We start from the raw sequence: 121636 nt of genomic DNA on the forward strand, positions 1-121636 counted from the left end.
TGAAGGAAACATTTTATTTTATATCTGTTTAAGGAAATGAACTATATCAGTCACTTAAAACACCTACTTGATATACGTTTTTAAGAACTCAATATAAATAAGTACACATTATCATATAACTACTCAATGCCTAAATCACCAAATTAAAAAAGAAAATAATCTAAGCGCATATCTTTTTTTCTATGACGTAGCAACTACCCTACTCCCATCCACCTCCTGATAAGGCTGCCTGTCTCCATTTTCAGATAAGCCTCCCTTCCACGGCTGAGCCTTCCTTCTCGGGAGCTCCCTCAACTCCAGATCCCTAAGATCCCTGGCTCAGAACTCTCATTTTTTCCTCTACTGACGTTGTTAGATGGTATGTTTTAGAAAGATAATTGCTTCCTCAATTTCCCTTCAATAAAAACCTTCCGTTCAGCTTCATCAAGTTCGGCAACAATCTTATGGTTTGGTTTATTTAATTTTGGCAAAGCACACTAGGGCTATCTGCCTAAGGGAAGGGATGCCTTCGTGCAGGACTTTCTAAGGGAAACTGGCTCGTAAATACGTTACACATGGGGAAAACCACGAAAACGCCCTTGCAGCCAGCCTGTTCGCGGAATTCGAACCTCGGACCGAACTACCAGTGTTCAGCGACTTTACCGCTCGGCCGCTGGTGGGCCGCAACAATCTTATGATTGGTGTTAAAGTGCCGTCTGACACTAGATGTGTGTCACACATCACAACACTTTCTCAGCACAGAATGCATAATACTTTGTGTTAAATAACTCCAAACGATTCTGTCCAGGTCTCTTAAAATGATTTTCCGCTATCAATGTTTAATTTTGCCTTTTTGCTGGAGTCATTTGTGATGGTTCAAGACCTGGAGTATAGAAAAGTATAAAATTTAAAAATGAAGCATTCTACATAAATCGTTCATATACTAAAAAGAGGTAACATTATTAGCCAGTAGTGTGGAATTGGATTTTCAAGGATCAACAATCTATGGCTGCAGATTCAAATATGGACAGGGGACAGCAGTTACTGTTAACCCGGACATCTCTTTGCTAAACTTTAGATTTCATATGCTTTTTTTTCGGCTTTATTAGGCTTATTTTGGTTGAGCGCATGTGAATAAACTTGGTTTCCCTAAGCTTTCGCTTTTTGCTATATTATCAAATTCCATGTTTTTACATTCTGTTTAAGATATTAAATTAGAATTATTCATAAGTTACCTCAAAATGCTTAGATCTGAAAAGTGGAATCTATTTAACAATGAAAGTATTAAAACTTACCGGCAGACTTTAGCTGCTTCAACTTTGACGTATTCTTTGCCATGTAACAAGTCATATGATTGGACCAAACAATTGAAACGTCATAAATTGAGTCAATAAATATGTGTATCATTTCTATGGCGATATATGAAAATCTTATACCTAGGCTTACTGCCAGTGGCATTATGCGATAAATAAGTGGGTGAAACGTTCAAAAACAGACTAAAATACTTATTTAAATTACATAGTATCATTTTATTGTGATTATTGATTAAGGAAGTAATATTTTAGTCGTGTGCCGACTGTGGCACGCGTGCCATAGATTTGGCATCACTGCTATATATAAATCTAATACATACCCTAAGTCGGGCTTTCGAGACATGAAAAACACAAGTTGAGTTTCGTCAATCGGCCCAGGAGAACGGGAGATGCCCCCCCTTTTTTTGGCGTAGTGTACCTAAACCTAAACTTTTAGTCCCTTTAATTTACAATATTTCATAGAAATTTTGTGGAAAGTTTCGTAAAATTATTATAGTAAGGGTGTCGAATTTGATTCTTAGCAAAGGTGCAATAGGATTTTCAAGATTTGCTGTTCATACACAATATAGTTTTTTAATGTATATTTCAATTTTTATTTCTGTATGAAATTAAGAAAAACATCATTTGTATGTTATTTGTTTCTGTTCTGAGCCTTTTGTTTTTTTTTTATCATTTTACTAATCACGTCTTTAAATTTTATTGTGAACAAGAAGAAAAGCATTTTTTTTACCAAGGTGTTTGTCGCATGGTAGATGACTATATGTGTGTCGACAGAAAACATCCAAAGGTTGTATCTAAATGTCTTCTATCGTGTTTTCTCTTTGTAACTTTTGCAGGTTATTTTATTTGCAGTGAAACTTATTTCTGAGAACATAATCGTTATTAAATATTGCTTTTCTAGGGCAGCCACCTCTGCTAAAGACAAAAATAATTTGGTTTTATGGGCTTTCAGGTTATCTCATTGCTTATCTTTTAAAGTATCCTAATACCTTCAGGGGAAAATTTTTATATTGTTTATATTTTTTACATGCTTCAAAACTTAAAACGTAATTTAAAAAGAAAATAAGATTTAAAAATAGGTAAAAGTAGTAAGAAATTAACTTTTTTCAAAACGTAACTCAAATTTGCGAAAAGATTTTTTATATATAAATGATGTTGTGGTATTTATAACCTGCTTTAGGAAATGAACAATTTTCATTATCACAGCCTAGTTGTTTTAAAAGATGTAGATGTTAAACTTGTGAAAAATAGAAAATTTTCAAATGCTATAGGAATCTAATTTGTAAAGTACAAAACTTTAGTCTGCAGTCATATAAATAGTTCCCTCTCCTTCTTCAGCTCTTACATGCAAGATTTGAAGTTATTTGGAGTATAATTGTTTTCTATGATGTTTTATATAAAGGCAAGATGTAAAAAGTGTTTCAAGGGAAAAAAATATTTCACTACATATTACATTTTAAAATTCAAAGTTAAACTTTATGATAATTCACATCTATAATACAGGAGGGGGGGAACAGTTATTCCCCCCCTCCTGACTACTATGAAAACTTTTGTATGCTTTTTTGCAAGAGGAATAACCTATTTGTTTAGAATACCATGGGTAAAAATGTTATCTTTTATATACCAAGAGTCAGCAACCTTGTAGCTTCGGTGTACCAAACCGATCTACCAATATACACACATGTCCATAAATTAAGGATAATGCAAAATCAGGCAAAGGAAGAGTTAGAAGCAAAACAAATTTAACTTATTTGTAAAGCTTATTTTTTAAACAAGAGGTAAAGAGAAAAAAAAAGTTGCTATATGTTTGATATTATTAAAAAAAATAGCGATTTTTTCTCCCTGGAGCAAATTACAAAAAAAAAAAAAAAAAAAAAAACCTATTTACAAAAAACCAATATTACATGATTGGTATGATTGTTAATACATTGTATGTCTCCCAGACGATGCAATACAGTCCGTACAACGCCTAGGCATGCTGAGTATCAAATTATCGATCTGATCTTGGGGGATATTACACCACTCAAAAAGCAATGCTCTCCGAAGTTCCGGTAGACATGTAAGAGGAGGTTGATGGGCTGCAACTCGTCGGCCAAGCATGTCTCACACGTGCTCCACTGGATTCAAGTCCGGTGAGAATGCTGGCCAATCCATACGGGTGATATCCTTCGATTGAAGGCATTCGCTTACGATGTTTGCACGGTGAGAACGGGCGTTGTCATCCATAAACATAAATTGTGCGCCCATGGCGCCCCGAAACAAACCTACATGTTGTTCCAGAATGACGTCCCGATAGATTTGGCTTGTCATGGTTCCAATTTAACATGCAGGTCAGTTCTGGAACCCAGAATAATTCCACCCCAAACGAGCACTCCTGCACCACCGTAACGGTGTCGTTCAGTGGTGTTTCCTTGGTGGTAACAGGTACCTGGAGCTCTCCATATGAAAGTCCGGCGATAATCAGACTGCAAGCTAAACCTGGACTCGTCGGAAAAGATCACACAAGCCCACTGTTGCGTTGTCCACAATGCATGCTTTCTACTCCAGGCTAACCGCAGGCGACAGTGAGTTGCAGTAAGTGGAACGCATCTGACAGGTCTACGAGCATATAGACCATTCTGCCCTAAGCGTATGTACACGGTCTGCCTTGAAATTGTCGTACCAGTGGCTGAAGAGAACTGACGAGACAGGTCTGAGGCTGTGCTCCGCCTGTTTCTTTTGGCAGTAACTGCCAAATACCGGTCCTCATTCGGCGTTGTAAGTCTGGGCGACCTGTGCTGTAACGTTTACTCACATTATCATCATCTTGGAATCGTTGACAATGCTTGGAGATGACACTCTGGGCAATTCCAAGTTCGTCTGATACTTCCAGTTGGGTACGCCCACATTCCAGACGGCCGATAATTCTACCACGTAAAAAATCATCCAAATGCGTCCTTTGTGTCATAACTATTCGGTTATTGCACTGAAATGCTTATAAAGCGCCTGCGAACAATTTTACTTCTTTGCCTGTATTCCTTATATATCACTCTCTTACACTCTCGTCATTGTGACGTGGTGTCATCTGGTTACTTCCTGAAATTTGCATATGATTCTCGAAGATTTGTGTAGTGATTTTACAGGTGATATATTTATTTTAGAGTTCGATTTCCGTGTGACTCCGAATCATCCTTAATTTATGGACATGAGTGTAATTCAGGGTGCCTCACAGTAGGAAGTATTTGAAACAATTCGATTCCCGCAGCAATGTATGCATAGTTAAAGAATAGAGGCTAAGAATACAGATTTAGTTTTTTTTATTATTAAGTAATTATGTATCATTTAAAGATATTTATTAATGTAAAATAAATAAAATAAAACTATTCCATCAATATAAATAAATTTAACATGTATTATGCATCTTTTAAACATATTTATTAAAACAAAAAATAAACAGTATACATCATTCACTTCACTATTTCCATCAAAAGCAATGCTAAATGCAACAGTTTCTTGTGATCCAAAATTCTGTTTTGTTGTTATATTTTCTGCTGTTTCAATTATTCGTCTTTCAGTAGTTCATGCAGAAGCCGACATTTCTTTAATTCGGGGTAATATTGTTTGTAGATTTGGTAAATCGCTGAACAATATTTCAACCCTTTTTTAAAATGTGTCCTTTAATATATTCACCATCTGTGTAAGTTTTGCCTTTGGCAACTACACAGGGAGCAATTACGAAACTACATTCATAACTTTAGATTTGGTTCCAATTGTCCATCCAATCCCTGTGAACCCAATCTCTTGTGAAAATTGGGTATTTAATTAAGACACAATAACACGCCGAACAAATACTAATTCAGAAGTCAAACAACAAAAATCAGCGTTATATTTTCAAATTTTTACAGGACTAGTTTCGATGGTTTTACCGAACCATCATCCTCAGCTGCAAAAGCGCAAATGAACGAGATAAGATATAATGATTAGATAAGATAAGAAAGCCTGGACAGGAGGTAAGCCACTGGCACCATCTATTGATGAAATCAGAACTAAACGTAATTTTTTTAAAGGCTGAAGGCAAAAATGGATTGGATTTAGGATCGTTAACTAGAACAGAAAGATTTTTATGAATGTGAAATGCCTCTAGAAAATCCAGTTCTCCAATGGAAGATGTTTTTTGAATAATTTTGGCAGAAAAATTGAAAGTGTGGTTTTCGGACCAACAATGTTGAGCAACAGAAGACTTCTGTGTTTCCTTTTTTCTAACATATGCCTCATGTTCCTTGACGCGAAATTTTAAGGCTCTCTTAGTTTGGCCAATGTAAATTAAAACACACTGGCAAGGAATCCTATAAATACCCCAGGAATTTATATCCGGAATGGGGTCCTTGAGCATGGAACTCGGAATTTTATTGATGAGAGAATAAACAACCCGAAAGTTAAATTTCTGCAAAATCTGTGCAACTTTATAGCTAATTGATGGAAAGAAGGGAATGACAACAGAATTTTTCTAATCGCCTAAAACAAGAGTGTGCCTTTTAGTGTGTTGAGATGAGAATTTTTTAACTGCTTGATTAATAAGATTAATAATGTTGGGTGGAAAGCCCCTGTCAATAGCTATTGCTTTTAACCCTCCAAGTGGCCAAGCCGTATATATACCTTCAACCAAAATTGTGCTCTAAGCGGCCAGCAAGCATATATACGTCCAACCAAAATGCTCTTCTAAGCGCCCAGCAAGCATATATACGTCCAACCAAAATCTTGCTCTAAGCGGCCAGCAAGCATATATACGCTCGCGTTAGGATTTCTTTCCCCCAGCAATTTCGACGGGAGTGATTGCACTAATAGGCTCTCTGCTGGGAAAGGTTTCGCTTTTCTGAAATTTAGCTTCTTATTTTGGGGTTGCTGCACATAACTGTTGAGTCGCCAAAAATCTATGTTTTGTTCGAATTTTTAATACTGCTATCGAATTAGCCAAGACAGCAGAAATACTTTCAACACGTACTGAAAGTAAAAATGTAATTTATTTCTTCATCTAATATCTAATGTCGCGTTTGCTTACTAGAACTTTACTTCCACGAACGCCCTCTGGCGAAAGAGACTAAAAGTAGTCAGTTGAACGGCTGACGCGTCTAACAGATGTATAACGATAGACCGTCTCCGTATAAATTAGGCTTGTAATCATTATAACTTGTAAATATTTTGTAGATATCTTTCATATGAATTAAAATTTCTTAAAAAAAGTTTATAGCTGTGTTTCGCAGTGAATCGAAGTTCATCATAGAGACGGATATCGACAAGAAGGAAAAGCAGGCAGTTCAGGGCAGCCCTATTTAGAAGGTAAGTGAACTTTCACTTATATATTTAATGATAAAAAATTTTAATAATACAAAGTTGATAAAATTTTTAACATCTAAAATGGAGAATAAAAATAATTGAATAATAACCGCTCTTCAACTAAAATCTGGTTTGACAGTTTGAAGCTAATATATAAATCCAGAGTACTTATTCAAAGTTCCTATTTTTTAATTAGAATCGAATATCCGCAACACAATAAGTTGAACAGGATCATTAAAATAAATTTCAAAATGTTAATGACTTAAGGTACCTTAACATTTAATGAAGATTTGTTTTAATAGAAGCATATCGGTATTGTATTGAAAATTTATATATACAAGAGATGTTTTAATGACAGACTTTAAAAGGATAAGACTGATATTAACGTTATAAACATAGAAACATCTTTACTTTCGGAAATACTAGAATAATAAACATGTTACAAGAATTTTAAATAATCGTAAGCTTTAAATTGATACTCGTTGAAACCAGGGCTGACGTCACAGCAGGAGCGGCAGAATTAAAAGGCGGGAAAATTTTTAGAATTTAGAAAAACACTGAGCAGCAAAATTTAGAGATGGCAAAAATTTTAGAATTTAGGTAATACACAAGGCAGAGGCATTTAGAAGCTCAAAATGTTTTTTAATTTAGTAATGCACCGGAAAGCAAAATTTAAAACCTTCAAAAGTTACGCCGATCGACAAAATGCGTAGCGCCGGCCATGGTTGCAACGCCTCGACGTATGCTATCATATGCTAGAGGTTCTGAACTTTATTAAGTAATGAACTTTATTAAGCACAGTAATGAGCAAAGTGATTTTTATTAAATATAAAAGTAAACGAGTAATAAAATAAATATTATCATTCTTTTCTATACAACTTTTCCTTAACTTTATTTATTATTAAAATTATTGTTATTATTATACCAATACCAGCTAATTATGGATCTTTCACTACGTATTTTAAAGGCGATAGCTGAATTCATCTCCTGCAGTAATCTATAGTATAATAAACATATATTTAAATAGCTTATTGTTTCGTATATGTTTGGGAAAATGGACTAATTTTCGTAACAGCAGTCTTACAAATAATAAGCAATTTAAATCCGAATAAAAAAAATTTTATTATTCCAAAAGGCGTTAGCCCAGAAAGGCTATTAATTTCGTTTTGGCATTTTGCGTCGATTCACTTTCTGCGTTGATTCACTTTTCAAACTGTTGCCGTCAAATATTACAACCCTGTATTATATTTAAAGAAATTAAATAATGAAAAATCTTCATAAATGTATGTATGTTTCTCGCATTGTGATAAAACAGCGGTACTTAGAGCCATCAGATTTTGAATAACGTAATCTTCCACCAAATATGGGCATCTGGAAGCCCTAATTTGGAATTTGTTTTATTATTGATTTCATATTTTGGAACACTGTAAGGAATTCTTGATAAACAAACTCAACGATTTCAAAGTGAGCAATGACAATATTGTACGGGGGCGGGGAATTATCTCCATCGCTCGAGACAGTGTTTCGGAAATTCTAATGATACGCTCATTTTAAAATTATTTTGCGATATTGCTGTTGAATGGAATTCTATGGTTTAAGTGCGAAGAACATGATATTTAATAAATGAAAGTAACACACAAAACCTTAAAATTGGGCGTAATGTAATTTATTTATTTTTTTCTTCTCATTAAAACTGCAGTTGTGACGTGAATACCAGCAATTTTTTCTACAAAGTCTCTCTATAAAGATGTCTACCTCAAGGTAAATAGCTTTTCCGTGCATTTCCATTTAACTTTATCAAATCTGTCTATAAACACAGACGTCTAGTGATTATCTAATCAGTATAAAAACGTAGTCGTTTAATACTTATGCGTAAAAAAAATGTTATACATATTTTATTACAGTGTATTGTAAAAAGTGTTGCTTAAACACTGTTATAAAGCAGTGAATGAGAAGAAAAAAAAAAAGAGCTTCTCACTTTCCGTACAGCTGTTAACAGGATCATTATTTTGTTTTCAAACAGAGAACGAAATTTTCAGAATAGAGAATTTTCAGAGGATGATATATGTCGAAAGAAATTAATGGTGTTACCGCAATTTCGGTGTTCCCATTTTAAAAAACCCATACAATATGCACAAATCTATAAAAATCACTTGAATGATTTTTAATACCCAATTTAGAAGACAGACCTGATATTTGATCAATATGCTTTCAGTTTTATCTTCTTCTCGGTATTAATAGATTGAATACGTAATTCAATTAAACTTTTCCTTGAAAGCATCAATTTCATTTGTAAATGTTTTGCAATACTAAATACTAATATTATTAAAATTCCCAGCCTTCGTAAAAGGCCAACCACTGGCAGAGTGAATAAGACTACTGTAATTGTGTTAAGCCGGCGTTAAAATCCCAGAGAATGAGGTGAGTCGTTTTTGTATTTTTTTTTTTTCCCATGAGCAATGCGAACACGAGCTAGTTGCCCTTAAAAAATCCTCCTCGTATGCGTCCTTTGCCTTAGGGAAATAGCCCTCGTATGCTTTATCAGGTGAGCTGCAAACTCGGGAAAGTTTATGTTCTTTCATTATAGTTAATTAAAAAAGCAATCAGACTCAATAATACTGTTTATGGATGTTTCAGAAGTTATTCAAGACTTAAAAAAACATACTACTAGTGCCTTTTGTAAGCGTTACTAGAACAGAATTTTTGATAGGAATAAATTAGATCAAAAAATTGCAATCTATTGGCTATGCATTAAAGAAAAACAGTTAATTCCAAATTATCATTCATTTCAACATGTTATGGACAAATCTTTCATTAAAAATTACGTATTTATAACAAAAACAAGACCAAAAGAGGAAAATATTTCAGTTTTTCAATTTGATTGTGAAGAAGTAAAAAATGCAGTAAGTTTTTCGTATGCTTTAAGAATTCTTCAATTTCGTAGTATCGACCTAGCGGTAATGTCGCTGAACTGGTAGTTTGACCTAGGTTGAAATCCTAGTGAACGGGTAGACTGCATGGGAGCTTTAATGGTTTCCTTTTCTGTAGCGTGAATACGAGATATTTTCCCTTCAGAAGTCTTCACGAAAGCATCCTTGTTCATAGGCAGATAGTTTTAGTCTCTTAGTTAAGAAGAATCGTAGGTTACCTCACTTGCGTAAATAAACGAAAGTGAGTTCTCGCTCTATATTGGCTCTTATAGACTTTTGAATTGATTTAAGTTTAATGTAAATTTGAACGTGACTCTAAAATTAATTTTTTTATGTCACAAATATTATTAAATTTATATAGCATAATCATTTTTACACAAGTGAGCTAACATGTTCTTCTACGGACTTTGAGTCATTACGGCTTTTGATGCTGCAGACGTGAAAAATGTCAATTGCTCTTTGCCGGGATACGAACCCTGGAGCTCTCGAATACGCGTCGAGTATGCTTCTAATTACACCGCGATGGATTACGTAAAGGAGGGGGAAAATACCTTATTAATTAAACTAACTATCATAGTGTCCAAACTCTGCTATTCTATTCTAAGCAAGGCATTGAAGAAAGTTGCTCTGCAGTAACTCTTATTCTCGAAATAAAGGAAAACAAACTACTGAAATATTATGTCCTTTGATTGTAATCAATTTTGAGTTTTCCTCGTTTGAAAATATAATTATTTTAAAGAATTTTTTTCCTTTTATGAATATAAACGATCTACTGTTTACTGAGATCAATGTACTAGGAAAAAGAAACATAATTTATCATATCAGATATACATGAAAACAATGAACAAATTAGAACTCACTTCAGTTATCTGCAATCAATGCATATATTCTCTAGGAATACGTCAAAGATGAGTGCGTTGATTATATAATGGAATTCACGGATTTATATAAGATTAAAAGCACTTCCTTCATTAGGGACTTAAAAACGATATCTAACGACGCAGGTGTGGAATTGCAATTAAAAAGCGCATAGGATAAGCGATTTTGTAGAAGAATAGCAAATATCATAAGCTTGAATTATTTTGTCGGTTATGAAACTTAGAATTTCAAAATTGTGAACATTACTGATAAAACAGTAATATTAATAATAATAAAATAATATTTAAATAATAAATTATAAAATATTACATATATTATTAAATAATTATTAATAATATATATTATTAAAATAATAAATTATGCAATAAGGCGCGTTTTTTTAATGTTTTGTGCGTTACCTTTATTTATTAAATATCATGCTCTTCGCACTTAAACCATAAAATTCAATTCAACAGCAATATCGCAAAATAATTTAAAAATAAACAGATCTTTAGAATTTCCGATTCAAAGTCTCTCGCGCTTTTTTTTAAAATCCTTTACAACGTTGTCATTTCTCGCTTTGAAATTGTTGAGTTTGTTAATCAAAAATTCTTTAATGTCTGACAAAATATTAAATAGATAGTAAATCAAATTCCAAATTAGGGCTTCCAGAAAAGTGAATCAACACAGAAAATGAATGGACGCAAAATGCCAAAACGAAATTAATATCCTTTCTGGGCTAATGCCCTTTGGGCTAAAATAAAACTACACAAACTGTTTTTTTTTTTTTTTAAATTTATTTATCCAATTTACTTACATTTGCAGAATAAAAGGAAAATCTGAAAAGTTTCAGATTTAAATTACGTCCAAAGGGACTTTTTTTAACATTTTGTGTGTTACTTATTAAATGTCACGTTCTTTGCACTTAAACCATAAAATTCAGTTCAAGAGCAATATCGCAAAGTAGTTTTAAATTGAGCATATCCTTAGAATTTCCGATACACAGTTCCGCGCGCTGGAGATAAAAAGGTTTTTTCTGTACAACATTGCTATTTCTCGCCTTTAAATCGTTTAGTTTGTTACTCAAAAATTCGTTAAAGTTTTACAAAATATCAAATCGATCACAAAACAAATTCCAAATTTCAAATTTGGGCTTCCACATACCCATATCCGCAGTAGGATTACGTCATTCAAAATTCGATGGCTGTATGTACCAATGTTTTATCACAATGTGAGAAATATACATACATTTAATGCAGATTTTTCATCATTTAATTTCTTCAAATATAATGCAGGACTCTAACATTGGGTGGCTACAGTTTGAAAATTGAAACGGACATTTATAGTGAACCAACGCAAAATCGCAAAACGAAAACAATAGCCTTCAAGGACAAAGCTCCTTTGGACTAAAAAGAATATTAGTGAAAAGACTTAGACATTATTCTTTAAATTGTTAAGCATTATTCGTTAGATTAACCTTTGAGAGAATTTAGGGAATAACGTAAGAGTTTAACTTATGATACAGTGTTAAAAAATCTTTACTAAAAAATCCCTGCCTTTTTTTGTTTGTTTTGTTTTTAGTTTTTTATTTTGTTTCTAAAAATTGTTGCAACAAACTGTAGTTTTATTCTTGAAACGTAATTCTAACTTGAAACAGGAATGAAAGCTTGAAAAAAATCTTCAAATGAAATGACAGATACTTTCTCACGATTCGGAAAATCACAGATATATATATCGTCTGCATCTTTCCTTTTGGAGACAGGGTCAAGTCAAAATTGCTTGAATGAGGCGAGGAGGGGGGAGGGCTCTTAAAACTCTGCAGTAGGTTGTCCCTGCCTTTTCTTCTTTCCCATTCTGTCTTTTTCATTGTGACTGAGGGTAATAAAATTTCCCGCGCTGCTGGAGAAGTTGTCCCTTCATCTAAATTAGGTTGCAATAATTGTAACGTTTTGGTCCCCCCCTTTTTTTTTTTTTCCCTTTTGAAGGATTTTCTAAGCTTTCACATTAAAGAAAAATTCTGATATTTTGTATTTCCTTTCTGTTGTCTAAAAGTGTGTAATACAGAAGATGTAAATCCTTAGTTCGATTTCAATCGAATTTAATCATATTAAAATTATTATTTTCTTAAATCACTGAATAATAATTTACGATAAAATATCAATCATTCGTATAATGGCATATTTAAAAATTTTACGTCGTTCGTTTTAGAGATTCGGATGACCTCTTGTTGTCCATCCATTAAAAGTATTATCCACCGAACGATGAGTGCGCATTCAAAACATAAAAATTTTAAAAAGTAGATTAATAAAGGATTTTGATTAATCTTGGAAATATTTCAGAGTAAAGGTTTGGAATTCTTATGATTTTATATTCTAAATGGTATAGTCTACACTAAAAATGGATAAAAAATATTTGAGCTATCTTATTCCAAAAGCGTTAAATTTCTAAAAGCATTTTAAAACATTTTTGATTGGTGCTATGATAAAATAATACTAAATACCAAAAGCAGATTTTGGTTTTTAAAATAAATTACTATCATGAAATTACATTTATAATATTCTGTTGCATTCTGATGACCATACATTAGATACCCCTTTCAGTTTTTAAATTAAATGTTGAATCGAATTGCAGATATAAATTTATGCACAATGAGAATGAAATTTACGTATGGTGGAAATAATCATACAATACTTGCCACCAAGAATAATTCTCAGTAACTGAACAGTACTTCAGGTTCTGCATATAAAACTGTACACTGTTAATTATATTATAAAATGTTCAGGAAACATAAAAAATTTCACTTTATTTGTAATCATTCTCATTAAATAACCATTAATTAACACATCAGTATTTTGAATTTGGATTAACTAAGTCTCAAGTTGTAAGTCACAAGAATAAATTTAAAAAAAAAGTAAATTATTGTAATTTCCAAAACTGGTATAACTGTGTATAGATTTCCAAATGATAAAGTTTTCTTATTTTTTAAAGATCTAAAATTTAACAAATTTCATTTGTAAAATTTATAACGGAATTGTTTAAAATTTGCTTCAGATTTTTTAAAAGAGAAGGTGTAGAAGGGTTTTAATTTTAATCTCGATTTAATTATCTGTATTTTAGTTCTGAGCAATTATCTAGAAGATTATTTGAAGCAAAACTAAAAAACTGTGTATGTCTTATTATAAATTTTAATTGTTTATACATTTATATACTTAAAAAGCAGAATTTGTTCATAATACAGCTAAAGCTTCGTATCTGAGACACACTGTGTATACTTAATTGATTTTTCTACTATAGTTCACGATGATCTGTTTTCTCTTTGAAGAAATGAATAAGTGCACTCCTCGTACGAATATTGTTTTGGATCAATTAGAAATTTTACTACTGTTATATAATTATTATTATTATGGAAATAGATCGGCATATGATGCTGAAACTTTGTTCAGAAAATTTATTAAGGATATTTAGACAGTAAAGCTCAACAAATTACACAATGAGTATTTGTTTTAGAGTGGATATTTTCATTGAAAATTATTTTAATTGGAATAAGGCTGGGAAACCATTTACAGTCCAAAATTCAGAAAAAGTGGGCGATCAGTCCATTTGGTTGAAAGCAGAATTCTGAATTAGTATTTAGGGATTTTATTTGAATATTAAAATAAATTGTAAACATGATAATCTGGGAAAAAATAAGAAAGGTCAACAATAACTTTACAATTTTACGAAAGTATAAATTAAGAATCTCAATATTTCAATATTGCACAATTTGGATGGCGACAGGAACGAGAAATACAGTTTAAGAATACTCAAGCGGCAAACTTTCAGATTTGTGGCTTTGTTACACTATGCAAAATGTGCTTTTCTATGTAAAATATTTAATGAATTATTCATAAAATGTAATTTTAAGAAATCGATAACAAGATGAAACTTGGAAAAATCATATTTTATTCCAGGATTTATTTCGCTGAAATCTAAATTGTGCTAAACCTAAACCTTGCTTATGTTTAAAATGTTCTTAAGTACTAAATCTTACTTATGTTTAATTGTTCTGAACTAATTTGCCTATATTAAAGCTAAACCTTAAGTAAATTTCTAATTTCTCCTAAAAAGCAATCAAACATGGAAAAAAATATGGTGAAAATGTGAAATAAATTTTGTTTGCTTTTACAAACTGAAACATTAAATCCTTATTTTGCCAAAAAGTAGCCAAACTGATAGCACAGGACGTAGACAAGGAACATAGCCAACGGCTATTTCTGGCGATAAGCGCTAAACAAGCGTCTCTTGCATCTATTGAGATGTTTTTGTAATTAGGGAGAAGGAACTCCTAGGATAGTTGAAACACACTTCTTTTCTTTAACAATGCAGATGTTGTACAGCTTGAACAACAAAACTATTTCCATTACTCAGACCTTTGAATAAATAAGGTAAAAATGAATAGAATAACACTCTTAAACATTTGAATATTACAATTAGGATTATAAAACTAAGTGATCTTCTGTTTAGAAAAGGAGAAAACATTGTCAGGTAAAAAAAAAAAAAAAAAAAAAAAGCATAGAGTAAATTTTCTTTTCGTGCTTTGTCACTCTAAAGATTGTTAGCTCAAAAAGCTGCTTCTTTGATGGTAGGAAACTCTATCGATAATTCTTTGATGCCTTTTGCATCACAAACAGTGGGAGGGAGAAACATTCAAACACGGTTATAAAAAGACTTGCGTGTTACAAAGATTTCAGTTGCGACAACTTTTCCGCGACACAACCAGTGATTTAACTGAATTTTCTGAATTTTTCCTTTGCTAATTAAATATGGAAAGTGATGATGATTGCGAATCACTTCTAAGCTCCTCTGAGGATCTTTCAAGTACTGATGAATCGGAATCAGAGGATGATTGCCTTACAAGCGCCAGAGGCTGGTGTAAGATTGATGTCGCTGATAATTTACCACCTCCTCCAAGATTTCCTTTCATCGGAGTTCCAGGACTGAAAATCTGCATTGAAGATAAGGCTAATCCCTTTTTTTTTTAATGCTTTCATGGATGATTCTATTATTCAGCATATAACTACCGAAACAAACAAGTATGCTGAACAATATTTAGAGGAAAATGAAACTACTCCAAGTTCAAGGACTCGGCTGTGGACTGAAACTGATAACAAAGAAATTAAAGTTTTCCTTGTAATGCTTATGCTGCAAGGAATAATTCACAAACCAGTAGAAAAATGGTTTTGGTCGCAAAAACCTATACTCCATACTCCATTCATAAGCAAAATTATGACCGAGAAAAGGTATAGTTTGATAATGAAATTCCTTCATTTCGACGACAATTTAACTTACGACGAAACTGAGCATCCAGAGCCAAAGCTTCGAAAAATTTACAGCATTTCAAAAATGCTAACACATAAATTTAAAACTGTGTACACGCCTGAAAGAGACATCAGTATAGATGAATCACTGATGCCGTATAAGGGAAGACTTGGCTGGAAGCAATATATCGCTTCAAAACGAGCACGATTCGGTGTTAAGATGTTCCATTTGTGCGAATCATCTAGTGGATATGTTTGGAACTCAATTATCTATACTGGCAAAGAGACTGCATTTTATAAAAAAATATGTTAATTATGGCTTATCGACGAAGAGCGTAATGTCGCTGATAGATGATTTATTGCAAAAAGGATATTTTTTGACAATTGACAACTTTTATACTTCTCCAGAACTGACAGAACTACTGATTACTGAGAAGACAGATGTATGCGGCACAGTTCGAACTACAAGAAAAGCTTTGCCTCCTGCATTAAAATCTGAAAAGCTGAAGACAGGAGAAATAGTAGCATTTCAAAAAGGCAAAATGTGTGTTTTAAAATGGATGGACAAAAAACCAGTCTGCATATTAAGTACTGTGCACAACGCAGAAATGATAGAGACAGTAAAGAAAAATAAATCGTTAAAGAAACCTACTGCAGTAGTAGATTATAACAATTCTATGGGAGGAGTTGACAAGGCCGATCAGTGCTTATCCTATTACCCTGTGTATCGGCATCAACAAAAGAAGTACTACAAAATAATATTCCGGTATTTGGTGAATCAAGTCATGTGGAATGCTTTCATTTTATATAAAAAATATGGCTGTGGTGCCAAATTAAATCATTTAGACTTTCGTATTGAAATAATCGAACGTTTAATTGAAGAAAATTGCGGTCCAACAGCTCGTCGTCAATCTGGACAAAATTTGCATATGGATGTTTTTCGATTACAGGGTAGACATTTTCCAACTTTTATACCTCGGTCAGGTAAGAAATTAAATGCTGTAAGACGATGTCTTGTATGTGCTCAACGTAAAAATGAAAATGGAAAGAGAACAAGACGTGAAACCAGATACCAGTGTGAGGAATGTCATGCAGCATTATGTATAGTGCCATGTTTCAAAATATATCACACTGAACATGAATTTTAAGCATCATCTCTATCGTTTAATGTAGGAAACGTGAGCACTTTTCTGTTTTTAGTTATTATAGGTTTGCTTAGATGTTAATATTGTATAATGATTAAAATATTGCATATTGTTCAGTATAAGTTAGTGCATAATGATGATAAGTATAACATTGTTCAAATAGATTTTTATTTTATTTTGAAATTATACTTCTGTATTGATTTGTCTAGAAACAATAGGTCCTCTCCTAATATGTAAGAATGCATTCTAATTTACGCTCTGAAAATAAAAAAATAAGTATATTTTTATTTAAGTAATCTTCATTGCTTAACATTCATACAATAAGCACGTGGATAAATAATGAAATGTTTTATGTTGTTTACTTATGTCAAGCATTTTCTTATTACAATAATTATTTTTTTTATCTGTTTAATTAAATTCAGATTTATTAGATTATGTTAGAGCACAGTAAGGCTATCTGCCTAAGGGAGCGGATGCTTTCGTATATTTTTATTTAAGTAACCTTCACTGCTTAACATACATACAATAAGCACGTGGATAAATAATGAAATTTTTTATGTTGTTTACTTACGTCAAGCATTTACTGATTTTAATAATTATTTTTTTATCTGTTTAATTAAATTCAGATTTATTAGATTATGTTAGAGCACAGTAAGGTTATCTGCCTAAGGGAGCGAATACTTTCGTAAAGGATTTTCTAAGGAAGCCTGAATCATATTCACTAATAAGTTCTCCACGAGGAATTTCTCATCTTACGCAGACAGCTCTAGTAATAAGATTTGCATACCCCTCCGACACGCAAAGCATATTTCTCAAGCAGAAAAAAGAAGGTCATAACTTTCTGTAACCTTATGAAAGTGTAGAGACATTAAGATATTTTTGGAAGAGAGATAGAAAAATTAGCAACGCCTTCGCCGGGAATCGAACCACGCACCTCTGAAATACCGGCTCAGTGTGGTAACCACTACACCACGAAGACACGCTAGGAAGGCGGGGAGGAATACCTTACAAAAGAAAAAGTCATTAAATTAATATTTTTTTAATCTGAGGAAAATATTACATTTCAGAAGTTTTGAGTTGCTGTTCAAATAGTACTAATTTTTTTAATTCAAACACGTTTTATTGAAGATAATAATTTTAACTTTTAATTTAATTAGTCTTAAAATTTGTATGGATTTAATAATACTTTTAATTTGTTTCCAGTTTTACAATGAAATTTTCAAAATTAAAAACGATTTAACAGCGTGATTAAAGCCGAAACAAATTCTGAGATAAGGGGAAAAATAAGAATGGAGATGTAGAATAGAAAATTCAGCATACTGATCCCCGCCCCCCACGAAATAGTCCAAAAATTGGGGAAAGTACAATATGTTATATGCTTAGTCTTGTGTTTTTATCAAAGTATTTTAAACTGTGCAAAGCGAATTCACATACAGATAGTAAAAGACAGATTTATATCAAAATGTTTAAATTATAGAAATAAATTTTTATTATACTATCACATTGGAAACCAAATGTACGTCTCTTATACATGAACTTAAAACTGATAAATATGGCATATAACGATATATGTGCATATATATGTATATAAATGTGTGTATGTGTATTTAAGGATCTGATAATGTGAAAAGATAAGTAGTTTATTTCTATATTATTAGTTACAAATGCAAATGCTAGAAAATCTGGACACGTGAAATATCTAATATCATTTGGGAAAGAAAAGCGTCATAAAAAATTTAATTGTTACATTTTTTTTAAAAATCGTATGCTACATTTTAGCTGGTGATTGAAAGTCTGAATAAGTAGAAATTTGTATGTAAATAATGCAGCAGTACATACATATTTTTAGAACAAATAAAAGTTTAAGTTTATTTAAAAAATCTGCGGGCAGTATCTAAGAAACAACAATTGGGTTACATAATGCGATACTTATTTATTTATTTTTTAACTGATGCTGGCTGGTTGAGATTCAGTTTTCAAGAAGAAAATAAAACGAGAAATCTTTAAAGTAATATTAAAAAGGTACTTGGTTCAGATTACAAAAAGCATACAATATTTTTTGTTTTTCTTAATATATATTTAGTACGACTATGAAACTACTGTAAAGTACGAAATCTAATCGCAGAATATAATACTTCACTTTCGAATATTTTGATATTCAAGAAACGTTTGAAAACACAAAGTCAGGAAAATTTAAAGGAATCAAATAATAATTCTTTGAATCATAAATACTTTTATTCCAAATTAAAAAGTAAAATGATTTAAAGGCACTTAAATTTAGTGTTATGTTAACAATGTTGAGATATTGAAAAACCTATTTTTAATAACTTTTTTACATAATTACTCTGACATTTAATTCTCATAATAAAATGACTTTACTGCCCGTGATATGTAAGCCTATTAGCTTTAAGATGTATCTCATTACTTTTCCTTCTTGTGCCAAATATGTTAGCCGCACACTGACAAACTTATAACAGTTTCAAAACTTTTCGCTCTCTCATGTTGGTAATTCTACGATATTTAAACATTTGCGCCAAAATGACTATACTCAAGCAAGTAAAACTACAATTCTAATATTCCTTGTAAGCTGGTGAACATATTTCATAAATCATAATCTTGAATGTATGTATTTCATTGTTACCTTTGTATTACAATACTTAACAAATAATTGCTGTTAAATTTTTTTTATGCATTATTCAAAATGACAGAATGGAATAACTGCATGCCAATGATAATTAGTATTTATTAAGCTTGGATTCAATGGAGAGCAGCCAAACAAAACAGAAAAGAAACACTCCAAAGCGAAACATAAAATTAGGAAAGCAGCAACCTTGGGTTTAGTAAAGAACTCAGTCGATTTTTAAGTAGTAAACAGCTGTATACTACTGATAGTTCGATCTAGGTTATTGCGCAGAAGAGCGAGTTGTTATTATATATACCATTTTGTGGCTTTCCGGTTTTGTAATGTGAATGCGACCTAGTTTCGCTGAGCAAGTCGTCCTCGAAAATATACCTTCCCTTAGGACAGCCGTCGTGTGCTTTGTCATATCCAAATATCCTGACCTAATAACCCACTAGCTACATTTTAAACCGAGGCGTCCAATGACGTTCTGAAAACTGAGTAATTAAAAAGATTTTTTAATACGTTTTATTTTGCATCTTTTAATTTCCACACTTTTGTTCGTTTTGAAATTTGAAGCTCCTCATGTCTTTAAAATCTAATAATGTGGTTAGAAACAACAAACAAAAATTTGAACCTTATGAACCCACACTGAATTTTCTGTCAGAATAAAAATACCAAATGGGAAACTCGTATTCGATGAAATATTGTACTAGCGTTGCAGAAACGACTCTGCAGAAGCAACTGAAATCGGCAAAGCAAATCAGAAATTTATTTCAAAATTTGACTCAGTCAAAAAAGTTCTTAACTACATAATTCTTAACCTTCAGCTCTTAACTACACATTAGAAAAATAATTTAATGGAATTCGATAAATATACCTCAAAAGGGGAGCACTCTCGAACAATGTACTTTTCTAGCTTACCTTTTTAGTAAGTAAAGAAGAAAACAAGAACTTTACTATGGAAATGATATATATAATGAATGGATATTTAATAATTGAAAATGCTCAATTGATTGAGCGAAAATTGCACACATGGAGTTCATGATTACCATGAATTTACTTGCAACGCTGTTTCGCAACCAAGAAAAGACCTTGCAACTGGCCAAATGGATAAGACCACTGAAAACAGGTAGTTCGACTTTCGCTAAGATTTGATCTTAGCGAAATAACTAATTGCATGACACATCGTGTTTTTCCTCATGTACATACGAGACAATTTCTGTTAGAAAGCCCTTAGCAAAGTCATTACTCCATTAAGGAAACTGGCTTTGAATACTTTGCTTTGTACAGTTAACCAACCATCCAATGAAATAATTGCAATTCCGTTGTCTGCGCATCAAGTTTAAACATACTGGCTTTCTACCCAAAATACATTATTGCTTTTGAAACTATAATTAAAGATATAAATTTAGAATTTCTTTGCGTACATTTCTTTTATTATTTTATTTGTAACCATTAGTTTCATTTTATGTAATGAAAAAATCAAAATTCAGTTAATATCTGAAGTTATTTATACAACAAATATACAGTAAAATAATGTTGTTACCTGCATTACGTTCAATCGTTCATCAAAAGTAGCTCTGAATTGGTTTAGTTTTTATTTCTAAAAACTCATTAAATCGCGTTGTAATATCAGTTTAATTATATGCTCTTATTAAAAATTAATTTTGTAAATATAAATGGGCTATTGGAGACATGAATATGTTGTAAACGCATGATTTAGCACACCCGGAGCCTATAAACTGAATTTATGGGAATTTAATTTTTTTATATTTTAACACAATTGCATGGTAAAATCATAATTAACTATATTTGACATAAAATTAGCAAAGCAACAACCTTGTATTTGGCGTAGATTTAGTCAAGAATGCAGTCGACTTCGAGGACAAACAGGTGCAGGTCCCTCTTCATCAGAAGCAAAGAAATCTGCCAGTACAGTGGGACCTGTACCTGCTTGCCACAAGTGGAGCCCCTACTCTGCAGATCACGTGATTTAACGTAACACAAAATTTTTTTCATTCTTGATTGTTCGCTTGATTGGATTTTATTATGGCAAAGCACACAAAGGCTACATACCTAAGGGAAGGGATGCCTTCATGGAGGACCTTTTAAGGAAAATTAACTCCCATTCATGCTATACAATGGAAAAATCGCTTTCCTTGTTGAATTGAAATTTTAAGCTATAGCTATCCCGGGTAAGGAGACGAAATTAAATAAAAGAATTTACATAAAGTTCAAAATATATACGTTAAAATATATGTGTTTTAATTAGAACATGTTTAAAAATAATGAGGACAAGGATCCTTTGAAAAGTGTTGTACGATTTTTACTTTAGTATCATATGATCAGAAATGTTGGGATAATTTAAGAATTATTTTTTATTTTTCAATGCATTCTGATAAAACTTGCATATTAAAGATTTTATATATATATACGTATGCATGTATGTGTAAATTTCCACGCAGAGCATGATTTCAAGTATCATATTTTTGAATTTTCAATATAGCAAATTAATAAGAAGAGAAACATGCCAATATAATAGTTAAAATTTGTAAAAAAGTAAACTTTAAATTTGCGTAGATTTTTAAATAAACATTTATCAATTTCAAGAGCGAATTGGCATATGTTCTTCTTCTTCAGACGCGAAACAGATTTACTGCAATTTGCCTGCTCAAGATTGCTCTAGAAATCGATAGTGTATTTTTCCTCACGTATTTTTCCCACTACCTTTTTAGCTGCAGGCTCCGTAAATTAAAAAAATATTCCTGTAACTTTCTCCTTCCTCAATGCGTTCAGAGGACGCACTCCTCTAAATTTTAAATTGGATTCGTCCACGTCGTGATTCTTTTAATCTTATTGACAAAAACAAATCCCTGCAAACTACCTGTGAAGGTAACGCCGAACCTTTCCCTTCTAACTCTTGAAATTTATGCCTAATACAAGAACTGACGAATAACAGCGAAGTAAACGCGAAATGACATTCACTCTATGATTTATCTAAGTCAGCTACACATTCCTCTTCTCTAATTATTTACGGATGTCTTGGAGCCTAGGAGTAACAGAGACAACTTTAAGAACGGGAAAGAATCAGCTTTAACACTGTACAGAGAAAAAAATCATTTCTTATTTAATGTCATATAATTTTATCTAACGCGACTCAAGACACACTTATTTCAAGGCATTTTAATTTAATTCTGAAACTATATTTCCGTCAAGAATGTGTTCCTAGAATTTATAACAAAAAAAAGACGCTTCTTTAGGGAAATTTTTAAAAACAGTTTTAACTTTGAAAATACAGCATCTTAAAACTGAATTTTAGATTTTTTCAGTGCACTAAATTAGGCAAAATATTCTCAGTTCTACGTTTATTCGCACGATAGTTTTAGTCTTAATTTTCATTTAAAGTTAGAAATACTTAAAGCATTAATAAAAGAAACTGAAAAAAAAAAAAAAAAAAAAAAAAATATTTTGGAAGTTTTCTGTGCGTATGTACGAATTTAGAAAAATTTCAAGTAATTTATCGTTTTTCAGTACATGATTTAAAATCATCATTATAAACTTTTAATATGGAAAAGGAATTTTTAATAAATAAAATCATTCAAAAATCTAGATAGTAATATAGTTTATCTGAAAAGAGTTCATTTATGTGCCGGCTTTTCTCTTTAGACGATCTTTTATCATTGCACTGTACTTCATGACACAGATTTCTTTCCGCAAATCTCTCCAGCGACGGGGTAAGGCATTGAGGGTCTTAATGTAGCAAAGAATATTTTATTTTTATCTAAAAAAAGTATTTATAATAACGATGAATAGGAAGCTGAGAATTAAAGTTAAGATTTTGGTAGGAAAAAAAGAAAAATGCAGAACTTGTAAAAACTGAATGGTATAGAAAAAATTTAATTTAATATTCTATCATATAAATTCGTTGTGATCAACGTTCAAAGTTACCACGTAAAGAAACATTTTTGAAATTCAAATTCATCTCAAATAGATTTAGTAATAATTCAAGTCAATGTCGTTGGAAAGTATTCATGTTAACGTCATTCAGAAAAGATTATTGATTAGAATATAAATTGAAGTAATTTAAAGACAAAATAAGTAAAATTAGTAGTTTATTAAACTATATGCTAATGTAATGCATTTTATTTAGTACATAAATTATGTACGTTTTTATTTGTATAATGCGATGAGTAGAAAATTTTGATGACCGTATGTTTTCTCTGGGCCTAATTATTAGTTCTATTCTTCTTGCTACGTAATACAAATGAGTAATGGTACAAAGTTACGGTGAAATCAAAACGTAATTTTCTATAAATTTTTGCGTGAGGAATGATTTTTATGCATTCCTCACGCAAAAATTTATAGAAAATTACGTTTTTATGCAGATTTTGTGAAATAGTTTAGTAAAACACGGAGAAATAAAAGTAAATAATTTTCCAAATAAAAAACTAAAAACGCAAAGCAATATCAATTTCAAACACATAAAGTACATACGCTGTTTAAAATCTGCTTAGTTACGCAGCCAACACGGCGATAACCACTAAAATCTGGTATACATTCAGTTATCTTTCTTGCCATAACGAGAGCCTGCTGGACAAAAGGACATGGACACGTCAATACTCCCCGCTGAACGACCATGGAGGTAGGAAAGGGAGGAGGGCCATTCCGCGCTAGAAGTGAAGCACTGCTTTGAAGCTTGGGTCACCAGACGGGGTGTTTTTTGTTTACATTCAGAAGCTCGCTTGACAAAATTCTGATAGTATTTCGACACACGACAGTTCCATAGAAATCGAAAAAGGGACACTTTCGCATGAAAGAAACATTCATAGTGGGATGGATAATAGCAATTTGTATAGTTTAGTGACATTTACGCAAAAATCACATCTTGGTTATTTTTCGATAACTAACAACAGCGATTTTGATTATGAATTTGTTTTATAAAATTCTAAGCTGTTGCACTACAAAAATATAGATTTTAAGAAAATTGCTAAAAGAGATCTGCCAAAATTTATTTTCTAGAAGATTTGAAAAGTTTGAAACTTGACGGCTAAATGTAAATATAAAATTATGTATGTTAAAATATTTGTAATTAGGCACATAGGTCAGATTAAGTTTTTAAATAGAGTAACGCATGCAAGGGCTATCTGCCTAAAGAGAGAGATGCCATCGTGGGGGAATTTTGAAGAAAAACTGACCTTTGAGTGGGTATTAAAAATAATACTTATAATTTTCATTCAAATTATATTCATATATATTTTTTATGTAAAACTTTCGGGTGTATGCTAAATTAGTGTAAAGTACTTTACACGAAAAATATAGTGAATGCACAGAAATTAAAGATTTGCACATGCCGGAAATGATAAATAGGAAATATGTATGGGTATTTATGCATGTGCTTGCAAAAAGCATGTATCTGCCTTTGACAAAATACTTAAATATTCATTAAATTATTTATAAATGTATTTGAAATGAAGAATTTATTCACTTATAAACAACTGTGATAGTACTGTGAAGAAATCTAATGATTAAATGTATCTAATTTATAATGATTATAAATGTTATCTAAATATATAATAACCTTAATATTGAATTGTAAACATAAATTGAAATCCTGTTGACAAATAAGTTATAAAACTATTTAAGCAAGAATTGTTCGTATTGGAAAGCAATCTGTTAAAAGGTATTGTAAAGCAAATGCTATGAGATGCGCACTTAAGAACGTAATAAAGAGTTTTGGAATATGTATTGTTGAAATGAAGGGTAAAAAGAAAAAAATCTGATAAGTATAATTAAAAGAATTATTCCCTTTACATTTTATAATAACTCAGTTACAAGTTTTAAATAATATTTTAAAAAAAAAAAACTTATTTTATTCCCTTTCAGAAATGTTCAGAGAAAGTCAAATACTATTTTCCTAATAATTCTCTAATTTAAAATGAACCGAATAGAACATCAATTATAAATTGATTTACATTTTTCGATTTAAAAGAAGCCAAAAAATCATGTCATATTTAAGAAAGTATTTTAGGAAGAAGCTCTATAAATAGAAAAGAAATAATGCATAATTTTAATATTAATAATACAATAAACTTTGATCTTAATTTTTGCACCTTAACCGAATAAAATCGAACTACCTTAATTTTTTTTTCTAATGTAATTAACGAAAACTTGTGAAAATATTTCATTCAAATTAAACCATTCTGAGAAAAGTATAGCATTTAATTCCGTTCAGAATGAAATGTTGTTTAAAAATATGTTGTTTTCACATACTTAGGACTCTGAAGTGTTGTAGAAAAAGAAAATATATACATTTATATGTATATTTGCGACGTAATTACAAAATATTTACACCCGAACGCGTCAAATCCCATAGAACTCAATGGTAAATGACCCAATGTTTTGGTCACCACGTAGGGATCGCCGGTGTTTCAGAGCAGGGTACGGAGAAACTTGTTTAGGGCGACTCCTTCTTACTTCCTACCTCCATGTGAACGACGGTCATTTGAGTGGGGGGGGGGAAGCAACTAAAGACAGCGAAACGTCTGCCGCTTTTAGCTTTAATCTGGATGCAGAATGAGCAGAAGAATAGTAGAATCTGGTTTCTTTTCAAGACTTGAGATGAAGAGTTTTTAGTTGAGGGTCTCGGCCACTAGGAAGGTTTTAAATAATTTAGTTCTTCATCTAGGGCTAGTTTATAGGAGCAAACTTGAAGAGCACGGAAAACATAGGAATAAAATGAAGCTAACTTTTGTTATGAGAAATTTAAAATATCTTAACCCAAAATAGAAACAAAATAAATTTAAAGTTAGGAATTCATTCATTATCGAGGATGTACAAAGTTGTGAGCAAGTTGGAACAGAATGGTTGTGTGCGATCTATCAGCCTCATGCTGGTTTCCGCTGCACAGTCAGATGAACAAAGAGGATAGATACGATCAAATAATAATTGAATAATAGGATTCAAAAAAGCACGGCTTTGTGTTATCGTCCACGTTTCCCATGCCATAAATGGACAAATACATGAAATTTACATATAAATACATGAACCTTTTTCATTAAATACTACTATATTAAATCAAATAGTATAATCAATTAAAAATAATGGTTAATAACTTCGTCAGGAGCCACGAGAACCAATCAGAAAGCCCTATGGGTAAGACTACTGCCCTCTAGCGGTCGTTGCTGAACTAAAAAGAATGCACTAGAAACTTCTATCATGTTGCAATCACGTGGCGGATTTCGTTAATAGATAAGCGTGGACATGAAACCGGATTACAACACAAACAGGATGAAACATGTGGCTAACGTAGCAATAGCAAGACGGTGACAATGCGTGATGACGTCACGAACAGGATGCAGCGCGGCCGGGCTTGAGCCACGTGGTTGATGAGGTACCAACTCACAAGGGCTCCTCGGTAGATCCCCCTCTCTGAGCACCCCAGCGCCCAGAGGCGCAGAACCCCCGTATTATAACTTACAACATTAACATTAACCCTACTGATAACTTACAACAGCGATTTTAATTATGAATTTGTTTTATAAAATTCTAAGCTGTTGGACTACAAAAATATAGATTTTAGCAAAAATGTTATGCGTAAAGAATGAAAAATACCTTACGGTAGCGACAAAATCGTAAACACGTTTCGATACCCTTGAAAGAGTATTGTCTACTTTTATTTTAAGTTCCAAGCATCAAAATGTTTTAAATAAAAAACATTTTTTGTCATCCACATTAAAAACTAAAAAATCTGATGTGTACACCACATGGCTTCCTTGTACGGAATATTAAATTATACACATTTTTTCTTGCATTTCATTTAAACTTATTGGATTGAATTAAATCTACTTCGACGACAGCTCATAAACCACAATAGAATAAATGCATTCTTTAAAATTCACTCTAGTATTTGTTTACCACAGCGACACTCTAGCGCTAGATTCACTTAACAGTATTATATTTCGTTCATATTATAACTCATAATGCACAAAATTTATATCATTTAAAGAATAGAATTATCTAATCGTTGCCACATGTTCTATTCAAATACTATAATAAAGCTAGAACGATCTATAAAAGAAATTAAGCAAACAAAACAAAAAAGAAACAGTTTTCACAGACGATTGAGTATTTCTCATTCAATTAATTCAGTTCTCACTTCGCAAGAAGGCAAAAATACATAAAAACTCAAAATATCTATATTAAAAATTACGAAGTAAATCTTAAACACGTATTTCCTCGAAAAAAATTCCAGAAAGGATTAAGCATGGTTTAATTGGCAAAAATAAATGAAGGCGTTATCTTTGTTGTTGCGAAGCTACGTTTCTCTAGAATGGCAACAAATCCACTAATCTGCTGTTTCAAATGTAAACAAACAATGGCCGCCATCAAGAAAAGGATTAGGCTTAGCGGCACTTAAACAACTTTAAAATTGTTGATAATTCTAAAAATATTGCATAGAGATTTACTAAAGGCATAAAAACCTTAACCGGAAGATAAAAACAACATAATTCAATCATTTTTAAAGCAAAAAATGTGCAATTTACAAACATATAAAAGTTAAGAAACTGAGATCACTGAGCCGGGTAACAGAGTTGATATATATATAAATATATTTATATACGTTTGGTGCAGCCGATTGCAACCAAAATACGAGGTGCACATCTACATGTTATAGCAGTCCTATATACAAAATTTCAACGTTCTGAGGCTCTCGTTTTTGAGTTATGCGAGACGTATGTACGTACGTACGTTCGTACAGACGCCACGAAAAATTCTCTTCAGAATTCATTTTAAAGCAGTTTTATAATTTTTTTGGAGGAAAAGAGTCTTTTATTCTGTCCTTAAGTACAGATATCACGCAAAAACATCGTTAAATTGCATTCGATAGCGGTCAAAATGGATATTTTTATTGAAATATGCTGCCTGAAACTTTTCGCGATTACAATACGTCCTTTTTACTTCGTACAAGGAAGTAAAAAGGGGTTAACTTGTAGGGTTTATATTTATTTTAACTAACATTTATTTTAAGTTTAAACTATCTTTCCTGTCAAGCCTTACTTTCCCTTGGAATTGCCAATGCCAGAGTATGTAAATTTTAGTAGAACGCGCAAAGTATTCAAAATAGTCAGCGGAAGTATTCTGAGTTAAACAGAAGGGAAACGAGTTCGAAAGTGTGCTTTCTTGCTTCACGAGCGTGGAGGTGGCTAGTTAGAAATTGAAGAACCACGCGTTTCGGCCTGTGTGCTTGCCTCGGTAGATAGCTAAATCTTTCAACGTAATATTCAGAAGTTTGCTGAATTGTCAGCGGTATCTTAGAAAGCGGTTAGGTTAGTTGCGTTTATAGAGCCTCGTAGTTAGTCACTTGTGATTATTCTTTTTTTAGTTTCTTATTTTTATTTTACCACCGGGTCGGCGTAGTTTGTGAGCGTCAAGAGCACGCATCTGTAATTTCTAAAGTTGAATAAAAAGGGATTTAAACCCTTCTCAAGACTCTGTATACTTTCCAGTTCATAGCAGTCACCACTATTGTCGCGTGCAGGTTGGAAGCGCGCAACATTACATTGGCGCCCGAACACTTGTCGAACTGAAATGGCCGAAAATTGGATGGAAGCTGCTGGGCAACAACAAGAAATGGCAAGCCAATTGGAAGGATTTGGATACCTGGTCTAGACGATGAGAGCGTCAATCAAGCCAAACGTCAATTTCGACGGAAAAAATTCGGTGGCGATATTTCTAGAGAGCCTCGAAAAATCACTTCCAGCTCTACCCTGTGCCTGAAAGACAAAAAGTTGCCATCGCCACATCTGCACTAAGAGGACAGGCCGCGCTATGGTGGAAGAATATAGGCAAATTCTTATTAGGGGAATTCGGAGGCCAGACATATACATTTGAAAATTTCAAAAAATCGTTATTAAATGCCTTCCCCATAGTGAAAGATCGAGCAAGGCTAGAAGCCGAACTATATAGTTTTTATCAACGGAATATAGAAGAGTTGACGGACTTTATTCTGCGAAAAATTAAGCTGACGGATATGCTGTATGGGAAGAAACCCGACGCGGAGATTATTGAAATAATCTTACCAAGATTGCTACCTGCTGCTCAAGATTACTTCGAAATTAGAAACCCAAGCACATTGCAGGAGCTCTTCGAATTGGCGGTCAAGTTCCAAAATCGCAGAATAGCGGGAAAAGCTAGAGGGGCATCGTATTCTCAAAGTATCCGAAGGCAATCTTCAAATGAGCAGACCAGAAATGCAAACCGCTCTTATGGGGGAAAGAGCTATCAAGCTAACTCATCGAAGCTCGAAGGTCAAGGCCCAAAAAGGAAATTTGAAAACAACCGTCCGCGTAACCAGAAGGCAGAAGTTGAAAGGAAAGCTTTAAACGAGTAGAGGGCCCTGTGAAAGCGAGGGTCCAGACCCCGGAAGTTTTGAAAAAACCCTCAAGAACATACTTAAATACGGTCATCGTAAGAAACTCACAATTACCAATTATACAAGTCCTGGTTGGCGATGTACCAGTAGAAGCCCTCATCGATACAGGAGCAGAAGGTAATTTTATGAGTGATATTTTTTTAAGAAGAATTTTAATAGGTTACGATTATTTAAAAATAAAAACACAGAAATCATAGCAACGCAAGGACAAACTTGTCAATGTATCGGAAAACTATCTTTAAAAATACAAGTTCAAAACGAAAGCCTTAAAGTATTAATTTTTGTAGTAAAAAACTTGCAAAGTCCACTTATTTTAGGTATGGAGTTTTTAAAAGCCGCGAAGGCCAAACTCAATTTTCAGGAAAGTTCTATTGTGCTGGAGATGGATCGGAGGGTGGTGGAACCAGTGGTACAACCGAAGTCGACCTTAGCCATTTGAATGACCATGAAAGCCAAGCCATCCAGCAAGTGGTGAGTACTTTTTCAAACTTGTTTTCAGAACGGCCTGGTAGTTGTCAAATATTTACGCATGAGATACAGTTAACTGCCGACAAACCCTGCAGGACTAAACCTTACCGCTATGATAAACAGAAAGAGCAAATCATAGAAGAACATATTCAGGAAATGTTAAAAAACCAAATAATGACGCCCATAAATAGAGAGTCCAGTCGTACTATGTAGGAAAAAGAACGAGTTTCCTCCTTCGGATAAAAGGGCTTGGAGGTTTGCTATCGATTACAGAAAACTTAATAGTGTTACTAAATTCCCAGTTTACCCTTTGCCGGTTATAGAGGAAATTATTAGAAACATTAAATCTACAAGATAGATGACTACGTTGGACTTAACGTCTGGCTACTATCAAATAGCTATGAGACCCGAAGACATACATAAAACCGCGTTTATAACAAAATCGGGCACTTATGCATTTTTACGCATGCCCTTTGGGTTGTGTGGGGCCCCGTCAACATTCCAGAGAGCTATGGACATTGTTCTAAAGCCTGTCCTAGTAAAATCGACTTTAATCTATCTAGATGATATAATTATAACGAGTAGTACGTTGGAACAACATATTAAAGACCTAGAAGAAGTTTTTAAATTATTAAAAGAGGCCGGTCTTACAATTAACGCCACAAAATGCAAGTTCGCAACTAAAGAACTTAAATATCTGGGTTATAAAATTTCGCAAAAGGGTATAGAAACTCAAGATACAAAAATAAAAGCCATCAAGAATTTCCCACCTCCCAACACCGCCAAGAAACTTTCTTCTTTCCTTGGGTTATGTTCTTATTATCGGTCATTCATAAAAGATTTTGCTAATATTGTTGAACCCTTGTTAGTAATTAAAAGAAAGAAAAGTAAATTCACGTGGACAGCAGAAGCAAATACCGCATTTGAAAGGTTAAAAGAAGCGCTCATCAATGCCCCTGTTTTGAAATTCCCAGAGGGGGACGAAAACCTGGAAATTGCAGCAGATGCGTCGGACTATGCTGTAGGTGCTGTTCTTATGCAAAATGGCCATCCTTTGGCATTTTTAGGAAAACGTTGAACCCTACACAAAGGAATTATACAGCTACAGAGAGAGAAACATTAGCCGTATTAATGGCTGTACACAAATTTCGAGTTTATTCCAGCAAAGCGCCAGTAACAGTCTTTTCGGATCATGCGGCTGTTGGTAGACTTTACTCGGGGAAAAACCTAACGCCCAGGTTAATAAGATGGGCTTTAAAACTTCAAGAATATAATCTCATAATTAAATATAAACCGGGTAAGGAAAACAATGTAGCTGACGCACTTCTCGTATAAAACTGGACGATGAAGGAAATGAACTCAAATGCGCTGTGTTGACTTCAAAAATTTTAGATTCTAGAGAAACAATTATTGCTGAATTGAAAGCTGATCCTGAATTTGGAAGTATCTATGCATATTTGAAAGACCCCGAAAGCTTTGAGCACACAGATATCGATGCGATAAGAAATAGAGCAGAAAACTATGAAATAATAGATAATTTATTATTTTATACGAAAACAACAAACGAAAATCTCGAGTACAAACCAGTCATCCCAGCCTCGCTTCGATTAAGCATTTTGAAGGAATTACACGACGCGAAAACAGCGGGTCATTTAGGGGTCAGAAAGACTTTAAAAAGGGTACGCGAGGCGGTATATTTCCCGCAGTAGTAAGCCACTGTACTCGTGCTACGGAAGTGACGTCACAGAAACGGGGCGTGGCTTGGATCACGTGACCGGAAGTTCCGCCATGTTGTCGAGTGGAGTTGAGTGGTTTCGAAGTGGAAGTGTTTGTTTGAAAGTGGAAGTAGGAGTGAATGGAAATTTCAGAATTTAAGTTTTTTGGAAGTTTCGTTTTTATTGTGTGGCAACGATTATTTTTTTATTTTTTGTGGCAACGAGCTCTTACACCACGTGTTTGGAATGACAATTTATTTAATTCGTCTTTATTTTTTAATGATTTAATATTTTTAATTATTAATTTCTTTTAATTAATTTTTAATTTAACATAGTAATTTTTAATAAATTCATTTTATGTCATTGTTTTAAAAAGAACCGCACGGCTCAGATTCGAACCTGCCACCTCTGGGACGGGAGCCCTGCGCGATACCACAGAGCCACCGTTTCTTCAGTTAAACTTCATCTTATCTCGTTGTCTAGGCGACCTTGTCCATGTGAAAACAACCCTGACGTCACTAGGCTGGGGGGAAAACGTCATCTGTTCGAGTTGGAGCATGCCTACCGCTTTGCACTTTTCTACATCCGCGATGGCGTACGAATACAATCTGAACGACCAATCAGATTCTCACTAATATTTTCTATCCAATTTCCACCAATCAGTGTGCTTGTTTCTTACCTAAGCTACGTATAAATTCGCTTGCTTTCACGATTTTCATCATTTCTACTTTAGCTGTTGCTCAGTGAACATCGACTGTGTGATTTAGTTATTTTGACCTTGCGCCATTTCATTTATATTGAACACGATGTCTTCCAAACGATCTGCATCTGCATCCAATGTAAGTATTTTTCGCTTGTACCTGCTTTTGAATTACTATTTTTTGAAAACGAATTTTATTTCTTTTTGAATGTGTTATTTATTTTATTTTTAATTGCTAGGTGCTGTTTGAAGATCTCGACTTTCCTTTCCGTGACTCGGACGATGATGTAAGCTTATAATATTTTACATAAAATTTTAAGCTGTTATTCTGAATTTATTTTTCTATTTAATATTTTATTTGCTATTTTTATTTTATTATTACGTCTTTCATTTTGAATGTATTTTCTTTCCTAGTTAATAGATGAAGTTGATCAAATCTTTATGGAAAATCCTATGGTTCTGCCCCTGTAATACCATGTGGGTTCCTGATTTGAGGTAAATTTTCGTTATGAGCCTGTTAGAATATTTTTTCTTAGTACTAAAATTTTGAAGTAAATTTTCGTTTAATTGCTTTTAATTAACTGTTAGTATATTTTTTCTCAGTACTAAAGACGAATGTATTTGTTTGTAGACTTCTTCATCATCAGCTCGGGGTCCTATGTATATGGCCGGTTCAGACGAACATTCGGTGTGTATTTTTCTTTTTTGCATGATTTATTAAAATAATGTCTTTTTTGAAAATGACTGATTGTGACCGAAAACTTAATTTTTCCTTTTACTTTTCAGATCGATGAGGCGATTGTGCTGACAGAAAAGTCTCGTCGTAGGAACCATAAGTACAAGGCCGAGGAGATCACCTTCCGAGCCAGTGTGGACATGGAACAGCTGCCTCAGGATACACAAGGAATCCCGATGGTCCGGATTCCCGACACCGTCCGGGAACTATTCAAGCAGCTTATTCGCCGGACAACTGCAGATTTGGAGCCCTCCGACCTCATCCGGTTCTGTATCCAGGCAGAAGGGTTGGACAAACTCATCAGTACTTCCATGATGGCAGTTTCGACACTCACAGTCGAAAAAATTTTGGCTGCAGTCATGAAAGTACTGCAGTCCAAAGACAAAATAGAGCTGGACGCAGGATTCTCGGTGGACGTGATCACATTTAGACGTCCTGTTGGTGCTGGACGAAATCGAAGAGTCAAACATCTCCATGGACAGACTGAATAAAAAATCTATTTTGTCCATTCCATACGACAAGGAAGGACTGTGCTGTGCTAAGGCGATTGTGTATGCCTTAGCACATTTGAAAAAAGATACGAGTGCCATCAATGCCATGAGAAATCGCAGTCGGCCAGCTCTTGTGAACAGGGCCAAAGAACTCCATGTGGCCGCAAATGTGCCTCTAGGTCCCTGCACATTTACCGAAATTGCCAGATTTGAAGAGCACCTGGATACTCTAATTGCAGTCTTCTCATCGGAAAATTTGAATCAGGTAAGTCAGTTTTTCTCAAGATATTTCTGCTTATAAATATTAACCTTAAATTACCTAAACTTTTTCTACATATTTATTTTAAAATCGTAATTTGATTTCACTTCTTTTTTATGTGACAAACTGTAAAATTTATTTTGGTAATGAATAGTTTTAAAATTTGAGATGCGTACATTATACTCGTAGTTTATACATGTAGGCAATTTGTTTCCATGTTAAAAATATAACTTGACAAAATGCACAGTGAACTTTAAATTTTAAGATTAACTTTTATGCATACATATCATTCGTATACATGTTAAAAAATATAGCAGTTAAAAACTGATTTCTAAAATGTCCGATTTTTGAATGATTTTTAGAGAAAAATTTCTGCATGATGCATTTTTCATTTCCATGTTAAAAAATATAATTTGTCAAAATTGAACGCATGGTGAATTTTTGACTTGAACTAAATTTTAAGATTATATTTTATGCATATTTACGCATAGAATCCATGAATGTATGCAGTTCGCTTCGATGTTAAAAAATATACCTTGTAAAAATTAAATGCATAGTGAGATTTTAGTTTACTTAAAATTGTTAGATTAATTTCTTATTTTATGTATGCAATTCGTTAAAACTTTCACTTTTAAAAATTTTTATTTTTAGAATACTTTAACTTTTTAGATTTTATTTACATGTATGCACAAAGGCAATTTGTTTCTATGTTAAAAATATAATTTGCAAAAAGTTAACATTTAGGCATATATTTCTGATCATTTAAATGTTAAAACTTTAACTTGTAAAACTGAATGCATGGCGAATTTTTTAGATTGCGTTAAATTTTATGTATAAATGCATGCATGTATGCGGTTCGCTTCGATGTTAAAAATATGACTTGTAAAAAAAAATGCATGAAGAATTTTTTATTTTTAGATTCATTTTATGCATGCACACAATTCATTAAGATGTTAAAACTTTAAACTATAAAAAATGAATTCACGATGAAAATTTTTTTTGTTTTACTTTAACATATATGCATGTAATTACTTTCGATGTTAAATGCATTAGGAATTTTTAGATCGCTTTATGTATGCAATTAAATGTTAAAAACTGGTTTTACTTTGATTTTTTGGAATTCAAGAGAATTTTTTTTTTTTGTCTTGCTGTATCTTAGGTGGTGTACAAAGGAAGAGAGAGGGCACAACGGATCAATTTATGGCTTCACGATGGACATTATGATGTGATTAAATCCCTGAAAGGGTTTTTTGGTAGCAAATACTACTGCACAGCATGCGAGAAGCCCTACCAGCGTGTAGAAGAACATCGATGTGTCAATGCGTGTCCCATATGTTTGAGGATGGACTGTGCTCCAGACCAGCCCCAACGATGCCCGGACTGTGACCGTCTCTGCCGATCCGATGCCTGTTATGCAGCACACAAAGCCCTCACTGGAAACCAAGAGTTTTCACTTTGCGATAGAGTAAGTATTTTGAAAATATATCGTAATGAACAAAGTTATTTACCATATAATTTTCTCAAAATTGTTATGTTAAAAAAAATTATTGTCGTTACAGGTATACCAGTGCAGGGACTGCTGCCAAGTGATCCGGAGGCGGGATTGCCCTAAAGATCTGCATAAGTGCGGTACCACCAAATGTCCGTCTTGCGGCCAGTTTGTCGTGGCTGCTGAGCACCGCTGTTATTTGCGTCGTGTTGCTCCGAAGAAGTCTGATGACAATTCATTTTCTTTGACTTCGAAACGGATCAGTCTTCGGGGGAACATCTCGTAAATTTCTCGGTGGCTCAGTATGCCGACGGCACAGAAAAAGTGTTTCCGGGATACACGGCGTGCCAAGATTTCTGTGCCTGGCTGTTCTCTACAGAGCACAAGGGCTTCACCGCCGTGGCACACAACATGAAAGGGTAAGTTTAAAATACCATAGTTTGCATGCTTTTTAAGTACGACTATTTTTTCAATATTATTCATAATATTTTTTTTACTTACAGGTTTGATGGGCAGTTCGTGATGGCCTGGCTCCTGGAGCAAGGTACAGCGCCGGAGGTGATCCCTAACGGGTCTATGATCATGAGTGTAAGACACCCTAGTCTGAACATTCAGGTCATAGACTCGTTAAATTTTTTGCCGATGGCGTTGGCCAAACTACCGGGATGCTTCGGTCTCACCGAATTAAAAAGGGTTACTTCCCGCATCTCTTTAACTCGCGAGAAAATCAGAGTTATGTCGGACCGCTGCCTGAAACCCGGTACTACAGCCCGGATACCATGAGCACTTCAGCCCGACAAGCATTTCTGTCCTGGCATGAAGCACACAAGGGGGATGTGTTCAATTTTCAAGACGAGATGCTGGCCTATTGCAGGTATGTTTTTTCCTTTTTTCTTGCTTTAATTTTATATTTTATGTTTCGTATATTTAACATTTTCTTTTTATATTCATAGATCGGACGTGGATATTCTTCGCCGCTGTTGTCTGGAGTTTCGAGCCCAGTTTTTGGATGTGGCGGGTGTGGATCCATTCCAGTAAGTTATTTTCTCATTCTGTTCTAATTATGTTTACAATTATGTTATGTTTAGTGTCTCATACCATCCTTTTAATTTCTTTTCAGATACGTAACCATTGCGTCAGCCTGTATGGCAACGTATCGGAGTGGCCACATTCAGCCCAACACGATTGCCATGGTGCCCACACACGGCTACGTCAACTCAACGAATTACAGCCCTGATTCGATCCGGTGGTTAGACTTTGTTGCTGCTTCGGAAGACATTGCCATTCAACCCGCTTTGAACGGAACCGGAGAGCACAGAATCGCCGGAGTCTCGGTAGACGGTTTCTGCCAAGCAACACAAACCGTCTATCAGTTTCAGGTATGTAAAAAGTAAATTATTTTTCTATATGATTCTTTTTAATGATTTTACACTTTTAATGTTTAATTTACATGTGGAACACTATTAATATATTTGTATTATTTTAGGGCTGTTTCTTCCACGGGTGTAGTTCCGGTTATGACGGTGATGTCATTCATCCACTAAAAGGGCTTTCCTTGACAACGTTGCGAGAGAAAACGGAAGAGACCACACGAAAGCTTCGCACCCAGGGTTTCCACGTCATAGAAATGTGGGAGCATGAGTTTCAGAGAGAAAAAGAGGAAAATCCGGATCTCCAAGCTTTCCTGGAGCAACACCATCTAAGGGACCGGCTTAATCCTCGAGACTCATTTTTCGGAGGACGGACCAATGCCCTCAAATTGTTTAACGAGGGAGACGCTAAATATGTGGATTTCACATCCCTCTATCCATGGGTTCGTACTTTTTTATTATTTTAAAACCTTTTCATGGAGGATGTGTTTTTCTGATTTTTATGTATGTTTTTTTGACTTTTTGTTTTATTTCACAGGTGAACAAATATTGCGTCTACCCTGTAGGACATCCAACAATCATTACGGAAAGCTTTGGGGATATAGAAAATTACTTTGGACTTATCCAGTGCCATGTGATTCCTCCTCGGAACCTCTATCTCCCGGTACTGCCCTATCGGTGTAGGAAGAAGCTCATGTTCCCCCTGAGTCGGACTTGTGCCTTTCTACAGTCTCAGTCTTCCTGTACCCACACAGACGATGAAAGAGCTCTTGTCGGAACGTGGGTATCGGAAGAAGTCAAGCTGGCGATGAAGAAAGGTTACCGCGTCACACATGTAAGTATTCAAAGATTATTTAAATTATTTGTCATAACCCAAATTTATTTAAAATCTTTTGTCATAACTGAAATTAATTCTTTATTTTCTAGATTTACGAAGTCTATCATTTCAAAGAATCGTCTACTTCCCTGTTTCGTTCCTACATTGATCTCTTTCTAAAGATCAAACAGAAAAGTAGCGGTTGGCCTTCGGAGTGTGTGACGCCTGAAGACAAATTAAAGTATATTCGCCAGTATGAAGAAAGAGAGGGCGTCAAGTTGGAAGCTGGAAAGATTTCCAAGAACCCTGGGCGTCGACAAGTTGCCAAGTTTTCCCTAAACAGTTTCTGGGGCAGGTAAGGTGATTTCTTTTGGACTTAAATTTTTTGTAAACATTTTTAATTGTGATTTATGTTGAATTTTTGTTTCAGATGGGGCATGAACGTCAACAAAGCGCAACTGACCTACGTACATACGGTGCCAGACTTTAATAAGGTGTTGGCGGATCCTACTAAAAAAGTAAGTTTTCTTGTCGATTTTATCCATCTATAAGCTTAGTGTGTTTCAAACTGTTAACTCATAACTATTTTGAACTGTTAACTTATGATTCTTCTTTTATTTTCAGATCAAGGATGTCTTTCTTCCTACGCCTGAGGTGGCTGCCATTTGCTGGGAATCTTCAAAGGAGTTTGTACCGCAGGATGCCTCGACCAACATTTTTCTAGCAACTTTTACGACAGCTTGGGCTCGTCTCAAGCTGTATAGTGAAATGGAGAAGCTGGGTCGAGATGTCCTGTATCACGACACAGATTCCATCATCTATGCCTCGAATGGTTGCAACGATCCCCCCTTAGGAAACTTCTTAGGAGAATTTACCGACGAACTGGATGGAGATGTTATCAAAACCTTCGTGTCAGGTAAACACCTTTAAAAAGTTCCTTATTTAATATGTACCAAAAAAATGTTTTTTTTTTCTATTATCTCTTTTTTTCTCATGATGTTTTATTTTTTCAGGAGGACCGAAAAACTACGCATACCAGACGGCCACTGGGAAAACCTGCTGCAAAGTCCGAGGATTTTCATTGAACTTCCGGAATTCTCAGTTGCTGAATTTTGAAGCCATTGTGGTGATCCACGGTTTGAAAATGGTTTCTGAATCAGAAGAGATTCGTGCACTAACCTAGTGCTTCGCATAAGAACATCTATGATATAAAAATATACTTTTATTTACACAGCGAAAACGCGCAGCAACATTGTTAACGAAAGCTCATTCTCCTAATAACGTACTTCTTTTTACACTCCACTTGCGCATGCGCATTGGCAATTACCAAAGGAGCTTGGCAGATACTGCCATCTGTTGGATAAACTATTCGCTACATATTCCTCCCACCTGAATTTACTGGGAGCTAAATTCACACATCTGTTAAGTATAATATATGCATAATAGTACAGTATACAATATTGAAGTATAAAATTATGCCTACCAAGATGTTCTAATTAAATTGAAATACAAATTTACCTGGAGATGCAGCATTCCATAATTTTCTAGACATATTAACAGATAATACTAAACCTAGAAAAATAAAAATAAATCAAATTATTACAAAGTATTCAAACAAGTACAAAACATTTCACAGACGTATCACTGGTTTCACAGTTCTACCACTGCTGGTAGTCATAGGAATATTTTCAGTCATATCCTTTTGGACTGGGTTATCCAGCTGAAGTCTGTACAGTCTTTGCACTGGTCTCAGAAACTCAGAAGTCTCTGTTTTTATGACAGCAAGTCTTATTTGTCCATCACGACCAGGTAGCAGCTTTATGACACGCGCCAGGTTCCAAAAAGCACGTTTTTTGTTGTTATCTTCAAGTAGAACAATTTCATCCACCTGGAGAGGTTTAGCTATAGAGTTTTTAATGGACTGCTGACGTAACTGTCCTAGATATTCCACACGGAATCTTGCTCTAAATTGTTCTCTCACCTTTTGTAGATACTTAGCTCGTTTACTCAGTTTTTCCTTATCCACTGTATCGATATCAGGTACTCCTGATTTGGAAATCTCCCGCAGGAACATTTCTGGAGTTAATGGGGATGAATCTTCAACGTCTTCCGACACGTAGGTAAGTGGCCTAGTATAGATTACTCTCTCACAGTCGCATAGTACTGTAAGCAACTCCTCGTAATCCAGGGCAGCACGACCTAGAACTTTTCTCAGAATCTGTTTAACCATTTGAACTAAACGTTCCCACCAAGGTGCGGAAGGAGGAATAAATTTCCACTGAATTCTTTGCTCAGCGGCCTTTGATCGCAGACTCTCCCAATCAATTGTATGCAGAAGGCTCTCCGCTCCTTTAAAATTACTGCCATTGTCTGAGTATATTATAGATGGTCTTCCGCGACGAGAAATGAAACGTCTCAATGACTGGAAAAAAGCTTCAGTTGTCAAGGATGTTACTGACTCCAGATGAATGGCCCTATAGACCGCACATGTGTAAAGAACAATATAAGCTTTTCGACCATCTTTAAGGTAGAGGGGTCCTGCCAGATCGACACCCACTATCTCAAAAACATTTGCATCACGTACTCTATCTTTCGGCAAAATTCCTGGAGTTACATCACAACTTTTGGATTTAAATCTTTGACATTTAACACATTTTCTAATGCAGTTTCGTACTGTCTTACGAGTTTTGAGGATCCAATACTTTTCCCGCAAATGAGACATCACCATAGAAGTACCAGCATGCAGCAGCTCATTATGTGCATTCATTATTAGTAATTTTACTACTGCATGATCAGATGGCAAAATGACAGGAAACTTAAAGTCATCAGTATCGTCGCGATAAGAAATATTGGTTTTAGCTCTGATCAAACCATCACGATCAACTATAGGTCTGAGGTCTTTAATTTTATCATCGTTCACACTCTTAAATGATTCTCTTTGAACCAATAACATAAGAGTTATCTCAGCTCTTTCAATTTCCGAAACTGACAAAATTTTGGAGGTTTCGTTTGTAATTCTTCGTAATTTAAAGTAAAACCTAAGAATCCAACCTAACATGCGTACAATTTTCTTTATGGATAAAAAGTACCTGTAATACCAATTGTCAGGTTTAGAATCTTTGTTAAGAGTTGTCAATACTGATTTACGCCTTTCTGAATTTATGATCTCTTCGTCCGGCAAATCGGTGCCTCTTGACTATGACGATTCTGGTTCTAACAGCCATGATGGGCCCTCCCACCATTTCGACAGCAAAAACTGTTTAACTGAACAGCTTCTAGAAGGGAGATCGGCGGCATTCAGCTCCGAAGGGATGTAATGCCAATCTTCTATTTTTGTAAGTGTTCTGATTTCTTGGACACGATTCCAAACGAAAGTTCCCCACCGTACGTCTCGCTGGATCCAGCACAAAGCGGTTGTTGAGTCAGTTCAGAAGAATGTTCTTAAATTTGGCATGTTCAAATCTGAAAAGACCATACGTCCCAAGCGTGCTCCGATTAAGCAGGATAATAATTCCAAACGAGGAATGGATATACTCTTCAAAGGCTTAACTCTAGTGCGTGCTTGCACAAAATTTAAATAAACCTTATTTTCGGTCTTCACTCTTAAGAAAATACAGGTAGCATAGGCATGCTTGCTGGCATCGCTGAAAACATGAAGACTTACATCTTCGTTAACCGATCTGTCAATATTAAGCCATCTAGGAATTTTGACATCAGACAGCAGTTTCATTTCCTTTACCCATTGTATGGACTTCTTTTCTAAATGTTCTGGCAATTTTTGATCCCAATTTAATCGTAATTTCCAACACTCTTGCAATATCACCTTTGGGAACAGGGTAACGGGAGAAAGGAAGCCTACTGGGTCAAATAACTTATGCGCGCAAGAAAGGAGTGTTCGTTTACTCGCGACAATCTCCTCTTTCTTTAGTGACTCAATTTTACAGGAAAGAGTATCATCCTTCAAATCCCAGTTTAACCCTAAAACGCAAACGAATGTATCTAATTTAGAGTTGGGAATTATTTCGGTTTCACAATTCGACTGCCATCCTCTAAGATTAAAATTTCCCAGTGACAATAACATTCTCGATTCTAGTACAAATCTATTCAATTCTTCAACATTCTTAAAACTAGTCAGGCAATTATCAACATAGAAGGACTCCTTCAAAATGTTGGCTGTAACTGCAAACTGATCTGGGGCACGATTTAAATGATAGTTCAACGTAGCGGCTAACAAAAATGGACTACAGTTAAGCCCAAAAACTACGCGACTATGTCTGTAAATTTTAGTATTCTCTTCTTCTGCACCTTTCCAAAAGAAACGCAAATAATCTCTATCCTTCTCTCTTATACCAATCTGCAAGAAGGCTTTCTCAATGTCTGAAACTACTGCAAGAGGATATTTCCGAAAACGATTCAACAATGTTGGAATTATTTCTATTAGGTTGGGACCTTTCTCAAGACAATCATTTAAGGAAAGTTCTCCTTTGGCGTGTGCCGAAGCATCAAAAACTGGCCTTACTCGCGTAGTTTCACTAGATTCTTTAAAAATCGGCCTATGAGGCAAATAGTGCTCTCTATCTACTTCGCCTTCATTTACCTCTTCAATAATTCGTTCCTTCAACCACGTATCAAATACTTCCTGATAAACTTTAATTTGATTCGAATCTAATAATTTCCTTCGCGTATTAGTCAGGCGTTTTTCTGCCAACGTTTTATTATTAGACAAGCGAGAGGGGTCCAGTACCCAAGGTAATGCAGTTTCATATCTCCCGTCTGAATCCAAATTCAAATTTTCCTCAAAATATTGCATGGTCTCCTCGTGAATTTCAGCTTTCTTTTTAGACTCAACTGGGTCATTTATACCAATAACGTCTAACTTCCACAAGTTTTCTGCTGATCTTTCGTTTAGCAATAAAGAAACACATGCAAGAGAATCATTTATACCCGAAGATTCCTTCGCTGGAATTTTACCCATTAAAATCCATCCCAAACTTGTTTCCATCGCGACCGGACCACTTTGTAAACATTTAATATTTCCGGTGAATAATTTTCCAGCAATATCAGAACCTATCAACAATTTAATGTCACTTTCGTTTTCGAGAGCATTACCCTCTACATCTGACACTTGAATATTTAATTTACGAAGTTCTTTCAACCAAGGACCTTTAGGTATTTTCTTAACATCAGAACAGATAACAGATTCACTTAAACAATGCACACTACATACATATTTATTATCAAGGCTACTCAAATTAACTATATATTTAGAATGCAATTTTCTTTTGTTTCTACACCTCCGAATAATTTATGAACTAATTTCACTTCACCAACACTGTTACATTTCAAAGAATCTGTAATATCTTTCGTTAAATAACTTCTCTCGCAACCCGTATCTATAATCCCTCTGACTATCCTTTCCCTGTTGCCATTTTTTACCCTTACGATTAATGTTTGTAATAACACATCGGAGCTCGCGGATCTGCTAGCCAAAACATTGACCTCATTTTTCGCCACAGGCTCTACTTGTTTAGTCTCTTTCAATTGAGAAGGAACTTGTTGACACATTACTGCCAAATGCCTTTTCTGGCAAATTAAACACTTAACCTTGGACTTACAGTTACGAGAAATATGGTTTTTCTTCAAGCATAATAGACATAAACCCTTCTTAAATATTAAATCTTTTTTATCCTGATATGTAAGCGTACTAGCTTTAAAACATTTTTCTGTTAAATGTGGCTTATCACAAAATAAACACGATTCCTCAACTTTCTTAATAGGAGCATTTTCTTTAAATTTGTCTCCTGTATACAAATCATTACAAGTAGGAATATTAGACTCATCATTAATGTAATTTTTAGATTTTCTACTTTTATCAAAAGAAAAACGCGGTAATTTAATTCTCTCTTCAGATATCACTTCATTTTTCAAAAACAGAAGAATAGATTCAAGATCGCTCTTACCTCGTTGTGACGAGCTCTCCCGTTCCCTCTCCCACACGCGTAAGATGTCAGGGGGCAGGCAAGATTCAACTAACGGAAAAATAACACTAGCGTATTTATCTTCAGTCACACCGAGAGATTCCAGAGCACGCAGTTTTGTTTCTAAACTGTCGTACAACGATGATAGCGCAAAGTCCTTTTTGGTTGCATTATTATTTATCAACACAAGATTCAATAAATCCCGAACGTACACTTGTATAAGAATATCTTCACGTCCAAAACGATTCTTTAAATGTTCGATGACTTTCGGATAATTTTCTTTAGTTGTCGGGAAACTCTGCACTATTTCCCGTGCTTTCGATTTGGCAGCAGTAGCCTGGATCAGATATACGAATTTCAAATGATCATCTAGCACTGGATCTTCGTGTATCTTACTAAAGGTATTCCAGAAATTCAACCATTGTCGTCGATCACCTGTAAATTCAATCAAATTTATTTTCGGAAGCTTCAAATTCGTTGCCGTTGTTCTTGAATCAACAGTTCTGGTTTCATTTACCGATGCATGAGTCAGCAAATTTTTCTCTATTTTCACAGTGATTTGCTTCACTTTCATCCTGGCTGCTATTAATTTCTCCTTGTAAGTCTCACATGACTCAAATTCTTTAGTATATTCTTCTTGCGAGACTTCTTTCGATTTTGATAGGAGATCCAATATTTCTTCATCCAACTGTTGTAGTCGAATTCCTTTATCTTCCAGAATTTCCAAGGACGATACTAGAACATCACTGTTCAATTCTGACTCATTCAAATGTGCATGTAGGCTATTATATGCTTTCGTGAAGGCTGCACGCAGTGGTATTCTTCTTACTTTCAAGGCTTCCATTTCTGCTGTTAAACCATCAAAAGTGTCCTTTACCTAACTAATGCGTCCTGTTAGACGGACGCCACTTTTTATTGTGGTGATCCACGGTTTGAAAATGGTTTCTGAATCAGAAGAGATTCGTGCACTAACCTAGTGCTTCGCATTAGAGAGTAAAGAACATCTATGATATAAAAATATACTTTTATTTACACAGCGAAAACGCGCAGCAACATTGTTAACGAAAGCTCATTCTCCTAATAACATACTTCTTTTTACACTCCACTTGCGCATGCGCATTGGCAATTACCAAAGGAGCTTGGCAGATACTGCCATCTGTTGGATAAACTATTCGCTACAGCCATTAAAAGTCTGGTCTGCAGCCTCGACCGAAGTGAGATCATCTCTCTCCACAACCCCTGCAAAATCACCAGAGAAGCGAAGAGAAGAAAGGTGGTGAATAAACCGGAAACAAAACTGTACAGAATTGTGTTGGATAAAAGAGTGATCCAACAGGACTTGACCACCTTACCATTTGGCTTTTGAAAATAACTTTTGTAAAAATGTATGGTATGTACAAAAAATGTTTGTATGTAAAAAGATGTTATGCACAGTATTTGCGTGTAAAAACTTATTTAGATAAAAAATAAACAGAAGTTTGAAAAATTATGGTGTTTTTTCTTTTTTCAAAGAATGGCATGAAAGGTAAGTTTTTTTAAATATTTTTTTTAGAAAATAATGGTTATGATTATGTATATATTAGTTTAATCAGAAAAAAAAATGATTTTATATGTTAGCTTAATTAGAAAGAAAAACATAACACAAATAATCAGAAATTAACTTTTATTCATATCTCAAAGTATTACACATGTCATTACAATTTTAGCCACAGCTGCGAAGAGGATGTTCTTTTAGGTCTAGCATACATAGTTTTTACATTTATTAAATGTTTGTTTTTGACAAAGTCTTGAGGAAAGTTGTTAACATTCAGTACATTTTTAAACTGTTCAAAGGCAAAAGGTTTTTGAGTTCTATTTTTCAACAGAAAGTTTATCAACTGAACAATGTCAGAGCCAGAAAACACATGATCATCCAGAATGAGTTCTTTATTTTGTGTCCAGGAAATCTGATGCTCTTTTAGAAAATCTATTATTTTCTGTGCCGTTCTTTTCTGCTTCACAGGAACTGTTTGCATAATTTCTTTTTCTATATCTTTCTCAGAACGTTGTTCAGGTGGTTGTTCTTCGGAAGTGTTCACATGAGGAAATGTAACATACTTTTGCAGAACTTGGATGTACAATTTAGACTTTTCTTCATCGTCCATTTTCTTTTTTAAGATGTTTTGAATTTGGGTATCTAAATCTCTCAAATGTTCATCTTCAAATTGCTGCATATGATCCAGGGGTACCAGCGCAAATTTCTTACTGTGTTCCATGGATAAGGGAGGATAAGACACTGACTGCTGCAGGAATCAGGAAAGATAGGAAACCGTCACCTTTTTGAACCAAAAGACGCCTTTTCTTAAAAAGAGGTACTTTTTTGTCCGCTAGTTTTCTTAAGGGGACTCATACACCTTAAAACTCATAAGATCTCCGAATAGGTGACTGTTGCAAGAATTGGAATAACTTATTTATTTTAAAAGCAATTACTTCCAACTTTTTACAGCTGACTACATAATATAGCTGCTTTCTGAAATAGTCATCAGAAAGTTTGTGTTGCCACAAATATTTTTATAATTTAATTCGCTTTGTGACAACATTTTTCGTCATGTTTCCACCTTGCGCGCACAGTTTAAAATATTCTGTTGCATAATTTGTTTCCATATTTAATATATAGCTTTTATAACATTTGGAAACTACTGTGAACCTAAAATTCTAAAAATTTCATGTTAAATTTTTATTTTATTTGGAGTTGAGTTTATAAAATGTATTTTATTAAAAAAAATCTGTAATGTTTTCGTCCATAAAATTTTTCAACATTAAAATATTTATCATATTTTTGGTTCAGTTAGAAAATAGTGCCCATATAAAGAATTCCATTAAATTTCAAGTATGTACCATTAGCCATTTTTAAAATATCATGCGCGCAAGGTGGAAACACGTCAAAATATTTTGTCACAAAGAGGATTAAATTACAAAAATATTTGTGGCAACACAAACTTTCTGGTTACTAGTTTCCAAAGCAGCTATATTATGTAGTCAGCTGTAAAAGGTTGGAAGTAATTTCTTTTAAAATAAATAAAATATCACAATTCTTGCAAAAGTCACATATTCGAAGATCATGAAAGGTTTAAGGTGTATGAGCCCCCTTAAAGTTCTTTTGAATGGGGCGAGTCGATTTTTGACGCGTTTTGTGATGGGTACGCTTCGTTTTAGAAGATTTAAAACGCATTCACAAACTGATTTGATGAGATGATTTGGGCACTTTTTCAGTAGAGCTGCTTTTATTCGACTTTTTCCTAATAGTTTTAGATAATCCACATCCTTCTGATGAGACATTCTGATGACAAATGAACTCTTCTTCCTGCACACATTCTTTTATATAGGTAGCAAATGCAGCCGCTTTGGTTAAAGCACAGCAATTAAATCCTTTTGCATGAATCGAACATGTTAAAGAACTTTTCTTTTTAAAATTCTCTGTCTTAGGACAGTCTAGATTTATGATGTCTCTACCTAATAAATTTTCTAAAAATAATTTCTTTTCTAACCCTTTCACGTATATGACAGAATAAACAGATGACAAATATTGCAAAATAATACGAAGGTGAGTATAAGGTAATACACCCTCACTCCAATTCATGTGATGACGATTTCTGGTTATCCAAGCAAAACACTTTTGCTGAGATCGTGATAATGTTTTCCAAGGTTGAGGAGGTAAAAATGACCAGCAACTGTGATATCCTTCATGCACAGAATACAAGGCTAATTCTTTGACAATGTAGCAATGAGGCATCCATTGAAAACCTTCGAAATCGATCACGATGGGAGAAGACATGTTAGCCATTCGACGTCTCAAACTGAAATGAACTATCGGGGCTGGTAGACATAGCATTTATCTCCAGGAAAGATGCCTGTACGAAGGCGAAGCGTTTCACTTGTTTCAGGTCGTAAATCAACCAACAAGTAACTGAAAGGATTTGAAGTAGCATCCTGAAAAATTTCTTGAAAGGCCTTTACTTTTCCGGGGAACATTTGTCTAGCTAAATGCATAATTTGACTTTTATCTCTAGGATTTTTGTATAGGACAAGGTAATGGGAATTTAAATGAATATTTCTCATCTCCTTGCCTTGGTGAAAAAGATTTTGCGTTATAAAAATGACTGAAAGGTTTCGGTGATGACTTCCTTTTGTAAAATGTTTGCTTAAACGGGTATCGCTTGCTAGTTCAGACATTAAATCGTCTATAATAATTAAAGCATTTTGAAGAGTCTGCAGGTTAGATGGTAATTCTTCTTCAAAATTAACATTTTTCATGGAATTAAAAAGAGGTTGATAACTTCCGTAGCAATAAATAATATTGGTCGGCATAGGATGGAACATTTTATGATCTATCAATTTCTTCACAAAAAATGTTTTTCCCGAACCGGTAGGTCCGCTCAGAAGACAAGTAGAAGGATGTACGAACTTGGGCAGTTCCATTTTTGTAAATGACAGGAACAAGAAAATATTGACTTTTATACTTTACAGAAAATCTCTAAACAGCCTTTAAGTATATTGTCAATCAGAAGACATTCGCTCCTTGAATCCACAATATTTTTCGTAAATTCCAAACAGTGATTTTTGAAAACATTTAAAGAGCTTTGAACACATTCACAAATTGTTTCTCCGCAATGTGTGTGATTTAAATAAAAATTGGAAAACTCGTGGCACTTGATAAAACCTATTGAATCAATCTTTTGATAAATTTTAAAAATGTCAAGTGTTGTTTTATTTTGAAAACAGTTGAAATCTTGTTTAGATGTCCACTGGAGATGAGTCCAAATTAGGAGGGCCATACTTGAAAAAATCCACAAAACTAAAATAACAACAACAATTTTTTGTCTCTCCATGTTCGTGATGTTTAACACACTGTGTATGGAGAGCCCTTTTATAACCCAAAATGTGTTATGTAAATTGTTACACGAGTTTTGTTTAAATATATGTAGAAACAACACAAAAGAAATACAAGACACAATTTTTCAAATTAAAACAACTTTATTTTTTAAAAATCATGTTTACACCATATCTTTTCTTGACAAATTGAAATATTCGGAAATCATAATTCTTTCCGGTTAACGGTGATACAATGAGTTCCATACAGAGTCCTTGACATCGTTTAACAATAAAATAAATACAATATTGTCCACATACATTAGAAGTTAAACTTTAAAGCGAAATCTTGTTCCAGCGAACATGACGATATTTCTTGACAAAGGATGCGATATCTTCTCCATATACTTTAGGAGGGAGTCCATAAGAATCGAAAAATTCAAGAGTCTGTTGATCTGCAAGGTAGACAGCTAGCCAATGAGTTCCTTTTTCATCATGTTTGTCCGTATTCAGCACCAGTGCACAGGGAAAATTTTGAATCACAGGTATTTTGTCAGATGGGAAAATACCCGCATAATATCTCGAAGAAATAGGATCTCGAGATAAGATTTGATGAATCTGTGATGAATTCATCAGTTTCCAAAATCATACAGAATATTTCGAGCTTTATTGATTTCTATCAAATTTTCAAATTCAGCATACACTAATAAGGTAACAGTTTGTTCTAAAGGACTGTCAAATTTTATTTCTAATCTTAAGTTGCTGTGTCGAATCAGATTTAAATGAGAGCCATCACAAAGATCAGATGACAAATCGAAGCGAAATAAGGAATATCCCTTTGAAAATTCTGATCTTGAAAGGTAAAGTCATCGGTCGTCTGCATTTGTAAATAAATTCTGATAAGCTCGTATAAAATGGTTTTTCTCAAAATTAGGTTGAAGAGGATTATGAGGTACCGGTTGACAATCTACATAAACGCCGATAAAGTTCATATTATAATGCTTGAATTCGAAAGGAGACTTTTTATAGTTTCCATTGAAGGCATCATTATCGACGCAAGTCACCACAATACGATTAGGCATTTGGCCTATGAAAATGTTATCTTGAATAAAAGTCATATTTCCAGTGGGAATGGAATAGGCTTTGCATAGTACTCTTTGAATGGGATATTTGGCTGTTGATTTTTCTAGGCTTTTTGCATGTCCTAGCACAACACCAGGGCTAACTCTCACTTTTCTTACAAACAAAGAAGCATGTTCGAGTACGACTTTAAATTCACCATCTGAGTACGACTTTAAATTCACCATCTCCCAGTAAACAAAATTCGGGTTTGCTGCGTATGAGTTTAATCTTCATATCCACCATATTCAACAAAAGTCTTTCTTGATGAAACATATCCAAATGCAACCGGCTAATCATATCGACTGAGGCACTCAGTGTAAACAATTCTGCTCGTTGGTTGAATCCTTCGTTCGGCTGAGTATCTTGAGTATCAAAAACATTCATACGTCCTGCTGTATCTTTAAAAAACAATTCTGATGAAAGTTGCGAAGTTTTCGTATCAAATCCATGATTCAGTAATTTTTCTATCATGGCTCTGTAGGGATAAGTGTTATTACTGGTAGAAACGAGTCTTTCATTTAAACTAATATCCACTTGTGAAAACATGGAATGTAAAAACAGATTGACAGGTCCTACTTTACTTTCAGCGGTGATAGGCTTGCCATCACTTTTTAAAATTTTCACCTTCACATAGAGTTGTGTCTGTGATAAGTCAAAGTATTCGTCTCCGCTTCCAGAAACATTGAACAGTACTTCCTTCCGACACATTGGCTAATGGATGAAATTCAACCCACTGACCTTTTTCTATCACTGTTTGAGTGGGAGGTAACGAAAATAAATCCAATTCGGATTTTGCGCATTCTGGAGAATCTTTTAACAGAAAAGCCATTACGAGTCAAAAATATCACGTCGTTGCACCTTCCTGGCTTTAGACGAAATGAAGCGTTTGGGGGTTTTGCGCTTCCTTTTAAACCTTCCATGACCGATCATCTCGTCTGCTTTCTGAACTGCTTTCCTCGCTAATTCTTTTCCAGCTTCTTTAGATCTGGTTTTGAGGGACACATTAAAATTTTCGCCCGACAATACGTCGTTCGCAATCTGTGTTCCAGTCCGTAAAGCTTCTTTTCCCACTGTCTTTGCCCCCCTCATAAAAAAAGGCATGGCACTGCGAAACAGTTTTGCAAAAAATCCACCAATCCCATAACCTTTCTGTAAAATGGTTCCTTGATAGTAAGGTAGCCCATTTCCAGTTTGAGCTACATAATAATCTTCAATTTATTTCGTACAACACGTATAAGGCACTCTCATTTTGATGCTTCTATTCTTGCATACACAATTCAAATGAAATGGAATTTCAAATGGATGCTTCTTTTATAGAATTTGTCTGAATCGAAAATGCAATACAAGAAATACTTTGCCTCTTTCGAACGGCACTAAATCTCCAGAGTGAAGTCTTATGTCAATATGTATAGTCTGAAACTGCTGACTGGCAGGTAAAAGGGTCTGGGATAATGAGCGTTTATGATATCCCCATCACTTCCTTCCACCGTGACAATTTTTATCAATGGAGCTTGTACATCTCCCACAATTTGAGGCTCTACGAGATCACAATATACATACATGACAGGAAAAGAGGCTTTTGGATCGGCTACAAAAGGACTTTGCTCCAATCCTTTGTAAACACCAGGCTCGAATCCTAAAAGTTCAGCTAATCCTTCATGAAGAATGACACTGCATTTTTCGTCCGTCTTAATGGTCACTTTTTTCGTGACAGGATGATAACTGAATTCAATCTTATTTTTATGGGAGGGTATTTTCATGGCTTTTAATAAATCTGGTATCGTTTCATAACATCCTGAAGGAACTCTTCTCCCTTCCAGTTTTCCATCTCCTAAATCAAATCTAAATAAATTGTTGTATTTTAGGACGTTATACCACGTGTGAGGGTAAATAAAGTCCACAAGAGATAATTCTCACTGATTATTTAAATCCATCGGAGTAGGAAGCTGAGTGGTAAATTGCGATATTTTGTTGTCTGGGAAAAAGCGCATGGAGCTGTCGCTGATCAGTGTGATAAAGAAAGACATGTTTCTTCAAATGAGTGGTAAGCAGAATGTACAGGCCTTTTATAGCATCCTAACATCTTCTATCCAAGCTTTGAAGCTTTCGGGGTACCCCTGAAATTTCACAAAATTTTCCACTTTCCCTCGACGTTTCCTCTTTTTCAAAACTTTTTCTGCGGGGTAATAACCAGAGTCGGAAACCTTTTGAAGTTCTTGTTTGTAAAAGGTCCCTTGTATGACTTCTGCTAAATCTTTCAGTTTGTAGACGACAGGAGTCCTCCGAATAATTTTATAGATTGTAAAAATTTCTCTTGTCCAGTTTTGTTCATATCCTTTCTCGAACAGCATTTTTGCTCGGCTGATGCGCACCGTGTCTCCAATCTTTAAATCCGTAGGAACATGTTTTTTTTTACTGATTTCTGATCGTACAATGTTTTCCAAATATTTTCTTGATTTTGTAATGTAACGGATACAGGTTCTGTCTTAATACTTCGATGCCATGTATTGTTATAACTGGATATCAGTTTATCAATCACATCAATATATTTTCGTGTATTCATTTCAGTAAAGTATTTCCACATTTTAGTTTTAAGGGTGCGATTAAATCTTTCCCCGACAGAAGCTTTGGTTGCATTATGTGTCGTAAAAAAGTGAATGTTTTTCTTTTTCAAAAAATCTTTAACTTGCTTATTGGTGAACTCTTTCCCGGCATCTGTTTGCAAAGATTCGGGTGTACGTTCCGAAAATATCTTTTCGAAAGCGGATTGGATGGACACAGATGTTTTATTTTTGAGAGGGATAGCCCAGGCATATTTGGAAAGGATATCTATACAGGTCAGTAAATATTTATATCCATTATTAAATGAGGCCAGGGATTGCATATCCACTAAATCAGATTGAAATTGCTCGTGTAAGCCTCCTACGATGACTCTGTTCCTGGGAAACGTGTGCCTCAAAGGCTTGTGTAAAGTATAAGAATCTTTGGTTTGCAACCATTTCTGTATGTCTTTTGTTTTCACGCGACCTTTTAAAGCACGATGTAAACCAGCAACACCCCCGAAACTCGCGGGGACCTGAGGATCCCGATAGGTCTGAGCTAGAGCTGAGTTCATTGCAACAATTATTTTGATCTAAGCGTACACTGATATTCATTTATATATGTTTAACAGGAAAATAATAACTCGCCTATATAAACATTTTATAAATATGACATAAACAAGAAAGAAAATGAACATAACAACTTAAAGGTTGAACAAGTAATGATATATATGTTTACGAACAACCATATTTATATTCTCTGTAATCGATAAGTTCGTACTAAATAAAAACTATATGTAACAAATACAATACTATACCTTTTTTTTCATTTAAAGATTGTCTGAATCAAAGAATGAGGCCATTGTAAAATAAAATAACATTTTATTGAGCATCTATTTTTACAAATATTCATAATATTCAGTACCAAAGCACCATACTGTTCTAAGTTTGTTGGATAAAACGTTTCTCTTACTTCGTTTAATACATCAGTTAAACATACAGATTTTAAAAAGTCCTTCGTGATATAGTTAGCAGGTTTCAATAACATTAAATAGGGTTCTTCACCCCAAATATTTCCATAAAATTGTCTGGCAATGTCTATAGGATGTAATCTCACAGCAAGTGAATTCACAGTTTCTGTTTTATGAACAGCGAGTTCTTCACAGTCTATGAGCTTGGGATGTTTTAGTTCTCCTTGCTGCTGAAGGAGCTCTTCAAGCGATGTTTTTAGAATAGTTTGAAGGCATGCTTTTCCCATAGAAAGATCGAAGGATTCTGGAAGAGTTTTCTCACTAATAGGTTCGTCGGATACGCTTTCATAAGCTTCACAAAAGTTCATGCTTTGATAAACGAGGTTGGTGACAATGTCACTGATACGGCTAAAGTTTGTTAGCAGTTCTTCCCACTGCGTAGTCGTAATGCTGAGGCTACTTTTTTCCTCTCCTCCAGGGCAGAGTTGAGTCAAAGTCTGGTTCCTCCACTGTCATGATGGTTACGAGAACATTCAAACACCATGGCTCAAAGTTTACTCCTCGTCTTGTCGGATAGTAAGCTTTACCATATTTGGCATACTCTCGGATGTGCACAGTCACTTTTCCCTTGTAAATGCTGGGTCCCACAAAGACATTGTTTCCCATGTGAGTGAGTTCCTTTGGAATAGCCTCTTCGGTAAAGAGTCCTTTGCGCTGAAAAGGAAAAAAAATGGTAAGTCGGTTGGCCGATAAAAGAACATACATAAAAATGAGGTAACATAAAATAAAAAAGTTTATAATTTTTTCGTAAATACGTACTTTTTTCTCGAAATGGGATGTTTCTTCTGCTTTCTTTTGGCACAAGAGCTATCTGATTCTCTTAGAACATCATGGCTCAACACTTTATCATTCAAAGGCATGGATTCTTTCTCCAATAGATTTTCCATCTGAAAAATAAAAGGCAAATTAAGCCCCCATTGCACTTTCACAAATAAATTTTTAAAAGATTATAACACTCTAAAAAATAGTATGTTTTCGAAAAGTAACTTACCTCTGCAGCGTTGTTGTTTCCTAGCTGATCCATATTCGAAGCGGAGAAGAAACAGATAAAAGTCCGATGAAGAAAATAACAAGGATCGTCCAAGCAAAAAATGTGCGTACACTCAAGGCGAGAGCAGGGAAGGAAATGCTGAACGCTTCTCGTGACAACTCTATATCAGGTAGGAACTCTTTATTTCATCTGAATGCTGATTGGCTAAGAGGCGGTTGGTCCATTATTCAGAGAATCTGATTGGTCCACAGAAAAATGTATTCGTTCGCCTAAGCGGAAGCACATAAAGATGTAATAAGGGAGACGCCATTTTGAAAAATAACATGCCCAAACAGGAATAGGTGATGTCATCCTCCCGATGCCATTTTGTAAAAGCACGCCTAAACTGATGATGTCATTCCAAACACGTGGTGTAAGAGCTCGTTGCCACAAAAAATAAAAAAATAATCGTTGCCACACAATAAAAATGAAACTTCCAAAAAACTTAAATTCTGAAATTTATATTCACTCCTACTTCCACTTTCAAACAAACACTTCCACTTCGAAACCACTCAACTCCACTCTACAACATGGCGGCACTTTCGGTCACGTGATCCAAGCCATGCCCCTTTCCTGTGACGTCACTTCCGTAGCACGAGTACTGTGGCTTACTACTTCCCGCAATTATACAAAATAGTAACTGCGTGTGTCAGGTCCTGCAATCAATGTCAATTAATAAATGATATTAATTACAGCCCGGCCGGGTACTTAAATAGCATTTGCGCTACATTTCCGAATGAAATTTTAGGCATAGATCTTCTTGGTCCTTTCCCCCAGAGTGAGTTAAATACAAATCGTTTTCTTTTAGTAATTGTAGATCATTTTTCAAAATGGACAGAAATTGTTTCACTTAAATGCGCGTCAGCCAAAACAGTCGCAGATGCATTCCTACACAGATACATTTTAAAATACGGTGCACCGATAAAAGTCATTAGCGATAACGGTAAACAATTCGTTAGCCAAATATTTGAAAATATTTGCACTGGACTTGGCATACGCCATATCAAAATGGTTCCGTATAGACCACAGGCAAACATCGCAGAAAGAGTTTAAAAATATTGTAAAAATAATTCGAAGTTATGTTAGCACACATCACAAGTGCTGGGATGGCTACATAAATGAGTTAGCTTATGCTTTAAGAACGGCAAATCAGGATACTACGGGAAAAACTCCAGCAGAATTATTTTGAGGACGGAAGTTAATTACGCCATTAGATAAATTATTCTTTGTGCAACAAAGAGAGCAAGAATTTAAACAAAAAGATGTGCAAAAACTTATTGACCAGGCGGTTAAAAGCTCGGATACGGCAAGAAATAGACAAAAATTATACTATGATAGAAAACGCCGTGAAGCAGATTTTAAAGTTGGGGATAAAGTGTTGAAGCGGAAATTTTCTTTATCAAGTGCCCCAGACAATTTTACTGCAAAGTTAGCTCCAAAATTTGAAGGCGCCTATGTAATTCAGAAATAAAGGGAGTCGTATTGTACCTTAAGAACGAGAGAGGGGAAATCTGTAAAGCAAGTCCCGACCAGGTGAAAAAATATTATAATCAAAATGATTTTGAAATTCTTAAAAGTTTCTTGCAGGACTCAAGCGTAAAAAAAGTGGAAGGTCAAGGAGTAACGTCACCCGCTCCACCACCCAAGAAGCAGAGAACTGAAGAGAAACCTAGCCCTTCTACAAGTCATGCGACGGTACCGAAAAGAAGAAATGAAAACGTTCAGACTCCAGCGTTTAAGAAATACAAGAAAGCAACACCGCCGCGTAAAGAAGCTTTGGTAAAGGGGAAAAGACCACCTACAACGTATCGCAGTAAAAATTCTGCATCGAGGAAAACGCCTCCAGGGCCAGAGTGTCAGGTGCAAACAAGGCCGCCGTTCCCGAGAACGAAAAGACAGCAGGAGGAACGAAAAGAGCACCACCAACAGAAGAAATTCAAGCATGATTCCAGACCGGAGGACACCTAGACCAGCCGTTCAGGGGCAAAACGGAAAAGACAGCAACCCGACGACTACCACTCCAAGAGGCCAGCATGCAGAGGGCGAAAAAGAAAAAGCAACATGACGACACTCGAAGGACACTAAGGAGACGATTGACTTCGATGAAATCTATAACGTGGGAGCAGTTCTGCTAGGAGAGGATGTCGGAGTTCCAATCATCGAAAACTCAAAGATAAGTTAAAATCTTCTATAAAATTTTTTCTTTTGTTCTGAAATGTTATGCGTAAATACGAAGTTCTATGTTTTGACGGAAGTCAATTTGTCTCGGTTGAGACTTAGTTTTTACTTTATTTAGCTAAGGCAAAAGTATTATTTTCTTTAAGTATAAAATCTAAGAACAAGCAGTTTCTGTTGGTCGAAAGACTAATTCTGTTATGTTAAAGCCAAAATTTGGCCGAAGATAAAAATAACTTTATTCTTGTATTAATAAGAAATTTAGTTTTAGTGCCACCAGCTTGGCGAAGAATGCGTAAAGTAAAAATTTATTTTTCTCTTATTCATTTTATGGTAAATTGTAAAAATCATATGTATTAGAATTTTTAAATATACGTAAATACTTGAAAGTTATGTAAAATTAGAATTTAGTCTAGAAGCATAAAATTTTGATGCTAAAAGTAAATGCTCAAAAGAAATGAATTCAAATTTAAGTATTAAACTGTAGATAAAATCATGCTTTAGAGCGAAAGCCTGCATGTCTAAAGATGAATGAGGGGGAATTTAGAATGAATGTAATTTGTAGGGTTCTCCACCTACACTTGAATTTTAAGAATGTTAAAATAGCTCATCCAGTTTTAGAATGTCGAGTAAGGTGTGTCTATTTGGTCTTTGAATTCTAACAAATCATTGTGGTTAGGGGAAGTGTTGCAATACTAAAACACGAATATTCCCGTTTGACACCACACATGGTGGAGAGCCAGGGTAAAGTTAAATTCATGTTTGAATACTTCAATGAATGTTAATTAAGCAGTAACTAAGGAAAATAAATCGATCAAAAGCAAAAACTTATTCAGTGTGAAGAAAGTGTAAATTATAATGTATTTAGAAAGATACTGATACTTATTCTTTCCAGATGCTGGAAGGAAGAGAACAGATTGATTGCTGAAGTCCAGGAAAGGTTGGTGTAAGAAGAGAGGGTTAAATAAGTATTTACAGAAATTTATTCTACCTTTTGTGAGAAAACAGTTTTTTTATGTAAACGAGGCTCTAAAATTTTAGTTCAGAATTGTAGAAACTTTTCAACAGGTCGTTTCTAGGACCTGCTTCCAAGTTTACCAAATTCTGGCAGCGGCAAATGTAGGGTTTATATTTATTTTAACTAACATTTATTTTAAGTTTAAACTATCTTTCCTGTCAAGCCGTACTTTCCCCTGGAATTGCCAATGCCAGAGTATGTAAATTTTAGTAGAACGCGCAAAGTATTCAAAATAGTCAGCGGAAGTATTCTGAGTTAAACAGAAGGGAAACGAGTTCGAAAGTGTGCTTTCTTGCTTCACGAGCGTGGAGGTGGCTAGTTAGAAATTGAAGAACCACGCGTTTCGGCCTGTGTGCTTGCCTCGGTAGATAGCTAAATCTTTCAACATAATATTCAGAAGTTTGCTGAATTGTCAGCGGTATCTTAGAAAGCGGTTAGGTTAGTGACGTTTATAGAGCCTCGTAGTTAGTCACTTGTGATTATTCTTTTTTTAGTTTCTTATTTTTATTTTACCACCGGGTCGGCGTAGTTTGTGAGCGTCAAGAGCACGCATCTGTAATTTCTAAAGTTGAATAAAAAGGGATTTAAACCCTTCTCAAGACTCTGTATACTTTCCAGTTCATAGCAGTCACCACTATTGCGTGCAGGTTGGAAGCGCGCAACATTACAAACTAAAAAATGAAAACTAAAAAAAAAAAATGAAACTAAAAGTGAAATTATCACCAAATCCTGCAATTTTCCTCAACATTAAAAAGTATACAGACAAATATGCTAATAAGACTTTCAAGCATTTAATCCCCTTATTTATCCAAGTATTTATTCACTATTTAATCTCAAGTATTTAACCAAGATTTTCGTGTTTGTGAATTGAATTTGTGTTTACTACTAAGATATGGACTTAGGGCCTAGATAGGCAAAGACTTTTAGTATCATATAAAGTGTAAATAATTTATCTCATGTTCCAAACATCAAAATGTTTGATGCCTACCACTGTGGATTCTACCTTATTGGCTAGTACCGATCACGTGATACTCTCAGTAACCTAAACTTTGAATTCTCAAGGACTAGATTTTATTCTCACGAACTAACTGTGCTGCTTTTATGATTGTTCAGTCAGAATTCAGATGACTTTCATGTTCTAAAATTGAAATATATGATTATGTTAGTGTACGCTACCTTGACTTGCCACCTAATGCTTGATTGCCTGACCACAGACTCTTATTTTCACCTTCGGTTGAGTAGCGTGATAGCGCCCTTATAATTTTCTACAACCGTGAACGGCCATATGGCAATTTAGAACAATCAGGTTAAAACTCAGATTGCGCGTGGAATGCGCTGCATTTGTGCATTGTAGGAAATATGCTTTTTTTTTACTAAAGTCAGGGCAGCTCAGCGAGAGAAAATCTTATAGATCTTATATGACCTGGCAGATGTCCTGTCCCATGGCTGCAATTGTGGTGATAGACTGACATACCTTATTCACTGTTAAACGATTTTGCATAATAAAGTGTCTGTGAATGTCCACATAACTGAAGCACTGACGTTGGTGACGAGGCTATAGATGTAGTGGTCTGGGAAGCCTTTTGCTCCACAGATCTACGTTGCAGTTTTGAAAATGCCAAAGCGAAGGAAATGAACATGAAGCGGTCCTTGACCCGTGACAAAATTGGTGATTTATGGGACGGACACATGTCTCTGAAGGTTAACTTTGGGGAAGAAATCGTATGTACGTCTGCCGGTATCACTTAAGTCCCATTTCTATTGTCATTTCAGTGTGGCTTTTTGAAGCAGCTCCTTTTTTAGTAAGAGGGAGGTGCCGGAATATTGATTTCCTCTGCGTTTATGTTGCTACTTGCCTATTTGGCAAGTTTGTCGAGTGTTTCTTTGTCTATCAGATCTACGTGTCCTGTGACCCATACCAATTGTAGGTGTTTATGAGTACAGCTTTTCAGAACATGCTGTATGTTGACAATGAGTGAAGAGGAGTGGTTATGATTTAAGACAGCCAGAAGAGTGGATATGCTGTCTGAGTAAATAGTTATGAAAAAACAGGGTGGAGCCAGAGCGTATTCGATAGCCGCTGTTATGGCTAATGCTTTTGCCTGGAAAACGCTGTTCCAGGATTGTAGATAACCATTCAAATGTGAATTGTATGTGCATTATCGAAAAGTACAAAGGCACTGCTTACCCCATCGGAGATCTTATTAGAGCCAGCTGTAAAGAATGTAAGGTCTTCTCCTTGTATGTGTTGATGATGCCGATTGCTGTTGATCTCAACGTGTGTTCCCAAGCCCTTAAGCCCTGGGTGCGTGAGCGTGGGGTTGATAGGGCATTCATACTGTACTGACCTGAATGCTATATTATGGAAACTGTCATCTTGTCTTAGCTGAATGATCCTGGTGTAGGCAGCCTCCTGTTTTGCTTGAATATGGAGGGGAATCAGTTCTGAGAGGACAATGGTGGCGTTGATGGCTGTTGTCCTGTATGCCTTGCACAGATTTAGAGCAAATGGCCGTTGGATTGTGAGTAGTTGTTTTTTAATCGGCCCCTCATTGTCTGAGCCCAGATTGCAGCTGCATAAAGGGTGGTCTTCTCAATAACAGTGGTGTAGAGAATTTTCCGAATGTGGGAGTTTTGTTCCCATGTGGCATCTTGAAATTGGCGAGCCATCCATGTGATGGCTTCAGTTTTAGTTCTTAAGTAATGCTAGAGAAGTACCCATGTCAGTCCTTTATCTGATATAAGGCCAATGAATTTTAATTCCGAGACGATCTTGATGCTCTTCCCCTCAAGCTTGATGTACGGTTTCCGTGTTGGGTTATAGTGGCTTAGGGATTGTCAAAGCAGTTGATTTCTCTGCAGAAATCTGGAGTTTGAGGTTATGACACAGGACTGTAAATTGACTATACATGTTGGTGCACCTTCGCTCGAGTTCATCCCGAGTGCATACTTCGAAGAGAAATGCCACATCGTCGCATATGCGATAAAGTGTACGTAGTATGGCCAATTGGCAGTTAAAATGGAATTTAAAATTTTGTTCGAAAGTATACTGCCCGCACATTAACTCTGGAGGCAGCCTCGTTGCTGGACTTAAGTTCTCATACGTTCTTTGGGGGGGTGCAATGATTAAAGAGTGATCTTTAAGGAAATTGGCGAATGTATTGTTGCGTGCGTACTGGTTCGTTATGAAATAAATGCACAAGTCCGATGAAAAATTAACAAAAATTTATTATTATCACAACAAAAATGCTTAAATTTCCTCAAGTTATCATGCAGTATTACAATATCTCACAGTAGTTATCTTCTAACTACTCAAATGTCCAATAGAACGTAATTCAAAACAGCTAAAGAAAGCTAATCCGCGAATTCGCTACAATCAACGAGAGCAGTTTTCTAAGCAACAACAAACTAAGTAATTACCACGAACTGAGAGGTTTTCCTCCTTTTATAAGATTTTAAAATCGCGTGCGAGAATTTTCTAGTGCTTTCTGGAAATCAAAAAGAGATATTTATTAAATGTTAAATGCACGCGCTCTTGTATTTTCAATTTTCCGGCTTAGCTTTCTTTTAATATTCGTCACGCGCTGCACTGCGTGGGAAATAAAACAATTTAATGTATAATTGAACTAACATTACCTTTTTTTAAATACCAAATTCGTAACACTGCCCCCTTCCCAAGGATTGCACGTCCCGGGCAGTACAATCCCTGGACAGGAAGCTAAACTTACAACTGTGGCATAAATGCAATAATAAGCATTACATTACAATAGCAAACAACATGAACAATAAATGCAATAACTAACTTAAACAAATCAAATGCTTTCAAGTACTAAATGCAAATCAAATACTGAATACAAATCAAATACTAAATACAAATCAAATACTAAATACACATTTAAAAAACAAAAAGGACCATGGTCTTATACTATTTACAATTATTTACACTACGTACAATGGCCATAGTAATGAGCTAACCTGTCGTAATGAACGACTTTAGGTTTAGAGTTCGAAGACTTACGAATCCGAACCACGACGTCATTCAGCCTTTTTAAGACTGTGTACGGGCCATCCCAAGGTGAGTATAATTTCGGACAAAGTCCTTTCCGTCGAGTCGGATTCCACAACTACACCTTGTCTCCTTCGTGGAATTGATGTTCAGTAGCTCTTGTGTCGTAGCGGGTCTTCATCTTCTCCGCCGCCAAATTGACTCGCTCTCGTGCAAAATTGTGCATCATTTCAAACCGGGCCTGGGGATCTTGAATATATTCCTCAGACGATGAAGGAGCATTCGGAGGGCGACCAAACAATACATCACAAGGTAGACGAAGTTCACGACCGAAGAGCATCTGTGATGGAGAATAGCCGGTAGTCTCGTGGACAGCACTGAGGTAAGCCAGTAAAAACAGTGGTAATTTCTTGTCCCAATCCTTTTGGTTTCTGGAAACCACTAATGAGAGGTTATTAAGGATGGTTCGATTGAACCTCTCTACCATGCCGTCCGACTGGGGATGTAATGGCGTCGTTTGGGTTTTGTCAATGCCGAGTAGTTTACATAATTCTTTGATTACTGCCGAGGTAAAATTCCTTCCCTGATCTGAATGTAACTGAAGAGGCACTCCGAACCTGGAAATCCAGTGCTGTATCACAACCTCAGCTACTGTGACAGCCTCTTGATCAGGAATAGGATACGCTTCAGGCCACTTGGTAAAGTAATCAATGACAACGAGTATGTATTTGTTGCCATCTGCAGCTCGTGGCAGAGGTCCCAAGATGTCGAAGGCGATACGTTCAAACGGCACACCTACGTTGTAACGTTGCAGCTTGCCTCGGCTGCGTTTCCTCGGTCCTTTCCGACCTGCACAGGCATCGCAAGATCGGCATCACTTTTGAACGTCAACCTTTGCATTATTCCAGTAAAAGCGCTCACGAACTCTCTGCAAGGTCTTCATTATTCCAAAGTGACCTCCTGTTGGGCTGTTATGTAGTTCTTTAAGGACATCATGAATCCGGGATCTGGGAAGTATCAGCTGCCATCGGAACGTCTTCCCATCATTCGATTCGAATTTCCGGTATAAGACACCGTTTCGAAAGTGAAGTGAATCCCAGAGTGCACAATATTGTTTTGTGGTAGGACTACAGATAGAAATGTCCTGCCAGGTAGGTTTTCTGTTTGATGACTCCATCAAATCAATTATGGGTTTAATGTCGCGGTCTTCCATCTGGTCTTTCCTGACATCATCATCACTCCACGGTTCTCGATCAGCCGATGTTGATGTTGTAATTTGTCTTGCGACGGGAGTCAGCAACTCGTATTTCGCTTCGACCCTGGAACAATATCGGCAGCTTTCCGGGCAAGGTCGTCTAGACAGGGCGCCGGCGTTCCCGTGTGATGATCCCTTATGATGACGGATAGTGATGTCATATGCTTGGAGTCCCTGTATCCACCTGGCTATTTGACACTAAGGATTCTTGAAATTTAAAAGCCAGGCCAATGAGACATGGTCCGTGCGCAGGAGGAATTTTCTGCCGTATAGATAATGATGGAAATGTTCTACAGCTTTGACTATGGCGAGCAACTCTTTCCTAGTAACACAGTAATTCATCTCCGGTTTAGACAGGCACTTGCTCCAGTAAGCTACTACACGTTCTTGGCCGTCTATTTCTTGGGACAAAACAGCGCCGACACTTTCATTGCTCGCGTCCGTGTCGAGAATAAATGGTCTGTCGAGCTGAGGATACGTCAGAATTGGAGCAGACGTTAAAGCTTCCTTTAAGTTGTTAAATGCATCCTCGCATTCCTTTGTCCACGAGAAACTTTGCTTGCTCTCTGTCAGCTTGTGAAGGGGTCTTGCGATGGAAGAAAAGTCCTTCACGAATCTCCTATAGTAGGTGCAAAGCCCTAGGAAGCTTCTCAACTGATGGACATTTTCGGGACGTTTCCAGGATTTAACGGCTGACACCTTTTCAGGATCCGTGCACACACCTTCTGCAGAGATGACATGTCCCAGGTAAGTCACTTCCTTTCGGAACAATTTGCGTTTAGCGGGACTCAGCTTCAGATTGGCCTCTTTCAGTTTCTGAAGCACCTTTCTAAGATTTTCTAGATGCTCTTCAAAATTCTTTCCGAAGATAATGATATCGTCCAGGTATATCAGACAGGCTTCGTAGGAAAGACCTTTCAAAACAGTCTCCATAAGGCGTTCGAATGTTGCCGCCGCATTACACAGTCCAAACGGCATCACCTTGAATTTCCAAAGCTCTTGACCCGTAGTAAATGTCGTCTTTTCTCGGTCTTCAGGGTGTATTTCTACCTGCCAATAACCACTCTTTAAATCAAGTGTTGAGAACCACTTGCTTCCAGAAAGAGTGTCTAGAATGTCGATTCTAGAAGAGGGTAACTGTCTTTCTTCGTAACCTCATTCAACCGGCGATAGATAGTCGACGCAAAATATTGTTGAGCCGTCTTTCTTTCTGACTAGGACGATGGGAGATGCCCATGGACTTGCTGAAGGCTCGATGACATCGCCTTCTTCCATATCCTTTAAAAGTGTTCGTACCTCTTCCTGTTTAGCAAACGGTAGACGTCTTGGATGTTGCTTGATCGGGGGATGATCGCCGGTATCGATTCTATGTTGTGTCAAACTGGTTCGACCCACGTCAGAAGACGAGCGGGAGAAAACAACTTGAAGATCTTTAATGACGCGATCGGCAGCATTCTTCTCTTCATCGTTTAATTGCGCATTCTGAAGTAACTCTGATGTAATGCTTTCTGAAGACACGGATTCTTGGATGTTACTCTTTCTTTCAACGGTGGTTACTGGAGTACATGCTGCAACCACTTTACCTTTCTTAATAATTCTCACCTTCTCAGTTACATTGGCGACTCTCACCGGGATAACCGTTCTGGATAGGTCGACGAGTGTTGAGGCTACTAGTACTCCTTTTGGGCTATTACAGTGATTTGGATATTCTATGATGCCGTAGCGGAAATTTCTGTTTTCGGCTATGGATCCAGGAAGTAAAATTTCTGTTCTTGCCGGTATTGTGATATTGTCTTGTGGTATGATTTTATCGACAGATTTAACTTCTTCATCATTAACTTCAAATAACGGTATGTCCTCAGATGTAGAATGCAATTCGTTATTTTTAAAGTCCAAGGAAAAATTGTAAATGCCTTAGAAAGTCCAATCCGAGTATGCAAGAATCAGTGATCTCTGCTACATATGACATGTGATGGTAAGCGGCACTTCCAAACGTGATGTTATTATCATTTACTTTTCCGTCGATGTCGATCTTCTCACCGGACACAGTCTGGAGGGTAACGCAGGGCGGCGTCCAGATAAGTTTGTTTCCCAGTTGTTGAGCCAAATCTTTTCGGATGATGGTAACGTTGGCTCCTGTATCTATCGTCATGTTGCAGGGAACTCCATTAATATGTCCTATTATGAAAAGTCCATTACTGCCGCCTCTCACTGCAGAAATCTGAAGCGCTTTAAACTGGGGATTTTCATTATCTGGCGACCTCCGCCCCGCGAGATGGCCACAAATTAGTTTCCCTGCTGCTTGATAGGAGCGGTCTTAACATCCGTGCCCTGGGGCGTTCTGCAGTACCTTCGTATGTGTCCTTCAGATCCACAGTTCCAACATTTTAAGGTCGATTTCTTGTCACTGATATTTCGTCTCAAGGCATTCAGTTGTTATATCGTCTAGACGAACAGTGACTTGATCCCTTGGCTCTTGAACTTGAGCAGCTCTGATTGGGTGGCAGTCTCTACGAGTTGCTTGCTGGGCTGCTTCGAATTTCATGGCGTACACTAGAGCGCTTTTTAAATCTTTAACATCCGCCATTCGTAGAGCCTTCTGCATTTCGGGATCCCGGATGCCATCGATAAAGTACTGCAGGGACAGGATTTCCCTCGTTTCTCTCGGGCACTCCGTAAAGGCGAGGTGGGACAGTCTTTCAACATCCGTGGCGAGTTCCTGGAGTGATTCGGTGGGCTTCTGTTGACGGGATTTTAATTGAAGCCTGCTGTAGTCTTTAAAAGACTTCTCGCCAAAGCGCAGCTCCAATGCGCCGGATAGAGCTTCGAAGTCAAGTCTTTGGTTTTCTAGAAGCGTCTGCAGGATATCCGCTGCGTCTGCTCTCAGAGAAACGGCGAGATGACAGGCCTTAGTTTGGGAATCCCATCCATTCGCATCCGAAACGATAGAAAATTGTGTTTTATACACTTGCCAGGATGTCTTCCCATCATATGTGGATAACTTCAGAGATGGACGAGCAGGCATCGGTAAGAATTTAAAACCCTCAGAATTGCTTCCTTCTGTCACTATGCTCTTCTTTAAAGTGTCAACTTCTTTGGCAACAGCAGCAGAAACCCTTTCCTCAATTTGTTGCTCTACCACAGAAACTCTTTCTTGAATTTATCCAACTTTATCTTCAACTGTATCCATTCTTCCTTCCATAGCTTCCATAGAACTTGTTTTCTATTATGCAAGTAATTTCTCTCTTCAATTCCTCTTGACCTACTTTCATTTCCTGTTTAATAGATTTCATCTCTTTTCTAACGGATTCTTCCATTTTTTTCTGACTAGCTTCCATCTTTTCTTTCATTTCTTCCTTAACGGATTCCTGGCCCAATTTCATTTCTACTTTAACGGATCTAATCTCTTCTTTAATAGAGTCTTTCATCTCTTCTTTAAATGCAGAAAAGGCTGCCATGAATTGTTTTAACTGTTCTTCCATCGCTCTTGTGATTGGCATTCAATACCCCACTTCTGACACCAAAAATTGTTGCGTGCGTACGAGTTCGTTATGAAATAAATGCCCAAGTCCGATGAAATATGAACAAAAATTTATTATTATCACAACAAAAATGCTTAAATTTCCTCAAATTATCATGCAGTATTACAATATCTCACAGTGGTTATCTTCTAACTATACTCAAATGTCCAATAGAACGTAATTCAAAACAGCTAAAGAAAGCTAATCCGCGAATTCGCTACAATCAACAAGAGCAGTTTTCTAAACAACAACAAACTAAGTAATTACCACGAACTGAAATCGAAATCGAGTGAATGGTTAGGCGGCATTTAGTAGCCTCTGCTACTTTAACCGTCTCTGTTGGAGTATGCCCTAAGGCGTTGGGAAGAATTAAAAATTAAGGTGATTTACACCGCACCGACAAAGGTGAAGCAGGAACATGTGCTAATGCACGTTAGTTGATCAAGTAGACTTTGGAGAAGGAGGGTTCAAGCATCTGGCCGCCGTACAAGCTGTGATGTATCTTCACTAGTATGAAGAAAGATGATACGTCGAGGCCAGTCACGTGGGTGGTCACCCATCCAAGTACTGACCCCGAGCTCTGCTGCTGTAAACAGGGAAACCTGTGTGTTGAAAAAGTGAAAAGAAATCGTAAACATAGTGAAATTCCCTCAAATGCTTCTAAGCTGGTGATTACTCTTCACTTTCAGCAAATCTCATCAGTGTCATGGCTGCTTTGAACCCGGCAGTAAACTTGTCAGCCGTGGTTTTTGCAGCGCGGATCTTCTCAACGTGCTCAACCATACTGTTCAGAAATTTTTTAATTTTAGGATTTGGATCCAGTTTATGATATCCTTGTACTCTGTGGGTGGATTTTCCAATTTTTTCTTTACTCTATCACTGTAGAGAGGTTTCATCTGGGTTTTACTGGTGTCTTCCTCTGTTTCGATGAATTTCGGAAAATCTGCCGGCGTAGGGATCTTAGCTGCTGGCTTCGCCTGCTGCTTCTTTGCTTCATATCGCTTCTTGTACACGGGGCAACCCCTGTATGAACTTGCGGTAGTGAGCAGAAGACGCACTTAGGTTTTTCTTCTGGCTTTAGAGGGCATTCTTTACTTCTATGGTGCTGTCCACACTTGCAGTATCGCTCAGGATTTGAGCAAAGATGTTGCGAATGTCCATATTCTTGACATCTATAGCATTGAATTACGCGTTTTTTCGGGGCAAACTTCTCGATCTTGACATTAACACTTAACATATTGTTGAGTCCATGAATTGCACGTCCTTTCTTCGTTTTCTTCAGCTCCAACAGGAAAATCGGAAGTTTCTCGATAGCGTCTCCTCTTCGTCTGGAAAACTGCTTGACTTTACTTATCGGGTATTTCCTTCTCTCCAGATCTGCCTGGATTATTTCTTCCTTCATCGTCGATGGGAGGCCCTTAAGGTTAACCTTAATAGGTTAAACCTTAATAGGTTTTTTGCTGAGTAACTGGAAAGTATGAAATGGTATATTTCTTTTCTGCAAAACCAGAGTTGCTTTTCTGTAATCGTCTACAGACTTTAAATTAACATATAGTAGTTTCATTTTCATATTGGCTTCGAATTCTTCATTGCAGGTATTGATAAGGATTTCATGAATTTTAGGCCAATCCACTTCGCTTTGCTGGAAAACTATTGGGGGTGGAGTTTCCTCTTTTTCGTCTCCTCCTTCCTCTTCCATACCTTCTACTTCACTTAGCTGCTCAAATCGATTTTCCGTCGTAACTTCCATTGGAGCTTCGTTTTCTGATACTTTCGCGGTTTTCTTAGGAGAAATCCATTCTTGTTCCCTGTTCCTCTTTCAGTTATCTGCCATGGATAAAATTTTTTCGTGAATGTCTCTACATCCATCTCATCCTTAGTTCTTTTATGAAAGTAATTGCAAATTACGTCAAATCCAAATTTCGCAATCTGGTCCCGGAATTCTTCTTCAGAACATGACTTGAATTTTGGGATGTCCTCATCATTTCCCATTGATAAATCTTCTGGTGTCTGTTCATCAGTAGCTTCTCCATTCGGTGTTTGAATGTCTCTTTTTTCCTTACTAGGTTTAACATCTTTCTTCTTACTTGGTTGTTCGCTTTCCGTATCTGACATAGTTTTCGCCTTTTTCGCTTTACTTTACTTTTCTTTGGCCATAAGGATGAAATCCTCTTTCTTCAATGGATAGTTCTTGTTGGTTTTGGACGAACGCTCGCTTCGGTAGTCCTCTTCATCAGAACTATCGAGTGGTGTCCTATAAAAGGACATTTTTGTTTTTCGGTTTCACAAATCAATGACTTATTTATAGACACAAAAATTTTTGACAACAGCATACGTTTAGAATTCAAACCACGAACTGAGAGGTTTTCCTCCTTTTATGAGATTTTAAAATTGCGTGCGAGAATTTTCTAGTACTTTCTGGAAATCAAAAAGACATATTTATTAAATGTTAAATGCACGCGCTCTTGTATTTTCAATTTTCCGGCTTAGCTTTCTTTTAATATTCGTCACGCGCTGCACTGCGCGGGAAATAAATCATTTAATTTATAATTGAACTAACATTAGCTTTTTTTAAATACCAAATTCGTAACACTATGATAAAGCTTTGCTCAACATTCTGCTATTCTGAACGCTTGCTTGATGGCAGGCTACCAAAGTGTGTCGAAGGTGCTCTTGAGGTCAATTGAGAAGAAGGCTGTGTGGAGCTGTTGTATCCTGTTGAATTCGATGTTGCGGAGTATCTCTTCTAGAGCTTTTAGAGTGGGAGTTTTGGTCGAAAACCATACTGTATTGGACTGATGAAGTTGGTGAGCTACACGTTGTACTAAGAGTTTTTCATACACTTTATCTAAGACTAGAAGTAGGCAGACGGGACGTAGGAGGTAGGCAGAAGTAGGCAGACGGGTCCTGTGGAGCTTTGCATTTTTTAGGGAAGAAAACCAATTGAGCTGTTTTGAAAGCCTTTGGGAAGAGTTGGTGCTTAAACAGCCGTTTAAAAAATGCAGGAAGAACACGGCAAGAGAGCTATATACTATTTCGAGATTATAGTCCAGATCTTCAGGTCCCGGTGCTTTTTTCTTAGGCAACTTGCGGAAAACTTGTCGAATTTTCATGTTAAAGAAGATGCCATATGGTGCCAAGGGAGTAGAGATGTTCTTTCTCTCTGACAGCTTTCTGCATGGGAGTATCATTAGCTGAATCATGCGCTGGAAATATTCAGTTCATAACAATTGTAGCCATGTTGGAGGTATAGCTGGTATATTACGTTATTTGATTTTCCTGTAGGAAGAGTTGATCTTGAATACTTTTACTAGTTGACAGCTTATGTAGGATACCAAACGGACTCGTATTTTCAGTACAGAATTTTCTCCATGTAGAGAGCTCCGATGTACAGTATGGATACAGTAAGGATGTTCTGCTTATAATTAGTCCTTTCTTGTCTGTAAACGGAGAGAATATGGGCCTTTTCGGAATCTTCAGTTGTTTTGGCAATACTTCCCTTCAGGGTTTGGCATTTTGCTCTCTGTTGGCGTAAATTTCTTAACCACCATGGGATCTCTTGGAGCTTTTTCCCCATTCTGCTTGGGAGTGTAATGCCGCAGTACCGTTGAAAATCTTTTATGAGAATCTGTGAGAAAGTTTGAAGCTGCATTAGGTTGGAGCAACTTTGCAGGTGTGATTCTTTAATGGTGAGAGTTTCAGACAGAAGTCTTTTAAGAATACGTAATTTGCCGCCTTTGCTGCGTGTAGTCTGTAGCGCTTTATGATGGTAACTGAAGTAATTGCATTGATGTGAAAGTAGATATATTTATGGTCAGAGCAGCTTTTTGCGCCTAATACCTCCCAGTTTTCAATTAAGGAAATTGCATTGTAAAGGTGAGATATGGCCAGCCTTTGTTATAGGTATTGTCTAAAGTTGGGGGGGCGGTCTATGGCTTTATGAATGTAACGATTGAGACAGACAATGTTGTCTTCGAGATATTGTCTCTTGACATTGATCGAAGTGTATCCCCCTATTCTATTATGCGCATTTAAAGTCGCCTCTTCAGATATGAGGTAAGGAAGGTCTCTTTGCAGATGAGAGTCGAGGGCTTTAATAGTATTGGTAATGGCGTAAGTAGGCGGTGAGTAGATAGATATAAGTAATAATTACCGTAAAGGTATTGGATTCGAGAAGGAGGGTAGTATGATCCCGTTCTGTAGTGATGTTAGTAAGAGACCAATCTGGATTACAGCAGACAATAAAGGCTCGAGGAGCTAGCTCAATGTTTGTACTAGTGGCTTGTATGATTCCCCAGGAGAGAGGAAAGTTGTCTGCTTGTCCATCTTTGCAGTATGGCTGCTAAAGTAACAGATCTGCGTTTTGTTGAATTGCATGTGCAACGGTTTGGCTTGTTGCAATCTTTGCGCTTTGAAGATTTATTTAGATGTAGATAATCGGGCCATTCAGGTAATTACTGATAATGTTTAGGATGTCTTCATGCGAGCAGTTGATTGAGGGAGGAGGGGAAACTGGAGAAGAGGAGTTAGTGGTATAAGGAGTTGCGTCTGATGCGTTCATTGTATTTTAAGTGTGGCATGTTCTGTAGTAGGCTGGGTCGTCACATGGGATTTTGCTGCGTGTTCTTGTATTGAAATCAGCACAGTTGATGCACGTGGGCCATCTTGCGTTACATGCTTTGATATTGTGCCCTTCTGCGCTGAATGCGCAACCCCCATAGCACAAAACATCCTCAGGATGTCCTATTTAAGTCGCAATATCCCGGGACATACTTAGGATGTCCTAAGGATGTTGATTCTCAGATGTCCTGAGGAGATCGTAATTTAACATCCTGAGGATGTCTTATTTAAGTCGCTATCTCCCGGGATATGACAGGATGTCCTGAAGATGTTGATTCTCAGATGTCCTGAGGAGTTCACCAATTTCACATCCTGAGGACATTCATTCTGCATTGTCCGGAGGACTTTTCGTTGTCAAACATTTTGAGGATATTTGTTCTCAAATTTACCAGTTTTAATTTTTTGACATTGCACATCTGAAACTTGCACCTTATTTTATTTTTCATATGTATTTTACTAAGTTGTTTCTAAATGCTGTACATTAAAAATATTGATATGATTGATGATTTATTCTTGTTATTTTATTATTAATTTTAACTGCTAATTTTTCTGACGTTTTTAAAAATTTATTTAGTCATGGAAAAGATTTTTTTCAATGGATTAGCATTTTCTAGAATATTTGCAAAATTCTAAATAACATATATTTTTTTTTATAAAAAATGTGTAAATTACATGTATAATTACTTACAGATTACAAACCCTACTACAAATATAGGTAAAATTAGATATAGATATATTTAATTACGGAAACGAATTTTTTTTTAAAATTTGGGTATAGAGACATTAGGTATTTTTTTGGAAGCAGGAAACATGAAAAATTAGCAACTGCCTTCGCGGGGAATCGAAGGACGGACCTCTGGAATACCGGCCCAGTGTGCAGAACCACTACACCACGAAGACACGCTAGGTGTGGTGGTGGTGTATTTAATTATGGCAAAGCACACTAAGGCTATCTGCCTAAGGGGAGGGATGTCTTCGTGGAGGACTTTCTAAGGGAAACTGGCTCGTATACACGTTACACGTGGGGAAAACCACGAAAACACCCATGCAGCCAGCCCGTTCGCGGGATTCGAACCTCGGATCGCACTACCAGGGTTCAGCGACTTTACCGCTCGGCCGCTGGTGGGCCGAAGACACGCTAGGAAAGCGGGAGAAATACCTATATTACTTCTCTTTTTAAAGGCCGACTTTTTTTTTAACCGCCTTCGCCGTGAATCGAACCACGGACCTCTGAAATACCGGCCCAGCGTGCAGAACTATTACACCACGAAGGCACGCTAGGAAAGCGGGAGAAATACCTCATAAGGAAAAATTTTTTCTTCTAATTACAGGATAGAAAATGTTTTTCAATCGCGCGATCTGTTATTGATATTGAATTACAGTCGTGCGATAATTTCGCAGTAAAGATACATCTCTGATGACTATCCAAGATTCTAGAAACTTTGGTCTTATATAGAGATGGTCGTCTTATAGAAATAATGCTTAATATCAATATTTATTTATAATCTCAGAACTACTGGTCACTTTCAGAAGTGGTCGTTTGAGAGGCGATATTCTATATATTTATTTACTGATACTCTCAGATTCCAAAATTTGTTTATATTCTCAGAAATATTGGACGGAAGGTGGTCGTCCCATACATGCAAAATTTTACATTTCATTAAAAATGAATTCGGCATTATTTAACTATTTCCCTATTAATTAATTAATTAGATAAAGAAAAATTAGGAAATAGTACTGTTTATTACGGAATAATGTAGGAAGTTCTACAGAACTATATTCTTTCGCGTCATTGCACATTGTATCCGGCAAACTACTAGTTCCTCGTATTCTTCCGCAAATCCGTAAACATCTGTCTGATTTGAAACGAAATCCAAAATGGCTGCGCCATGAGGTTAACTTGTATGGATATTTTTTGTTGCATGAAAGGTATGTTCACTTGCAATACTTGTATGTTTACTTTTTTTGCTTTTCGAATTTATGTCATTTTGACAGTTAAATGTTTCACAGCTTTATGAATTGTTACCATTCTGTCGTGAATGACGTATATCTCAATGGCTGGCTGTCTTTTCAAATATCTAATTTGCCCTGCTATCCAAATGTTTATGACTGAATTTTTTTTAGTCTAGTTTATGCATTCAGTTTCAAAATAATATGAGTGATCAGATTGCTTATTATTTTATTGCAGCAATAAATTTATGTTAAATAGTTTGAACAATTGTATAAAAATAAGAGTTTGCATTGTTTTGTCCAAAATATGTATGGTTGAAACATTATCTTAATCTAGTTTGTAATTCAAGTTTTTTTGGGGGTACTGTTCTGTTATTGGGACCAGAATCGGAAATGTATGAACCTGTGTTCGTAAGTATGTGCATAGATGTGTATATGTAGACACACAAACATACAAATATACAAGCATACATAAATACAATTATGAACCCGGTCCCGATAACAGAACAGTACCTTTTTTTTTAATCTTTTTTGAATATTTTATAAAAGGATTAAGCATTTTTCAAACTGCATATCATTTTAAGATTCGACTTGCATGAAGACAAAATATGGTCATTCAATCAAATGCTTATGATTGCTTTTAACATTTTCTCATAAATATTGTTTGCATTTTTATTGTATTTTAGATACTTTAGTTATGTAAAGGGAACATGAGAATATTAGGAAAGCTGAAGAATATGAATAGCTACCATAATACATGTATTTTTTCATCGAGCCCATTGTTTTAGAAACCAATGCACCATTATTATATGCTGGCTTATTTTATAGTTATATGCAGTTTAATTTTATGTTCATGTTACTGTAGTATTGTCATTATAATAAAAGGATTGATAATTTTTGTTGAATCTTGCAAGTTGCCTAACATTCGGAGTTATTACTACCGAATTTTACTGATAGGTTTTTTCGAGTTGATATAATCTGTCTGATAAATAAAATAAACTGGTGTTTAAATTATATGCATTTCTCTTAATGTTTCATTGAAAGTGAGATGGAAATATAAATGCTATCCAGAAAAGTGAATTCTTTTTGCCTGAAATAACAAACTGTACTAAATGATTAATGTTTATATCATTTTAGAAATGTCAATATTAAAGTTTCTCCCCCTTCTCTTCTTTGATTTTGAAATAATTTATAATAAAATAATATATGCATAAGTGTAATTAATGTAAAGTGTCATTCAATAATATAATTTATTTTTACTGATATTTTTATATTTCTTATCTGGGTTTTCTTTTGGTGTTAGAAGGAGGAAGAGACTGTAATGTTTTAATTAAGGAAATAATTAAAACATTACAGTCTTCTAAATAACACAGTTACAGTAATGTTTATTGAAGCAATCAGTACTGTGTGATTGCCAGTGATTGAATAATGTTAAAATGCATTGTTCATAAGAAAATTTGCTTATCTTTGTGTTATAGATTTTATTTTGACACAAGCTGAAATTTGAATTATTGGAAGCACTTTGAAAACCCGAATTATTTCCTGAATCATTAATCAGGCCAATATATAACATACAAATTTTCATACAAAATTATTTCTTTGAGCATATTATAAAGAGCTCATTTAATTTTATTATTTGTATAAATTTTAGACAAAAGTAGCATGTAACAGTTAAAGATTTATTGAAGCCTACTTGTTACTTGTGGTAACAAAGAAGTGTGAAAGATATTGCCACATTAGCGAACATGACGATCATTGATGCTTAGTTTAGTAATTTAATAATATATTGAGAAATGCTGGGAACTTTCAGAAGTGGACATTTCGGAAATAATGGACTTGATAAGAAATTTACATGGTTTTATTATTTATTCTTTAGTTAAGAATGGATTTTAGATGTTCATGTGAAAGAATTCTGTTTAATTATATGTGAAAGAATTGTTAAAGTTTGGCATTTAAAAAAATGAATTAATAATATGCAATTATCTTTTTATTATACATATATTACTATATATTTCTAATGCGCTATGTAAATGTCAGTGCTAAACAATTGAGATACTATTGTCAGGGCAATCTTTTCTTATACATGAAAAATTCTGATACTTTCTTATCATCTGCCCTCACAGCTTCAACTTATGCTAAAACAGCAAGAGTATGCACACGATAACAGCAAACTATGAATATGCATACCACACACATGTATTTACATGCTTTATATTTAATCTTTATTTCTGAATAGTATTCCATTGGATGAAAAATACGTGAATATTGACCCAATGTATAAATTTTTGTGTGTGTGCATCCTAAAATTTCTTGTTTCTTATAAAGTGCTTATTATAATTACTACTAGTGAACAGAGCAGTAGATATGAACCATAAACTAACCATTTTGCCAATTTTCAAAGCTTTGCAGATAGTCAGAAAGCACCAAAATTTGTAATAATGTTAAGTTTAAATTATGTTCTATACTTTTGTGTTAATTTTTCTATTCTATTAGTTCTATTACTGTGTTATCAAACTTTCTGCAGGAATTTCAACTGGTTAAGATGTTATTACCATGTGGAGAAGAATTTGGTTTTCAAGCTAGAAAAAATTGCAGCTGAAGGATTTTGTAGAAGGTCAGTCAAACTGGTTTTATTTAGTTAATTATAATTTAATTTTGGGTGAAGAACTCTCAAATTTATTTATCATAAGTGTCTAAAGGTCTTCTAAATTAAATTCTGCTTGTTTTTGAAATTTTTCATGACATTCATTCTTTGATTATTATTATTATTATTTTTAATTTACTAACTTATATCCAGGCACATAATGTTGCATTTAATGCCATACCTTAAATATTGTAAAATATTAAAATAATACATTTCACTTAAAAATGTGGTTGTGACAGTAAATTTTCTGTTACATTTAATCATATCTATAAACATTGGTATACATCACTTTTCAATAATCTGTATATTATTTTGTGCATTTCTTTTACATCCAAGATCTGGCATATGACTTGATTTTCAAACTGATAACATGGTGTAATAATGTAATCTAATGGTTAAAGTTTACTATGGAACGAGCCGAATTTAATAAATTATTCTTTGATAGAAATTTATTCATGTGTTCAGTGTGTCTCATCTCTTTAAATTGCTAAAGTAAATTTTATGTACTTGCGTTTAGGAATTTTGATTGTATCAGAGTAATTTTTTTTCAGTTATTATAACATGCAAGGGAAAAAATTCATTCATAGCTCTCTGTATTTAAAATTAGTTAATTAAAGTCCTTAATAAAGAGGGACGTTTCGTTGTTTTTAATGTCGATAGAGTTTAATTCAAAAATATGCCACATTAAGGGTTACTTTTTAATCTAATTTAAAATTTTCATTACTTTAACATGTCCAATAATTGTTATTTTAATTCCGATATTGTAATAGTATCAAAATTCCTTACTTTTTGATAGGTAATCCAAATGTAAAACAAGAAAAGAAAAAATTAAAATCTAGAAGTATATTTATTTCATACCTCTAACAAATAAAAACAACACAAACACTTTTTACTGTCTATCTGCATAGTGTGGCATGTTCCGTAAGACTGAGATTTGTATGGTCAAATCCATGTTTCAGTTAAAGGAAAATGCATGCACAGTCTTCTGATTTTCCCTTCGATTAAGAATTCTGTATATACTAGCATAAGAAATATATTAGTTAATGCATTGTTATACATCAATATTTATAGACAATTATTGTGGCTATGTTTATTATAATTTTGTTCACTGTAATGGATGGAGTGCCTAAACCATCATACTGTGTAAACAAAACTCAAATCTTCATCTCTGCATACTGCTCCACTAGTGTTTAAACCACTGAAATGGTGATTATGGTAGAACATCTTTGGTAAAAATTTACTCTACTGTAACCCTTGGCGAATCATTTCTTTATATCAAGATCGTCACCTGAGAGGATCAGCACCAATTTCAAGGTGGCCGCTACACAAAACCAAAATAAGAAGTCAAAGACATACACAAACTCTGTGTCCATGTACACATCGACCTATTAAAACAGAGAACTGCACAAACTGGGCATTGTGCACTGCCTTAACTTTGTCCATGTACACATTGATCTATTTTCACTTTAAGAAAATCAGAAAGTTAAAAATATCATAGTTACCAGAAAAAATTCGCCACTGTCTTAACACACAGACAACCAAAAATACACAGAGAGGAATAAGTTACCAAAAATACATATTTCCTAACATAAAAACATTAAACAACAAATCTTCTAACAAAAATTAACACACAGAGACAAAAAAATAAATGAAACGTCATTTTTTTAACATACCTTTTTTTTCACATGCATATGTTTAGGCTTCCCACCACCATCCTCCAGGTAAGCAATTCAATTAAATTTTTCGTCTCTTAGTCACCTCAGACATACTCAAACGATGGTACCCACACCAAAATAATAAATAGCATGTTCAAAATACAAGACCATACCACTTCCGTGCAACCAAACACAGCAATTGAAAAGAATGGTAAGAACCAAAAACCTGGGACCGTACAAAAGGTTTACTATTAAAAAAAGTAGCCCAAAACTAAATTTATCACAGCACATTGGCAATATTTGCAGAAATAACTCCTTTTTATTGACAAAAAAAGAGTTTTTTTTTTTTCCCCCAAAGGCTACTTTCACCAACATTATCAACATTAGGGTTACCGAAAAACTTATTTGACGCAATGGGCTTCCACATTTCACAAACAACCAATACCACTTTGTGATTTTTTTTTCAGACAGAAACCAAGGTGTACCATACAGTAAAGATTAGCCACATCTTCATTTACTACTGTTACAAGTACTTCTTTGGTAAATTTCTGCGGTTAAATTCAAAAGTTTAAAATTGCATTAACATGATCAGATTCAGAGTCATAGCTAGGGTTTTCAGCGCTCAGGGACAACTGAAGATTTCGCACCCCCTACTGCTTGCCAAGGATGGAAAATATTTAATTCTAAAATGTTCTAACCTCAGTTTGGCGCCCCTTGGATTCTGCACCCGGGGACAGATGCCCCCCTCTAGCTACGCCCCTGATCAGATTTTATTTTCTGCACGTAGCTAACAACAATTACTTATGTGTTGTCAGATAAATGTTACCAGATGCAGTTAATTATTTTTTACTTGCCAATCTCATGAGACAAGTTTTTTTTGCTCCTGCAATACTTTACTTTGTGTTGCAAAATAAATTCATTCTCACTCTTTTTGGACTTGCCTACACATTAAATTTAAAATAGTTTTATGAATAGGTAAGATGTGATTATCATAATTTTGTTTCTCTCTTTATCTTGGCAACTTTATATGTTGATTCAGTATCCAGGTTACCTACCAGTGGCTGATTGATAAAACTGCTCATATGTTCAGCTGGTGGTTTGAGTTTATTTTCTGACATAAAAAATTTTAAAAGGCATCCCCCATGTTTATTTTACTATAATCGAAAAATCAAATAATTGCTACTCTGTTTATAGGTACTAAATGTTAAAATATTTTAAATGCTTCCTTTAATTTGCATTCTAATAGTCATTTGTTTAAATTTAATTATGAATTATATTCACATATAGTAATTGTGAGTGATTTTTTATTTTAGGTGCTGTGAAAGGCAATGACAGAGATCCAATTTATCAAGAGTTCTTATATACATAAGAATACATGGATATAAGATTGTTTTTCATGAATTCAAATAAAATGTGATAAATTGGATTAATAAAAATATTTTGAATTTTGAAAAGTGTTTTTCCTCTGTTAATCATAATATAGTGCCATAAATTTCTGAATGTGTTTATTTTTCATCCAAATAAATAGCTTTACAAAAATTTGTCATATTAATAGATATTGCATAATTTAACATTATTATAAATATTTATTACAGCAGATTTAGCTGAACTACTTTTTTAGTCTCTTCACAGATGAAGTCACAAAGGTAAGTGGTTAGATATTTTTCTGTATTCCCCATTAAGTAATTTTATCTGGTAAATTACTATTACTTATATACTAAAGGTGAAAGAATAAGCTTTCCTTGAAAATACAAAAATTTGCAGGTATATCAAAAAATTGGTATATGTAAAAAAGTTCTTAAATTGCCACATATGCGAAACTGAAAATGTTATATATGAAATAGTTCAGAAATATAAATATTTTCACTATTTTTTAAATATAATTCACTGCATTTGTTATATATAATCACAGTTTAAGGTAGCAGTGCTTTTCTCGCTGTGATTTCTCATGTATTTTGATTCATAAATACACGTACATAAATCCACGTATTTTGATTTCTCTTTTGAGACCGAATAAAAAATGATCTAAACATTCTCGTTGACATTGAGAGTTGAATAGAAGCTCACCTCAAAATAAAATGAATTAATAAATTTATGGAAAATTTTACATTGCATATATTGAGCAGAAAGAGTAAATTGAATATACTTAATGGAATTAATAATTGGTAGAGTTGATAGCAGAATAAAATGCCTTAATTGCATGGTAAACAGTAGAGCATGGTAAGTTTTTCTGTGTTGCGTAAAATGCAGATTTAAATTTTTGATATTGATTGTCATATAAATGGCAATTATTGTTTTATTTTGCTCTGAAATGAATGGTTAGTAATAAAATTCTGGATGAGACAACCTTTAACATACGCTAGAATTTACAAACTTTAATTTGGTGCTGATTTCAACGAGTAAATTTCATTTTACTGAATTTTGCGTAAAATAATACCAATGAACCATTGCAAATCATTATCAGAACTTTTTTTTTTTTTTTTTAATCTAAAAGGGCTATTAGTTTTGAAATGTGACTTCATATCGTCAGTCGTAAACTTGTTTCGCTTTTCATTCAAGTCTTGCCATTTGGCAAAATTTAACATATTTACCTTTAAAATCTAATATATTATTGACTAACAAGCCAAGCTATTTAAAAGCATTACACACAGTTCTTAACAATGCTTTTTTTAATTTTTAATCTGATTGATTTAAAATGCATCTAATTCATGATATATCTAATTGAAAACATTTTAATATTTCTACATAATAACATGATATATTTCTTCATTTTTCAAATATATAGAAGATATATAACTTTCTGGTGTCAGTATCTTATAAAATGTTTTTCTATTTCCACTGCCCCATCTGTATTGATAATCTATGCATTCATAAACTTTTAGCCTTTTTGAGTGACTGCTAAAATCTGAGGCCTTTCAGATTTTTTTTAATTGTGTGAGCAGAAAGATAGAATTTTAGAAGAGCTTCTTGAGTTACCTTTTGAATGATATAAAGAATTGTTAACATAATATCAAATTTTTACAACTAAATATTAAATATATAAAAAAGCCTGCAGCATTCTCATGTTACGAAAACATATTTATTTATTCTGAGGCTAGGAATTGATTTAGTTTTAAAAATACAATTTATTCCTTTTAACAATTTCCCAACAGTGTCATCAAAACACTATAAATTCCTTACATGTTTTAAAGAAAGATGATTCATTTATGTAAAGATGATTAAATGGGTAATTTTATTATTCGATTTTTAATACAAATTAACTGAAATTAGAAACTGATTTTGTAAAATAATTTAATTATGAATAATTCAATTTGGGGGCTACTGGATGTTTAAAAATGATCAAAAGATTTTTAATATCTTAAAAATAAAAGCAAAATTTTCAGTTTTAATATTTTGTATTAATAATTCATTTTAATTTCCTTGCTCAGTTTTAATATATTCACAAATTCAGATTTAAAAACAAAATAAGTTGTATAAATATTTTCAACATTTCTGATTTTTCCATAGTAACCATAGTAGAACGATTTGAGACTATCTGTGTAAAAAAAAGTAGGTTTTAGATCATCACACCTTCACATACTTTCACTTGAATTTATTCACTGTATATATACTGGGATGTGACACTAAGCAGTTGAGAGTATGTATTTAAGAGGTTAAAGGGATATTGTAACTAGTGTTTCAAATCCTGATAACATCCCATACGCTGTCGGTGGGACGTAGATAGGATGTCCTAAGGATATACTGGGATGTGACATTAAGCGATCAGGAGGAAATTGGGATATTACGGGATGTCCTGAGGATGTAGTAAGTAGGACTTTAAATCCCAATAACATCCCATAGGCTGTTGATGGGACATAGATAGGATGTTTTTAGGATATAATGGGATGTGCTGAGGATATCCCGGGATGTGACATTAAGCACTCGGGAGGAGGTGTTTAGGAGGTTCGCGGGATGTCCTGAGGATGTGCGCATATCCCGCGAACAATATCCTTGGGATATCCCAAGGATGTTTTTGTGCTATGTGGGAATATACTTTGTTTTTGCAGTGTTGTTATGTGTGGCTAAATTCCTGACATCCATAGCAACGTTTGGTGTTAAAGGTGCTTGGTAATTCCACGTGCCGATGTAGAGACGTGGTGACTGCAGTATGCTTTGGAAGGCTGTTGGTTTGTTCTCCACAATCCATTTGACATTGCTGCCGCGATGTTTTAGCCGATATAAAACCTTTATTGAGTTCTTGCTGATGCTGTGCTCTGATTCTAGAGCACGTTCGAGGCCTTGTTGTTGAAGTGCTAGTAAGACGTCGTGAATTGCTATTCTTAGGAGCCAGACTGTTGGAGTTTTGGTGTTCACTAGAGACTTTCCGTTTTCGCTATTAGAGTGTTGACTAGCTTGGTTATGTCTTCTTTAGTATGACACTCAACTGCTATGCCACCTTTCTGGGTATGACGCACAGCTTGAACTTTGATTCCTATGTCTAATAATAAGCGGGAATTCCTCAGCAAGTTTTTCTTTAAGCCTATTGCTCTTGGTTTCTGTTTACGGGAGGATGAGAAGCGTTAAGGCTTGTTTTCTTGAGACTGTCACTGCTTGAGAATAGGTCTTTATGCTTTGAAACCGCGTGAATAGCGTAGCCGTAATGCTAGGTGCGTCGGTTTTTGTAGGCACTTTCTGAACCTGACTGATGTTGCCTGTCTTTGCGGCTGTTACAAGTCTTGCCAGTTTTTGTTTCAGGTCCACTAAAACGTCGCTAAGGAGGAAGGATCTGTTGCAACGCTTCCTGTGGTCACCTTGGAGACAGGCTTCATGGAGTTCCTCAATAAACGCGGAGTGTTCTGTTACCGAATTTGATGATGCTGTGGAGGTTGAAGCATCTTGTGATAGGCAGAGTGGTTTTGGTAGAGACCAGTTTCGAAAATATAATTATTCATTGAGCTACTTACAGGGCGTTTAAAATTCCGAGTGATTTAGCTTCGCAGTGATTTCATTGGAGATTACAGTGAGTCGAATATCAAGAGAAAACTTATTGATGTTAATGCTTATTAATGTTGACACAATCAAGACTGTAGGATGTTACGATGCATAATGATGACTATATATCTTGACTGTCACCATTACTCACTGGTGACACTAGTAACACTTATGCTGAATACTTTTTTAATGTATCACTGAATGCGAACCCAAATGATTCACTGATGACTATTAATTCATTGAAACTGATATTTCACTGACAAATTAATAAATAAATTAACACTACTAATGCTTACACGGAACATTAATATAACACAGAATTTGAACACAAATAATGCACTGTTGAAGGAGGATAACTAGTTTCACTTCAGAATTGGAACACAAAAAATTTGCTGTTGAAAGACTGCTGGTGATAACAGGAATTTTGCTGGCAATATTTCACTGATGATACCTTAAACTGCCTAACGCGAAAATCGCTTAAACTGGACTGTATTAATACACTGAACTGATGACTGACACTGATATTTCGCTGACGACACAAAAAATCACTTAAAACTTTTACGGAACATTAATATTACACAGAATTGGAACACAAAAAATTCGCTGTTGAAAGACTGCTGCTGATAACAGGAATTTTGCTGGCAATATTTCACTGATGATACCTTAAACTGCCTAAGGTGAATATTTCTTAAACTGGCTTCTATAAATACGTTGAACTTGATCACTGACACTGATTATACTTATATTACTTTATAATGTTACTTTATAATTTAACCAGTCTATTTTGGACTGGTAGTATTACTAAATCTTTTTCGCTATTCTTTCGATAACTGATCTAGTTTCAGGTTCTCACACAAGAAATTCATTATACTCGAATTTTGCAAATTTCTGTGAAGGCATCAAAATTGTGCAAGTTTGACGATTTGCATAAGTCTGTATTTTTTTCTTATATTCTTGGCAAGCATTCGGTCTACCATTGGAACTCTTCCTCTTTATTAGTCCGGTGTTTAAAATTAAGGTTACGAATACAAAGCATGGTATATCTCAAAAACTGTTCATTTATAGTAATGAAATTTTATTTGCAGATGTTCTTTATTATAAGAAAACCAATTGCAGCATAGCAAAATAAACAGGAGGTAAATGTTTTGCGATATGCAAATGAAAACAAAATTGGCAAAACACGAAACCTTATAGTTCTATAATAGTCCAGCCAAAGAGGAATATCATCACTTCGTAGTTTTACATGCCTCCCAACGCACCTCCATACTGAGAATGAGATGAACACAACTTGTGGAAACAAATCTCATTCTTTTTGTAACCGATTATTTAAATGCCTGGAGCGTGCTAACATCACACCACGACTCACCTAGAGCATGCCAAACTTGCTATATAGGCTTTAGGTCCAGCGACTTTGCCTTCCACCTTAATATGGTGAATATACTGTTCTTTAAGAAAATAATTAGCTGGTTGTGCTTTATTGCTTAGTGTATATTGTTTGTATCTTCTCCAATAACGTCTCGCAAACGCCTCACATAAACTTGAATAAATTAATAACGCTGCACGTTCACATCAGTATCCGCATCGAAAACATGCATTAATTTGCATCCATCTAATATAATACTTTACCACACAAGATTTCTATTATGTTGGAGGATTATAGTGGACCCTTACTCAATCGAGATAAAGACCAGTCAAGAATAAACAGATCTGTCGAGATAAAGACCCATCATTTGTATTGGATGACTCCCCACTAAAGGGAATATGGTTCAGTTTTGCAGTGTCTAAAAATTGCGTGCCTAGCTACACAAAAGACAGACTGTCTTCTGCGATAGGTTGAGAGGAAACATGGTGGTCTGACGTAAAGAGCTTGCTTTGCTTTATGTCTGTATACAATTGCATGGAATTTGTTAAGGACACAGCAACCAGATCAACAGAAAGCTGTTATCATTCTTTTGGTGTGGTACATTTAATGCCACTTATTTTCCTTCACGGGCATTGTGACTCTTCTATAGCCTTGGCCTGATCGAGCGGTGTAATTACTCATAATTTCGAATTAGCTCTATGCCCTAAATACTAACATTCAAGACTATTTTACTACATCTGCCGAATCAAGACTATCTTACTACATCTGCTTGAGACTGCCGTGTTTTGAGCTTGCCGATGGCTCAGTAACGTTTGCGAGAATTAATTTAAATGAAACCAGTCGCACTTCAGATTTTTCTTGCAAGATTTCTTGTGCATTTCTTTACACAGTTCTATTAAAGAATTTCGTAGATTAAGAAACCGGTTATTTTTACGTCTTTTCCTTAATGCACTATCATAACCTTTTAACAAACTTTATGTGCTTACACTACATTTACCATTCCCAAATCGTAAATAATATAAGTTTTTAAAATGGTAATGTTAGCAATTCTGAATTATTGCGAAACATGCGCTAACCTTCTTACTCTAACTTAAGATAGCTTAATATTTGTACCTCAAATATTAAGCTATCTTAAGGATATAAATTCTTTTGATGTGGATCGCTAGACTTGGCAATTTTAGGAGCAGTTTGTGTGCAAGAATTTTGTTTCGGTATATTGTGAATTTCGTGACAATTTTTTAAAAATCATAACATTAAAAAGTAATTATAATATACTGAAATTATATTTTTTAAAAAGAATATTAATTTTTTTCCCTTCCCCCTTCTTGTTTTGAAATGTAATTTATATTTTATTGCATAATCTTTTGAAGTTATTGATAGCTACTCTGACTAGTTATAAATTTATTAACTAACCTTTCAATTTGGCAATTTTCTGAATATTTTGTTTTTGAAATTTAAACCAGATAATAAATGCTATAAAGAGTATAAATACTATAATGCTTTTGATAAATGTTGTTCAAACAACTACATTTATCAAAAGAAAAAAAGGCTACTATAAGTATGTTAAAATTCATTTGATTTATCCAGTTTTTGACCTTTTATTATTAATAGCTTTCCTTCTACAGTCGTTTCAAAATATTCCGATATGTGTCACTTTTCTTTTCAAAATTTATTCGTGCCTTTTTCGGGCATTTTTTTCAAAAAAAGTTTGGTGTTTATTATTATTTTTTTCTTTAAAAACGTTGGATGTTGTCAAGTACGCTAAATAAAATATAAACCTATTGTGTAATAACTTTATTACCTTAACTAGAGGGACCAGAATACAAATTGCGTAACTCCATTTGCTTTACAGTTAATTCCAAATGAAATTGTTTGCATGTAGATTAGAAAAAGGTGACTAATCCATAAATCCATTCCATAATTTCCCCGTAAGGTCCTATCTTAGACCTGTACTTCCAATTACCAAGTTTTTCAAAAGAAAACATATAATTTTATGAGAGCTTCTTCAGTACTGGAAGTGAGAATTCATCAACTAAACAAAATTTACCTTCTTATGTAGTTCGCATTGAGCAAAAATTGTAATTATTAGCATATTTATTTTGCTTTGTTTAGTTAAATGCAAAACATTCACACACAAAATTCGCAATAACATTTTTTCGGGAACTATGAGTTTAATAACTGGTGTTTTATCCAGTACTGAAACTATAATTACTAAAAAGAGCAATTTCTGTTTTCCAGTTGTTTCCTTTTTTGAGTAACATTTCATTTTGGTATAAAATGTGACGTATTTCTAATATCTCTACGTAATTTTAGTGTGTATGGGTCATTTGATATTTGACTAACTAGACTAACATTTTATATTTGATTATATTTGACTAACTAGTAATATTTTGCTAACTAGAATTTTTTGCTCTCAAGGACTTATAAAGACCTGATTTTATGTTTACAGAACCTTCGAGCCTACAATTTTAGCATTGTTTTCCTGATATTCCCTACCTTTTTTTGAGAAACTTTGTAAACGGAAGTGTATATTTAGATTCAATATTTAGGAATGTAAATATTTCCTCTTTTTTTTTTTCAAGCACCTTGTACGTGTAATAAGCTTAAAACTTTCGTAAATAAGTTATCTTCAAACTTCGTGGGTTGACTGATTGTTGACTGAAATTTTGATGAAATATGTTTCAGGTTTCTAAAAAAAATAAAGATCTTTTGTACCGCACTGTGTCAAAGATCCTAAGTGTAACTGTTTATATTTTATTTCATATCAATACAATTTTTTCACAATTTGCTATGGGAAGTCTACTTCTCCATTTTGTAGTTGAAAATGGAACCAATGGAAATAGACTTTGTATATAATATACACTTTGGCTGAGTATTACTCTCTCCTTTCAGTCATTTTATCTGTAACAAGTTTTGTAAATCATGGTTTTACATCGAATCATGGTTTTTTTAACCATGATTCGATGGTGAACAAATTTCATTCATGATTCGTGAACAAATTTCATTCATTCAAAAACATGATTCGATTCGATGGTGAATCGAATCATGGTTTTTTTAACCATGATTCGATGATTATGACTTCTGGAGTCCCTCATTATTTAGACTATTAATGCTCTCTTTATAACTGTTACACTCAAATGTTGCCAACTTCATATCGTGCAATTTCTTTTCTAAAAGACCTATATTGTTGACATATCGATCTTTCAATTTGTCAGTGTCTCGTAGAACTATTTTTAGTTTTTCAATTTCTTTATCTTTCTGGGACAGCAGAGATACCAAATGTATGCATGTTCCAGCCTTCTCATTTAAAGCTTCCTCAATTAGCTTAGTCTTTCTCTCAGCATCAGTCAGAGAATTTTGTAACTTCATGTTATCTTTCTTCAGTTGTTCCAAATGCAATTCATGAGCACGATATTGAGATGTAAGTTCTTTCAATCTTCGCTTTAAATTTCCATTTTCTGCTGTAAATTTTTTGAGAAGTGTGGCATTCGAATTACATTTACTATTTTCGGAATAGTCCGTGTCTTGTTCGTGTTTCAGTTCAATTATTCTACTTTCAACCGACTTCTGCTTAACTGCAACCAAAAGCTCTTCGACGTATTTATCTTTATTGGCCAATTCCTCTTCCAGTTCAAATATTTGTAATTTATTGCTTTCAATCTCAGCTATGAGCTTTTCTTTTTCTTTTTCCTCCATCTTATGAATAGACTGCAATTCTTCAAAACGCTTAAGCTCAGCAATATTTTGTTGAATAACTTCATCTTTAGCAATTATCAAGGATTTGAACTCGTTAATTGATTCCTTATAGTACTCGTTATCCTTCTTTAAAATTTCTGATTCTAACGCGTTCTCCTCCAGCAATTTCTTATACTTTATTAATTCATCTTCCAGTATTCGTTTTTCTGATTTCCACTCTTCTTGTATTTTTTCAATACTGGAATCATTTCTAAAACTAATTTTTGTTTGAGTGCTTTTCTCTTGTCCTGGGTTTTTGCTTCCTTTCCTTGGTATCTCATCGTTCGAGTGAAGTCGTTCTTTCGCACTTTTCAATTCTAGTCTTTTCCAAGCTTTTTCCAACTCATTCTTCAGTGTGTCTATGATATTTTTGTCTTCTTCTGAGAGCCTTATAGCAGCCTTGACCTTTGATTCATTTTCCATTAGCTGCGATTGCAATAAGCTGCACTTCTTTGACCATTTTCTTTCTCTTTCACATACTTGCGCTATATACTTCTGGACTTCTTCTAAAGTCTTGTGATGTTTCGCCACTGCTGAATCTTTCATTAGGGATTTTATTGAATTCAAATAATATTTATCAAGCAAATGGGTGTCTTCAATGTTGTTTTCTGAAGGGCTTATATGAGACTTCCTTTTTTCTGCGGGTTCCATCATTTATATCCCAGAAGAGCTGGATAGCTTTTTGTAAATTCGTAAACTGTCTTACTGAAAACAAATTCAAAAGAAAATCATATAAATTTATGCTTTTGTTTAGCAAAATGTAGGAAAAGAAAAACTGGATGTGTTCAAACAATGCTATAAATGTTAGGAATGCAATATATATCTGAATATTGGATGCCGAATGTTCAGTTTAATTTTAAATCAGATTTTCGGCTATCCGGGAGATGGATGTGAAGATTAATTACATTTACTCAGGACTTTCAAAGAAATAACTAAAGTACACCAAAATGAATAGTTTTAGTAATCATTATAATGTTAACATAGTTGAACTCTTGTACCGAACTTCAGGGACTGGCAGCTTTGCTCGGTATAGCCGGTGGTTCCTATTCGATGAGAAAAATAGACTATCTCACAAAAAGTGTAATGGTTTTTATCCTTCCATCGAATTACACGCTTATATCTATGAATACTTATTTTATCCACAAAAATATAAAAAACACCAAAAAGACTAACAAGAAAAATTCACGAATTTATCTGAACTTTTACTTTGTAGAGTCATTAGCTTATTTTGAAATAGAAGACGTGAAAAATGTGAAATGCCCTCGCTGGGACTCTAAGCTCTCGAATACGCGCCTAGTATGCTAACCGTTACGCCATGAAGGCATGCAGAAAGGAAGGACAAAATTCCTTATTTAACTCTCGAGTAACAATATAATCTGTAATCTGTTGGCTTGTTGCAGATGACAAAAACATTTTACCCAGATCCATGGGCGTAGCCAGGATCGGGGCTAGGGGGTGCGAAGGATCTTAGACCAAGAAAACGAAACTATGATATGACACGAATTTATTAGTGGTAGAGTAGCTAAAATTGCTGAGCACCAGTTATTAGATCTGAAAGCGAATTAATTGGTTGGCTGCATGAGTGTTTTTATGGGTTTTTTTTTTCTCATTATAAATTGAATTCGAGCCATTTTACCTCAGAAAATTCTCCTCTAAGACAGCTTTCCTTCAGGATAGCACTCACATGCTTTGCTACAGTCGAATAAACGAGCAAATAAATAACGGAACTGGAATACACGAGTTTAAACAGATCGTTCAAATATGGGAGACAGGAAAAAAGAGAATTCTGAACATTGTCTACCTGGTCTTTAATTTATATTACAACATTTTTCTACTATCTGAAATAAATCGTTCTAAAAATTTTCTATTTCTATTCTTGTTTCTTGAACAAGCTTTCGATGCACACTTAACATATACAGACCACTTAAGTAATTCTCTGTCATTGTAGAGCGCAACCAAGTGTTTACTCAGGGTATTAAATGATAGCTCAATAGTACACGTAGTATATGGTTGAGACAAAGATATAAGAAGAGCACGTTTCGTTTCTGGAAAAAACATTGTCGCTTTTCTTTATCAAATCTTCCATAGTTAATTCCTTCATGCTGTCGATCTCCAGTCTCTTCGTTTTCCAGAAATTATACCAGAGTTCTCTCTCACTGTCAAAATTATTCACATTTTAAAAATCGCGAAAGCACTCTGCGTTTTTGGTAAAGTCTTCCACTGGTATCTTTAGCATAGCCACAGAATCTAATAGCAACAAAGAAAATGCGGGTAAATTATTGCTGGAAAATCTTCTTTCCAGTCATAGTGGGATTATAAGAGACTTTTTCCAGGATTCATCGGTTGTAGATGCTGGAGGATTTGAACGATGTTTTTGCAGCTTTACAATTCTCGTTGCTTGCAATTCAGTGCCCGTGCTCTCAGAAATAGCACTTAAGAAAGTCATAATTTTCTGGCATAAAACATCTGTTAAACATAAACAACATAAAACATCTACGATGTTCTTTTACAAGCATAATTATTCTGTTTATGTGGTCTGCACATTGTAGCACATTTAAATGTTTGGACTGTAAAATATTAGCCACTTCTAGCACAGCCGCACCCAGGAACAAGTCCAACATTTACAGATCCTTTTCTAGAAAATTCTTTGCAGCGATTGCTGATGCTTTGTGCCATTGATTTAAAAAGTGATTTTTACAAGCTTCATGCAAGACATGATAACGCGTGAATGGCTTAATAATGAAGGAGCCCTAAACACCTTTCACTGATACAGAAGCAGGAGGGAAAATAACATCAGTACAAGCATAATGCTCCTTTTATACTTTTTGAGTATGCGAGCCAAGAAGCAAAAGTCTTTAGCCACTCACGGTCTAAACTTTCTTCTCGAATGGATAGCATCTGCTGCAAAATCATAATTTTCATTAGGTGTCCAACAACATTTTAATATTTCTATCTTTAGATGTGTGGCCATTCATGGCGATCTTTTCAAATCATCCTACCCATCTTTTCAAATCATGGATGCAACCTTAAAGAATAATGTACGAAACAGACTTATAGAAAGGCCAAAATGCTCAAATAAGAACAAATAGAAAAATTAGATAATTAATATTATTTTTAGTTTGAGGTATGTAATTTCTATTTTTATGAAAAAAAAGATATTGAAAGAAAAAGGATCTTAGCTATTAGAAATTTTGTTTTCAATATTCATGTTACATGAATTAACTAATGGATTTTAATAATTTTCAAAATTTTTGGTTGGGGAAAGTTAACAAAGTTTAATATAGCATTAGCTATCGATTTAAGATATTGTGAAATCGTTTAATATTCATTTTCAGAATAGAATAGCTTCAAATATTGACTTTGATTATACATTATACAGTTATGAAAAGCTTGTGTTGTCACCTCTGCTTGCCTTCGGGGTGTAAGGTGCCGTTCATACTAGCGTTTACCTGAGCAAACGGGAGACATCTGTGTAGCCGACACTGCTCTAAGGTGAAGAAAGGGCTAGTTTTTAGGTTAGGACAAAAAAGCCAGTTGAAAAATCTAAACTTCACGTATAGCGGAGCTATTCGATACATGGAACTAACTCCGTTATCTCACAGAAAACCCAAACGTTAACGGCTCTTAAGTGGTAATAAGGGCAATTAGCAATCGGAAGATCCAGAGTTCGAATCCCAGCAAGGGCAAGTGTTGACTCTCCCCACAAGTGACTAGTAGTTCTACAGTAGTGTCCGACGGAAAAGCTGCATTTCTGTGCATGACGTTGAGAAAGATGTCGGAAGAAACTGGTTTGCTTTTCTTTTCAATTATGGATTACTTCTTGCTTTTCTAAGGTGCGTTCTTTTGTGCTGCCTTTAGTGTTTTTGCGCTTGGATTACCATGGAAACGTCGAATAGTGCGGCGAATATTTCTCCCTCAGAGGAAAATTTTCCCCCGCTTTGTGCTACACCGGCCGATAACGGCGAAGATGCTAAGCCTACCTCGTGGTCCGATGTGATGGATAAGAATGATAAAATGGATACGGAAACGGAATCTGAGGAAAATGTGTTATCAGAAAATGAATCCCTGGAATTTCTCTGAAATGTCAACCGATTAACTAGCCGGAACCCCCTTAACTAGCCGGAACTCCGTTCTCTCTATTGATAATAAGCTGCTCATTTACAAAACCCTTTTGCGTCCCATACTCTCTTATGCCTGCCCTGTCTGGGGATATACCAGCCATACCAATATTAATAAACTGCAAGTCTTGCAGAATGTTACGCTTCGACAATTATCCAGAAGCCGTTGGTTTATAAGAAATACGGCCATTCATGAGGAGTTGGAAATTCCAACTATCTCAAATTACTTCGCACTCCTTGAAGAAAAATTTTTCCAAAATATTCCTAATGTTAACAATAGTTCAATTACTGTGCCTCACTAAGATTACTCACTTGATATTAATAGCAAGCGGCCGCTTGCGATACTAAGATATCTAAATTAATTTCAATTTTTTATAACCTACTTATGTAAACACTCTCCCTTACTTGATGCTTTGTTTTGTTTTTATATGATTACTTTTGATATGATTTGATTTGTACTGACTCGCTGCCTGACTTAATTTCTGTATATAGTGTACATATTTCCTACTTTATGTCTTATGTATTTTTTCCTTATTATGTATTATTTAATTACCTATGGAATGTTATGTATTTATGTTTACTCAACTGTACTATGATGAGTGGTCACACGGACTCTTATTCAGACTAGTGATAGGCAATTTCTTTTTTACTACGCCATTGCACACTTACCTCTGTCTAAGGCATATCAGCTACTGGTGTTTCTTCAAGACTCATATCATCGGTTCTTGTACGAACTCATAGTGCTCGAATTTTCTATCCAACTGCTCGATGATTAAAGAATCGAAAATCGCACACATCTTATCCCGGGATAGCGTTGTCACGCGGGAACCCACTTTGCGAAAACTCATCGAGTTTGCCTGAGCCGACGGAAAAGCTGGTGAACGATAATCCACCATCACATGGATTTGGCCAACTGGGTCTCGTTATCCTTTCCCTAGTCGCCTTTTAAATGGGAAAGAGTATAAGGATTTTTGCCTTTCCCATTGGGTGCTTTCATAGTGTAGATGGTAACACGTTCAGCTAGCTGTAGGAAGTTCGGTAATTTGAATCTTGCTTAAAACACAGGCGATTTTTCACGTTTCTCGCTTCGAAAAGCTTTCCTGTTTGATTCTACATTATTTCGACTTAATGCTGAAAATAATGACATAAAAAGTGCGAGTAATTTTGACTATTGTTATAATGAATATAAAAGGCATTAATAATAAAAATGAGTTATACAATTAAATAAGCTTACTTTAATGTAATTTTATAATTTTCAAGTATTTTATTTTGGCAAAAATTCTCATTGTCAGAAATTCAAGGACACGCAACGGTATAAAATGTTAATAATTGATTTAAAATAACCTCACAAATATTTTTATAATTATAAGTATTTATTTTTATAATTATAGTAGCTTGCGTATTATTGTATTATCTTTTTCGGCAACAGTTTTTATGTTGGAATTCTTTTAACCAAATTAAAAAAATAAAAAATAAAGTTGAAAAATAAAGGATTTCGCCTTGATATGTATGAATTGTATAGTTCAATGTTCAATCGAATACCGTTAAGGTAGTGAGTGTAACGTCGTCAGCTATTTTCCCACGGACTCCCACGAAGTCTGGGAAAAGGAGACTTCAAATGGGCGCCAGATGACCACCCTGATGACACTTACGAATTCTTGAGGTCGAACGTGACCCCCAACAAAGTGCGGAAAGCATATTGTTTTTACGAAAGGAGAAAACTTTCATACAAGTTCTCACGGGTTGTGGAGTGTCCATTGTGTGTATGCGATAGACTGTCGCCAACTGCCTGTTTCTCGAAATAATTTAGATAGACCTCCCAAAAAGACGTTCTGAATTTTCCCACGGAAAATTTTAGTTTCTCAGACTGTCAAGACAGTATCTGAGAACAAATCAGCACCTGTTAACCAATGGAGAGATGCTCCGAAAAAGACGTTTAGCGAATCACTGCAGCAGACGCACAAGACACGCCCAGAAAACCTGGACATAAAAACAGTGAGTGAAAATAATTAGAGAGATTAGTCTGAAGAATAGGCAGTCGTTGCGTAGAGAAGAGAGAGCCTTTCTCTTGTATTTTACGGCTCTTCCGGAGTCGCTAGTAAGCTTTAGAGAGCCCTTTCTCTCTTGTGTATTTTACGACTCGTCCCGAGTCGCTACTAAGCTCTGTCAAGAGCGGAAAAAGAAATTCTCAAAGAAGCGTAGCCGGACTTTTTTCTCCGCTACCTCTGTTTGGACTTTGTTTGAACTCAAGTGATTATCGTTTCCTATGTAAACGGACTATTTTGCTAAGCAAACTACTTTGTTATGATAAGCAGTTGAACTTACCTTAAAATTCAACTTGTGTAATTTAACACCTATCCTTCAGTAAAAAAAAAAAAAAAAAAAAAAAAAAAAAATTATTTACGCTACCCAAAATAAAAATCTGACTGTTCTCAAATCGCTACAGTAGTAAATCTTTACCTACATTTTCCTTCATTATCTCAGCTGAAACCAACAGCTGATTACCCGAAGCGTTCGATTTGTTTAATTAATATGACTACGGAGAGCGAAATAGAAGCAACTATGTTAATGCACGCCGAAGCGAATAAAGTAAACATTAAAATTCCACCATATGTTCCAGAAAGGGTTAATCGTAATATATGGTATAACGTCGGAGGTTTATTTGCATCTCTAGTTTAATAGTTCCTTGTATCTCGGCAACATTCTGGGCTCTTTTATACTCCGTGCCCTTTTATTATCTCGGCTCATTCATACTCTTAGTCTGATACAGACTGATATCCTTAATAACTGAGAATATAAAGCGCTACTAACATATTGTTGTGAGAAAAGTAAGAATATTTTTTATCCGCTTGCAAAATTTCAAATTGAAATTATCCTTTCCTTCATGCCTGCATTCATGATATCAAGGTGTGTTCTGCTATTTCTCATTCTTTTATTGCTAACTATAATATTGTAAATATAGGTAATACATGCTTGCGATAAACGTATTGGGCGCGTCCATGTCTTGCCCCAGTTAGCTGCATATTACTAGCTTCAATGATGTTATAAAGAATTATGCTTGAATAAATGATCACCTCGCATCCAGCTTCATTATGTTTTCTACCTCATGATACTAAATTTCTCTTATTGCCTATGTAATTCGCTATTCCTAGCTTAAAAGTTTTAGATTATGTATTCCATGCTTTGATTCACATACATTTTTGTCTATGGAAGTTATTTTGATTATTCAATTAAAGGAATAACGGGGAATTATATTCAGATGTAAATACCATCTAATTTAAAACGATAGAAAAATGCTAAAAAATATCTTCATTTAATTCAGTTTGAAAGTAGTTTCGTTTTCAGATTCATAAAAACCATTCTTCCGTTTAAAGAGTTTAAATTTTCGCGGGGAATCATCGAAGGAATTCAAATCTAATTACAGTTTTAATTCTCCAGAAAGTCAACTGAAATGGATTTAAATCGTTTTTTATAGACCTGTATCTTTTTTTTATAATTATGTTTCGAATCACTCAGTTTATATATCATAGCTCAAGTAACGTATGATATACTACTGCATCATGATATAAATCATCTTTTAATGTCTTTCAATGCTTTTAAATCTAGACTAAAATACTAAAAATTTCAGAAGGATTAAAAAAAGACGGATGTGATTTTTTAGGTATATTTACAAATCACAGAATTTTAAAAACAATATTGTTTCAAAATTTTGCTCCTTTTACTCAGCTTGAAAAGTCATATAAATTCCAGTTTTATGTAACTAAATTCACTTGTATATTAACATTAAATTAAACAATTTTATCTTCTTATTTTAAGGAAATTTAGATTATTATTATTATTATTATTATTAAAAAGTAAAATATTTTGATCTAAAAAAAAACTCAGGTTTTAACTAACCTATAATTTCTCTCTATAATTAAACAATAAGAGTCTCGTTTCTAAAGTAAAATACAGGCTCTAAGTTTAAAGATAAACTTAAGCTTAAAATAAAAATGTTTCAGACTTAAATGTTATACCTCAGCTGTCTCTTAAACTGGAATAACCTTGTATACATTTAATTGAAAAAACGCATTACATTTTATTTACCTTTGTTTCATTTCCACGCTTGAAACTATTTCAGTATGGGAATAACAGATAATTCTGCATTACGCGTTACTTTTTTAGACTAGCTGTTGTCATAGAAACAGCTATCACAATTTCGTATCATAAAGTGCATTTTATTGGTAGAAAATATAAAATATATTATATAAATTTTTATTAAACGCACAGTTTTTTCCTCGGAGGGGGAAGGATAAAATTTTTGTTCTTGTGGAAATCATCTTTCTTTACCATCTTGATTCTAAGAGATCGCCATTTTCAGCCTTTAATCACCTATTTCTGTTAATCCTTAAGCGAACTGATGGTTGCTGCATAAAGTATTGTTACATTTCGAACCACTGCACATTCGATATGTCGTGTATGTGCTATTTTTATAATTTTCAAATATTTTATATTGGCAAAAATTCTCATTGTCAGAAATTCAAAGACATGCAACGGCATAAAATGTTAATAATTAATTTAAAATAACCTCACAAATATTTTTTTTATAATTATAAGTATTTAGTTTGTATATTATTGTATTATCTTTTTTGGCAACAGTTTTTATGTTGGAATTCTCTTAATCGAATTTTAAAAAATATCAGTTTTACTACTAGAGTTAGAAAGGATTTGGTGTTGATATGTATGAATTGTATAGTTCACTCAAATACCGTTATAGTAGTAAATTTTTATCTACATCTTCCTACCTTATCTCAGCTGAAACCAACAACTGATTACCCGAAGCGTTCGATTTGTTTAATTAATGTGACTACGGAGAGCGAAATAGAAGCAACCACGTTAATGCACGCCAAAGCGAATAAAGCCGTGTTTCCACTGCTGCGTATGCGTTTCTCCAATCAACGAGCGAATTCACTTTAATTGACATCTGCAATCCGGTCGATGCGCGGTGACGGATGACGTACGGATAGAGTTCAACAATGTTCAACTTCTATCCGTATGTCTGCGGTCGCTGCTTTTTCGGATGGCACAGACTTTCCTTTCTCCATCGATGACGAATAGCTGATAGACTCACCACCACACCATTCGACCACGTTCGAGAACAAAATGGCGCTAGATTCGCATGGCACATTGAAGGCATGTTGATGCGCAGAGTACTTGTAGACACTTCCACCATAAACAACGGAAGTGTCGAAAGTACGACGTCGGACGTTTAGCTCAAACACGCTAAAAATGCTAAACGTAAGACTAGTTGCGCAGAGATATCTGCGCATCAACATGCCATGCGAATCTAGCGCCATTTTGTTCTCGAACGTGGTGGTATGGTGTGGTGGTGAGTATACCCAGGCAGCATGCATTCGTAAATTGCACGAGAAAAATACGTGCAATTTACGAATGGCCTTTCGTATAAAAAACGTTCAAGTTGAACGTAAAAATATCATAAAAAGTGTCCAGTGGCAATTACTAAATATTTACGTATATTTTTACGTTATACTATACGTAACTTTTACGTAAAATTTAGGTATATTTACGCGAGGGACTACTGTTTATTCGCAACTTTTACGTATAATATACGTAAATTTCAGGGATTTACGTATATTTATCGCATATACGTAAATCTCAATTTTTTGCTTCCCGTATGCGTATATATTTAGTAAAAATTTACGTAAATTTCCCCGATTTTTTACTGTATATAAACGTATATATTAGGTAAAAATTCAGGTAGATATTCCCCGTATTTTACGGTACAAAAACGTATATATTTGATAGAAATTAACGTATATATTTCCCGTAATTTACGGTACAAAAACGTATATTTATTTGATAGTAATTGACCTAAATCTTCCCTATGTTTTCTTTGCATATGCGAATGACTGGTAAAAATTTAATCCGATGTATTCTCTACTTTACTGTGTATAAATGCACATTTTTTGGTAAAAAATTTGCATAAATCTCCAACTACCTTTTCACTGCATTTTTCATAAAATGTACTTATTTTAATCTCATATTTTTTATATAAATCTATGCGCAAAACTTTCTGTATGCTATGATTAAAAGGTAAAATAATTTTTATATCAAATTCTTACATATCTGCCTTTTAGTTATGTACAGCAATATGGAATATATATAACTGGAAAATTTAAATGCACTAGTAAATTAAAAAAAAAAAAAAAAAATTCTATTAAAAAATTACGTAACACTTAAAGGCTAAAAATGACTTTTAATATTTCATTTCAAAGTGACTACAAAATATGCAATAAATTTCATAAACATTAATTCTGTGTTTTAAATCAATTAATGCTATTGTTCATTTGCATTTTTGTTTACTAAATTCATTTCATAAATTTAAATTTAGTAAAAAACTGTAGCAAACAGTTGTTTACTAAATAACACTTTAAATAAATTATTTGCTTTTCCGAAGGACATTTTCTTATGCCATGTAAATGAACGATAGCATTAATTGATTTAAAACATAGAACTCAGGTTTACAAAATTTATTGCATATTTTGTAGTCACTTTGAAATGAAATATTAAAAGTGATTTTCAGCCTTTTAGTGTTATGTAATTTTTGAATAGAAATTAATTTTTTTGCATTTAAATTTTCCAGTTATATTATATATTCCATATTGCTGTACATACCTAAAAGGTGGATATGTAAAAATTTGATATTAAATTAATTTTAACTTTTAATCATAATATGCAGAACATTTTTGCATAATTTATATAAAAAAATAAGAGATTAAAATAAGCACATTTTACGAAAAATGCAGTAAATAGGTAATTGGAGATTTATGCAAATTTTTTACCAAAAATGTGCACTTATACACAGTAAAGAGGATAAGACATCGGACTAAATTTTTACCAAAGTCATTCGTATATGCAAAGAAAACATAGGGAAGATTTAGGTCAATTATTATCAAATATATAAGTTTTTGTACCGTAAAATACAGGGAATATCTACGTTAATTTCTATCTAAAGTACAATATAGTTAATTAACAAATTCAGTAAACGAATGTAGGACAAAATAAAACATCATACGTTTAGATTATTTGAATGAGTGTGCTAAATTTTAAAATTGTTAAATATAGACCAGAAAATTGTAGAAAACTTACCTTTTCCAATAGTTTACCAAGTTGACTTTGTTATTTTCCTTGAAGATGAATGTTTAATGTCATAAATATTTTATTCATATCTTCAGATAATACACAAATATATACATATTTATTTATTAAAATTGAGTTTATCCCAAACATGTTAAAGAAAATATTAATTTGCATGCAAGTTAATCGAGTAACTTCTGTTTTAATTACACACATAATTAGGATATGTAAAAATTTTACATTTATCAGTCAATCTTGCAATGTATTGTAATCTATTATTGTTGTCTTTCTCAGTTTAAAATCTTATAAATATATTAGATCAGTACTAAAAGTTCACCTCTACAAAAGAAATGCTTTATTGAGGTATTTTTAAAAAGTTCCCTTTTACAATGTAACTGTTAATTTCATAAATAAGTTCATAAAATTATGCAAATTCAAAATTACCTAAATATGTTCTTTATTTTATCTTATATACCAGATAAAATTTTAAAAAGTTAATTTGTTTAGGAATATTGAAGTTTTTAAATATTTATCTCATGTGACTTTTTCTATAACATCATTATAAATGTAAATGTTGATGTGGACATAATTATTTTTTTTTCATCAAATAGCTTTATGGTATTAAATGACTTAAAAAGAGGCCACTGGACAAAAGAAAGCAATTAGAAGTTGGCTAATTTTTTATTAATTTGTTGTCAAATGCTGTGCATTTTAGATTATGCTCATATGATGACAATGAGTTATTTAAATTATAAAATTATTATGAACATATCCCACATAAATTAACAAGTATAAAATTTCAAGTTGTTTGAAGTATTATGAACTGTAATACTTGCAAAAAAAATACACAAGAAATTAATTTAAGAATTAGGTTTATTTTACAGGTATTCGAAAACTGCAATTACTGTTAAACAATAAAAACTAACATTAAATCTGAAGAGCATATTTTTTTCAATAATAAAATTCAACATAGACTTCATGCAGCTTCGCCATATTTGTTCTATAGTTCGCTGTCTTTAATATCCTGCTCGATTTTTGTAAAAGTGAATTCTTTGTCACCCAATGTTTTGAGAACAGCTCCTAAACAAGAAAAAGAAAAATTTGTAATAATTTCACACTTCAGATGTTTTCAGTTTTTAAATATAGTTGAAGTATTAAAAGATGCATATAAAATGCACTGAGTATTTCATATTTAAAAATTTACATTTCAGTAATTAAAAATTTAATTTCATACTATCACACAGTAAGCTTTAATTATATACCTTACACAATGCCTATAATTTCAAGTAAAAAATACTTAAGATTTGTTTAGAACTGCAAGGTTGAGAAAGTCTTTAATGGCTATGTTTGTATTTAAGTACATGAGAAAAAACTTAATTTTGTATTAATTATATTGCATTAGCCTTTTCAATTTTACTCCTACATATAGTAAAGAATATTCGCTTTCTTACAGATAACTTTTTCTTAAATAAAGAGTAAGCAGAAAACTAATCATAACACTATATACATATAACAGAATACTTCATAAACATATACATGTCATTAACATACGTATATGCATTAACAGGCTATTTTACACATTTCAATAAACCAGAAACCAATACACAATCAAAAGTATTATCCGTAAATTCCTCCAAAATCAGAGCAAAAATCTTTAATTATGATAACAATGGCATCTCAGTTTGCAATATAAAATATTTCAAGTCTACATTCATGTGCATTCTAAGCAAACAGAAAGCTGAATAACAATAAAATTATAAATACCATAAAAAAGTTAAGAGCCACGTAGAATGATGGCAAGACTAAATGAAGTCTTCCTTCAAAAATCAATTTAAATTAAAAAATTTGCCTTCCTATTTAACATCTCAAAACAGGGTTACTGCTTTCACTAACTAAATTTCCTGTCTTGGCAAAATAAAAATTTGTCACTTCTGTTGCAGGAAATATTTGCTGCAAACTTTGTATGCAAATAATCCAGTGAAAAAATTTTAATTGTGGCTTGAATATTTTCTTTATTAAATAAATGAAAAATTGCCACATAATATTAATTTATGATCCACATGAAGCTTTTTACCTCTACCATATCATGCAGCTATTTTAAAATATATACTCTCATATAAAAGCCACAGAATTTTTTTACCAATATTAATATAGTATAAATCATTAATAAATCTTCTAAAAACAGCCCCAAAATTTCTCAATTTGATACCCAAAACATAATTCTATGTAACTGTTAATGTATGCATTTGCTTGCACATACTTAAAATGAATTATACACACAAAAATTTAACATATTAACTTTAATAAATTCTCAATTAGCAGGATAACTCAATTAAGGCAAAATATGAAAGAAATCTATCTGATGGAATAGTTGTAAAAGATATATTTAAAAAAAGCTAATATTGTTTACCTTACACATGGCAGAAATTGAGTAAACTGTATGCAGCTGGATTATTATAAATTGAGTAAACTGTATGCACCCAAATGGTTAAAGTCACACTAGGGCTTTAACCATTTGGGTGCAAAGAAGCACCTCAATTTAAAAAAGCTAATAGAATTTTATAACTTTTACAATCTAGTACAAATATTAGACACATAAACAACACTAAATGCCATTATTTACTTGCATATTTTCCTTCTTTGTGTACTTTTAATTTTTTAGGATATGATTTAGAAACAAAGTTATGGTAAAAATGTATACTGGTAAAAAAATATTGCTGAAACTGATAAGTCCTTTTAATTATATACTATAGTGCAAAGAGGGATGAAATATGTGACTAAATATGATAAATCAGATTACAACAACATTAAACAAATAACATGAAAAACTGAAAAAAGAAATTTTATTTGAAATTATTTTTTAACTCGCGGAAAGACAGACAGTATTTTCAACTTATTAAATTCAATTATATTTTACCTTCGTCAAACCAATATTGTTAAGAGAGTTGTATTTAAAATCGGTGCTAAGCTAAAGCTGCTTTCTTGCCTAATTTTATACTATTGAAAATACCGGTAATTGTCAAAGTTATTCGTACTCGATATGTGCAAGATTATTAATGAGCTGCCAAACCGCAGTTAACCATCTAATATACTACATTCAACATTATTATTTTTCTTTTTGAATGTCAGGTTTTCATTATTTCTGCCAATATATCTGTAACAGGACATAAAGATTGAGTTAATGTAGAATAGAAAATTACCTTGCAAGTTAGCACCTGTACCTTAGTGGCAGTACTTCATTCTCTAGAAAAACATTTTAAATTATTATACTTAAACAAAAAATTCATATTTGTTACAGCAAAACGTCATTAACACAATAAACCAGAGTTGAATGCAAATCTAGTTTAACTCCATTCTTGAAAACTAGTTTATTACTTTCAATTTAATTTAAAAATAATAAAATATAAGGTATGTATTATGATGACTACCTAGATATCTCGCCTAAACTGGCAATCCTTGTAGGTTATAAAGGTTAACCCTAACATAGGTTGTAGAGGGTACTAAGATAGAGAGTATTAATCCCACACTAGGGACTCTAACATTTGGTAGGAACAGTTTGAAAAGTGAAACAGATATTTATAGTGAACCAATGCAAAACAAAAACAATAGTTCTTTAGGGACAAAGCCCCTTTGGACTAATAAATACGAGTAAATTAACAGCTTTTAGCTATTTTTTTCTCTTTGTAAAAAATAGACATACAGAATATTTTTAGAAAATAACAGTACTTTAAGCATGCATTTTCCACATATTTAACACGATAATTCATTCTAGCTCTGTTGCAATACTGGCAAAGGTACTTCTCTGTTATTAGGACGGGATTCAGAAATGTACAATGAAACCTCAAGATACGAGGAAAGTATGAGCAAAATATGAGCATTAATTCGAGTAACGAGCAATGAGCCAGGCTGTTGGTATGGGTGGTGCCATTTCCCTATCCGGCTCAACTCGGGGAATCCCATTGTCAGATCACTCAGTGTTCTTTTATATACGTGTTTGTGCACTTGTAAGTTAATTGTTTTGACATTTAACGTGAAAATGATTATTTCAAGATGCCTCGCAAGAAGATTGTTGCCTCAGATAGTGCTGCAAAGAAAAATTAGGAGGCCATGGCCGTCGATATCAAGAAAGAAATCGTAGATAAACATAAGCATGGTGACGGAATTGGCGAAGACTTGCGGCCTTTCAACATCGAAAATCTATACTATTCTGAAGAAGCAGGAAGAAATTAAGAAACCTGATGTAGCCAAAGGAATTATCGTTGCTTCCAAGCACCATAAAAGTACTCCTAGATGTTGAGAAGCTGTTGGTGTGGATTAATGAGAAGGAGTTAAAATGTTGGTAACAAAGTTAAACTATTGTTATATTATTTACCAGTGTTATTTATTAGGAAAAACTGACTTGATATTAAAATGTTGATATTTTTTGGGGTGTGGAACGGGTTAACTGAATTTCCATTATTTTCAATGGGGAAGCTTGTTTCTAGATACGAGAAATTCGCTATACCAGTTGAATGCTGGAACGAATTAAACTTGTATCTCGGGGTTCCACTGTAGATATGTAAGCATGTGTATATGCATGTATGCGCATATATGTGTATAAGTATACACATACATACATAAAGAATATACACATGCACACACGAGCACCTACATTTAAAAATGCATGCATATAAACACACATTTCTGAATCTGGTCCTGATAACAGAAGAATACCTACATGAATCATTGGATTTACATTAATCAGTTTTATTAGAATTCTTAAATGCAGAGGATTTACATTAATCAGTTTTATTAGAATTCTTAAATGAAATCTTCACTATCCGAAAATTCAGTTTCATTTCCAGCTGAAACTGTATCAGGACAATCTCATTTATATTATTTCCCTCTAACAACTGAACATTTTGAAAACCTTTTCTATTCCATGGAAAACTAATGCTACATTAAACATACATTTTCTAAATCTGAAAATTTTAAGTTAGCTTAGAAACTGTAATCATTCTTAAAAAAGTTTGACTTATGCAGATGTTAGATCAATAAAATTACTTTCCTGTGAAAAAGTAATATGGCATTGAACAACATGATTTTACACATCAAGATATACTGAGTGAAAATTCCTGAAATGTTTTATTTCTTGGTATCTCTGCAAGAATTGTAGAAATAAGACTACCTCCATTTTTTAAAAGAAAAATGTTTAGTAAATACTATGAAGAAAATTGGTTACATTATTTACAGTTCATAATTAATAGAAAATAAATCATTTCTTAGCTTATCAGAATTTATTTTTATCACATTCATAAACAGTACTAATTTAAACAAACATACCATTATGATTTCAATAACTATGAAATAGAAAATCCAAATCTGCATCTTTGATGGTCTAGTAGATTGGACGTCTTCGTTTACTACAATTCAGCAGGGTGCTGACTCCCCAGACTGTAATATATATATATAATTAATTTACAAGGGAAAAAGCAACAAAAATATAAACAATTTCTTGGTTTTATATAAGCATTTCTGCGCATTTACAATTTTAATGTTTTTAACTAGCTAGTTATATCAAAATACATGATTAAGTAAAATATAATTAAAATAATTTAAGGTATTTTAGATCAAATACTAATTTTTCAATAAATTTTTTCATGCAAGTCTAATAATCAACATAACTATCAAGTTTTGACTTCAAAAATTATGTTTAGAGAAACTTGAAGCTGCAGTAAATAGTAATAAATTTATTCAAAACTGAAAGTAAAGCATTCTTACTTTAACTATGGCAGATCTTTTAAAACAATAAAATCAAACAAACAAAAAAGAAATGCATTCGTGAAAGGACTTAGGACTTACTTATTATTCATGAAAGGATATATTTCAGTAATTACAAGTGCATAAAAATTCAGTATATATATATATATAAAACAATGAACACAGATTTGGGTTAAAATGCGGTTTAGCCCACTGCTTGGCGATTGTTTTTCAATGGGCAATAAAGCCGCCAACATGGCTAACCCGATGTTTTGAAGCTGTGTTGTTATTCTGTTGCCACTAAATGTTATCGCCCTGTGTTATATTTAAAGAAATTAAATATTGAAAAATCTGCATAAATGTTTCTCGCATTGTGATAAAACAACGGTACCTAGAGCCATCAAATTTTGAATAACATACGTTTCCAACCTAATATGGGTATCTGGAAGCCCAAACTTGGAATTTTTTTTTATTATCTGATTGATATTTTGTAAAACTTGAACGATATTTTGATTAGCAAACTCAAAGATTTCAAAGCGAGCAACGGCAACACAGTGCGAGAAAAAAAACATTTTTACGTGCAGAGTGCATAACTGTGTATCGGAAATTCTAAAGATATGCTCATTTTAAAATTATATTGCGATATTGCTGTTGAACTGAATTTTATGGTTTAAGTGTAAAGAACATTATATTTGATAAAGAAAGGTAACACACAAAATGTTAAAAAAAAACGCCCCTTTGGGCGTAATGTAAAATCTAAAAGCTTTCATTTTTTACAATTTATTTATTTATTTATTTTTATTTTTACTTGTTAATTCTGTTGCGGTTTGAATATTCTTATGCGGTGGTTCTTTTTTTAATCGAGTGTTTCCCCCCCTGTGGGTTTTAGCCTTTTTTCTGCATATATTACGGAAACGGCGTATAAAACGTTAGTAAATTTATTTAAAGATGAGGAGGGATCCAAAAGGATTTCCCCTGAGATAAATTCATATATAAAACCCCTCTAAAACACTTTACATTTTTCTTGAAAAGGGTAAGTGAAAAAATTTGTCTTGTATGGTTCGTTTTAAAGTTGCTTATTTTTAATATTTTGTATTTCTTTTTGGCTCAATCCTAGACGATTGGAAAAGCTGACGTTGTGCTATTCTCTGATGTTTTTTTTTTAATGAAAGTAGATCGATATGTACATGGGCAAAGCCAATGCAGTGCGCAATGCCGACGTTGTGCGCGATGCCGAGTATGTGCAATTCTGGGATGTTTTTTTGAAGTGAAAATAGATCGATGTGCACATGGGCAAAGCCAGTGTAGTGCGCAATGCCGAGTTTGTGCAATTCTGGGATGTTTTTTAAGTGAAAATAGATCGATGAGCACATGGGCAAAGCCAATGTAGTGTGCAATGCCGAGTTTGTGCAATTCTGGGATGTTTTTTTAAGTGAAAATAGATCGATGTGCACATGGGCAAAGCCAATGTGGTACGCAATGCCGAGTTTGTGCAATTCTGGGATGTTTTTTAAGTGAAAATAGATCGTTGTGCCCATGGGAAAAGCCAATGTGGTGCGCAATGCCGAGTTTGTGCAATTCTAGGATGTTTTTTTAAGCGAAAATAGATCGATATGCACATGGGCGAAGCCAATGTGGTGCGCAATGCCGAGTTTGTGCAGTTCTCTAATGTTTTCTAAGTAAAAACAGATCGACTTGCACATGGACAAAGCCAAGGCAGTGCGCAATGCCAAGTTTGTGTAATTATCTGAATTTTTTAATCTTATTTAATTGACTTCAAATTGTATAGCAGGCTTTTCTATACACTGTTTCTGGTATGCATAGTGACTGATATCTCTTTAAGATGCACGCAAATAAATTTTAGCAAATGAATACTTCGCATGAATCATGCATTTTGCAAGAAATAAACTTCCATGTTTGAATGAAAATGTTGTAAATTTCTACGAGGTTTAAACCTCTCGCATTTGTTGTGAATTACACGTAGCGTTTAAGCGAAACTAATGGTATTTTGTGTTTTAAATTTAAATTTCAGATTTTATTTTATTTTTTTAATTTCATTATATTTGTCGTCTTTTTTTAATTTCCTACCGTTGACAATATTACTTATCGTAGCTTTAGATATCGAAAAGCCATGGCTTTCACAGCGTTTTTTAATACCTAGATACGAATAAATTTCTTCGGAGAGAGCACAAATGTCCGAAGACAAATTGTCAAGTAGCTGACGATATTTTATGTTTTCAAAAATATATACTTGCAAGTAAAAAGAATTTCCAAGCAGACGATTTCTCTTGGAATTTTTACTTCGTAATTTGGGCAGTTAATTCAGTTGCCGTTTGAATGTTTTTTGGTAGTTATCAATCGAGTGGTTTTATCTGTGTGTTTTTAACATTTTTCTGCATATATTTCGTTAAATAAACAATCGCTATGGATTTATCTGTGATGCTGAGAGAGGTGAGTGAATGAACATGTAAATTTATTACTTTATTGGAAATGAAAGGGAAACGTGCCGTCATTGTCAAAAAAGACTTTTTATTTTCCTGAAAAGGGTAAGTGAAAATATATTTTCTTTTAAAAATTGCTTATTTTTAATATTTTCTTTCACTGTGAGAAATTAGATTTTTTAAATTTATTAATGTGTAGAATTCTAATACGAGAGTATAGAACGTGGTTTAGGAACTTAAGAAACAGGGAAATGAAAGCTGTGTATGATGTTGATATTCAATCATAAATATTTTTCTTTTTTATTAACATAAAGCTTAAAAATTTTTAGAAAATAATGAAGATTGTTTACTTACTAGTATGTAAGAGATGGTGTCGTTACGTAGCAATAAGGTAATTTTGTAAAGATGATCAGTTAAAATGTTCCGCAATATGAAATTAAAATTTAAAAAAATCTGTTTTTATTTGTATAAATACTAAAGCTTAAAAATATTCACCTGTATGAGAGACTGTGACGTTGTTTACAGTTTTAATAATTGTTACAATTCACATACCGTATTATAGTAGTTTGAAATACAAAAAATTTAGTATACTTATTTCTACATCTGTAGAGAATACATTGTGACGTCACAATCTTAGTCCCACCCATTTATGAAAATCACATTGCTCCGCCTTCGCAACTTTGTTTATGCAACGTATTCTGATATTTTACTGGCAATTTTAAAAAAATCGCCGCAGCTGAAAATCGCCAAGCAGGGGCCTAAAGCACATTTTCACCCAGATTTGGAACAAAGTACCTGTGTTTCTATGGCATAAAATTTCCTTTTTTAATAGCACAATATCTTTGAGTTAAAGATTATATATTAAAGCAAATTTATAAAACTAAATTCAAAAATAAGAAATTAAATTATTTTTAGGGAAAACACTAAGCAAATAAAAAATTTTGAATTTCATAAATAAATGAAAGTTACATGCTTTATTTTTTGGCATAAGGTAGATAACATTTCCATAACAGATTTCTGAACAATTAGTCATGTTAATATTGCCTTTCTTTTTCCATTAAAAGCTATTTGCTGCTTAATTTCAGTATGCTTTAAGATAAATATTAAAACGTTTGAGTAAAAATAATATAACTATAAAAAGGTGTGACACAAACAGTAAGAAACAGACTAGTGCAAATTTTTTTCAATTTATTGTTTTGGTATTCTATGTCATTAACAGTACCAAATCCTGAAAATGAATCATTAGGCTTGTACACAAAAGAACAACACATGGAAAATCACATTTTCTACACAGACGCTATTTATAAAATTTCATATAGGTGAAGAAAGTACGAGTATTAAACACTGAAAATATAAAATATTCACTTACTTTCTTCAAATAATTAGTAACTTCGATGGATTCAGTCACAAACGCCAATCCACGAACTAACAGTATTCTTTGCGACTTTACCATTCTTTTCGACCTCCATTGCTGAGTGCTAGAGCTGGAGCAAACCGCATGTATTCGTTACCGAGTAACGGGTACATCGGTTGACTCGAAGTACCGATTCGGTACTCACAAATTCATTTCGTTACTCGCATCTGTTCGTTACTCGCATCTGTCGTACGATGCGGTTTATTCGAGACGAATGATGCGGTTGCTATTCGAATACGTATGATGCGGTTGCTATGCGAATACGAATGATGCGGTTTCTATGCGAATACGAATGATGCGGTTGCTGTTCGAATACGAATGATACATTTGCTAACAATACCCGTATGCCACATTTTTCATTGATAATTTCGAATTTTGTCGGTGAACTCATCGGACAAACTCTTGTTTACATTATGTGTTTTAGTTGAAATATTGTTTAGTTGTTGATATTTAAAAAAAATGATCAATTTTGATAGCGTGAAGCGTTATTTTGTATTTGCTTTTTACATTTAGATTTATAGCGCATATTATGTCTGTAATTTGAAAATTTAGATTATTATTGATTTTTTTCATGAGCGTGCCATAGGGAGATTTTATTGATTTGAAATATATATATACTGCACTTAGGTATTGTTTAAATAAGAATATATAGGTTAATGTAAGTTCTTTACTTCCTTGTATGAAATAAAAGTAAGTATTGTAATCGAGAAAAATTTTTGGGTATCATATTTCAACGGAAATATCCATTTTTGACGATTACAGAATCCATGTGAATTATTTTTTGGGTGACGTCTGTACAAACAAACACATTTTTTTCCCCCCAGAAACGGATTGTTAAATGTAATCCCATTTACTCTAAGCTGATACTTCAAGTTGATACTTGAAAGGGATTCTTTCGTGATGTGTAAGTACGTTTATATGCATTTCGCATAACTCAAAAACGATTAGTTCTAGAACGTTGAAATTTTGTATATGAGCCCGTTATAACATCTAGATGTGCACCTTCCTTTTTATTGCAATCGGTAATACTACAAAACGTAAATATGTATATTTTAAATAAATTATAATTAAATGTAAAGTACATATATATATGTCATTATAATTAAATGTAAAGTAACACACACACACACACACACATATATATATATATATATATGTAAAATAAAAGCCAAGTAAGGCGAAAATAAAAGCCTTGGTTTTTATTTTATTTATTTATCACTAAGTAAGTTACTTGGATCTACCGTAGACAAGTCCTGGCACTGTTTAAATCTTAATGGTGGGCATAATCAAAACTTAACAGGGACTCTGCGGTTAGCAAAATGATGCAATAATAAACAGAGCTCATCCGCGCAGTATCACTTGGATTCCTCTTTAAACGAATTTATGTGGCACTAAATTTATAAAGAAGATGAATAATTTGTAAATGTTTTAATGTCACTAAAGATTTTTTAGCCACCAGAGAAGTATTAGCGTTAAGTTTAAATGAATAAGCGTTAACTTTTAACGAATTTTGTTTATTATATAATCTCATAACTTGAGTTCATATTCATTTAAGTTGCTTGTGCAGTACATTCGTGACATGCATCAGTTGATTGTCTAACTAAACTAATAGCGATCTGTGATTATTTAATTAAATGATCAGTAATCTGATCCTCCAATCTTTCTCTAGAATGATTAGTGGAAATCTAGATGGGATCTAGCCCACCGGCGGCCGAGAGGTAAAGTCGCTGAACACTGGTAGTTCGGTCCGAGGTTCGAATCCCGCGAACGGACTGGCTGCATGGGTGTTTTCGTGGTTTTCGCCATGTGTAACGTGTATACGAGCCATTTCCCTTAGAAAGTCCTCCACGAAGGCATCCCTCCCTTTAGGCAGATAGCCCTAGTGTGCTTTGCCATAATTAAATACACCAACACCAACCCAGTTTCTTTATTTGTATTTGGGAAAGTTTTATTGTCATTATGAAAAGTGAAATTTGATATGGATACCGCATAACTTTTTAAATTATGCTTATTTTTGCTGCACTTCATTTAAATTTATTTCCTCGAATTATTCTAACTTAATTAAGCGATACCCGAAGGCAAGTTACAAATGGCATCAAACACTGGAAATTTTGAAATTAAATTTCCCTGTCAATCTCTGTCTACGGGACTCAAACTTCTTGTATTTTTATTTTTTCATAACGAGTATAAAACATTGCCAGCTATAAATATAGGAACCAGAAGACAACATTAAAAGTTAGATTTCATAATTTGTCCAAAATTAATTCCTTTTAAAATTTGACATTGAGAAAATATGAATATTTTCGTCATTTAAAATACTTCTGTATTTTTGTTGCACCGTATTTAAACTTGCTTCTCCGAGTTATTGACATTAAATTACATTAATTCCGTTATCTATTAGAAAATAATTATAGCAAATCATCTAATTACGACATCTCTAAGAGGTCACTTTCTAAGAAATCTGTATTTTTGAGAACATAAACAAACATTGGTAGTGAACATCACCTTTTTAAAACCATGACATGTAAAATACTCTAAAAAGCATGAATGGTTGCATTTAAAGAGACCCATTACTTTTAATAAAGAATGTAACATTAATGTTAATTATACATGTTTTTGGTGTGTGTGTGTGTGTGTGCCAAAATAGTGATACCGTGGTTCTGTTGCTTTAGAAATGTGTGAAATTAAAAAAAATGGATACTATATAACAAAAATGTTATTATATTCAGATACAACACCTTCTGAACAGGTCTGAAATTCATTCTTCTGCTCAGCATAATTCGTCTGCATAAAATAATAAATAGTATTTAGAAATCAAAAGCTAAGTCGAAGTAGAAACAGTCATCTCTTCTAAACCATTTTAATTGAAGTAAACAGACATTCGTCTAATCGTAAAGTAAACACCTATTTTTCAAATAGCGGATAAAACGGAAAAGAGGGAATTGGCGGGGGAAGGCAGCGAACGATATGACACTTTTTGGAGCTGGGATGAAATGAAAAAGGACGAAAAGGTACTAGGCCAATAAGACAAGGTCTGGTATTTTACTTTATAATTTAACTATTCATCACAAATATAAGAATTATTTTAATTTTTATTTGTCTTTACATTTTTGTTAAATTTCACTTATAAGAATTTTATATTTCAGTTGCTAATTATTATGTTACTTTAATTATTCATTATTTTAATCACTATTTTTTATTATTTTAATTATTAAGTTTTTTAATATTTTTTTATTATTTTAATTACTAATTAATGTTATTTTTGTAATATTTATTTTATTTCGTTATTCATTTTTTATTTTATTTTTTCCTATTTCCGTAGGCGCTTCTGACTTCTGAGACACCACAAAAGAAGGTGAATTATTTGTATCCAAAAATACGACGCAAAACTTCCTATCGCATAGTTCCGTATACCGATAAAATAGGCTCAGGATACGAATACCGATCGATTTTACCGAAAGTAACGAGTAACGATACGATAGTAACGAGTACTGGTTCACCGAGTAACGAATACATACGGGTACACAATTTCTCGTTACTTCTACAGCACTACTGAGTGCTGACTTCACAAATATCCCGCCACAACCGGAAGTAGAAAGTGTCTGCTTTGCCATTGGTCAGTGAACAAGAATTGCAATGCTTTTTTTTTTCTTTATAATTAAACATATTAAGAAAGCCTCTAAATTAGAATATGAAATAAACTTACTCTTGCATTATATAAATTTATATTCACAGCATCTCTGTATTAAGGTAATAATTAAATTTTTCTACGAAAAATAGAAATGTCTGTGTATGCGCATGCTCAGTGTATAATCATAAATCCGGTTAATTTTTATAAGTTAGCGTAAAATTAACTATGCAAATTTTGAGTTCATTTAACTGGACCCTTGTACTTATTCTGTAGATCTCCATATTAAGAATGTCTTTAACTGTTTCAGGAAAAATATAAAATTATTTATTTACATTATTTATTAATTTTTTCCTCATATAAAAATTATTAAAATCGCTAATATCATTTTTTCCGTACATTAAACAAAATTAAAAAAAGTTAGCCTCATATGATTTTTATAACAAAGATTAAAGGAACTGAAATATATGTAAAATATCAGGATTCAGCTTGCAATTTCGTAGAGTTATTATTATTATTATTAAATAAAAATATTAGTATATCTTTGATTATAATTAATGATCCTTTGGTCTACATTAAACTATTGTTCAAGAAGTTAAACGTTTTCGAGCATCTTTTTGCTGTATTTATTATTCTATTCCTCGACATGAAAGATTTGCTAGTCTTATTCCAATTTAATTGCCCACATTTCCTAAATAAAATAAGGAGAGTATTGTACCAAACTCAGTAAGTACACAAATTTAATATACAGCTTATTCCAGTTAAATGGGTAATAGGATTTTCATAAAAGAAATTAAATTGTGTAAATTAATGTAAGTGTTGATATGAATAAAAATAACAAATTTGATATAAGAAAATAAATAAGTTATTTTGAAGATGTTTGAATTAAGAAAATATAATTTTTTGCAAAAATGCACGTAAAGATTTAGCTCACATGTTAAAATTTATAGAAAAATTTTAGCCTCATATATGAATGCCCTTTTTTTGATGTTCGTGGACAAGGAAAACAAAGTGAAATGCCAGAAATACACTAAATATTTTGAAGTCTAAAAAGATTAAAAACTTCATTTTCAATCTTTTTAGACTTCGTATAATATCCGTAAAAGTGACGAATGAAATATACCATAAAGGCAGTAGTTTCTTTCAGAACATTCGGATTCGTATAATATGCGTAAAAGTGACGAATAAAATATACCATCATGGCGGTAGTTTTATCAGTACATTCGGATTCGTATAACTTTCGTAAAAATAACGTGTGGAAAATAATGATCAAGAGTCAACAGTAACTTCAGCCTTTTTCAATCGTATAAATTTCGTAAAAGTAACGTGCAAAAAATACCATACCCTTATTTCACCAAAATTATACGTATATTTTTGGAGACGTGCTGCCTGGGTACGAGTGATATCTATTGTTCTTAATTTTAAGTTGAAATTAAAATTCTAATGTTTTTCCCACTTAAATAAATAGCCTTCTTTAATTTAATAGTCTTTTTAATTAATTTTATGACTAATTTTAATCAATATATTTTTTTTTCTTGCACAGAGGGCAATTATTCGCCATAAATCGTTTTCTGCTGAATTTCTGAATGTATAATTATTTTTGACTTTGTAAATATTTAATTAACTTTGAATACAAAATTATTTATTAATTGTATGTAATTTATCGGTGTGTGTGTGCAGTTGAAAGGGAAAAAAATTCGTGTCGTATATGTGCTTATTCACCCAATTTTCTTATTAAACACTGCGAAATGTGATATATCTTTGTATTTGTGTGCTCTCTTGAACAGATATACACTTTTTTTTTTGTATGACTTCTGTTGTATCAGATGAACAGTAATGTTAATTATCTGCCTGAGCAAATAAATAAACTGTTCTATAAACTATCCTGCTCAGCTTGCACCATTTATTATTAGATATCACCTTTAATAATGCTTCTAATTGAGCATGTTTACCAGGGGCGTAGCTAGAGTTTCCAGCGCCCGGGGACAACTGAAGAATTTGCGCCCCTTTCTGTTTGCCAAGAATGGAAAACATTTCATTACAAAATCTCGTAGCATCAATTTGGCGCCCCTTGGATGCTGCGCCCGGGGACAGATTTCCCCCCTTGCCCCACCCTAGCTACGCCACTGATGTTTACCCAGAAACATCAACACTGTGTCTTCAGCCAAGCCAAAGCGTGTAATATTAAAATCAGAAACCTAACGTTATATATTTTATTGTAAACAATCCTAGTATTATTATTCTGTTATTTGTAGCGAAATTAAGTAACGAATATACAAAATTGCAGCAAAAAACAGTGGCTTTTGCTGCGATGTGCTTGTTCTGTCAGTATTAATCGAAATTAATGAATTTTGTATGATTGCTGCATTTTTCATTGCTTCATACGTAGACTGCTAAATTTTTAATGACTGAAGATAGAGAAATGTTAGACGAGATCATTGAATTCCCTCCTGAAAAAGTTATGCAACAGGATTCCATTTCCAGCTGTGATTATTTTCAATTTAAATAAGGTAGTGCGGCGAGAGATTTTGCCATCTCTTGACACAATGCCATGTCAAATATTATAGTTGCATTTTTGTAATTGCATGTGTGTGGTAGTACAGGTAGTTATGCATGTAATTCACAACATTGTTGGTGTAGTGTGTAAGTCAATCTAGACATGCCTAACATCATCATTTTTGTCCCAACTGCAGAGTCATAGGCGAGAAGTTTAGTATGCAGAGGAAATCATAGAATGAATGTCAGTTCGTGTTTGCTTCACTGTGGTTCAACAGTTTTTGTGTTACGTAGCCATTAAGGTAAAAAATTACAAGGAAAAGAAAGGTTCAATGTAACCTTTGCATGTATTTATGGGATTTTGTCTTTGTAAGTAAGACAATGATTACCACATCAACAAATCCATTTTAAACCATAGGAAAGCCCGTTCTAATAATGTATTGAAAAAGGTGGAAAATGATGGGAATATTTTTAATAAATTTCAGCACTGTAAAGTTGGGGGGAATATACTAATCCATTATTGGCAGGTCTTGGATAAAGCATCATGCATCGTAATAAGACATGACGTCATCTATATGACTAAAGGTAAGAATCAGCCGCAGTGGAAGGAAAAAAAAATACCTTGCTCATTCTCTTTTGACATTCATGCTTTTGATATTCATACTTTTGACATGCATAAAAAAGTTAAAATATGCATCAGAAGATTGTTACAGTTCATTAATGCCATATATTTTGTTAATTTCACAAGACTGGATCTAATTATTTTGTAACAGTAATATATAAATTTGGTAAGGTTGCCAGCTGGAATGTCCTCTGGAGCAGGATTTTTAATTTTCTTTTCTGTTTCAAGGGCAAACTTGCTAGCAAATTCCAATCTGTGTAATTATGTCATATATTAACCCATTAAATGCTGTGGTGCTCATTTGGTTATCATATACTTTAAGTCGCCTAGTAACACCATCTAGCTATCTTGGAGGGGAAAAAAGGCAACATTCAACTCATCCACTGAATGTCGTTTGTAGAAAACCTACTGATCACCACCTATACGCTCTTATGCTGAGCTCATGTTCATTTTCACATTCCACTCTCTTCTTATCAGAAAAACGAAACATGCGTTTTGAAAACGGATTAGACGTAGTGGATCGAGGCTAATTTTGGTCATTGTGATTTTACTATATTATTGGTGAGTGTTGATTAAAGCGGTTATTACTTCTAGCAACAGTGCCTGCTAGACGGGACTTTCCTGAGAAACAAGATTTTTTTTTTTTGTAGCACTGGTTTAAATGGGAGGATTCTTTAAATGGGAATCCCGCCTAGCTACGGAAACAATGTAGCGGCTATGTGATATTTTTTCAAACCTCGCCAAAAATGTCTCAGTTGAAGCTCTGTCCCGGGTAGAAATCAACCAATTAGACGAAAGTTCTGCTTCTGAAGGATCACGTGATCCCAATCTGAGCGATAATCGATTATTGTTTGGCGTTGTCTTTGTAGTAAGTGAAAATGGTAACCTAGCTACGTGGGTTTCCTGGAAATGTGCGGGTTTTGAGAATTGCCCCTTTCGTCATCCAGTTCGGCGTAGCCGAAAGATAATATGATTGAGACATTAGATAACGCTCTTTTTTTTTTGGGTCAGTGTAATTTGTATAGATGATGGACACAAATTCATAAAGCCCCATTTAGAGATTACAGTTGATACTGAGTAGAATTTCAACAAGCATTTTATGATTGCATTGTACAAGAATAGGCTTGAGACAAGCTTTGAAAAAATTTAAAGATAATATGGGATTTCCTCTGTAATTCTGCCTTTGAAGATGACGGCAATGATTTTATAAACGTGGAGCTTCCTCCAGAGCAGGTTGATGGAGTTTTCTGGTGATGGACTAGAGGCAGAATGAGGCATCTCTAGGAGTGACAAGTGTTATTTAGGATTCTGTGCTTACAACGAATCATTATGGGCATTTCAATAGAGATTAAAAATTGTATTCAGTTAGTCATTTATCTTCAATAACACACGAGAGGATGTTGAACAGGCACTGAAAGCTCTAGACACACTAATGTTTGTGAAAAATGCAAGACCATGAAGGAATTGTCAGAAATGAATGAAACGAGAACTTGTACACATCGTGGCATTGAATAATCAAACAGGTTCTGAATGTAATCCTGGGAAATGGCTTTGACTTGATGTGAAAGTTCAGTATCAGTGTGTGCCCCTTTAGCTGTACGTGCGAGTCGCTGACCGATGAAATCCTAGGCAAGCTGACTGAGCAACTTATCTGGGGAAGAAGCAGAACCTGTTGTACCCTAAAGAAGGATTGTGCATGGGCACTTTTTTCCTAAAATATAGTGCCTGGAATGCGTCGAATAATGCATACTCTGTCATCATTATACTACAGATTGTAGCGAGATTTGTCGGAGAAAACAACTTGTTACCACAGAGCATGCCACACACTGCATTGCCGTGCTCACTGAAGTCGGAGGCATCTGTTACTCAGCGACAGGGCAATCCTGTGTAGAGGAACCCTTGCATGCAGTTCATGTTGCAGCAGACAGCGACAAACACTTGTCACCGTGCTCCAATATTGTACTAACATACAAGAGGATGCTCTGCGATCCATCATAGCCATGCAGATGAGGTGTTGTCGTCCTGTGCTATTGTGTGCCCCATTGCCAGGATTTCACCTTGTTTGGTTCTCTCTGTCCATTTCTTCGAAACGTGCATCACTGTTGTGGCATTGTGCTGCATGCGGGCTGCGATTGTTAGATATGAAAGTCCACCCTCTTGCATACAGACGATGCGGCCTCGTTCAAACTTGTTGGTATGGCATCCTCCACTGTTGACGAGGCATACTGAGCACAAATAAATGTTCACTGCAGACAGAGGATGATAAACAGATTTCTCACAACTTTACAGTCCTTTATAACTGCCAGTTCTCATTTCATGCATGCTTAATCCCTTTGTAATTCTAATCATTTCTATGTCTTACCTCACTTTACATTTCATGTAAGTTTGGTTCAAAGTGCATAATTCCTTCATGGTTGTGATTTTCACAAACATTAGTGTATATTAGGTAGTCCTAACTGAAAAAACATCTTGAAATAAAAATGTGCAGTTGTCCAGATCAAATTTTTATTTTATAGAAAAATATAAACAACTTATGCATCATGCATTGTTTTTATAGGATTCTGATCATACCTGAATAATAATTTTTCACTAAGTTGTATTTTACAATAACTCTTTCAAATGAGTAACAATTACTCATCCATTATTTTAATTAAAAGAATTTTGTATATATTATTAGAAATATGTAGAAATTAAAAACTGAAAACAAAAAATTACAGAATTAATGTATTGACAAAAAAAGCCAAATTAAAAATTCACAGGAGTTCACCAGACAAGCCAGTTAAAAAATAATAATAATTGAATTAAGGAAGTAGCTGTTATTTTGGAAATAAATGAACAAAAACTTTTCATGTGAATAATAATAAAAAAATATACATGGATTTCAAATCATTAGTGAAAAGATCATTAAAAATGCCAGTGTGGTAACTGTATTAAAAATCTCAGCTCTTCTAGGTATAAATCCATTAGTAACTTTAAATAATAAATATAGGTAAATAAATAAATATAGGTTTTATGATTGCATTGTACAAGAATAGGCTTGAGAAAAGCTTTGAAAAAATTTAAAGATAATATGGGATTCCCAGAACCTCTGTAATTCTGCCTTTGAAGATGACGGCAATGATTTTATAAACGGCAATGATTTTGCCGAAGATGACGAATCATTGCCGAAGATGACGGCAATGATTTTAGAAATCTCAGCTCTTCTAGGTATAAATCCATTAGTAACTTTAAATAAATAAATATAGGTAAATAAATAAATATAGGTTTTATGATTGCATTGTACAAGAATAGGCTTTAGAAAAGCTTTGAAAAAAATTAAAGATAATATGGGATTCCCAGAACCAGATAATATAGGATTCCCAGAAGACATTCTGATGAAGTCATACATGTGTGCTGATTCATTGCAGTTAGCAATATTTCTAGAATTGTGTTTGTCCGGAAATCAGTTTCTCATGTATTTCAAGGTTTTGAAAAGAAGTAAAAAAAAGTATAAAATTGGTTAAAATTTATGCAAAGGGGTTAAAACAAAAAGAATGGCATTTATCTCATGTACATATTTTAATTCTTTTAGAACTTGTATTTTAGAATCATCAAAAATTGTTTTCAGATTTTTTCATTAAATAGCTTCACAAAACTCACTTTATTCTCTTACGACTGAAAGTATTAAACTATATTTCTTATATTATTTGTTACTCTACTAAAAATGGTTTGCCTTAATAGATGCTGTGTATTATTTATTTTTAGATTATTATATTAGATTAAGTTTATTCTTATATAAAGAAAGATATAGTAACAATGTATATATGTGCAAGATAAGTTGATAAAAAGGTTAATTTTTTTATTGTTTGCTTAAAACATCCAACAGACACTTAACTTACTTACAGCATAGGAAAAACTTAAGTTACCACATACACTTAAATTTTATATGCATAAATTGATTCACATATTTGCATTAAACTGAATATTTTTAAATACATTATCTTAGATTAATAATGTACTTATGTAGAATTTATTAATATTTTACTCTATATACATACAAATATATTGCATTATTTCAGACCTCCATATTTAGATATTTTGATAAAAAAAGCCAAGCAGATTTTTTAGATGTCACATCTATAAATAGTATAAAGCATTATTTTCTATATTCAGAGTGTGCAATCAGTCACACATATTTATAAAAAATACCTAGAATTATCTTTATTTTAATTTTGTACACATACCTCTCCTTGTTTTCAATATTAAATATAACGAGTCAATTGCATTTTTAATAAATCATCAGGTACACTATCAAAAGGTCAAAATTTTTACGTCTTTATATTAAAATTTGAAGTCTAAGAGTTTAAAACAAACCCATACACAGCAGTTTGCTGTAGAAACCAAAATTATGATTAAAAAGAATTTTTAATTTTTTTTTTCCCTTAGGAGCTGGGTGGTTTGTTTCCCTTTTTTTCCCCCCAGCTAGATTTTTTCGAGACCCGATTAAGAAATGTATGTATGTATGCATGTGTATCTGTATGTATGTGCGAACAAGTGTGTGCACACACACAAACGTATGTACAAACTATGAATGAAATTCTACATACAAACGTATGTACACCATGGACCTTATAAGAAATAGACTAACCCAAATGGGTTTTCTCCCTCGTCTGACGCGTTCCCGGTTGTCACCTTGATAACATCCGGAGGCGTAGGGACGACTTGCAGAAATTTAACAGTGGTTGCCTATTCCAGCATGTATAATTGTCAAGAAAAAGCTGATTGTAGCGCCTCGTTTCACAATTTAGAATTTCTCCGTATTTTTATTTTTGAAACTGAGATTGATTTTTAAAAATTTAGCATATTTATCAAGCATAATTAGCGTCCCAAATAATTATAAAGCTATTGCATGCTTTCAAGGCTGGATATTTTTTTCGCTTTTCCTATGCTGTAAGGAAATTTGTAACTACTTCTTTTAGAAAATAATATTTTAAATCTGAACTAATAGAAAATTTCAAACAAGCAATTTTCTCTTGCAATTTTTATGCTTTATATTGGTGTAAATAAGTCAAAAATACTAAAATATTTAAAAACGAATTTTTGAAAGTTTTGTTTAAAATTCTAAATTGTGCTGCTTTTTTAAAATTATGGATGAGTATTATAGCACAATTTCTATAAAGAAATTTTATTTCAATTATATTTCATAATACATCATAGTGATAAACACTTTTGAGTCTTTGATTTTTATACATTTAATTTTAATATTAAAATTGTATTTAACCGTAATAATTAATTTTGCTTGTATTTTATAGTGATTATTTTTTAAATTTATTTTTAATTCTGCGTAAGATTTTTTTTATTTACTGTTAATTTAATTTATTAGTTCGAAGCGGCATTTTGCGCTGTTTAACTATAAATGTCCGTGTCTCCTTGCAAATATTATCGCCCTGGATTATATTTAAAGAAATTAAATAATGAAGAATCTGCATGAATACATGTATGTTTCTCGCACTGTGACAAAAACGACGGTATCTAGAGCCATCAAATTTTGAATAATGTAATCCTCCACCCGAACATGGGCATCTGGAAGGCCGCATTTCGAATTGGTTTTAATCTATTTCATATTTTGTAAGACTTTAACGAATTTTTGATTAATAAACTCAACGAGTTCAAAGTGAGCAATGGTAACACTGTTCGTAAAATAACCTTTTTATCTCCAGTGCGGAAATTCTAAAGATATGCTGTTTTCAAATGTTAGGGGCGATGTTTCAAATGTGGTTTACCGGCGAAGAACATGATATTCAATAAGTATAGGTAACACACAAAACGTTAAAAAAAGGTTCTTTTTGGGCGTAATATAAAATCTGAGTGCTTCTAGATTTTATCTTTTTTTCCCCCTTCATTACACTCAGAAAATTTTATGCTCCGAATTTTATAAATTAGTAAAATAAATAATCCCCTTTAATGTTAATAATTTGATGATGATATAATCAAATAAATAATCGTTTTGTAATGTTGTTATAGTTTTGAAAATCACAGCCTGAAAGTGCTCATTAAATTTTTTAAAAAATTATCAGATTTTGTTTAATTTTACCTTATTTATTTCAAAGCATCACGTGTGTTGTATTTTATATGTGTTGGGTACGTGCTCAGTGATGATTACAAGATGTACACAAACATCGTTTATTCTACATTACTCATCTACTATTCTATATTACAGTTATGGTTAAAGATAATAATAGATACAGTTACAGTTATATATATAACATCTCCCTTTTTTATAAAAAATAATAATAGTAGTAAAATTAAACATATTCTTTTAAATAATAAGGTTTCTTAACAGTCCTACCAGATCGAGTGATGTAGTTATGTCCATTTGAAAAATTTGATGATACTATACCTCTTTCACTATTTGGTGACACAACACTTCTGTTAGATTTTGAAGGACTTACAGGCACATCTAAATTTGTAGTGCTCCTACTATTTTCATGTATCTCGGGTTCATCTATAACTTCATTCTCATAGTTGTTTTGTATTGCAAACTCTTCCTGATTAGTTCCTTTAAGAAGGTCTCTTCTGTTCCTTTCTACAATTCTTCCATCTGTTCTTATAATCCTATATGAACGTGGTCTTTCTGCTTCTTCTATAATTTTCCCTCTTTCATT

At 34.0% G+C, this 121636-nt stretch overlaps 2 protein-coding genes and 3 long non-coding RNA genes across 5 annotated transcripts; 2 read left to right on the forward strand and 3 right to left on the reverse strand.

Moving 5' to 3' along the window:
* Window positions 1–38259: 38259 nt before the first annotated feature.
* LOC146999414 (uncharacterized) lies at window positions 38260–45391 on the forward strand. Its single transcript, XM_085826072.1, has 4 exons — window positions 38260–38453; window positions 38560–38851; window positions 38949–39097; window positions 45010–45391. The coding sequence occupies exons 1-4, from the start codon at window positions 38346–38348 to the stop codon at window positions 45277–45279; spliced, it is 819 nt and encodes a 272-aa protein (XP_085682198.1). The 5' UTR covers window positions 38260–38345; the 3' UTR covers window positions 45280–45391.
* Window positions 45392–50036: 4645 nt separating this feature from the next.
* On the reverse strand, window positions 50037–50591 carry LOC146999415 (uncharacterized protein F54H12.2-like). The gene has a single exon (XM_085826108.1). The coding sequence runs from the start codon at window positions 50589–50591 to the stop codon at window positions 50037–50039; it is 555 nt and encodes a 184-aa protein (XP_085682234.1).
* Window positions 50592–53311: 2720 nt separating this feature from the next.
* LOC146999416 (uncharacterized) lies at window positions 53312–54561 on the reverse strand. The gene is made up of 3 exons (XR_015039668.1): window positions 54446–54561; window positions 54214–54341; window positions 53312–54108 (listed from the first exon to the last, which is right to left on the reverse strand). It is a non-coding gene; the product is annotated as an uncharacterized LOC146999416 (long non-coding RNA).
* Window positions 54562–72604: 18043 nt separating this feature from the next.
* LOC146999417 (uncharacterized) lies at window positions 72605–78782 on the forward strand. The gene is made up of 2 exons (XR_015043076.1): window positions 72605–75643; window positions 78642–78782. It is a non-coding gene; the product is annotated as an uncharacterized LOC146999417 (long non-coding RNA).
* Window positions 78783–99507: 20725 nt separating this feature from the next.
* On the reverse strand, window positions 99508–108394 carry LOC146999418 (uncharacterized). The gene is made up of 4 exons (XR_015043077.1): window positions 108202–108394; window positions 103975–104085; window positions 101853–101895; window positions 99508–99732 (listed from the first exon to the last, which is right to left on the reverse strand). It is a non-coding gene; the product is annotated as an uncharacterized LOC146999418 (long non-coding RNA).
* Window positions 108395–121636: the final 13242 nt, after the last annotated feature.

Source organism: Stegodyphus dumicola, chromosome 1 (assembly GCF_044657685.1).
Source record: "Stegodyphus dumicola isolate Sdum_Otavi_A_Nest chromosome 1, ASM4465768v1".
NCBI classification, from domain to species: Eukaryota; Metazoa; Arthropoda; class Arachnida; order Araneae; family Eresidae; genus Stegodyphus; species Stegodyphus dumicola.

Coding starts and splice junctions, on each gene's coding strand:
- LOC146999414 (XM_085826072.1), top strand. CDS start 38,346: ATGTTGAATTTTTGTTTCAGATGGGGCATGAACGTCAACAAAGCGCAA. Junction 38,454..38,559: donor TGGCGGATCCTACTAAAAAA/GTAAGTTTTCTT, acceptor TTTTATTTTCAG/ATCAAGGATGTCTTTCTTCC. Junction 39,098..45,009: donor AAATGGTTTCTGAATCAGAA/GAGATTCGTGCA, acceptor CATACTTCTTTT/TACACTCCACTTGCGCATGC.
- LOC146999415 (XM_085826108.1), bottom strand. CDS start 50,591: ATGTGTCGGAAGGAAGTACTGTTCAATGTTTCTGGAAGCGGAGACGAA.